We start from the raw sequence: 144,179 nt of genomic DNA, 5'->3' as shown, positions 1-144,179 counted from the left end.
AAAAGCAAATACTTCCATCACAAAATGGGTCATTTCCCACTGACTCCAGTGGCTATTATTACATATTGGATGTTTAAAACTTCCTGTTGCAGCTTAACCCTTTTTTTAATTTATTTTTTTCCCTGACTGAACAAATTCTAACAAATATAGTGATTTAACCTCATCTTTCTATGTTATTACAGCAGCAACAGGTCTCAGACTTTTAGCTGTTTCAGCAGCCTTCTGGATGTACTGGAAAGTAGTGGCCTTAGGTAATGCCCATGTTTTTATAAATGTGCAGACTTCTTCAGTATCTTGTTCCTGCTGCAAAGTTGGGTATGAACTCTGTGGGTCTGAATTTATCTCTTATTTTCCTTTTTATCTGTGTTAGGGGCTGGGATGTAGGCAGTCTTGCCTAGTAGTCAGAGCAGGAGTCCAAGTTGGGTAACAAAGCCAACAGTCAGCACCAGAATCAACTGCCAATTACCAGCGCCAGGGGTCAAGCCAGAGTGAGAACCAGGAATCGAAGCTGAGGGTCACAGCCAAGGTCAAATACTAACTGCCAGAGTCGGTTGAGGAGACATGATGGCTGAGGTCAGAGCCAGGACTGGTAACTGATGACTGGAGGCAAGGTAAAAGGGCAGGAACTAGAGAAAAGGCAAGGCTAAAGCACAGAGCAGGAGCATGGTAGGAACAAGAGCAAAGGTAGGGTGGGGCAGCAGCCGAGCAAGAATCAGGAACAAGGGTGGATGCAGGAGGCAGGCACAAGCAGGTTCCCATACAGCCACAACAGGAAATCACCTTGTCACTCAGACAAACTTCCTGTGCCACCTTCTCGCTTAAATAGTGTGGCTGGACCAACAGTGTAGCCAGGCGATCCTCCAATCAGGTCTCCCTTGGGTGGTGCCTTAGAGGAGCAACAGTCTTAAAAGCTTCTCAACCCACTACATTTCAAAAGACATTGGGTAGAAGCCAGGATGGCTCTAGACCTGAGACATCACAACCTGCATGTTCAATATTGTCCCAATCTTAGGAGTATCATGCATAATTGGCTTTGTTGTTGATTTCTCTCCTAAGCAGATGGTTTCCATTGTTGGAAGTTGACCCTGGGCTTTGTTCAAATGCAAGATTCTTTCTCACACTCTCCACTGCTCTGCACCAGCATTCCTGATTGTGCTCTGCTGCCTCAGATTAGGGTGTCACCAATGTACACTTTCACGCCGAGAGGCCGTCTAGCATCCGCAGCTATTGCCACTGCCAGACATATTCCAACAGGAAACCTCAAGAATATCTGCCAAACAGCACATTCAAAATGCAAACCTAGGAGCTTTCCGCATCCAGGGGAATCTGCCAAAATCCTGCCAACACATTTAATTTGCTAAAAAATATGGCTTCTTTCAGCCCAGCAAACATTTCAGTCCTGGTGAGGAAATAGAAATGTTCTGTTTTAACGTACTTGTTCAGTTTCTCAGGGGCAAAGCAGAATCTGAGTGAACCCAGTCTCTTGACTCGTCTATTCTATGAATTATGCCAGCTGCTATCACGAGTTTTCTTGCAAGGAATTTTCACGTTACTTTGCAGACAAAGTTGTTTAGATTTGGGCTTTGCTACAGACTGTTATGGAAAAAGATCAATGTCTTAAGAGGACATACTATGTTGAGTTTCAGCCTATATCATTCACTGAGTTTATGGAGGTGCTTAGACTGCTTTGTGCTAGTCTGTGAGTGGGAGCCTTGTCCTTACTTACTGGCCAAGTACTGACTCCATTGGTCATTGAGATTATCAGCATTTCTCTACAATTCTTAAATAAGATGTTGTGGCCCATGCTCAAGAAGCCAACTCTTGACCTTGACAAACTGGCTGTCAATTTGTGTCCCATTTCAGGGCCTGTTGTGGAGAAGTTTGATGTCTGGCAATTTTGGCAGATTCTTGATTCTTCAAATTACCTTGATCCTGGCCAACCTGGTATGGCGTAGAAACTACACTGGTAGTATTAGTTGGTGATTTCTTCTTGTTCAAGGCATGGGAAGATTAATGAGGTAACATTGGCTGCAGTGCATTTATACAGATGGCAATTCTACGACTCCATCATATCTGACCCAGACAGAGCAGGAGAATAAATTACGCAGGGCTTGTCTATCTGGTGTGGCAATGCGCTGGAGGGGGTCGATTTCTAAAGTGCACTAACATGTTGTGTACCAACTGGTCCATGTAGACCCTAGTGATGCACGCTAAAAGTTCCTTAGTGCACCTTAACGTAGTGCTGTTTGAAACAGTAATATGTTAAAGTGCACTAGGGAACTTTCAGTGCACACCACCAAGGTCTGCATGGACCAGTGAATGCACAACAGGTCAATGAACTTTAGAAATCACACACAAACCCCATAGCGCGCATCACTGCTCCATGTAGACAGCCTTTAGTGCCTAAATGAATCTGGGGCTAAGGTCAGAGTTAGCTGGTTGTCACTTAATCTAAATAAGACTGAGATAATCTCTGTGCTGGGGGGCGGGGGGGGGAGTACACGGATTAGTTGGCAGAACTTGTTTCTGATCCCCTGCATTGAGGGAGCAAAACCACTATTTGTAAAAGAGGTGAGCAACTCTGGAATGCTGGTAGATGCTGGGCTGGTCCTGAATGCCCCAGGAACAGCTTGTGATCAGAGCACTTTTTTTTCATCTCCACCTGGCAAGACAAGCCTTTTCTCACCTTGCCACAATTATTCATTCCTTAGTCACCCCTGGAGGGCTGCAAGCAGGTTTCAGGAGGCCTTCCAAGCAGGACCAGAATTAGACTTGCTGGAGCCCAGGGCAGAAAGCCAAAGCCCCATCGTATGGGGCCGAAGCCCGGGGCCCTGAGTTCCACCAACTGGAGCTGAAGCAGAAGCCTGAGCAACTTAGCTACACAGTGCTCCCTGTGGCATGGGGCCCCAGGCAACTATCCTGCTTGCTACCCCTTAATGCCGGCCCTGGCTTTTCTCTGCAGAAAACCAGTTGTGCCGGCACAGGTGGGCTGTGAAGCTTTCACAGCATGTCTGGGGGACCTCAGAAAGAAAAACGTTGAGAACCCTTGCTGTCAAGCGCTCTACATGGTACCTTGAGACCATTCAGAACTAATGCTGAATGCTGTGGCCAGCTTATTAAGTGGAGTTACACAATGGGAGCACACTAGAGCAGGACTAAAAGATCTGCCTTGGCTTCCAGTAATCTTCTGGGTGGAATTCAAGGTGCTGGGTTTTAATCTATAAAGCCTTCACCTCCACTCTCCATGAGATACTGCCACTGCTGAACTCATCTGAGATGCTCTAACTTAGATAAATGGGAAGACTCCAATGGCAGGGCATTTTCTGTGAGGAGTTCTCCATTTTGGAAATCATACCTCCCTTGGTCTGTCAGAATTTGTATTTCTCAGCCTTTCAGGAGTTCTACAAAGCTGTCTCTCTCTTTTCTCAGGCTGTTGAGGAAGGAGCAGGCTGAGGGCTGGGGTGGTTATATTTATATGCAGTCCTTTCCTATTAGTTGGTATTTTGTGTGGCCTAGTTGTCCAGACCACAGGATGGTACCTAGAACTATAATGAATAATTTTAATAAAATCAGGTGGCATGTCCTGCATCCTCCCATAACCATGTTTTGCATGCTTCCAGGAGACACCCTTTCCTTGGCATGTATCGTCATATAGTGCAGTTAACAAAATGTGGCAGAGGCAGATTGGAAGATTGGGCCAAAAGAAATCTGATGAGGTTCAATAAGGATAAGTGCAGGGTCCTGCACTTAGGACGGAAGAATCCAATGCACCGCTACAGACTAGGGACCGAATGGCTAGGCAGCAGTTCTGCGGAAAAGGACCTAGGGGTGACAGTGGACGAGAAGCTGGATATGAGTCAGCAGTGTGCCCTTGTTGCCAAGAAGGCCAATGGCATTTTGGGATGTATACGTAGGGGCATAGCGAGCAGATCGAGGGACGTGATCGTCCCCCTCTATTCGACATTGGTGAGGCCTCATCTGGAGTACTGTGTCCAGTTTTGGGCCCCACACTACAAGAAGGATGTGGATAAATTGGAGAGAGTCCAGCGAAGGGCAACAAAAATGATTAGGGGTCTAGAACACATGACTTATGAGGAGAGGCTGAGGGAGCTGGGATTGTTTAGCCTGCAGAAGAGAAGAATGAGGGGGGATTTGATAGCTGCTTTCAACTACCTGAAAGGGGGTTCCAAAGAGGATGGCTCTAGACTGTTCTCAATGGTAGCAGATGACAGAACGAGGAGTAATGGCTTCAAGTTGCAGTGGGGGAGGTTTAGATTGGATATTAGGAAAAACTTTTTCACTAAGAGGGTGGTGAAACACTGGAATGCGTTGCCTAGGGAGGTGGTGGAATCTCCTTCCTTGGAAGTTTTTAAGGTCAGGCTTGACAAAGCCCTGGCTGGGATGATTTAACTGGGAATTGGTCCTGCTTCGAGCGGGGGGTTGGACTAGATGACCTTCAGGGGTCCCTTCCAACCCTGATATTCTATGATTCTATGATTCTATGATTCAGATAGGCTATCAGAATTAGTATTCTGACTCTCTGTGGCATCTCCCTCTTGCCTAGCACCAGCACCTCACAGGAAAGCCCAAGACTGGTCTCTTTCCTCAATCTACAGTAAACCCTAAGTTTGTGGATATTTTGCACCTGTACTTCACTGGTTGTTCACGTGTGCCCAGGACTGGAATGTTTTCTCTCACTGTAGGCCTGATATAGAACAGGGTGGAGCAACTTAAAACCAAGACATTTTGTATCATTCATTTAAATCCCTTGATATTTTAAAAATATCTTGGACAGAAATCAGGTTGAGGCTTTGTCGAACTAATTTGAAAATTTGTGCTATGGCAACTTTAAATTATAATAGATAAGTAAATTATATATTTTAATGCCACTACCAGTAAAGTAGCTTAAACTTGACTTGCCCTGTCCCAGAAAACCCTTAAGCAGGTAGCTAGCATTACTGACATTAATAGTCCAGCTAAAATAAGCATGGTTATAGCCTAAGAAGGCTAAAATTGTAGGTTTATTAAAAACTTCTGAGTGGTGTAAAAATATTTTTTAACGTCAGAATAAAATGGGTCCCATGTCAACAGTGAAAAGTTATTTAGCCTTTCAATACATTTACAAAGACATTGTGAACTCTTTATACACACAAGCTGACATTTTGAAAAATAGGCTAAAGTTATATGATATCTGAGGAAGGCATTTTCAAAAAAAGATTTTTGAATCAGAAAATGAGATTTTTTTCCCTTCACCTAAGTGATTTCTAATCACAAATCCTGTTGACTTCAAACTGTAAACCCTGATGCAGGTGAATAGCCTGGTTGAAGCATTTCAATTTTCTTGACTTGTGGATGCTCAATATATTGGAGGGTGGTGTTGGTTGCCAATATAGCACAGAATATTTGGTTATCAAATCCTGAGGGACCCAGAGCCCTCACCCCCTGCCATCCTGCCACAGCTGTGGTGAGCTGTGGTGCTTAAACTGTATCCCCTTCACTATAAAAGATAGGGAGTGGCTGGCAGAGTGTGTGAGCTCTAGGACACTGGAATTTGCTCCCTACCTGGGTTTATCATCAGCCTGAATTTGATGACTTTCTGGGCCTGTTGCAAAAGACAGCTGTTTGATAGGGCTTTTGGAGAGGGCGGAGGTTGTGCTTCCTAGATGATGAAAGGGCTAGCTGGCTGGCTGAGATACTGTGGAACTGATTTGTTTAATGCTGCTGTGGTTTAATTTAGGGTTATGTCTATACTGCAGCAGGAGTGTGCCTTCCAACTAGGGTAGTCAGATATGTGCTAGCTCTCTTCGAGCTAGTGAGCAAAAAGTAACAGTATGGGCACTGCGGGATGAGTGGTGGGACCTAGCCTAGCTCCACAAGTACAAACCTACCTGATGCTCTGGGTCCATACTCTCGTGGGAGATGCATTCAGCTGCTGTGTAGACATACCCTTTTTCCAAACAGCTGATTCATTTTCCTTACTAATCCGGTCTCCCAAGAAATGAGGCCTTGCCCCTGTCCAATTACCCATGTTAAACCAGGCCTACAACCCTTAATTGCATTGATTGTATAATTAATGATGTTAGCGCTCCTAGTGCTTTGGAGAGGTGTCTGTTTTATTTTAAATCTAATAAACAAACATCAATTTTGTGTTTGAGTTTGTTGTCAAGGCTCAGGACTTGTCTTTTTCAGCATAGATGAGAATTTTAATTGCAAATGTTTTAATAGAAAATAAGATTTGTAAAATCTGAAATTCTACTCACACTTAGGAAACTATTTAAAGAAACAGGCACAAAACATCTTTCCCAACTTGAGACTATAAAATGGAAAGAAAGTAAAGAATTAGCAACAAGTAAGAGAAAAATCTGATTCAAATTTTAAAAATTGATTTATCATTTTTTCTTACATTGTGATATTTATCCACTCTGATCCAAAGCCCATTGCTTTGCTGGAACACTTCTGCCAAGCGGATGGGCTTTCTACGCCTTTGCCTGAATGCTCGACATTCACTATACTCAGGGCAGTTGCCACATCACCATTCCTTCTTAGGCATATCTGTTTTCCTTTTCTTTTTTATTTTCTATTTTTCCTCCGAGGAGATTTATAGTCACGGCCTCTGTGCCTCTTCCTAGAGCCTTTGTTTGCTTTTCTGTTAAGCAGCTGTTTGGCATATCTATTTTCCATTTGTAAGTGTCAGCTGCAAGCCTGCAGTCAGCTAAGCCCAAGCAGTGAGCTTCAGGGAGGCATAAAAATGGTGGAGAGATCTGGGGGATCCATTCTTGGGAAATGTTGAAATACCAGGTAAATAACTTTGTACCATCCATGGGTCGTGTCTGACAAAGAAAGCAAAAAATGTGAAGGTGGTAGTCTGCATTGTAAGCATTTGCTTGTCTTAAAAACAGATGAGAGCCTGATTGAAACATAGATGCAGCCAAACTTGGATGCATGACCCTTACATTCGGCTAAGTACTCTTTAGACAGGGAATTTCCCACACTTCACAGAAGAGCCCAAGAGAGTGGAAAAGAGAAGCAATATTAATTCATTGGATGGGGATTATTATTATTTCAGTAGCATCTCCAGTCAGGAGCCCCATTGTGTTAGGTGCTGTATAAACAAAATGAAATACAGCAGATGGTCAAAAAGCTTAAACACTTTCTAGACTCTACAATGCAGAAATCCACACAAATCCTTAAAAATCACTTTCTCTGGACCTATTAGATAGAAAAATGGGAATGTATTGATTTAAACCTATACAATGAAAAAGGCTCTGATCCTACAATTAGCCTACTCACAATAACATCTGAATGGAGCTCAATTGTCTTCAGTAGGACTTCAGAGAAGTGCAAGGGTATGTCCATGGGGCTCTGATTGCAGCATCAGTGCCATGGGACTTGTGCATGGGCATAATCTAATTTACACTGGTTCTGTAGAGAGACACCTAATTTATATTAGTGTAGTGAGTTTAGAATCAGGCCTTATATGGTTCATAAAAATCACTCATTGCTTAGTGAGTTTTATTGCTTAATCACTCATTGCTTAGCATGTTTTACCTAGGTATAAAAATGTGGGACCTGAAAGCATTCGCAAGTGTAATGCTCAATTTTTTTGTCTTAACAGTTTAAGTTCACCCTCTAAAATAATTTCATTTGATACACTCCATGTCATCTATGGAAACATTGCAAAGCTGCACTGAATAATAAAAATGTACTAGGGAATTATAAGTGGAGAAAAAGCATTATTAGAACACACAACCTTCCACACTAATGTCATGTTGCCCCTTTAGGCTTCAGCTTTTTTGCTTTAAAAATTATGAGAATTTGCAGGCATTGAAGAAGCCACCAGAGGACCTTCCCACAGGCCTCTCAGCACCGCAAATTAGAGAAAAATGGGATATTAGACAATAGGTTTGATCTTTCAAAGCATAGCTCCCACAGACCACTACACATTCTTGTGAAACAGAAATCAAGCATGCCTTGGCCCTGGTCCTGCAATGAGTCCCATGTCAGCAGACCCTTGCAGAATTCAGGCCGTTGTTTGCTCCCTTTGTAAGGAGTTATTTTCCAGGCCAAGGGTGTGTGTGCTGTATCAGGGAGTCTGTAACTCCAGCTACGGATCCTGACCTAGGTCTACTCCTGACTTTGCCCAGGTTAGATAAAAGAGGTATTCTATTGTTAAGGGTGGTGCTTAGTTTGGGGATTAATGCTGGGCCCCCTTCCTCCACAGGAGGAAGGGCGGGTGTTTGTGCAGAGGTGTGTGGCTGACACCTCTCCCCTGACACTGGGAATCCCCTACCTGTCAGATGACTGAGGAATGATGATGGGGTGAGCCTGTTGAGTATCTCCAGGCAAGAGCTGGAACCATACCTAGGCAGGAAACAGGATGAAGTACCCCCCAGCTGAAGAGCCTGGAATGAGGCATGGTGAGAGGTGCTGGAGCTGTACCTGGTGCTTTGAGGGACTGTTGGGACTTGGAAGACAACATATTGTTTGGACTGTGCTGGGGAATTCCAGATTATGGGGGTAGGACTTTTGTTATGATTTTCATGCATTGGACTTTGGTTTTAAGTTACCCCTGTAAGGACTATGTATGTGTGTGGAGAGTTTGGGTGCAGTCACTGGGGACTCTGCAAGAAAGTGGAAACTGAGGCAGGCACATCTGTCATGCTGCAGCCCACCACTAGAGGAAGCCCAGCTGGGCTTGCCTGCTCAGTCTGTTTTATCTTTAGTTAGCATGCCATCTAGAGGGAGAAATAAAACAAACGTGCCACCAATTGAACTGACTACCCTGTGCAACAACACTGGTACATGCTGGGAGGAATCTTGTTCTGGGATAAGGTAAAATCTCTTTGAGCTGATGTGTGAATGAGTCCCTTATTCAAGTCTGTTGTAAGAGACGGCTAAAGGGACCACACCTGAAAGAAACCCTCATGGAGTCTGCCCCCAGAAGACTAATATGCAGTGGTGGAGATACTGTGACCTAGTGTTTGGGGCGTGAGGAAGAGGGGGGGAGAGAGAAGAGAACATACAGAAAAAGACACACAAGGAGCAAGACACACCAGAAAAAAAAAAAGGGAGTAGCTGAAAGCACAGTGGCTGACACTGGAAGAAGGCTGCAGAGACATTCTGGGGGTGGGGGAGCAGGATGACAGAGTGCCCTGGGTGCTGTAAGCCAAAGAAGCGGTTTCCTGCAAGGATTCCTTCTGCACGTGATACTATACAGTTTTTGTAAATAAAACGAAACTGCAAAGAAAATACTAAACTCCAATGTCTGCTTCCAACTGGAATGTATCCAGGGCCCCAAATGTATTCAGTCAGGCCCCAAAGGGGCAACTGCACATTCTTCTATACTGTTGCACTATACAGTACTCTCATTACAGGACACTGGTGACTTTCCCCTTACACACCTGTGGGAGAAAGTAGGAGGCAGAGAGGAAAGAGGGCTCACTTTTACATGGAATTAAAAATATGCAGCCTGGATGCCAAATTTAATCTTTTAAATGCTTGGAGATGCAACCAGGGAAATTTCTTAGCTTTTCCTATCCATCCAGGCTTTGATGTCACCACAGTATCGGACGTAAGATTTTAGTACCGCCCATTGACTCTTTGATGGATAGTGGGTAGTCTGAGTGGTAGGGACAGAATCTATTTCCAGAGAAATGACAGTGTTTCAAGGCTCTAATTGTATTTCAAGAGCATAGCAAAGCAAGTGGAAGTTGTATAAACACACATCACAAGGTCAGTTTGTATTTTAAGCATCACACTTTTAATTACACAGGGGAAGACTGAAGCAGAAATTATATATACATATTTCCATTAAGAATAATAGGTGCAGAAAACTAACAAACAAAGTAATGCAAGTAGAATGAGCTCATTTGGGAAGAGCCAGATTGCAGTCAGGCCCTTGGCATGTTCACGAGAGAGGGGAAGGGACCCCAAGTATTTGCACCTTTGAGCCCTCTGCATACAAGGACTGCTCTTCGATTATGCTGCCAAAGCGAGTGGGGGAGGAGATAGAGGGAGGCAGGGCCCTGGCCCCTCTACAGCTGACAATCACATCCCTTTCCCCGCAAGCAAGTCAGTAACTTTAAAGGCACAACTGAGAGCAAAGTAAGGAAGTTATGCACACATTTCCCTTTATACTTGTACCAAATGACAAACGAACAGCAAAGAAGAAGAGGCCAAACAGAGCCCAGCAATGTACCACCACACAGTGATAGCTCAAGAAGAGTTCATGTGGTCTTTGCAAATTTCTATCGGGCTGCATTAATTAATTCTCACTAGGGTTGGGCAGAAAACAAATTGAGGCTTTGAAATTTGTTTTCAGTCCAAATTGGGACCAAACACCCTCTCTCTCTCACCTGCACCCCCCCAGAGATTAAGGCAGTCAGCTAGAGTGTTAGAAACCCTGCTCTGCCTGACTCAGATCTTGCCCATGGATCTCTCACATCCCAGGTGAGTACGATAGCCACTAGGCTATTCTAGGGTCTCTTTTGCTCCTCTCTGAATCCTCTTCTGGATCAGAGAAACCTTCTAGCCAAAAATTTCAAACAATATGTTTCCATGAAAAGTTTTGGTTTTCGCAAATCGGCATTTTGCTAGGGGCGAGAGTTCTGCTGCCTTTGCCAGTTCTACGCCAAGGCACGTTACTTCTAAAGGAAGTGAATTGTCTCAAGAATCCTCTGATGGTTTAAGCAACTAGTGGACTGGAGAAGCCGCTCTTTGGAGTTTTGATAGCAGTATTTGATAGAGACAAATGTACCTGGGAATTTAGGATCTGATACAGAACCAACTGAAGATGGCTTCAATGGGCTTTGGATCATACCCTAACTGCACTTTCCACTACAACTCCCACTGAATTCAACTGGAGCCAATATTACGCAGCACCTTTGAAAAATTACACCATTGTTAATAAAAGTGCCAATAATAATCAGTAAATAAAACTTAAAAGCCAAACTTGAGACACCTACTTTGGCAAAAGGTGTGCTGTATCTTTAAAAGTCTGCTAGTGTTCAGTCAGATCTAGCCATCTGGACCGATCATTTACCAGCAGGGAGATTTTGGGTAGCTTGTCATATCTCTGATGGGGAGATCTGACTTTGAGGCCCCAACATTGCAAGCTTTCCCACCTGGGCTCAGTGGCCTGTCTGTGCAGGGAAGCTTGCAGGATTGGAGCTGACGTACTGGAACTCTCCCCTCCCTTCAGTGCTGGCAGTTGAACTATATTTGTTAAAAAAAGTTTTACTGTTTTCTTGTGCGAGCGTACACTGAAATGTCGAACTGCTTGTAAAACCCACTGAAACATTAGATATCCCCTCATCTGTAGTAAACTGTTTTTATCACCATAAGCTCTTAGCAGCAGAAACTATATTTCTGAGTTCTGTACAGCCCCGAAAACACTGTAGGTGCCACACAAATAAGCAACGATCGTATTTTGCAAGATTTTACTCTAACATGCAAGCTGACATTTACTCACTTTATTACCATTTGCCTAATAATTCGGCACAGTCACGTGTAGAAGATCTTCTGCCTTCTCTCAGTTAACAGACTATTAAGCTTTCCCCTAAGAGTAATAAACTCTTGTAACATGGCAGGGCAGCAGTTCACTTTGGCACTTTTTTCAAAGTGCAAATTTGTGTTTCAGATCTGTGAACATTGCCCGAAACAACTTTTGCCAAGTTGATGCAAAGGAGACATTCACTTCAAAGGTCACTTTGAGCATTTCTCAAAGGAGGTGTGAATATATATATCTCGCATATAATTCAATCTAAAATGTTTTAACCTGTCTCCTTTAATTTTGACAAAAAATACTGTATATTTTAGTAAAGATACATATATAATCTGCAGAGGCTGTGAGCTGCTGAGCTAAGAGATATAGGGCCTCATCCTGCACTGAAGCCAATGGTAAACGCCTATTGACGTCAGTGTACAAGAGCAGGCCTCGAAAGACCAGTGCATGATCTGACCAAGTTATATCGCCAGCTGCACTGTTTTTCAGTATGAGTGACTATAAACAAAGGAGTTTGTGAGCAATCTCTCAGAAAAGCAGCGAAGTTTGTCTGCAAAGTATAAAAGCTACTGCTATTGTGTAAGGCCAGTTTTTAGTTAGTTACACAACGTGTGACCTTCTGGGAGCCACCCAGACCATTAAGGAGTTTGTTACCGCCTGCCCTGCAGCTTGAGAGTCTTTATGCTGTGCAGCTTTTGTTCAGATCCCTAACACCAGAAGTCTGCCCACAAGCACAATGTCTCAACTTGCTTCCAGCAGCCTAGTTACTCCCTTCCTCCCTAACCACCTTTCCACATCTCACCAAATCCATCCTGCCCAAGTTCCTAATTATCAGACACTTGGACTTTTCCCCCATGGTTCATTACACCTGAAGGTGTGAAACCAGCCCCTCAGTTATCAGCTCACTTTGGCACACACATTCCACACAGTTTGCACACTAGAGACCTACATGGGTAAAAATAAACAATGTATTTAACAGAAAACCCACAGATTGAAAGATGAAATAGGAAGAGCAAATATATGTTACAGAGAATACAAACAAATATGCAATCTCAGGCTTTACACTTAAGTATTAGATAAATTCCCTCTTCTAATGTAAGTTACCTATTGCCTTTGAACTGTTCCCCAGCATACCTACTAACAGTAGGGGGGATCCAGCATTCACGAAGCTTCCCGCTCAGTTTCTGGATGATAGCTTCAGTCTCAAACCTCCTTTTCAAAGCGTTTCCCCCACCCTTTCTGTCATGGTGGCTCGTGGTTAGTCAGAGTGGGGGAAATTCCCAGTTGCCTCAATATCTTTCCATTAACTCTAATGGCCCGCCCCCGGGTTGTGCAATGGATCATTACTTGAGTCCTGTTTTGTGTAAACACCTGGCTTGGGGGGTCTCCCTGCTATGAGGTGGAACAGAAGTTTATGAGCACAGTTCTCTATTTACATAAAATCAGTGTGTGTACACACTGATTATCACGTTTGAACATAAGCTTTCATAGATGATCTTACTGGGTACATTCTATAGTACAACAACATTGTATGCAATCTGTTGATTTGATGACTCATTCTTTGGTAGGGTTGCCAACCCTCCAGGATTGCCCTGGAGTCTCCAGGAATTGCAGATTAATCTTTAATTAGAGATTATGTCATATGAGGAAACCTCCAGGACTACCTCCAACCAAAATTGCCAACCCTATTCTTTGGGGTTCAAGTTCCCCTGTTCTTGCCTTGTGTTTCTGGACCCTGACTGTCTCACCCAGTAAAAACAAAAATCATAGCCGAGTGAGAGCATTTCCTTTCAGCAGGGAAATGAAAAGGTCTGAGCGTTCACAGTTTCATGGGCTTTGAGGCCAGAAAGGATCACTAGATCTAGTCTGACCTGAATAACACAGGCCATAGAATTTAATCCTGACTAAAGCACGTCTTCCACAAAGGCATGCAGTCTTGATTTGAAGACTTTAAACAAACTACCAAGGGAAATGGTGAAGTCCCCATCTCTTAAAGGATTAATCAGCCTCCCATTTATAGATTTTGAGCCCCACTGAAGGTCTGAAGCCCTGAAGAGCACATAGCAATACTAGGAAACTAAGGAGTTCCTATGCTGAACTGCATCAAAACAAGACTGATGCCTTCAGGTATTCATACAACATCTATAGCAGACTTTCAGGAATACATTTCAAGATCATCTACTGTGTAATTCAAAGTCAGCCTAAAAACCTGGTGGTCCAAAGCTTCTTTCTTCACAATAGCCATATCACCCATAATTTCAGTCTCTTTCCCCTCTCCTACAGGTAGTTTTCATTGTAAATTCCGCAAAAGACGTTTGTCTTAAGGCAAAGTCCAGTGCTATTTTTTTTTGACTTGCTCAGAGAAGACTACATTGCCAGCTGTCTTTTTTGACAAAGTAAGGGCCAGGACTGAATTGCATGCATCGCTGCTGCACATACAAGGTTGTGCTCCTCTGACAGTTAAAGAAGGCAAGCAAGATGGTGCCTGACGCCTCTGCATCATCTCCTCCACAGACGCCTGCTCATTTTTACATAGCTCTTGCTCATTTGGAGATCCAGATGCACTCTACCTTTCTGGCTGATATTCAGGGTCCAGTCTCAGACAAAAACCTAACAGCTGAGCAGTGTTGCTGCAGGTTTTGAAAGGAGTGGTAGAGGTTGAGGGAGAGAGCACTCGGGACTAACAAGCTGCTTGTATCCAGACATTACATGATACCCTAGACCACAATATCTAGGACACAGCTCTACATTTCCTTTGAATCTCTGTGGTTTCTCTCTCCCATTGGACTCAAATGTCAGCTTCTAGCAACACAACTTTTTACTAGAGATCCCAAACTATACTCTGAGGTGTTTGTGTTTTACAAACCTAGCTGGAATTTATTTTCTTTTTTTTTTTTTTAAATCTCAAGGGCAATTCAATCAATAACTTCTCTCCCCCTCTTCCCCCAAGAAAGTTTTGTATATATGCTATGTATACATACACGTATACCCAGAAAGCTGTGGTATGCTGACACTAGCAAATGCCCTTGTCTGGGAATATATACTGAACTCCTTTTTAATTGAAAAATCTCTTTTCTGCTGGTTTCACTGTGTGTACTCTGCCTTTTATGATTTTATAAATCCCTGTTTTCTGAATTGCATAGGGTACCAAATGTTCTGGTCAGACTAATCCAAAGGATCAGACCACCATCATCTTCCTTTGTTTCCAACTTAACTTCAAATCACATTCATAATCGCTCACTAACTTTACAAAGCTGCCTCTGAACTTATTCCACCCTATTTCTCTCACCTCCTCTTGCTCTTTCACCCACTCACTCAGTTTATTCTTCTCAGGTTTCATTATTCAGTTTCTTGCTCGTACATTTCTTTATATGATGAACGCTCTATTACTTGTATTGTTCCATCCAGATCTCTCTCTAAGGCATTTCTTTTCAGATTCTATCATAAAACCCCCCTCATCACTTTAATGGGCAATTGATTCTAAAACCCTCTCTCTTTCCAGTCTCCCTTCATCAAGCCTGCTCTACAGATGGGACATGTCTCTTCTCATACTCCAAGAATGAAATTTGTCCCCTGCAGAGGGGTCAGTCCCAGGCCTCTGTCCACCATCTAAGTTCCACTTATGCCTTCAAAAGAATTTCACCTCCAGTGACTTTCCCCCTTTAACTTGTTTCTTTCACAATAACTTTTGACAATGACCTCTACTAGATTCCTTCACCACCTCTAAGTTGTACCAGCACTTAATGTACTGTATGTGCCTGAACTGTTCTGTGTTTGTAATAGGCTGCAAATTCCTTGAAGCATGTCTCCTTATATTTTTGTATGGCACCAATCACACTGATGGTACTTAATAAAAAACTGCTATAGCCTGCAAGAGTACTTACTCTACACAACTGCTGGTTTAAACGTCTGCTGTTCTGCTGTCCATTTTCTTACTGAATTTTTCCTTTTTGATAAGAGTCATTGTTCTGATCTCTGATGTGTATGTACACACATTTTTCTCTCTTTGTAACATGTTGAACTTTTTATGATGGACTTTAAAGACAAATTATATTGCAGTGTACAAAAATTCCTTCCACATAAATTCACACACTTCAGACCGTTCTAGGTTAGCTGGGGACACAGTCTCTTAAAGGTTCTGCACTTTCACTTTCTTCATAGCAAGCTTTCTTTTTTAAACCCTAAAAATAATCTCAGAAAATAAAAACATTTGTTGGACCCTGCCTTAATCCAACAAAAGTAAAAAGAGGCTGTATTAGATGGGAAGCCCCATGTTTAGCTTGCCCTGTTTTATCTATAAGTATATCACAGATGATAAACAGAGGACTAAAAATATACTGTAATCCTGAAAACTGGAACAAAGCCTAAGTAAAAGGGCTGAGGAAAACATACTGAGGAAAGAAAGAAATCCTCACCAGGTTTCCACTAGCACAGTAGAAATAGAGCATTTCCACTATACGGGGGCATGAGGATTCCCAAACCAACTAGGGATTAGACCTGCTGTGTGATCATCAGGGCTGCAGTCAGTTTGTACAGGGTCCAGGTCAAAATTTAAAATAGCACTTTGACCCCATTTTAATTTATTCCCCAATGAGGGGAACCCTTTCCTCTCACACTTCTTCACCTTCTTCTTCCTTATAGCCATCCCCAGTTTGTTTTTTTAACCAGCTTGTTTAATTCATTTTATTTAATTGTTTTATGTTTTAAAAATATTTCCTCTCAACAGTATTTTTTTTTTTTTTTAAATCCAGTCACACTGTCTGACCGCAGGCAAGATGACCAAGATAGGGCCAGCATTGCAGAGAGATGATCAGGTAACAGATGCAGAGACAGCAAGCAGAAGAGGCCAGAATTCTGGAGTTTCTCTTTTGCTCTGTGGTTCCTTACTTGCTGAAGTCAGTTTAGTCATCTGGGGATTGCCAGCGCATAGCAGCAATGTGACCCTGGGATTCCCCCACCCCACAGGTTGTTGGTTTATCTAGTCTAAATATTTTAAAAGGTCAAATTTGCTGGTTTTGGTATAGCAGGCCTCATTCAGATGTAGAAGAGCAAGTTGTTTTGTTATCTAGCTGAGTTACTTATGGACCCCATGAATATAGAATCTGAGTACCTCATAATCTGCAATTGATTTAACCTCCCTGACACCCCTGTGAACCAGAGAAGTGCTATTATCCCCCTTTTACAGGTGGGAAAGTAAGGCACAGGGAGGCTGTGACTTGCGCATGATAACACAGGAAGTCTGTGGCAGAGACAGCAACTGAACCAGGGTCTCCCAGGTCCCAAACGAGTGCCCTCACAACTGGACCATTCTTCCTCCTATGGGTAAATTAGTTGTAATGTGGCTTTGTGCCAGAATGGTAAAAACAGCTTTAGCAGGAGTCAGGATGTGTCTCATAGTGATACCTAGGCCACAGCACTCAGTTTTTGGCACTAAAAAACTCCTCCGTGTACATATTTATATTGTGGTTTCTGTTTGACTTTATATTATTTCCCTTACCGGTCCCCCATTCCAAGAAGGGCTCAGCCAGTCATTGTACTGTGTACCAGGCACTTCCACCTTCCCTGGCAACAGAACCCCATGCTGCTTACGAGGAGGGAGTTGCAGAGAGAAATGATACATGTGGGTAGGGAGGGGATCAACAGCTGCCACTCGTGCAATAGCGGTGGAGGCAGGTGTGAACAGGGACCACTGCCCTCATGTGAGGTTGCATCTGCCAGTTTCAAGACAATACTATCCACATTCATTTGATCCCTGAAAACTCTTTTTGCAGCACCAGAGCCTGCTTAACCAGCTCGTCTGTTTGTATAGCAATAAAAAGCTACATACTCAGCCTAGAGAGCATGTAGATAACCTCATCACCCAATTCTTCCTCATCTCAAACTAGCAGAGTCACTGTCTCTTGATCTTGGGACTGCTCAGGAGGTCCCACACTCCCAGCATGGTCTTTGCCAAACTCCTGATCTGGCTCCTCATTCCATGTAGTGGATTGGAGTCATTGTTTGTCTTCTCCCTTCATCATCCTTAACAGTGGGCAACAGCATAGCTGACTGTGCTGAACAGTGAGCTCTAAGAAGTCTTCATTCATCCCTAGCCCATTACTGTTCCTGGGCCTTATTCTATTGCACCTTTAGGCCCCAACCTTTTTCTTTCTGCCAAGGTTTGTTGGACACCAGGTCATACACCAGGGTGTTCCCAATCAGAGTTTGGCTGCAACCATACCTCCTAGGCACCAGTGCACAGACATCTGCTTTTGGCCAGCAGATGGCATGCTCATAGGAAGTCTCCTTCTGCAATACCCTTGCTGTTAAAGGAGTTGAACAATGGCGTTGTTGATGCTTGTAAAATGATATGCAATGATAGGTCTGTGAAAAGCTATTTGTACAGGTAAAGCTCTTCTAGTAGCATCTAACTAGACAGTGATCAGACTCCAATGCCATTAGGATTATACCAACTCTTACCATCAACCATGGCAATGCATCAGTGAAGACAGGCACCAGGGAGGACCCCAGGATGGTTAGCTTCGCTCAGAATAACTCTTCTAAATAATGGTGCAAATGCTGGTCTACTTCAGCAGCCATTTTGTGTGTAAATAGGTTGTGTGTTACAGGTGTGCTAGGGAACCATGTGATGGCTCACAAGCCAAATTTTATTTGCGTAGGCTCAGAGTGTTTGTTGACCTTTAGAGCACAGTAGACAGGCGCCTCTACTTACACATGCATTTGTCGGATGATGCAAGGGGAGGAAATGCAATGAGAGGTATGGAGCAGTTTTGAGCAAGGAGTCACTTTACCTAAAGTACTAATTAGTTGTCTGTTCTATTTTGCGTAAGTGTGCTTAGCCTATACATTTTTGGCTAAGCACACTTCATAAACTGTAAAAATAAAACAAACAGCAGGAGATCTGGTATACCAGAAGGAAAAGGGAGAGACAGCAATGCCTCTGCAATACACTGACAGAGGGAGATGAAGAAAAAATAAAGTAGTGCAATTCTACCACAATGAACAAAGTTTCCAAATGCCAAGCAGATAAAGAGAAAACACAATAATGAAAGTTCTGTTGTGAATTACCTATACTTCAGGCAACCCTTTAAAGAGTGTATTCAGTGCGGGTACTGCTGCCTCTTCACGGATAATTATTTCTTCAGGGGTCAGGATTTTACCCTAAAGCTTCTTGTTCGTGTGTTCAATATGTACTCAAAACACAACTGAATAATATTACAGTGCCTAGCACCCTAGGGTCCTGTTCCATGACTGGGAATCCTAGGCACTATGGTAATACAACTAGTAAACAATATTAAGAAAACATTTGAGTTTCAGCAAGCCCTGCAATTGCTAGATTTCCAGATGGGAGGCTATGAGCAGCACAGGAAAAGTCTGAACCTACTCTAATTTATGTTTGTCAACACTGCTTCTGATTTCTTCCCTTTTAGCACAAGGCACCAAACTAAGCACTTTCCGTTGTCCTCTCCACTGACTAAGGAGCGCTTTTTTCCTGTATCTTCTTCCATGTTTCCCCTAACTTCTAAGTTCATCTCTGATCAATGATGTAGACTTCAAAAAGAAAATACCACATCTCTCTCTTATTTGTCTTATGTCCTTTCTGATGTTCTCTCCTTGAACTAATACTTTCTATCCAGTGGCCTTTGTAAAAAAAAAAAAAAAAAAAAAAAAAAAAGATAACATTGGTTTAAGAAAAGTGTGGATTTGCACTCCACACTCCTTTCTTTCTGCCTTGCTATGCAGCTTCCTGAAATATAAACAGATTCTGGGGTCAGACCCAGCTATAGGTCACCTCCTCTCTTCTCAGTGGGCAGCCATATCACAGTGCCTTAGGTTAATACTTACAGCTGGAGAATGCTAGGTATGGCATGCAGTCATGCATAATGCAGTACCTTTCCGAAGAAACATTCCCCTACCATTTTTTTGTCCAACAAAAACTATATTACGATATGTTTTTTTCTTTACCCTTCAGGTGGTATGGTCAGGTTTCCACACAGTTATAAAATTAGATGAGAGGACTCAAAGCAAGAGGAGTGGAGGAAAAAGTAACGTCTGAGTTGGCTTTGACTGGGATAAAACAGACCCCACCACCTGCAGGGATTACCTGACCCAAATCCTTTTAGGTTTCCAAACTTATTTACAAATAAACCAGTTTTTAGTACTGAGGGATTTTTTACCTGTGGATGGTTCTTCAGCTGGTGTAAACCAGGGTAAATTCCATTGACTTCGCATGAGCAGAGGAGCTGGCCTGCTGAGTTTTAGTTTTACCCGGGCTTCCCGGCTGTTGCTAGTTCTTTAATATTATGAAGTATTAATTCAAACACTAAGGGCCAGATACTCCCAAGTTGCTACACTGAATAGAAGAGCAAAGGGGGACAAAAAAGCCCCTTGAAATGTAGCCGACATGGCGAAGCAATGACACTGCAGCATGTTGTCCTGTGGCTCCAGAGAAAGTCAAAGTCATGGCTGTGAATCTGGAGGGGGGTAATGCTAGGTCAGCACCAAATTATGGTGAGATGGTATGAAATCTCAGTTCAGTTACTGCTAATTTGTGTAATCTGGGGCACAAATGGTACCTGCAAAATTAAAGGTGGGCCTAGATCTGAGTGGTTGCACCACCAACTACTCATTTTGCATCCACGCACAAAGATGAAGGATGGTCATGTAGTTAAAGGCACTGCACAAGTACTCAGGAAATCAGTCTTCTCTTCTCGGCTTTGCAACAGATTTCCTGTGTGATCTGGGGAAGTCACATGCTGGGCTATTTGCAGAAGATGGGAAAGGCTATTATGGGATTCTCAGAAAACAAAGGGACTTTTAAGAGCAGAATATGGATGGTACCTGTACTTTTAAAATATTTTCACTCTTCTCCCTCCAAACTGGGTAGGCACGCAGTCTAATCCTGAGTTCTCAGGTCACTGGGATTTTCAAAAAGCATAGTCTAGTGCTGTAGTTTCTGTGCATTACCAGGCTGCCAACTTCAGAATTGCCACTTCCTACCACCAACGGAAGGACACTTCACTGCTTCTCTCCTGTGTCACCTGTGATATAGTAAGGCATTACAAAAAGCACATCTGTCCGTGAAGAGACAGAAAAAGCCCACTCCTTTAAAAAAATAAATATATATCTTATACTTACAGCAGCTTTCTGTGCTGACGTTGCAAAAAGGGAATATGAAAACAGGAAGTTTCCTAAATACACAAGATCCTAAGCAATACCTTTGTGTGTCAGGACACTTCAAAGACTGCTTGTGTCGGGACAAACCGTTCCAGCCACCATGCTAAGTTCACATCTCACTCTCTCTGTCCTAGTATGATTTGTAAAAGCTGACAACTTGGAGACTGTCACCTTCCTGTGGGCACAGAGACCCAGGCAGGCAAATATCAGGAAACCACATAAATAGGACAGATACCTGAATGTCCCAGAGGCCATACATGAGTACTATGCTCCTGGGGGAATTTTGCACAACTACGCATGTGCAGAATTCATGTCCCCCACAGATTTCTTTGCTTCCCTGCAGAAAAATGACTTTCTGAAGGGAAAACAAAGGTAAGCCGCAAAAGCGGTCATGTGCCCCTCCCCAGCAATGCAGATGTGTCATTTTGGGCACCTGGAGCAGCTGGTGGAGAGGTAAATCACTGCAGGGGAAAAAGGCAGGGCTGAGGATGCCCTGTCTGGTGGCTCCCACCCTGTACCAGGCTCAGATGCTAGTCCTGGCTGGGGCGGATGGGACTTGCCCTTCCCCTAAAAGGAGCGGCCAGGTCCAGGTCAGACCCACCCCCAGAAACCTCCCTGGTTTCACCAGAGAGCTCTGCACACACACCTCCCACCCCCATCACTCCTCAGCCATGAGGGAAAGAATCATAATATGGGGAGCTGCTCCCCTATGTATCTGGTCCCTACCACACCCAAATCCCCCCCCACTGAGGTCCCCCACACTTGAACCCCCACCCCATTGAGTCTCACTTCCTGCTGTGGAACCCCCCCCCCCAACCCCATCCCCCTTCAACCAGACCCGCACTCCAACCCCCACCCTGACGAGCCCTCTGCACCCAGACCCCCAACCAGCAGCATCTGGACCCCCCATTCACCATGCCCCACTCCCCCAGCACCCCTATCTGCCCCCACTAATCCCCTACACCCAGACCCTCCTGCTGAGCCCCAAACACTTTCACCTGGACACCCCCCTGTCCTCGAGTCCCCTTGCCCCTGAACCTGGAATCCCCCAACGAGCCCCAATGCATCCAGATACCCCCATCCCGCACCCAAACCCCACACTGAGCCACCCACACCCCGACTGCCCCACATGGAACCCTCTCACCCCACACCTGGATCCCTTCCACACACTTGGATCTGGCAGGCTTGGCCTGCCTATCCACACCTGGTGCGGAAGGGCAGGGCCCCAAAGGCGTTTCCGGGGCAGACCTGGATCTTGCACTGTATCAGGGTTGGGTGAAGCCCCACCACTAAGCCCATGTCCTGGGCGGAGTGGGGGTGCTCCAGCATGGCTGTTGGGAACACAGACCACTGGCTGCACAGAGGTGGGAGATCACCCTTCAGCTTCCCCCGCATCCCTCCCAGGTCTGGGTGAAGGGGGATGAGATTTATTTATTGACAAATAGAATTTGTAGAAATTTAAAATATTTTGCGCACTTCTTTTCTGGCATAGAATTTCCTGAGTAGTAGTACTAGGTGTGATCACCACCTGTGGGGTTTTCTGTGGAACTGTTCAAAATAATTAGATCAGAGCAGACGAAAAATTAACTAACACCTCAGAGTGAACGGTAACTGATGTACCCCCAATCCCAAGGCCTCCCATCACCACCCTTCATTCTGTGACTCACACTGGAAGCATATACTCCAAGAATACTAACTTTGATCACAAATTGTAGCGTAAAGCTTATCTAATGGGCACAATTGCTGGGAAGTTTTAGTTTAGCATTTAGAAAATTTATTTTTCTCATGGAACCACTCAGAAATTTGGAAATAATAGCTATGAATTGAAGGTACCCAAAGTCTCAATGGCCGACCAGGTGCTGGATGCAGCAGGCGCTGTCCATACTGTGCTTTCTCGCTGGTGGTATGAGAATTAACAAGCATGGAAACCTTCTGTGCCCTGACACTGTACCTTCTAAATACTGTTTCAAAGGGATACACTTTTATAATGGTCAAAAACAAACAGGTTAGTGATGGATATTACCCCTACAGACTCCCCCCCCCCGATGCCTCAGTCAGTGTCAGAACAACAAGAAGGGCCACATCCTGCCCCTACTTGCTTTCCCCCACCATTTAGCTTGAATGAATCACAGTTTCACATGGAAAAACCTTGGTCTTGCTGCCTGGTTTAAGGTGAGCATATTTTACCAGAAACAAACAGCCCTGTGGAGTGTTCAGTGTGATAAAAGTGTTTGGAGGGAAGAGAAAACTTGTAGGGGTGTAGATATTATCAAAGATATTCTCTTTGATCACCGAGTGCTAGCAGCATTTTGTTCAGCAAGTCCAAATGTTTGTTCAAACCAGCAACAGAGCTCTGCATAGACTACCTATGCCCATTCAGAATCCTATTGATCTCCAGTTTCTTCCTACTTCAACATCAGACACCTTTTGTTTCGTGTGTTTAACCCCAGAGAAGTTATTGTACAAAGAAATTAAGATTTTCTTGTAGAGACTCCAAAAATTGAAAAAAAAATTCGCAATTAGGGTCACATAATTTGCCAGCAAAATTATCTACCTGCTCAATTAATGTCCTGGTAACACTACTGACTCCAGTGAAGCTCTGTGAGGGTACCAAAGCGCTTTGAGATCCTTCAGAACAAGAAGGCGTTACATGCAATAAGGGCCTGACCGCACTGTAATCTATGGAGTTTTGTATCAACTTCAATGGAAGAAGGATCTGTCCCGCCCCATCGCGTCATACTTTCCAGATGAAGTTTCCTGACAATCTTATGAACAGATATTTATCATCCTGTCTGGCAGTGCAGACAAAGAAAATGTCTAATCAATTAAAACTGAATCTGAATTACTTTCCTGCAGTTGTGCAACTCCACATACAGTACGTTTAAGAACAAGTTCTTCTAGTACTTGCTTAAAATTCTGTGGTGGAACACAATCTTCTGCACCCCTCAGTTATTGCTGTTCACAGTAACAATTACGGAGGACATTTACACATATCAGAATTAAAAATTATGTTGAATCTTAGGCTGAGAATCTTATCTGTTTTACTAACTCATTTCCACCAATTTTCATTGGTTTCTTACTGCATATTTTGTTGAAGAAAATGTGGGGTCCTTGAAATCCTGCAGTTACTTTTGGCTGATGAAAGTTTACATTACTAGTGTGGTGCTACTGGACCACGAAGACTCAAAACAGAAAGGACACATAGTAAAGTAGATTTAAAAACCATCAACACAATGCATTTTTCTCATTTATTCAAATTTTCTGCAGGAAGTAAACACTGAAAGATTTAAAAAAAACTTCACTCTGCAGTATGTACAGGTTTGTGACATCACATGAAGAAATTAATTTCTAATAAAAAATGAGACCAGTTATATTACTGAAAACACATCACAACAAACTTGGTTGCAGTAAACCCCAGAATTCTTATGTATGGCAATGAGAACTGTCATTCCATTGTTTTAAAATGGTGAAATACTCCTGGTACAATATTTCAATTATTTAAAATAGAGTTCAAAACGTATATGACCGATTACAATTGTGTGAGTTCTTTATGCTTTAAAAGTAGTTTTGAGGTTTTTTTCAAGACCCTTTTGATTTGAAGCACATTCTTTCACAAAGCTAAAATACCACAACAGAAGTCATGTCCAGAAATGGAATACTGTTGTGTGTTTTGATGAACTGACCTGACTTTAAGACATTTTTGCCAATGCACAGGGTCCCCCATGCACTTTTCATGCAGAAGGTAATCACAACTTTAAATAAAAGGTATTTTCTATACATTCTTCCAGACTTGCAACTGTATACTTACATGCAAAAGTTTTTAAATCTATGTGATCATATTTACACTTATACATGGAATATACATAACCAAAAACAAGATTAGAAGGTTTTTTCCTTTCCATTAGAATACAAAATATGTATTTTTCATTAAGGAAAACACTATTTACATCACCTTTTAAAAACCAATTTCAACATATTATATGTTTAACAAGTCAATTTATTTACATATATAAATATATATAATATATACTTACCAGTTTACTCCTCTGTAAAATGCTGCAGAGAACAAACTGGTAATATTTCACAGACGTCAATGAGAGCTGTAATACTCTTTTACTGACAACATTTAGCAGGGAAATTTTAAATCATTCATATCTTTTTTTTTAATCGTAAATTAAACATTTTAAAGTGTTATAAACAATAGATGGCTAAAACAAGTGAAAAATATGGCTGAATTCCATTTCAATCTTCTGATCTTCATAAACTGTTTCACCTGAAATGATGGTTTAGTCATATCAGTGGAAGCCTCCCTAACCTTTATTCTTTCTATGGTCACATGCACCTTAGCAGTTTATGCTTCTAAAACTGAGGCAGAAGAGAAACCAGAAATAGCAATTCTGCCCTCAGTCCTCCATACCTCATTTCCCATTGAGACTTAGTGCAATTCTCGGCTCTCTCCACCCCAGCTATCATATTCTACATGAATATTCTACACTCTTATCTAGCTGCAGTGCAAGCCCCTCTTCCTCCATGGTGCTGCAAACCTGGATTTTGTTAGTCAGGTCCCACAGCAGTATTCATCAAACTTGCAACCTCCTCCTAGACTACTATTCTCATCCATAGTATGATAATTTAAGCTCCTTCCATGCAGATCTGAAGAAGAAGGGTCAAGTTGCAACCCCAACCACTTCCTCTCCCACTTTTGTCCCCCACTCCCACAACTGGGAACCCTCTATTTGAGGAGTGGTAGTGGAGAAAGCCACCAACTGCGTACGCGTTGGAAGAAAGGGTCTACTAGTCATGGGGCTGAGGATTACTAAGGATAGAGCTGTGAGAAAGTGCAGAAACACAGAAACACAAGGCCTCTGTATGGATGATCTTAGTCTATCACTGATCCTTCAGAATCCATTGCTGGTGAAGCAAACCCTGCCCCTGCATGCTGTTTGATGGAACAATTAGGAAGAGAAACCCATAAGAAGAATTTTAGTGATCTCCCCCCCTGTAACTCCTGGGTGAGAGCTAACAGAGAGGGCTATCAGGCCTTTTAGGTTCAGCTAAACCCTTTCCAATTGGTTTCAGCTTGCCAATATGGATAGGGACAAACCAGGCTTTAAAATTTTCGTTGCTAGGCAAGAATCACATTGGTATTTGGGAAGCTAAAGTGGACAATAGTTTTGCCCCATCCACCAGTGGCTAACCAAACAGTATTAAGTAACCAGTTTAGCAGGAACTGTGTGCCAGAAGAGTGCCCTCACTTCTTTTCTAGGGTCTTACTGATCGTTGCAAATTCTGCCATGGGTGAGGTTTTTCTATCAACATGTTCTAAAATTATATTATGCTGTACTGTAATTTACTGACGTCTTAGAATTTTAGTTCTCTTTCATTAACCTCATCTAAAAGGAAAGCTAAATTGTTAACGGTTAAAACATTTTAACTTAAATGTCACATAAGCTTTAGAAAACAAGTTTAAAAACTATATATTATAAATAACAATAGACTACCATAGAATAAATACAAGGTAAGCACCCCCTAGGGGATTCTGTCTCACTTCTTGCTAGGGTTGGTTAGAAGACAGCGAAGTCTGATGTTCCCCCATTTTTCATCAGAATTTTGTTATGACAGAAGTTTTCCAATCACATCTACTTCACTCACATTCAAGCTGCCTCCTACTGTGTATGAAGTACGCAGTGCTCCTCAAGTAAACTACATCATTGTATTTATTCTAGTGACCATCTATTATTCTATGTTTCATAGCTATATACATGTAATTTCAAGAAAAATGATCACGTAAGACTCTAAGAGACATGTTTCATGGATGGAACAAAATGCCGTCTTTTTCTAATATTTATGTCAGGCTGATTCAAATAAAAAGATTCAACTCCAATGGAAATAATCTAAAATATAGTTTACCTTGTTAATTTCTATGACATTTTATTTGTTAGCAGGCCACTTATTATAAATGCTAACTATGAAAGACAAACAAAAAAACCTTTTTTTTTTTGTAATTTACTGCATAGCTGAAGTCAGGCTAGTGATAATGAAATTTAAAATAATATTAGACTCATGTGAAAGTTTTAAAATACATATCTCCTTCATACAGCTCAAGCATATATTAAGCTTTGCCCGGACAACATAAAAATGTATTTTTTATTCCCTCTATAAATCTCTATACCTTGTGGGATGTTTTGTATAGGGCACTGTTAAATATTTGTGTTCCCTAACACACTACAACTTTGATTATCTAGATAGTATCAGGATTTTGTTCATAACATAGGGAATTTTCAATGAAATAAGCAGCTATTGAGAACATGATCCAGTATTGGATAAATTAGGTTCAGCAGTACTTATGGTTATTAATACAGTTACTTTTGTTTTGGAGGAGTGGGGGGAGGTAATTCTTTGCATTTTTCAATGAATGTTTGGTGCTTCTTGGCATTCATGTGTGCCACTAGAAAAGCGTGCTGCTCAGCTTTTCCCACACAATGCTTTCAATGTATCTCAGCTTTGACCTACAACTCTCCACTACTCCAGTCCAAGGCTGATTTTGAAAAAATGCTGCCAACATTACAAAATGTTGGGTGGAGGCAGGGGAACAGAGGTGACAGGCCATTTCTGAGATGATATCCACTATGGAATAGAACAAAACCACCAATCTTATTTTCACACACACAGTGACACCTAACAAACTGTTCTGAATCTAGGTTTTCAGGGATGAAAGGCCAGCGTATTAACCACAGATCAGCTGCTCACAGAGTAATAAATATTTGCAGAATATGCAGTTACAGGAAGACCACCATGTTTTCCACCACTATCTCACAATTTCCACTGAAATATGGAATATGTGTTCTATAAATACCGTAACTGTTCTTTTAACAGGAAGCAACATGGTGCTGAAAAAACATTTTGCTTATGTGTTTCACAAACTGGTATCAATGGCAGTTTTCTGGCCACAGAAGACGGGTCTGTTTATTCCAAAATTACAAGATGCCTTTTTTACCTTCCCTTTATACGTCTGCATTTAAACTCCTAGTGGCACAACTGCATTGTAGACACATCCTACACTGACAGGAGGGGTTCTCCCATCAGTGAGAGGCGGTAGCTAAATTGATGGAAGAATTCTTCCTCTGACTTAGCCCTGTCTACACTGGAGGTCAGGTCATCTTAACTGTGTTGCTCAAAGGGTGTGGAATTGTCACACCCCTGAGACACATAATTGGGTCAACTTAATATTGACTGGTTTCAGAGTAACAGCCGTGTTAGTCTGTATTCGCAAAAAGAAAAGGAGGACTTGTGGCACCTTAGAGACTAACCAATTTATTTGAGCATAAGCTTTCGTGAGCTACAGCTCACTTCATCGGATGCATACTGTGGAAACTGCAGAAGACATTATATACACAGAGACCATGAAACAATACCTCCTCCCACCCCTTTAATATTGACTGTTGACTTGGCTTAAGACAGGGGAAGCAACAGGTAAAAGTGGACCAAAAAGACTTTTTTTTTTTTTTTTTTTTTAAAACAGTGTAGATGAAAATCTGCTTTTTATATAAAATGCTAGGAAAACCTAGAAAACAATCTTTAATCATAACCCCTATTTTATATGACTACTACTCCGGGTTCTGCAGAATGTTCTAGTCAAAAGCAAGTGGAAGGGGGGGGGGGAAAACCCCACCACACCATGATTCGGGGATAATCACAAAAATAATTAAATAATAAGAACACAAAATTTGGAAGCACTAAAAATTACATTTCAGTGCATTTGATTAATTAAACACTGACAGATTACTAACTCTACTCTACTACTACCCTGGATGGACTGTTCCATTTCTTAAAAAAAATTCTTAAAGTTTCACAAAACGTATTAAACACATATCAAAGGTTACACTGTCTCTATGCTTAAACCGCCAAAAAAAAGGGAATATACTACGTGGAAAGAATGAAATGCAGCAGAATGCATTACCACCACCTTGGCTGTATGCTTACTTTATTTTATACCTAAATACCTGTTGTTCCAAATAAGACTTCAGTCACAGACTATTCATAACTTACTTTGATGCATACAGAATTGTGTCTTGTACAGCTTATAACTCTCACAGTTTCCTTGTGACTATCTACGGTAAAGCAAACATATCTACATGTTTTTAAATATCACCAGAAAAACAAAGTTTCTCAAATGAAAATATGATTCAATAAGACCATGCTTTTCTCAAATCATGCTCAATTTATACAGTATTCCAGTTCATACTTTTTTTTTTATTTTATTAACACAGATTCAAACTCACTGACTATAAACTCATTGTGTTGGCTGTATATTTCACTCAGGTTCTTTTTTGATTGTTAGCACCTTTTCCAAGAGTCCATACACTTCTCCATTCACATTGTGTTGATGGGAGCTCTTATTCCCCATATGGCTATTGTAAGGGCTTCTTAAATTATGAAAAGGAATTTTAGGTTCTGTGTCAGGTAATAACTCCTCCTTTATTGTAACAGGAGTTGAATTTTCCGTAAATGAAGGTTCACTCCAAATGTCCTTATCATGTGCTTCTTGGCTATTAACAGAATTGCCTCCTTTCTGTAACATGTAATACAATATTGGATTGGTTTTGGTTAGTCTTGGGGAGTCTTTTTCATATTCACCCTTGTCCATTCCTGTGATAACCCATCTGATGGGGCCTTTTTCACTGGGTATGGGGCAAACACTAAATTGGTCAGATTCAGGTCTAGATACTGTACATCCCAAATGTTCAGAGAAGGGGGAACTAGCAGGACTCTTCACTGCTACTGGATACTGAAATGTCCTGTGATCTACACAACTGTTTGGTTGCACAGGATTTCCCATTAATGCATTTATTGAGGAAATGCTACATTCGGGTTTATTATTTGCTACATTATTTTTGTTTCCTTTCTTCTTGCCCTCTGTTACTGCATTATTCCTATGCTGTGAAAAATCTCTCTCTGAGTTTTCTGAGAGAAGCAGTTGTTTCAACACATTAAAGCCTTTACTATCTCTAGACCAACTCCTATTTTCACTTTCATTATTCGAACCATGACCTGCAGTATATTTAAATTCAAGATCGCTTCTGTTAAATTTCAGCTCTTGCTGGTTAAGCAAAGGCCGATACAATGTCTCTGCAGGAGACATGTGATTGTTTGAAGCATCAGTCACATTACTTTTTACCTTTTTTAATGGACTTTCTGAAGGCTCAGTATGAAATTTCCTCTTCTTAGGAATGGTGCAAAGGCTCTTTGAGTCTAGAAGTGTCAGTTCACTATTTCTGTGACTTCTGTCCAGATCATCAACGGGGTAACTATCTTGATTCTGTCTCAGCAATCGACTTAACAAGCCATTTTTTGAAAAAGAAAAATCTTCATGTGAAAGAGGCTCAGGTTTCAAGTCCTCAGATGCCGGAGAGGCACCTGTGTTTCTCTGCACTGAACGAGCTATTCCTTGAAATGTGTTACCCTTACTCTCTCTTATTGGCTGTGCATTTGGATTATGAGGAACATCTGATTCTTCACAAGGTTCAGTTTTTATTTTCACAGTCAATATTTGCTCACTCAAAGCCTTATCCACCTGTTCTTGTGAGCTTTCATCTTTTAAAAGCATCCTCTCTTTCTTTTCACTTTTACCTTTATTGGGGGTTCCCAGAAGCAACTGAAGGACAGTGCGTCTTTCAAGGAGATTTTCTATTTCTGAACTAGGAAGTCCTTGTTCAGTGGGTGTAGGATGACAATTGAATATTTTGTTGTTTTCTTCAAATTTACCTGATACATTTGTGAGCAAAGGACTATTCAATCTATCAATCAACCCTATAGGTTTATCTGTATTTACTGTTAGCAGCTGTTTGCTCGTTCTTTGCTCTTCACCTGACATGGAAGTCTGCATTCCACATTGAGCTAAGTTCTGCAACAGCTTGCTGGCACTGAAAGCTGCAGAATTTTGTGCACTTTCATTTCTGTTCATTTTAGTTCCTTGAAGTTCTTTATTTTTTGTAAGATCTATCAAATGTTTAGATGCTGGATTCATTAACCTCTCTGGCTGGACGCTGCAAGCATATGGTGGAGAATTATGTTTGACTGTTAGAGAAGATTGGTGGGAGAGATTTATAGGAGAGTCTGCTTTTGTAGAAATAAGCAAAGGTGGAGTGCTTAATGGAGTTCTTCGATTTGCACTGGAACTTTCTGTCACAGGAGTCCTCTTACCAGTTTGTACAGTAAATGTTGCCACATCAGCTGTACTGTGTGGTCCCTGAGAGTCTGTATTTTTCTCTTTATCTTCACTCTTATGCCCAAGTAATAACTGAAGCAGTGTTACTTTCTGATGTGGATTCAGTTTAGAACCTTTAGTAGTGTCTTTATCTTCTTTATTCTCCATACTGTTATCTAGACATGGAATTTTTGGATCCCAATTATGAAACAATGGCCGACTCAGATTATCTATAGAAGCAGGCTGTCCAGAATCTTGTTTGTCTGTCCTCTGTTTGAAAGATAAATCTATAGGAAGACAGTTAGAATGGGAACTTTCATCGTCACTGCTGTCATCTTCTGTAAAACTAGGATTGTTGTCTGAATACTCATCCACAGTAGTTGGTGTGCTACTGTCCTCAAAAATACCCGACCTCTCATTCTGCTCATGCCCTTTTGTTTGTTTAGTTGCATTCTGACTTTTAAGAAGATGTAACAGCAAACTGTTGCTGGGAGATGGTTTTAAATGGTTTCTTTCCAACGTATTTTTGTATCCTACATTTTTGGGAGGAGAATGAACGATTCCAATGGGGCTCTGAAATGGTGTCATATTGCTCTGGCTAGTTATTGTTTTTGCTGATGATCTCATTTGACCATTAAAATGGCTTGGCATTCCTTTTGACAGACTGAAATGGCCAAGGTCTTTCTGGGCACTTTCTTGTAATCTCGCCATAGCAGCAAGTCTCTCGCTTGCTACCTGATTTGCATTTTGTGCTTTTAAAGCATGTTCCCTGGAATACTGCTGCAAATGAGCTTCACTTGAAAGAAGTAAAGCTAGCTGACTACAAGCTACGCTGGGTTTAGGAGAAGCAGTAGGACTAGATCTTTTCTCTACCATGCTTGCAACTGCTTGTAATCTTGCAGCACATGACAGAGGCTCATTCATCACCTTGGGTCCATTCTGCCCTGTATGTGGAGATTCTATAAACCTCTCTTTAGGCAGGTTCGTTGTCACATCAGGCAGAGTGGTGTCCAGCTTTTGATCTTTTGCTTTTCTTTTCTTCAGCAGAGTCTTCAAGCGACTAGTTGCAACACCATAGCACCTTACATCTTTCTCCACTTGTAAAGAATCATGGCTGAGGGAATACCCTTGCTCCTTGAGGCTCTGCCTAATCTGTTGTGACAGAGCAACACTCTGCAGCCTAGAGCTGAAGGACTGAAGCAAAGAGGCAAGTAGTGTGCTATCCTGTTTGCCTTTAGGCACATTTTCAACCATGCCAGCTAACAAAGCTTCTTTTTTTCCATTCAAATCCACAATGGAATCAGACAACCGCCTTCTCTTTGCTGCATTCCAGTCTTCAGAAGACTGTAACAGTCTTGCTTTTTTGAGATGCAACATGCCAGATCCCTGATATGTATGTGTGTTAAGAACTGGACCATTACTTTGACAGTTGGGAAATATATTTCCAGAAATCTTAAAGTTTTGATCCTCTCCACTATGCCCAGTAGGCTTTTTGTCAACTGCAGTACCTGAGCCTCCCGCTGCCTGATGCATTAGTAATCCCTCTAGGTAAGTTAGAACAACAGAATCCTGGTGCATCTCAGAGCCAGGCTCTTCTCCATGAGTCATGTTCAATAAAAATATCCACAAAGGCTCTGCTTCTATTCACTTTAAAGACTAGAGTTTGGTGTGGCTGAATTGAGATGCAAGGTTAATAAATAATAGGTAGAAGTCTATAATTTTTTCACATAATCTGAACTAAAACAAATGTTACGTTCCATGCAGGCTTCTTCCAGCATATATTGCTTAAGAGCCAAATTTTCAGTCATATCAGTCTCTGTAGATATATAAAATATTTATGAAAGATGTCTAGAAGAATTACTTAGAACATGGTTCCAATGTAATGAAGTTCTACTAAACATTCATCTTCTTCACCTTTGTCCAGGACAGCAGCTTGTTTTTCATCCTTTTTCACCTCCATCATGCATGTCAAATTCCTAGAGCAAAGATAAATAAAAATGATCAGGAAAGATACAAGGGAGAGATCTAGAACATAAGATCTCAAATGGCACAGGACATTTAAAAAAAAAAAAGTAAGGTCCCATTTCCTAGATCATTGCAGGTAACTAGCAACACATGTAATAAATAGCCAAATTAAAGAAAAAACTAAAAAAGTATATAAAGCCTACACCTAAAATAAAGCAAATCCCTGAAATTACCCTAGAGAATGAAAATGTAGAGGAAACACAAACCCTCATGTGCCCAGGTATTAGAAAGAGTCATGAATACACCTCTAAGTATGTACTCTATGGCACAATACAAAAAAAGTAGCACAAAGGAAAATCCCAATGTATTTCAAAACTTCACAGTTTAAAAAAATTAAGTTGGCATATATTTCATAGTTCTATTATTTTTAGCAAATAAAGCTTACACAGAATATCCTGCACACTGTCAAATTAGGACATAAAACTAACTTTTAATGAGGATCAGTGGCAGAAGAGGGAAGCCTTAACCTTAACAGCCTTCATTTTGAATCTATATTGGATTTTTTTTTTGTTTTTGTTTTTAAATAGGTAGCTTCATTTTTTACATGTTTGCCCGGCAGACAGATGACACACTGGAGATTTAAAAGTAAAAAAAAAAAAAAAAAAATAATCGCTGTCATCCCAGACCAGGTGCCAATTAAATATCTTTTCCCTCCTTTCCCTGATGCTAAATAGTCTGCCTCAGTCTTTCATTAACATCCATCATATACTTAAATATCCATGTGGCCAATTCTCTGCCTCCCTCCAACTAGCAGAAATCTGAGCTGTGGCTCCCAAACTTTACTGGTTCAAGTACCATCTTCTTAAAAAAAATATTGTTAAATAAAGAGACGAAACATCAAGCTCACGTACCACCAGTGGTACACGTACCACAGTTTGAGAAGCCTGATCATGAGGTGCATATCACCCCTCCCATTATCAATGGGCACAACACAACAGATCCCTGCATTGCACTGAATACTGACAACTACACTCTTCTCAATACCTCCCCTCACCGCTCCCAACTAGCAGCAGTCACACTGGAGGTGGAATAGAAAAGCGGCTGGGGTCAAGTTCTGCATGCATGGATATTTGGAGGCATTTTACTTTTATATTAATTTCCAGGGAAGTGTCCCTTGATTTCTCAGCTTGATTTGAATATGTAGAGAAGCCTATTTGATTCTTTCATCAGTGAAAGTAGAAGATCATAAAATTCTTCTCTGGAAATCCCAGCAACGGCACTTGCACTGGAATCAGGGGAGACATTTTCAGTAACCTCTTAGGTCTACCGTTCCTAACTGTATTAGTCTGGTCACCAAGGGAATGGCTACTGTATGGACAATGCAACAGTTGGGATCACTGCACAGGCCTGATTATTCTCTCAAGTTATACCAGCGTACAACTCAAATGCTCAACAAATGCAAGTCAACTGTTGTAAGCGGAAGACTGATCAGGCTCTATGACTTCCTATAAATGCAGTGTGAATTCAAGTTTAAAGAACGAGGTTTGCTGTTGATTATATTGTGACCAGAATTACACCCAAGAGATACAGACATAGGTTAAAGGGACACCACAGTTCTAGAAATGTCAGTAGAACAGTTAAAAATGCATACTTTTTGTAACCTATATACTCAGGCTGTGCAAATCCTCAGTTTTCATATTTCAAGCAGTATAATGAATCCCTACAAATCAGTCATAAAAAAAATTACACACCAGCATTTTTACAATAATATCAAGTCTAAAGTCATCTAAAGATTACTGAAGTCTCAGCTTTGCTCTCAGAGATACAGACACACACTACCCATACTTTATAACAGAACTAACTACAGTTGTTTCTACGTTTAGTCAAGGATATGAACAAGACCTAAAGCAGGTTTCAGAGTAGCAGCCGCGTTAGTCTATATTCGCAAAAAGAAAAGGAGTACTAAATAAGTATGCTACGTTTGTATTCATCTAACTAAATGCTGTTTACTATGTTACAGCTTCTCCCAAACAACGAGCCCCGGGGCAGACTCTTGCCAAATATCACCTCAATGTGAATTAAAATCAGCAGTCCCTGAAAATCAGGGTTCCTAATGGGAACATCAAGTAGTTGGCAAATGCAATGCTAATAAACTATGGCTGTGTAATAGATGTGCTGAGTCAGGAGCTGACTCAGAACCCTGTCACTCAAATTCCCATCAATATAAAACTAACTGGGACCTAATTAGAGGATCAGTTAAAAGCGAAGATACAGCTGAAGGGCTAATTAGAGGGGGAAGCAACCCCAGCATGATAAACAAGGAGGAAGGAAGCCCTGAAAGGAGGAGGAGCTGAGAGCCTGAAGGAAGGTAGAGCTGGCTGCAGCTAAGACTGTTCCCTTTCCCAGAAGCAAGTGGAGGAGCTGGCTAGGACTTGTAAATATGCAAATAGCACTACAGGCGGTGGCCTGCTGGAACAGTATAATAAAGCATGGTGGTGGTGAAGACTACCTAGAGGGGGTGTGGTTTGCACTTAAGGCAAGAAAGGACTCACAGTGGATCACCCTGTGGGAAGCTAATTTCTTCAAATATTTGGGTATGCTGTGTATTCAGGGAGAAAAAATGGTTTACTCCTGCTGTGTTTGCACATTTCAGAAGAGAATCAGGAGTCCACAGAAGACTGAAGGCAGCATTTGGCCTAAGAGGATTCTTTTTAGAAATAATTTTACTTCTTTTACAACTAGAAAAATTGTATTCATCCTTGAATGGTTTAAACACACAAGTCCAACTATTCCTAAAGACTTATGATAATCCAAGTTAGCCCTGCTTTGGTATTTCAGGACAAATGACCTGAACAGTGTAAAACTTAAGGTATTATTAGAAAAGGAGGAATCCAGATTTTGTTTGCCTTGGAAAGGTTCTATGATGACTGAATGAATGAAATGTCATTGCCAAAATCAAGCGAGTGAAAGTTGAGGATGTTTTTAATTGTTAACATTTTGGAGAAAGACCTTTGTTAAAATTTCTGCATTCCCCCCAGCCCCCAATTAAAGGTATCAGAATTTACAATAAGCATATTCTAATCTTTTTAAGAGGACCTTAAGCAAAACCAGAGAAAACAAGACTATACGTTCTTGATATTTTTGAGATGAAAAAACAAAAACCCCACACACAAATGGGGGGGATGGGGGGAGGAAACCCAAATATTTTTAAACCTTCTTCAGATATCATACAAACTAATAAAGTGCAACATTGAAGAAATCCTTTGCAGGTAACTTTTAAATTAAATACTTTAGCTAATGTTTTATGCCAATTCTTGATTTAAATCAAATCTCTCCAGCTCTGAGTAATTAAACAAAGACATTGTATTTATGCAAATCCCTCAGGTGCATAAGAGCTCTGTGATAGTAGACAGTTTAGTTTACTCATAGAAACTGCACAAGAAGTGATTTTTTTTTAAATTACTCACAGCAGGAGAAATTGATAATTTAGAGAAACTGATACATTGATCAAAGTGGCCATTTGCTAAAGATTAAATCTGAAAAAAATACATAGAAGTATGAGGAATGAGGACTTCACCAGCTCTTTTAATAAGGCAATTAATTGGGGCAAGTGAAGAAACAGTTATGTAATATTGTACATCACTGTGTATGTTTTTATAACAGATAAAATGTGCTGAGCTAATCTGTCAAGAAAGTTAAGCTGGGTCTCGAAGTCAGGTGCAGAGGATGAAATACACTTTTCAATATTTCTGATGGGAAGCAGAGTAGCTAGTTGCCTTTTTTGGGTCTGGATCTAAAAGGTATTTGTCTCAAAACTGCAGATTTCAAGGCCTCTTTGTCTCACGTATTTTTGTTCCACTCTGCTCAATACTATGGCTATGTGGAAATTGAGATCAGGTTTAGATTTAATACACAAAGGTAGATCAGCAGCATTGATACACACATCGGAGATATGGGTTGAGAGATTTACAAAGTTCTTTTAAAGTTCATAATTATATATAAAGTTATTAATACACAGTATTACAGAAGCTTCGTACAGCAGCAAAGAGAAAGGCAGGATTGTATGAGACAAACTGGAAGAAAGAGGTAAAGGTAGAAAACAAAGAAACCTTCAGGAATGTGTTTATCCTTGAACAAACCAGTAACCTTACTGAAATGGATCCTTAACATATATGCACCTCTAGAGTTAGATACTGTAGTTAAATATTATGACAAACTAATGGATAAATTAAGCAAATATTCAGATAAGCAGACCAATTGTATTGTCTCTGAACTAAAAATATAATACTTTCCATTGCAACAAGATCCAAAAGATTAATTCACTATCTCTTGGGTATAGTGCGATTATCCACATTATTTTTTATGAATATGATGTGCACCTCTATTTGATTACTATCATGCTATCGGCTACAGGGGTGAAAAGGGTTAACTCAGTTCTGAGTAGTTTTTGCATATCTGCAGAAACCAAATCAAGGGCTGTAGATAGCCCAATTACCTGTGCTTAACAAACAGAACAGGTGTCAATTACTTTGACCTCTTAACCCCACTATGCTCTGGTCAGCAGGTTGGCTAGTAACCCAAGGAAAGGGGTGGGGTGGAAAGAGAAATCCAAGTGGGGAAAACGAAACAAAGGGGTAGGGGGGGAGAGAGGAGAGGGGTGTTAAAAGTCTTAGCCCTGAAGCTGAAAAGGGAGAGGCTGCAGAAAAGCAGAGGGAATCCCAGTCCTCAGAAGCAGAGAGGAAGGTCCATGGGAGTAACTAAGCCTGTCTAAATCTTGAAGGGAATGGTAAGCTTTAGATAGGACTAAAGTTTAAAAGCAATGGGTAAACCTACTTGGATCTGCTAAGGAAAAACTGTTGGTAAACAGAGGTGCTGTAACTTGAAGCAGCAGTATACAAGAGGGGTGAATTGTAGGATTCCACTCTGAGAAGAGTAGGTGCTGGGACTGTCACTTGAAAAGTGTGCCCAGGGGAGACTGGTTGGTGGGGACAAAGGTACGCCTACCCTGAATCATAGCAATAACTTTCAGGTGTCAACAGATTTGCTACCAGAGACTATACTTTTGGTGATTTCAAAAGATGGGAAAATAAAATCAAGTGACTAAAACATACTTTTAGGCTCTTTTGATAACAAGATACCACTGAAGCCGAAGGTAATTAATCTTCTGAGAACATCTTTTCAAAAGTTAAACCACTACTTTAGAGACAAAGGAACTTTCAAGACCCCATTAAAACAATGAAAAGTTATAAGAATGAATCTATTTCTAAACAGCAGTTTAAAACCTAATCTGAGACCATAAAGAATTGTCATTCTCCTATTTAGTTCACTATGTGCACATTGCATCTCCAGTCCAATGAATCAAATCCAGAATTCATTCCTGTGCCATTTTTCTATTCAGACATTTTAGCAACTACTGTAGTATCATCACTATCTCAGAATTGCATTTTAAACTAACAATTTCTAAGGGGTAGAGAATGAAAGTAAATTATATTGGACTAGATCATTGCAGTTGAAGGGCTACTCCTGTTCAGGGGTAGTCAAATTTGTTCTCATAGTGCTTCCTTGGAATTCTTTGCCTGGGTAACATGGAGATCTCTCCTCTCCACCTCTACTATGTCTCAGAGGAGTATAAATCTAGAGAAATCTGCAATGGCTGGAAGTATCCTTACAGGAATTCTCATAAAGAGAGTGGGTATCCAAACTATGGATGGGAAAAGAGCAAGTTAATGTGGTCACAGGCCACTGCACTTTCCAATTCTGGGACTCAAATGCAATTCCTTGGAACACACAAATAGACCAATTTAGCAAAAAGTAACAGACAGGACCCTCGGAAGGAAAACTACAGAAGGTGCAATTAACCTCAAAATCTTGCTGGTTATAAGGGTCAGTTTGGGCAGCAATCAGCTGGATCTATGACATACCTTTCTTAGCGCCCCACCCCAAAACCAAAAACTTCTAGTTCCTCAGTGTCCTGCTGTGCTAGACTCCCATTTGCAAAAAAACAACACAATTTCTCATCTATCTGCCTACTTATATGGCCATATCACCTTAGCATTGGAGCACCTCACAATCATTCATGGATTTTGTCTTCATAACAACTCTGAATTATGGATGAATTAGCTGAGGCACAGGTGAATTAACCTGACTTGCTAAAGGCCATACAGGAAGCTTGGCTGAGCCAGATATGAACCCAGGTCTCTTAAATCCCAGTCCAGTGTTTTAGCCACCAGACCAACATTCCTACCTATCTAAAAGGAGAGTTGCAGAAAGGTGAATAGACTTACCCAAGATCACACAACAGGCAAGTGGCAGGACTGGGAAAAGAATTTAGGAGTCCTAGTCCAATGCTGTACCCACCAGTCTTTCCTGAACAGTATGTTTTGCACAGGACTGGATGGGTGCCCCACCATTACTGGCAATACATGGCCTGATTCTCTGTGACTTTATGCATCATGCAGTAATTTACACTTCTGCAAAATGTTTTCAAAATACTACCATTTTGGTTTGGACTCACTTTGTGCAGATGTAAATGACTGCATAAGGATGCAACTGAAGAACCAGGCTCACCACCTTCAAATGTTTTTGTTTTTCTTTTCAATATGAAGTAACAATGAAATAAAGATGTGAAGCAACAGAGGTGAATTTAAATAAATAAGGATGAGGAAGTAAAGAAGGGGATTAGGAATTGATCATCAAGAACACAGAAACCGCTTAATGAAGGTGGGTTGCTTTAACACCTTATCATAGCAACATGCAAATATTAGACAGCTTGTAGGACGACTTTATAGACATGCTCAGACTTGCCTCTTTGAATTCTAGAACGATAAGACATCATCATTATCCATAGTCTAGAAAAGGGATAAGCCATTATGTGTTATATATGTATCACTGGGAGATCCCTCTGGTGACAAAATGGTGGAAGAGGAATAAAACCTTCTCCTCATTGTTTTGTTGAATTAATTCATAATGCTAAGATCATACTGTATAAGAGAAGGTTTGACAACTGGCTGGTACATGAAATTAAGCTACACACAGTTCTTGAAATTAATTTGGACTGTAACGCATTTTAATTTAAAATCAACCCATAAACATTCTTGATATTGATAACAAAAAAAGCTTATTGAACATAAAAGGGAGTAGAATAGGTTTCTCTTTCTCTTCCCCCCTCCAACCCCATACCCTCACATGCATATTTCCGTATTCAAACACTAGAACACACCAGGCCAGATACTCACATTAGTTCTTTATAATCAATTAAAATAATCCTCAAGAAAACTAATTCCAGTTCGGAGGACATCCTTGCTCAAGGAGTCGTCAAAATGTACCATTTCATCACAGCATGTGAACAGTTCAATATTTCAGTCACACAAAACTGACATGAACACAAAACTCCTGGCTAACACAACAAATGTTCTTGCCAGTGAGAACAAAAGTGACAGACTGTTCAATCAAATTCAGTAGCAGTAACCCAACACCTGAGAAACAGCACAAGGATGACTGCTCTGGCGGATGAAGCAGAACATAGGCCTCCTCACAAAATTTCCCCTCCTCCCATACGACAAGTTTGATCAGATTCCCAGGAGACAATGTCTCTCTCTCCTTCCCCCAAGTTCCACAGGGAAATTCTACGAGTCCAGGGATCCACAAGTGGGTCACTTCCCTGGCAATAAGGAGCTCTGGGAAGACATGTAATACAGAAAGGGGCAGGCCTACATTTCCACAGCCTGCCTGTCTCTGGGGTGGTGGTAGAGAGGGTGGAAAGCTATATGAGTGCTTCTGCATAATGAGTGAGAAGCCTGGGCAGGCATGTATAGGGAGGGTGCTGTGGGGGCAGGAAGAAGGATCAGGATAGATAGGAAAAAGAACCAGAAACCAGTCAGCGTAAAGATAAAAGGGAGAACTGTGGTCAGACCACAGGTTAATGCAACATCAGGTCTGTATACGTTATATACACACTAATTTTCCTCATTTATTACAATACCTTATGGTATTTCTCAAGTTACAGAGCTCAACAGGATACACCATGTATATTAGATACCTTTTGACTAGCATTGTGATCTTTAATAGCCACAGCTGTCAAGACCCTGATTTTACATTTCATCCGAATTAATATATCTCCTGCACCCAGGGGTCAAATTGTGTGAGTGAGAGTGAGAGTGTGTGTGGGGGGGTGGTATTCTCCCAAACACTGTCCACAAATTTATCTCCACCTGTGTGAACCATCAAAAGGAAAGACCTTACAAGCAACAGTTTGTGGAGAGGTTCAAAATATGAACATACAGCTCTCTGAGCAACACTGGGCTCTTTAGGCTTGGCTTCTTTACAACCAGTGAAAAGATAAGTGGTAGTATCTCTCAAATGTCATTTACTTCTGGTACCAAAGTGAGACTTCATTCATTCACAGTAGACTAATTGTGCAGATCTGTGATGGTCCTTCTCTTTCTTCTGAGATGAGGAATGAAACAGTTAACATTTAAATCAATCATCATCCATGGACACCTCACTGAGATGACTGGCACAGTTCACACCTCTATTGTTCTAGGCTCTCTGCAGACTCAGGTAGACATATTTGCATTAATTACATGGTCAACATTTTTGAAGTTTTCTTCACAATCATAAAAGCCAGAAGATTTTTTTTTTTTTAAGTTGAAAATGGAGTTTCTGGAAACCTTGGTAGCTGCCTGAGAGAGGTGCCAATACCTGGTACTACCACAAACCAGCTGATTCCAAGCCCTGCCTGCATCACAAAATATACTGCTGGGACATAGCACTTTTCTGAGGTGAATTGTATCTACTGAAAGAAACACTTCTAGTGTCTCCTGCACCATTAAAATACTGACCCATCTCAAACCTGTTTAAATGGATAGTTCATCTATCCACAAACCTAGAGAATACATATGTGTCATCCTTGGGTGAGGCAAATCCACCTTATTCACCAAGTTACACATATATAAACGTACAGTTCATACATTTAAGCCAATTTTTAGTTAACATACAGTCTCTCTCTCTCACACACACACACACACACACACACACACTTTTAAAACAAAGTCATACTAACACTAAACTAAATCAGACTATTTCTGAACCTTTCTAGGTTCTACCTATCTCTTCACTTCCAACACAACATCCAGAAATCTGTGGATGTCAGAACTTCTATTCTGCTGCATCTTGCAACAGAATGGAGCGTTTTCTTATGGAGACAATTCCAAATTATTTTGCAGATAATAACTAGACCAACCTGTCTCTCTGCTGCAGCACAGTTGTCACTCTGGGGCAATAAAAAGAGAGTGTCTTCTCTGCGTGAACTTGAGCCAGTTAAGGTTCTGGAAATGCTGAGGGATGGCACATACTAGAACCTGTGAATTATGCTGCTGCTGACCTCAACAGCAGTTATCCAAATTTTTACCCTCTTTACAACATATTACTGAAAGGCACCCTATGTGGGGCTACACCTTAGAAGCATTTAGTTGTTGCCTGCAATCCATGCTGGCAACAAAGTGTGTGTGGTTTTTGGAGGGGGGTGAGAAAACCTGGATTTGTGCTGGAAATGGCCCACCTTGATTATCATGCACATTGTAGGGAGAGTGGTCACTTTGGATAAGCTATTACCAGCAGGAGAGTGAGTTTGTGTGTGTGGTTTTTGGAGGGGGGTGAGGGGGTGAGAGAACCTGGATTTGTGCAGGAAATGGCCCACCTTGATTATCATACACATTGTGAAGAGAGTTGTCACTTTGGATGGGCTATTACCAGCAGGAGAGTGAGTTTGTGTGTGGGGGGGTGGAGGGTGAGAAAACCTGGATTTGTGCTGGAAATGGCCCAACTTGATGATCACTTTAGATAAGCTATTACCAGCAGGACAGTGGGGTGGGAGGAGGTATTGTTTCATGATCTCTGTGTATATATAATGTCTGCTGCAGTTTCCACGGTATGCATCCGATGAAGTGAGCTGTAGCTCACGAAAGCTCATGCTCAAATAAATTGGTTAGACTCTAAGGTGCCACAAGTACTCCTTTTCTTTTTGCGAATACAGACTAACACGGCTGTTACTCTGAAACCTGAGCAAAGTCTGAGGCATTGGTTTTGACCTACCAAGTCCCAGACGGTCTGGGTCCTGGCTTTCTCCTTCTGATATCATGACAGCTGTGAAAAGCTCAGGTGTCCTACCTAACGACGGCCTGGCTTAAATGGGAGCGGTTTGTTAGGAAGGGATGGATTCTCAGTTTTGGCACTCACTTCCCACAATGGATCATTCAGAGCCTGGAGTTAGTGACATTAGGAAATTGCCCTACATTCATTTGTTTTCCCAAGGCTTTCTATGGGGTGGGGGAGGATTTGACTGAAATTCAGTTGGAAGGATAAGCAGTAGGAATTTATTATAAATTTTGAATAAACCTACAGAGTTGCTGACTAGTATAACTCTCACATCTAACTACAGACAAATTAAATCAGAGAAAGTTTCTGTCACAAGCCTTCCACATTCAGAAAGTCAATTCTTTCCCCGTGGAAATACTACTGGTGGAATCAGGTACCCTTCTTCTATATGTTTAAATTTAGCATCTTTAACAACACACAAGTATCACAGGACCTCTTAAAACCCCTTAGCCATAGGTATAAATAAAGAAAATAATATGTAGTTTAAATAATATGCATTTTATTATATTTTATAAACACAATTGTCACCCTATGCCTGGCTATTTAAAGAAAAGTAAGCCCATACGAGTAATCTAGGATCTTCTAACCTGTAATGTTCTAATCTAGAAATTGATACGTTTGCAAAGTCTCTTGTCCATTATTCTGGCAGTCAAGGGAAATAGCCCTACCTATAATTTAAGTCACAAAGTCGGATTGAGTGTTTGACACCTAGAACTGTCCCTGTCAGCAACCTGCTTCTATTGGAGAAAAAAGAAAAAGTAAGGAAGAACATACTGAAGAATACCGAAAAATACAGAAGAGGTCACGGGGCGGCAGGGAAATAGAAAACCAAATCTCGACAGTGAAATATTCAACTGATCATTTTGACTGACAGCTGAAAGTGGAACTGTCTAATTCACACTTGAATACAAGACTGATGGCGAAAAAGGGATGGAGAGGTTTTTTTTTCCAATCCTATTCGATACTTATTTAATTTTAAATTTAAAATGAAAAAAAAAAAAAATCATCTCACCAGATTCTTATTGTCCTTAAACTTGTGACAACTAATTACCAATTCAGCATTTTACTTGCCAACACCCAAAGAATGAAACTTCATTCATATACAGTGAAGAAATCAATATTCTCCTCAGGACAGTCATGCCATTGAGGTTTGATCAATACTCACAGATGATGTGTTTCCACAGAACTCTGACCTCATACCTGCTGTAGAAAGATAGTGGCCAATTTCTCTATTGCAGGAAGTTTTACAATTCTCAGTAGTACTATTGGAATTGCTGGAATAGCTTTAAATGGTTGGTGACATTCACATTGAAAAGTAACCTCCCGTTGTAGGTTTTTCTTTCTTTTTCTTTAAATCATCATCATCAAATGCATGTGCATCAAGGCACACAATGCTTAGTAACCAAGGTAGTGTGACACCAGTTCATCCACTTTGAGACTAATGTTCTGATGTGGGTCATTTTCTTGAATGTTTTCCTCAAAACAGATTAGAACAATAAAAACAAACAAGCCATCATTTCATACTAATGGGAACAAGATAGGGCAGAATTCAGTGATCCTGTCTTTTACCACCATGATAAAATGAAAAATCCACTGCAATATCGTACCACCATCTTTAAACAATGGCCCCCATGTTAACTGGTACTATTAGTTTCTCAAACCACAAATGGCTTAGCATGGAGAAGACCTTGTACAATTTCTGTCAAGTGGGACAGGAACTATTTGCATTAGTAGAAAATCTCTACTACAAAGTAAAATTGATTTTTCTCCAGAGAAGTCATATTATTTACTGTAAATAAAGATGCAACCTGAAAGCCAACGCCATATAAAACTAAGCGGGAAATATTTCAGAGACTAACAACATACAGCAAGGAACATTATGGCAACTCCACCATAACTGTGCAAGAATGACTGTGAGAAGTGCTCACAACATGAATCCTAAATATTATTTGCACAGTTTAAAAGTAACACATATTGTACATGAATACAGCAAATAAATAAATAAATAAATAATATTCAAAACATCAAAAACTAGGCTGCAACCTCCTCACTTATGAACACAAGCTAGCTATAGCATCAGAATGTTTTTTGAGTAGTTGAATCACTACTTTAACATGAATAGAGAATGTTATTCTATATTCACTGCCACAAAGCTATGATTGAAGGGGTGGGGAAAGATGCTGGGGCTTAACTATCGTAAATGCTCAACACAAGGACATACTCTAAAGTAATTCCTCAAATTTTATGTTGATAAAAATGACAAGCATTTTAAGCAAAAAGATGATATGCTGTCACAAAGTTGTGGAAATAGCTCTTACCAGGATGTTTTATATCTGTCTTTCATGAATGCTAAAACAAGAAAATAATTGCAAAGCAACAAGAAAAGGCTATTTATCTTCACTGCTTGTTCCATTAAATGTCAAGAAAGTTCAGACAGGTACTCGGACTCATTTAAAACTATATAAAACAACAAAAAAAGTACATAGGCACTTACTGATCTCTGAAAAAAGTTTATGGTTGTGCATACATAAAACATTCCCCCCAAAGTAAAAAAAAAAAAGTCAAGGCAATATTTTGCTAATTAGAATCCCACAAACAACAATTTTTGGCTACCACTGCTTGTTAATAGGATTAGCGGGTGATCACCACCATTCCAACAATTTCACTGTACATACAACAAAAGTCATTTGTTCCAAAGCCTCAATCCTGCAAAGCACTTAAGCATGTGCTTAAGTCCCATTTAAGTACATACTAAAGTTAAGCATGTGCTCAAGTACTTTGCTGAACAGAGATGGACTTCTGAACTGCGGGGTCTATATGGACATTGAAGAAGTATCATCTATCTGAAAACCAACATAAAACTTAGCCGTATACAAAACTTAAGTAACAACAAAAACAAATCAATATGTTCGGGAGCTGTAGACGTTTTGTATGTAACAAAGACCACCTTCTACTGGAAAGAGGGGAATCCAATCATCAAACAGACAAAAAAATTTTTTTTTGAAGCGTTTTAGCATTCTTAAGACTAACAAAAAGCATGCACTGTCTAGAAAATATCTTCCAGATTACACAAATAAAAAACAAAAACAAACAAACAAAAACCTATTATTGTGTCAATCATACCAAGTTTCAAAGGTATGATTTTAAGACTATAAGCGGTCAGGAAAAAAACCTAAATGGAATAACTTCCTTTAATTTTTATATTGCAGTGGGACATCCTGTGAGGTTGGAATATAAAGCCTATTAAACTGAACTACGGTTTGTCCATCCCTAAAATAGATTTGACATACAAACAAGTACAAGTACAAGGTCAAGGTCACAGATCAGCAAGAAAGATTACAAAACAGGACTGATGTAACAGCTGGCATTTGTTCAAAGCTCCTGGTTTTGTTTTGTTTTTTAAGTCAACTTACAAGTGAAACACTACATTTTATTCATTCTGTACACTGTATTTTCAAAAAGATGTTCCCCATCTTTGTAGACCAATACCGTATGCCTGTTTTATCTGATATGGACTGTTATGAGGAAAACTAACAACAAAACTGAGGAAGAACAATTTATGTTGAACAAAAAAAGGGGGAGAGTGCCTTCTACCACCATTTTCCACTAACTACAACTGTCAATCAACATACATTAAAGCCCAACATTGGGGGAAAAAAATCCAACAGTCAAGATTCAAAAAGATCTAATATCCAGTTTCAGTCTGGAATTCCACTGACTTCTATGGGACTCCACATGGGTGCAAGGGTCTTTGCTTGTGAGACAGGACTTTTTTCCATACCACAATCTAAACCTAAATTAAAATGATAGTCTGCTTAGTTGCACACACTGAAGTCCCACCACTTGCACATCCATCTTCATGAACTGCATTCACCACATATATCTCACTATGAAAAAAGTGAGCAACTAAACACAAGGTCTATGTAGAACACAATCACAATAACCTTCTTCATAACAATGTCAATACTGCTGTACTGTGACAGCCTCCTTAATGCTGAGTGTTGAGCCAATAAGCAGATTAAACACAGTAGCAACTTATTAAAACTGCTGAAAATAGTTAGCCATGAAAGTCATCTACTGATTCATCCATCCACCAACCTATACATTCTCAATGCTTAAAAAACAAACAAAAGAATATTTAGCTTATAGGTCACATTCATAGACATACCTTTTGACACTTAAAGACAAAAATAAAAGACACATTGCCTTGTGCAACAAAGTCATGTGACATTTACTTTTTTAAATTGAGAGAGAGAGAGAGAGATGGGTGCAGATGCTTTCATAATGCGTAACTGCTTGAGGAAGAGTATAGCTTGTGCTTTTCTTTCGACCCAACACATATACAGCTCACTTGATGTCAACCTAGACATGATTGGGAGCAGTTTATATATAGACAGACATCTAGCTCTATAAATAGGATGATGTGTGTTAGTATAAAGCTTTTACTGGCACTCATTTGGGGTGACCTGCATAAGTCACTTGTAATTCAGGCATCTCAAACACTGCCAATAAAACCTTTATTCCATAATATGCTCTCAATTATTTTGTTTATGCCACATTTTAAACTGCTTTAGTCCCCTCCCTCTTTTTTTTAAATAAAGTTTTAAAATGTTTTATGGGTACTATATTTGTAGCACTCCACCTATCTGACCACATTGCCTTAGTTTATGATGTTCAGGCCTTGCAGTGAGGGTTTTTGTTTTTAATACCATGAGGGTTTACAAACAAACAAAACAAAAAATCTTTCACGTGAATCATGTCATATTTTTAAGCTATGGTATCTCATGAACCATTGGGACCAAGAAACAAATGTATATAATACTTCAAATCCTGGAATGTGAGCTCCTGAATGTAATGGTATAGGTGGGTCTAGCACTTACTATTATTCCTAAAATCTTAAATGGTCATTGAGTTTAAGACCAAAATGTGTCAGTTCTGGACCTCAGGACAATAATTCACACTTCCTTACCCCATCTGGAGTGAATGGGGGCAGGGGTGGGTGAAGGGACATTTGCATATAAAATTCAACACACACACACTCCCCACTCACCCCCAACCAAAACCAAAACCACCCACCATGACAATGAGTATCAGAGTCCCGGTCAACTGAGTAGGGCTCATGCAAAGGTGCTAAAAACAGCAGTGTAGATGTTCAGTCTTGGGCTAGAGTCCAGGCGGTGAGACCCTGCCCCCTCCCCAGGTTTCAGACCTGAGCCTGAACATCTACACTGCTATTTTTAGTCCTGTAAAGCAAGCCCTACTCAGCTGCCATGGTTTTTTTGTGTGTTTTTTTTGGCGCTGTGTACACACACCCAAAGTTATTTTCTTTGTAAAAGGCTGACTGAAAGCTGTACAGTGATTTGGAATGTTAGGAGTCATCCCAGCAGATCTTAGTAGGCAGAATACAAATAAGAGGGTCCAAGATACAAAAATAAATGCAATTTACTTAATTAAAAAAAAACCACACAACTTCTTTGCATTATGAAGCATAAAATTACTACCTACAGTATAACATAATCACATCTCTCTCACCCAGCCTAACTGACTGCATCTTACTTCCAGCTTAATCTGTCAGTGCCGAGATCCAGCGTGGCTCAAAGGTCTTGCTCCAGGTCCTTTTTGATACAGTCACCTTTCTTTTAATGTGCATATGATGGGTGTTTCCCAAGTCAACACGCCATTGTGGAGAGACTTCAGGTTTTTAAGTCAATACACTGTAATGCAATGGTACTATACATGGATAACTTTCATACATACAGGTGTTCTCTTACTGAATTATGCTAATTGTTGTTTCTTTTTGTCTCACTTTCCTTACAAAAATACGAACATGAAACTAATAAATGGATTTCGGTCCCGCTTCCACTGACTACAGGTGACTAGTGGATGCTATTATGAGGTTTCACAGAAGGTTTCACTATTGTGTTGATTGCCTTCAATGCCTTTCAAAAGAGAATGGTTTCACTACTATACAAATGGAGGCAGAACCCTTTTCGGGCTAATGCAGTTACAGAACATGCCTTATAGAACCAGAGCCAAGCTCACAGAACAGAGTCATTACAAATACACTTCATATTGGACAGGCAAAGTACAGTCCAATCAAACGGGTGCCGAAGGCAGCTAGTTACACCTACAGTCAGAAAAAAAAATTGTGTATTGCAAAAAAAATCCTCAGTTCAGTTCCTAACGAGCACCTGTCCATGCCCCCAAAACACAACAATACAATTATTAGTACTCATTGGCACTCTGGTGTTCTAAGGAAACGAAGGTCACTTCTCATCCCATTTCAGTCTTTGAACTATCATCCGATCCCTCCTTGTACAAAAGTGACAAAGACTAAACCTCTGACGTGGATCAAGTTACCACTCATTGCTTGAGAAAACAAGGAAGAAGGAGGAGAAGGAAACATACTTTTTCTTCAGAACCCTGATGGCAGAAACTCCTATGTTAAAGGAGACAGCCCTGGACCTTTGTCAAATCCATTTTAGAACAAAAAACAAACTAAATCAGAAAAGTAGAAAGTGAAGACAGGACAGGAAACATCCATTATTTCTATAGTAGTGAGAAAGAAATTCTGTTAATTTTGTATTAGCTCAATGAAAGGGAACCTTTCCTAGCCCTTACTGAGGTGTCAATAACTAACTAGAAGAGAATCCCCCATGCCTGGTTAATTTGGATGTATAAGTGGTCCATTCATGAGATCAAAGTCAGAACGCTCAGTACGAGAGGCAGTGAAGATAAACCCTACCTGTTTGTCCCTACTTCTTTCTCTGTCACGGTTTATTATCACTACTAGCCAGTGTCACCTACTCATCACCAGAGGGTCATCTTCAACTCCTCCATCCCCTGCCACATGTCCAGGTTGTTCCTTAACTTGACATTTCTTTATCCATCTCCAAGATGGAATCCTGTTTTTTCCCCATAGTTAAGACTTTTATGCATGCCTTTATCACCTACCGATTGAGGCCATGTCTACACCACCACTTATGTCAGCAAAACTCATGTTGCTCGGGGTGTGAACAAAAAAAAAAAAAAAAACAAAAAAACCCACCACTACCACCCTGACTGACGTAAGTTTCGCTGGCATAAGTGATCGTGTGCAGAGCGCTATGTCTGCTGGAGAGCCTCTTCTGCCAACATAAAACCACCTCCACGAGCAGTAGTAGCTATTATGTCGATGGGAGCGCTCTCTCCCATCAGCACAGAGTGGCTACATGAGCGATCTTACAGCGGCGCAGCTGCATCTATACAGCGTGCCACTGCAAGCTAACTAGCACAGGCATGGCCTAAGTTACTGCAACCTGCTCTTCTCTGGCCTCACTGGTATCATCAGGGCCCTCCCCTAGCACATCCCAAATGCAGCTGCTAAATTTATCTCTTACCATTTGCTCTGATCACATCTCACCTCACCACACACTCTTTTATTCCCTTTACTGGCTTCCCCGGTCCACCATACCAAGTTTTAATGTCTTGCTTTAATAGCTTTCTGGGCCTGGGTAACTCTTGCCCACTGACATATATGACTTCATCTCTTATCGCAGCCCTCTCCCTACACCCACTTTGCTTCACCAATGCCAACTTCATTGCAACAGAAACCTCTCCTACAAGAATTTCCATGACATGCTCCCTCCTTGCACAAGGATGACCTCCTAAGACTAGCCTGCCAAGCCACTGTGTTCTCCCCATTCATATCCTTCCCACAATACCCAAGAGAAATGAGTCAAATGAAACACACAACTGAACCAAAATGATGAAAATGAGTCTACGTGTTAACACATTGCTTGTCCTTCCTTGCCTGTCCTTTCTTACTGTTTGCTGCCCTCCCTCATCATGTCATGTATACATTTAGACTGTTAACATTTCAGAACAAATTTGTGTCTGTGAGGCACCTCGCATACCTATATTGTCAGACTGACCTCTGATAATTAAATGAAGTCCATGAACAAGACTAGCCCCTAGAATAGACTGATTTTTGTCCCTTCCTATTGCAAAGAAAGGATCTGGAGAGAACATGTTATTTATTGTTTAAAAAACAGCATAGTGATAGAAAGTGCTTCATAGACACATAAAAAGCCACATATGGTTCCTTCCTCCCCAAACCCAACAAACTAAAACTGATAACGCAATGAAAAGGGCAACAGAACATGGTGAGTGTTGATGAGGAGAGGAAAATGCCCTGGGGGGTTAACATAAAGGGGATTAGATCTCTCCCCTCCTCTTTGGTTAGTGCTATTAAAAAATATAGTGAAATTTCTCCCTCTGAGATTTCCCCCTCCGATTCCAATTTACTTTCACTCCTGAGATTACAAACAGAGGAGAGGCTAGAGGAAGAAAGGAAACACTGCTTATAGAGGAACTTTATTTTGAGAGTGGGTTGTTTGATATAATTTTTAAAACAATCATGAGAGCAAATGGTGCCAAAGTGGAGATTATAGATGAAAAAAAAAAAAAGTGAATTTTGAGGAGAGATTTAAAGGAAGAGAAAGGAAATCACCCTAGGGATCTAGTTAAATATAAACTAGGCCCTGGTTCAATGTAATAGAAAAGGCTTTGCAATATGCCTCTTAATCATCCTATAAACAGAACTAACCTTTCTGGCTCAAAACAAAAGGCTTCTAACTCAATGGAGTCCCCCTCCACCACTTTTTTTAAGTGAGAGAAGGCAGCCGCCATTGGCTCCAATTCTGACCTCATTTACTACAGATTTACCCCAGCGTAACACCACTAAAATAAATTCTATTTCTCTGAACTGACTCCAATATAAAACTGGGATCAGAACCTGGCCCACTGTAATGCAGGAAGCAGGACCCTAGGTGGTCACTCAACTGGATGTGCTATAATGACCCTCTTTTTGCTATGGGAGCAAAAGAAGCTTTAAAATAAAACTTTGTTCTTCTCTACCTGTAGTGGGGGGAGGGGGAGAAGAGAAAAGAGGGGAAGCCTGGCTTTTTCCCCCCCAAAGTTGACTTGGTATTCCTCTCCTAGCTCACATAGGCAGTGTTTCAGTCACAGCCTCTCTGAAGCTGAACAATTTGGTGTACCAAGAGTTGCTGCAAGTACTCCTGGGCTTTTCTTATGCTGGCAGATTTATGTGAAGAAGTCTCTCTGCCTTTGACATTTGCCTTGAACAACTCTGTTGCAAATGATCTCTAGCCCTAGAGAATGGCATTAATTATTACTATAATAATTTTTTGTAGCACCATAAATTCACACAGCACATTACAGAACACAGATGTGTCTCCAGCTCCAAAGAGCTTACAAACTAAGACAAGTCATGGGGACAACAGTTCAGGAAATAAACAGTCTGGCAGTAGGGAAGATGGGAGGAGGGTTTTCCTTACATGCTAGGTTTCAAAGAGGCATTTGAACGAAGGAAGAAAGAAGGTACTAGAAGATGAGAGAAGAGATACTATTCCACGTATATGGGAAAGTGTGATAAAGAGCATGAAGTCATGAGTGGAGGAAGGAGAAGAAGATGGAGCAGCAAGAAGCATGTGTAATGTGAGGGCAAAGATGTAAGTGGAAGCAAAATTATGTGGAGCTTATACTGTAAACTAGGATAAGAAACCTGAAACTGATGCACTACAATATGAAGCCCCTGGAGATATTCAAGGAGGATTTGTCGATGTTATAAGGAAATACCAGCATGGTTTTTGGGCTCTCTCTTCATAGTATAGGATTCCCTTCTCCACTATTGTAAAGGGGATTTCATTGATGGGGAGGATAGATAAAATGTTCCAACTCATCTGGACAATGAGCCACTTGCCGGGTGCAGTAATATGTAGTGGCCATTAATAGCATGGAATGATCAAAAGAAAGGAAGCTGTACTGAAGTTAATCTTCCCAGAACAAACCCTAAGAATGATAAAATTGATGCACTGGGATATGCAAATAAACATTGTACAAATCTAGTGACGCCAATAAATCCCTTCTTCAGTAAATCCTTTCCTTCTCTCCTCTACTGTGTGATTAGTTGCTGCCCATTTTGATCAAATTTTATCTAGTTAGTTTTTTTCATGTGAAGTTGGTTCAGCCACCTTTAATCTCAGTGATACATCTCAGATGACAACCAGAGAAACTGCACACGTAAATACAGAACTGCAAACAACAGATTCCATTATTCTCAAGTTATCCCATGGTGGGACACAGAAGGAACTTCAACTTTATATGATAGCCTCTACTTGCTATTTATAAAAAATGTTCATCCAGTGCCGTTTCCCGCAACTCTTCCATGAAATTATTTTCTTTGCCAAATGATAGCCACAGGAGTAAACATACACACTGAGAAAAATTCTCTAGATTAATTCGAACATTCTTAGCAGTCTACTTCTCTTCAACTGAAGGCACAAGAGGCATGAAAAAAGATGTTACTTTCCTCCACTTAGGTGAAGTGATGCCCGAAAGCCTTAACTATGAGAAAAAGATTTTGACAATAATACAGTATGTGTCTTTCTCTGCAAAAGAAAGCCAAAAACAAAACAACCCTGCTGTGATCGTTGCTTATGACACTGATCACAATTGTTTTACTCTTATCTTATGCACTTATCTTAAGTGTGTTGTATTAGCTGGTTATCTTGCATCATATATTTAAATTGTAGGCTCTGTGAGCAAGGGAATGTCTTTTTGTAATTTATTTGTACGAAGTCTGACAGTCTGGGCTTGATCCCTGATTGGGGTCTCCAGATACTACCAATAAACCAAAAAACAGTAATAGCTACACACATGGTCCTCATCATAGCAGTATCAGAGTGCTTCACAAACATCACTGAACATATCACCACAACTACCCTTTGAGGTCGGGCAGTGCTATTATCTCCACTTTACAGGTGGGGAACTGAGATAGAGGAAGATTAAAACGACCGGCCCAAGGTCACCCATGACCTCTGTTGCAGACTTGGGAACGGGACACAGATCTACTGAGTTTCAGTCAAGCACTTTAATTACAAGACTATCCTTCCTCCCCACTGATAGGTGCATACAGGGTGAAAACGTCACATCTGTTTAGTATCAGAAAATAGTGTATAACAGTTTATCTCCTCATCTATCCAGGATTGCAGGGGGAGACTGCAGTTACATGACTTGGAATAGACCCAGGACATTATAATAAATATCCTGATCTGACAATAAACAATGGGGGGTCTTTAATGACCAAATATAGTCCAGATCTAGGTTTTACACATCAGACAGCATATGCAGCAGTAGCATACTGCACAACTCTAAGCAGGGCAACTGGTCCAATACTGAATTGGCCACATCCTGGGGCAGGGACACTACTTCCTGCAGCACCCTAATTTTCCCTCAGAGATTCTCCCACCCTGGCTCAGCGGGGCCAAGCAAGGACCTGGCCCAAAGCCTTCCTGGCTTGTGAGAGCTGATGGGACAGCAGTACAGCTTCAGAAGACAGAATTTTGAAGCTCGTCATTGGTCCACTGTCTTGCTCCACATAGTCCCACTGAACTATGTATCAATACCGACTAATTTCTAAACGCAATGAATCCCTGTAGTTTTGGAATAAATCTCTCTCTCTCTCTCACACACACGTTACTTGTTGCTCCCTCCTACAAAAATTAAATTGGTCATACGGCTTCTACTCGCCACTTGATCTGGATCACCTGGAGTGCTTCTGGGAGTGGCTTGATTAGGCAGAGGAGAAGCAGATGGGGGAAGCCTTGATGGGCCATAGTGGAAAGGGACCTGATCTGAAGAAGCCAGATGATAAGACTACCTGATTTTTTTCCTTCACATTTAACAGCTTTGCTAATTCAGATCCAGGTTCTGGAACACTTCCTCACACAAAGTTGTATCTCACTCTGTAAGGAGCCCATTGATTTCACTGGGGCTGATATCAGGGAGAAAAAAGATACTACTCTGTGACCGGGCAGCAGAATCTAACCTTCAGAAATTAATCATCCCATGGGTATCGCGGAAGCCAAAGCATAGAAAGAATTTGTATTTTTTAATCAAACAATATTAACTTTTTTAAATGTGTGTTTTATTAAACTCTAGCAAAACTTCACCTATGGATAAAGAAATTGGTAAAACAGGCTTCAACGACACAAACATTCTTGTTTGGTCTTGAAAAAAAAAAGTGTGGCATTTTCTGAAGAGTGTTTTAATGTCTCTGTTGCTGGACCCCTTTACAAGTAGAATTTGTAGGCCCCTTACATGGCTTTTATCGCTTTAATGAAAGAAAACATTTAGAAAGGAATGCACCAAGTGCACGCCACTGGTTTAAAAAAAGCAAATACCAGAAGAAACTTCGGAATGGGAGGGGAGAAGGGGAAGGCCCAGAATTTGGTTCTGCTATCGGTCATTACTTATTATGGCTCAAATGGAAGAAAAGCACATTGAGAGTGAAGAAAAAAAATAATAGTTTGGAACTTTTGCATCCTTTAAGCACCAAAATTACTACTTAGAGAATAAGCTATTTCTAGATTTGCAAATGCTTTCATAAGAATACATAAACAAAGACAAATACAAACATAGGTGTCTGTGGCCATTTACACAATGTGGCCTTGTCTACACTAGAAAATTTATCATTTTTTAGCAGTGGGGCAACACAGGAACTACAAGTATAGACAAAGCTCAGTTGTTTTTACCACTGTCATAAAAGCCTGCTACTGTTGCCAACTCTCCAGGATTGTCCTGGAGTCTCAGGAATTAAATATTATGTCATGTGATGAAACCTCCAGGAATATGTTCTACCAAAAATTGGCAACTCTAAAGCCTGCAGATAATCTACACTAAGAAATTTTGTGTGTTTAAGTCCATAAAATGAGAGAGGACCCCAGGCTTGCTCCCCACCATCCAGATCATACTGCATGATCAAATATGATAAATTTTATGTTTAAACTAAAGTTAGTTAATTCAGAATGGATACAGCATCCAACAATTTTAAATAAGGCAAACAATATGAGAATTAATTGCAGTGGGAGTTAGGCACCTACACCTTAAAAATCTGGCCCTAGGTTTCAAAATAGAGAATATTAGTAACACCTGTATTTTTCAGGGAAGAATTACCCAGCATAATAGATGCAACAATTCCCCCAAAGAGTTTTAGCAATAGTCTCAGTTCAGTACATGGGGACATTAATTACACAACTGCCTCTAGCATTAATGTGAATTGAGCAGCTGCAGACACAACAACAAGATTATATTAATTGTTTACACACATTTCCGTTTGCTTAGGAAAGTTATGCAACAGGTCAACTTCCTCTGTTCTTTGTGCTGAAACATGGTAACAGAAGGGAAAGGGATGGAAATGGGGAACAGAAGTTTCACAATCTTGACTTGGGCATGCATAACACCCGTTGGAAGATGCATGAACTGTAAACCTCTCCCTTCCATTTCCATGATTTAATACTGCATTTACAGGCAACTCTGCATATTTTGAAAAGATATCTTTATGTATCTGAAGGGCAGGCTATACTAGATAGGTCCACACTGGACTCACTACTGATCTTGGCAATCTGTAAAGTCAGTAAAATCAGCATTTTGATTTAAAAAACCCAGATGCAAAAGATACAGTCACAAAATCCATTCCAGGCCAAGTTTTCCCACCACATTAACAGCAAAAGGAAATAGCTTTCAAACATATTAACATATTATATTGTACATCGAAAGTTTAAATTCTATAGATGTAGTCCTACATTCCAATTAAAAACCAAATCCACACCCCATCCTAAGCATACAGATTGTTCTGGATCCCATGACAGGTCATTTAGCATAAAAAGTGATGAACACAAAGGAAGCTTTTGCCTTTAAAAAACAAAAACATCTTCCTTCCTCTTGAACACAGAATATATACTATACCAAAAGCAGTGCTTATCCAAAAATAAAATAAAATAAATTATATATATATATTTGGAATAGTCAGAAAAATCTTTGCTGGTAGAGTTTTCAAGGTCTGACATGATTTTAATCTGAAATTTTCTTTTCCTCTAATCATTTATTTAAAGTCATAGGTTGATTTATTTATGAAGGAAAGTTATTTGCATTGAAATACTGTATTATTGCCCTGTATTTGTCTAACAAATGTATTCCTCCAAACTCAAAGCAAAACAGTTTTTCAATAACTGGTTAAAAATTGCTAAAAGTCATTGCAGAATGGAATAAGCTTTAAGTAAGAATTAACCAATTCTAAGGTGTTGTAGTAATTAAATATTGATTTTTTTAAAACTCTTGTAAATTTGGTCAGTTTCTTTTAACTTATGGTTTGAATGTAAATAACCTGTGTAACTTTTTAATTTTATTACAAAACATGTTTTTTATTGCTTTAAATTGACTACAAAAGGTGCTGGGAAAGAGAACATCCCATTCACAGAGTACTTTCCTTGTATAAATTAGTTTAGACTAAATAGTTTTAATTTCATTATGTGTTACTTAAATACAAACCATCACACTTAATTACAAACCATCACATCATATTGCCACTAGGTCCATGCCTCTTGAAGAAATTTTTAGTTTTCAAAGGGTCTATATGATAAATAACTTACATCCATAAGGCTACGTTCACACTCTTTGCAAGCTGTAAAATATAAACTCAAGGGTACTCTTGTATAAACATATTGCACATCTATAAAGTGTTAATCTTAAATCTACAAGGACATATGATGAAAGTAACTATTGTAATGCATGTCAATACTTCAGCATTTGGCATCTTTTAGGTCCCTGGTTTCCTTAAAGCAGATTGTTTACTTGTCATCTACTCGAACAACGTGTAGAGGGACAGTTTTAAAAGCCTCTCTCTGATAACTTGTATCTAGTGATAAAAAAAAAAAAAAAAATCAGCAAAAATAGATTTTCATTTCCCCATCAAGTTATTAGATTGGGTTTGCATCAAGATTTAAATGTCCTGGACAAGTCTTCCACCTGTCCTAAACTTAATTGGTTGAGACTGTTTGCATTACAAGGGCAGAAATACTTCAAATGTGAAATACTTCAAACATCCAAACAATCACTAATATAACAACTTCAGCAATGTTAAGAATGGAGCACTGAGTACAGCTCAATATGAAGCAGCCTGAATCTTATTAACAGATTGTTCTACACTTCCCATCAAACATACAATTGACATCAGCACAGCACCTAAAAAAAAACAAACAAAAAAACCCCCCACACCCAGAGAATCAACTAGGTAAAGTCTGTAACTGACATAGCAAATGAACAGCACTAACCTACATTTAAAAAAAAAAAAAAAAAAAAAAAAAGGTACAAATGTCTATGCAAATGAAAATAAACTACAGAGCACAAATACTACACAAGACTTTTTCCTAAGCCTCGCTCTAGTATAATATTAAACAGTATCATATACCCTATAATATATTCCTCTTGCTTTTCCTCCCTCTGCAGCACCAATACATTGGGCCAGTTCAATAAAAGGGGGGGGGGGGGAGAACCCATACTCAGCAGTTAACTAGAACAACAAATCAACAGTCACATCTTAGATTTTTCCCCATTCATTTGGATATTAAAAAAACCTCAACCTGGAATTGCATCTGTGCAGGCATGTTGCAACCAGTGACACAGATTTGTGTCACTCAGCGCTATATGTGAGTTTTTGTTATCAATCTGGTTACGTTACCAGTGAAGTACACAGCAAATTTGTCTTATTAGAATGGGCTTAGTTGATTGTAGTAAACAAAGCTGCAGACTCAATGCTCTCACAAACTTTCATTCATTCATTTCTTGTTCTTTACTTAAGCTTACAGCATGTGCCACAGAAAGAGCTGAATGTTAAATATGCCTGGAGTGTCACAATACGTAATACAATAAAACAGATTACAACCATACCTTTCTTTCACAGCAGTATTGCCAAGCACAGGTACACTGTAGCAATCAATTTGTTCTGCAGACAGTAAGGCTTTCATAGAATGCTAATGTAAAAATCTCTTTTCTTTCTCCTTCGACTTGACTCCCCAGTGCCTGGGTCCCGACCAATACAAGGAAGAGGGCGGAATGTCTTCTGCTGAGATAACCACAACTACTAATCAAGTATACGTGTACAAGGGCACAGGATTAAACCTCCACCAGGCTTGACTCAGGCACTGAGAGGCGCTAAACACATGCATAGCAAGGTCAGAATTAAACATGCACACGGACAAGTCTACTTGAGTGAACTATTCATCACACTTTACCACTGACGGCTTTTTACTTCAGGGGAGTAAAATTACATCCTGGTGAACTGATGAGATTTAGACATAAGAGCATCCAACAACAATTTTGTTTTCCTTGAAATGAGAACTAGTGAACCCTGCTCTCTGTAGTGAAAGACTGACTGTTTCAGAAACAAAATGTATATGGCAAACTGTTCTGAAGAAGATAAAATGGAATTATGCCATTAAGTTTAACACACATTTAATGTACTTTGGGGGAATTTTCTTTCTAAACTATTTATCTTTAATTTTTAGCATAATCAATGTAAGAATAAGAATTTCACTTTTGTCTAACATTGCAAAAGTCAAACAAGCTGTTCATTTACCTTGAAGTTTATTAGCATAGCAAAGTAACATCCAGATGCTCTCAAATATTGTCAGCAGTACTCATAACATATTTTCAAAATCATTTAATAGGTTTTTATTGGCTGGCATAGTTGGATATTGCATTACTCCTTTAAAATGGGCATGGCATTACCTTAGTCACATAGCCCTAAAGCTACTTTAAAAGTTCTCCTTTAAACATTCGTTTATTTTACTTTCCTTCCTTTCTTTTAAACTATTATAATATTTTACCACTACATGATATGAACACATATATAAACAAATATTTTTATTATAAATACGTGGGTGTGCACATCCGCACATTGTAAATTACTGAATCATCACCATACAAAGTCTGGGAAGAGAAATGTTAAAATTTAACAGCAGTTTATTTTCCCTTTAATTTTGCCTAGTTGCATTTGCTTTTTGGTATTTCTTTAGCAGTAAGACCGAGTATGTACGCACATTTATAAAATACATCAAGGCCACCACTATAAAACATTATTAACACGGCTTAACGAATATTGCTTCTCCTGTGGGATCTGTATTAAGAAGAAATAAATGTAAAAATACTCAAACACAACTCTGATGTTACCATTTGGTGCTTTACCACCTTTAAAATTAGCAAAATACTTTTGAAACATCAGTGGCTTCAATGAGATATAAAAAAAGAGAAGCATAATCAATACAGATGAGTTTGTCCTTGACATACTGACCGTGTCATCAGGCTATTGTCATGTGATATCATGTCATTTCCCCACCTGGCTCATGACCTTGTCCTTTAAATGACCCAAAGCTTCCCTCAAGTAGCAGGAGGCCCCTCCCCGCAGTCTCAGCAAGGTCGAATGGGTCAGCATGTCCTCATCTATAATCCACCACCATTTGTCAGCAGGGAGGCTGGAGGAGGCAGGCTTGCTACAAGGGGAGAATGCCCAATTAGGCAGCTGTCACACAAAGCATAGGCTGCAAAATTATCCCCTGTCAAAAGAAAGAGCAGCTGCGGGTGCCAATTACAGCAACCTTTCAACCCTTTAGGTACTGGAAACTACACAGAAGTAAATGAAGTACAATTAGTGATAACAAATCGATGAATTAGGACAGTAAATTAGAAGTTACTAGCAGGTGAGCTTAGGTCTCACATAATGTTAAGGGCATACTACACCCCAGGCAAGGGCAAGAATGTACAGATTTTACACAGTGTATCAGTTTTCTTCTATCCGTTTTTCTTGCATGAAGTCTCTTTTCCTCCATGATTTTATTCTTACATGCCTGCTGCCATAGAGCAAGTGCAGAATGCGGTGGGGGAGGGGAGGGAACCCAAGAAGAAAAGAAGTTGCATTTCCTACTCTTACCCTTTCATCTGGGCAAAGGCTGAGTTTCACTTCTCATAGGGAGGTCCCCACCAAGAGCAAGCACAATTTATCTATACTAAGAGTTAATTTCAGCCTGACATTTAATGTTCACAGCATCTGACATTCTACATTGAGGAGGTTTGTCCAGAAAGACCAGAACAACAATCCAAATTATAAATCCTCCATGTGTTATTTCATTTACATTTGAAAGCCCTTAAATCTCTATTTGAAGTGTCAACAACTGTGTTACACTTCAGATTAAGGGGGAAATATTTCTCCTTATTTCAGTTCTCCTTGAGGCAGCAACTGTGTATAAGCACAAAGAATGCTATCAGTCACGTTACTCCATGTTTGTTGGCAAAAAATTTCTTGCCTCATGTATAATATTTTTAAAAAGTTGGTAAACTGCCTAACTAACTTAAGTTTGTGGTTTAAGAGGACAGCAATTTGCAGCTGTGCATGAAAGCCAGGCTCTACAGGACACTAAATACTCATCCTTTCCTTCTCCTCCTCTCAAGTCTATTACAACAGCATTGTAGTAAATTTTTGGGCTATTTCCTACCCTACGGTCAAAAGGAAAAAAAGTAGGGGGTTAAGGAAGGGAGGAAGAAAGAAAAAAGGACAGAAAAAATATTGATGACTAATATAAAGCACCCCAGCACACTGTTAACAGTACTGAATCAGTATTTTGCACACGTATTTTGGACCAAACACAAAATCCAATAAAAAATTCCTATTCCAAGACATGTTATGTATTGTGCAAAAAAATTGAGTTTTAAGTTTAACTGCAGTTAGCTCTTTTTTATATTACAAATGAGCACTCTCTCCCTCCTCTCAAATATATCTTCCACAGGGCTTCTCCTTCATAATATTTTTCAGTGGTAGGGGAACTAGTCCAAATTTCTTAAGTTAACAGTTTTGAACACAAAAAGTCAAAACATTTATATACACACACTGAGAACCAGTTAAAAGAATAATACAGCAGCAGGAATGAATTCACTGATCTTTCAGAAAAAGTTTTATACTCTTGTTCTATAGCCGTGAGTAGCATTTCAGGGTAAAAAGAAAATAAGTTCCCTGATTTTTATAGTTCAGATACAGATCATCATTATATGCACATTATTGTCTTATTTGTAAATAGATGGATAATGTTCATTTGATAGCAATTAGAATATTTCTCATGAAGTTTGACATTTCTTTTTGAGTAACACATGGAAATCGCAGCGCAGTGAAAGAGTTAATGTCTTTAGAATTCAGTTTCCATCATACTTGGGTGACTCTCTCTTTAAATAATTTAAATCCTCTCCATCAACTACAAAGCTGTTTTGAAGCCATTTAGCTTTGTTCTTTACATGTGTTCTAATTAAGAAATGACCTTGTCATCACACACACCAGAAATCCTGGATTATTTCCTACAGCAAAAATCCACGAAGCCAAAAAACAGAAAGGAACACTTCTTCCTTTAGTGAGGAACTGAGGAAGTTGTTGGTTGGCTGGCTGAATGCTGAAGCAGTTTCACCGCATAATTTTGTTGTTGAATGTCACAGGGCGGGTTAGTGTGACCTTGAGCTGCATCAGCAGCACAGCAAGGGTCGAGATGCCTGCAGGCGCCCTTGTACTGGATTTGCAAGACAAAACCTTCAAACTGGCTGAAGGACATCTTAAATCTCTTCAAAGGTTTTCCGTACTAATCTGGGCTGCTCTTAGCAGGATCTGTGCCAGTGTGAGAGGCAAAATTAAAACCAAGGTCTTTGACAGAATATTGTCTCCTCTTAACCCTTCTCATGCAGAAGGCAATGTAGTGTAGGCATTCTAAAGACAGTTTAATAAGCAACAGATGCACACAGTTTAACCAGCTGCATTCCTTCAAAATTATGTAAGCAAGCATGCACTAAGGATGGTACGGTTATTAACAGTGAATATTCAGCAACCCCACTACACAGCATTCCCCTCCCCCCTCCTTAAACCTGAACTATGTTATTTTTCTGCTGCTCTTATATTTATTACAGGACACTGCAGTAACAATAAAAGAAAAGGAGTACTTGTGGCACCTTAGAAACTAACCAATTTATTTGAGCATGAACTTTCGTGAGCTACAGCTCACTTGATCGGATGCATACCGTGGAAACTGCAGCAGACTTTATATACACACAGAGAATATGAAACAATACCTCCTCCCACCCCGGGACAGTGGGGTGGGAGGAGGTATTGTTTCATATTCTCTGTGTGTATATAAAGTCTGCTGCAGTTTCCACGGTATGCATCCGATGAAGTGAGCTGTAGCTCACGAAAACTCATGCTCAAATAAATTGGTTAGTCTCTAAGGTGCCACAAGTACTCCTTTTCTTTTTGCGAATACAGACTAACACGGCTGTTACTCTGAAACCTGCAGTAACAATCTTATTCTCTCTGGGCCCAATCTTAAGAATTCAATAGGAGCAGAGGGTGCTCAGCACCTCAGAATCTGGCAACTCTATATCATGAAGGGCCTGATTCTCTTACAGTGGGAAAAGAGGACACCTGCCACAAGGACGGTGGAGGTGGGTAGTAGGTGAACTGCATGCAACAAAAATGTTTTTCTTCTCAGCCACCTTGTGCATTTGAGTACATACAGGGAAAGGCTGATTAAGACTTAAGGACTTGCAAGGTAGTAAGGAATCACTCAAGTAGGGGATGTCTACATGTGACAAGCCTGGTAGAGCTGGGAAGTGTACTTCGAGTAGACAAGAACAGTCAGCCTGCCTCAGTTTCACCAGGCTATCTGGCTGATGGCTCCCTTCAATTGGTTGACAAATAGGAGTTGTATTCACCAAGTGAATTTGTCAGTGTCATTTAAGAACTATCAACACTCTTACTAAAAAGAAGCATATTATTCAGAGATGTGTTTCTGCACAGAATCCTCTACTTCATTTTTTATCTGAAGAAATAAAAATGTTATAGGTACCCCAAAAAAAAAAATAAATAAAAGGCAGCTTTCTGTATCAGCGGATAGAAAACTACCTGGACTTTGGTGTATGTAAATGGAAAAAAAATGGCTTAACCACATAACCTACCTCACATTACAATGGCTGATTTGGTCAACAGTAACAATACAACTGTTGTAGGAAATTACAAGTAAAGCTGGGTCAAAAACAGACTCATCGTAGTTGTGAGAAATCACCATGACACTTTAGAAATGCCTTTTAACATTTACAACGTATAGGCCAGACAAGTCCTTGGGGAAGGAGAACTGGAAAAGGAGCCCACTAACACCAGCAGAGGGTGCTCCAGTTCTTCACTGGCTATGCACTTACAGTTTAATTTAATCTGCTATTGTACATTGTCTTTTAAAGTACTTGGCTCTACTATAGACAAGAAAGATATTTAAGTTTACTGAAAAGATAATATTGCTTTGGCAATTCTATCACAACTGTTACAGCACTACCCATCTACTGCTAAAATGGGCTCAATTGGTCACTCCTGTGAATGACAACTCTTCGCACAAAACAGCCTACTTCAACAGTCTGTTTTCAGATAAATATGAAGGAACTGTCAACATTTATCACCACAGAGGGAAGCTACACAGTGTGAAACACCTCATAGATCTCCCAAGTTTCAAACGTACTTATTTTGTTTGGGTGAAGTGCCACTATATTCATTGCTGTCAGAGGAGCCCCTAAGGATCACTGGCAGTTGGGCATCAGCACTTCCCAGACATGTGACTGTGGCCAGATTGGGGAATAAATGGTGGCATAAGATTGCCTTTGCAACCCTTCCCCATTTAGGGCCCTGCAGAAAGCACAGCTTGGCCAGAGCCAAGGATTAGGCCCACTGAATTTCTGCATTAACTCCTTCTCTGTCCTTTGTGCATTAGAAGAACACACAGGCAGCAAACACAGGTGAAAAAGAACTACTGGGTCATCAAGTCTAAATCTATCTCACTGCCATTGCAAGACTGTTTTCTACACTTCATTTTTTAGTAATCTTTCTATTTTAACATTCATTAGGCAGGGACTAGGAGAGAATCCCTTAAGTCTATGTATTATAAGTCCCTCTAGAAGAAAGTACTACGATGCCTTTTATACCATAAGTATGCAGTGAAATGTAGTGCAGCATAAGTGGCCTCCCAAATTTTTCCTTCATGTAATTGAACTACACACAGTGGAGGCAGAAATGTTACTAGTTCCCTGACTATCGCCACCAAGTGTTGTGAAGCTCCTCAAAACAAAAACAAAAATGTGTTGCAATGACCTGGCTGAACAGGGTGCGTTAAAGACGCAATGAAAGCTTTTAAGTCAGGCAACAGATGCTGCCAAGTTTGAGAGAGAATGTAGTCATGCCAAACCCAGGAGCCAGAAAACAAAATGCAAGTTAATAGCTTCATTCTGGAGTTTTAGCACTCCAGTGAGAACGTCCAAAATCGGAATGTCTTTAGAACATCAAACAAGAGGTGGAATGCCTACATACACATACAGCACCTACATGCACATACCAAGAGTTACGGTGTGGCACTCGCTACACCCATATGCATGGAATTCAACCATACAGATACATTTATCCATCACAACTGTACCAAGTCAGGCAATCAGTCACCGGGCCTAAAATCTGTCATGCTTTGTCTCTGCAGAGGAACACCTTGTTCCAGAAAGTATGATTCTGTTGATCCACTTGGTTCTTCCCCCCACCTCGATCTGCTTTGTGATATTAGGCAAGACTATCATTGTGTATCCATGCATCATCCTTAATTCTGGCATTTTCTAATGGCTGAGTTCTTGATTTTGCAGCCATTTAACATTCTTTAAACATTGATGATTGTGTGTGCTGTCTATAATACACACATGAACACCCTCCCCTTTCTCCCCCCACCCCAGTTAATCAACCAAAAAGGAGATAGGGATTGTGGAACTCTCATCACAATTTATCCTCCTCTCAATTGGAACTCTACCAACTACAGAATTAAATCTACAAAAGCTAAAGTTCCCCTTTGTAAGCCACTGCACACTCTCATTTGAGATCCGCCTTATCAAAAAATGAACAATTTAAAAATTGTACTATGACCATGACATGGATCCTGTTGCACTGTGCAGTCTCAAACACTGTTGTTACTATCATAGTGCAGCACTGCATATTAGTCTTCCACAAAGACAACAGCCACGCATCATGCTGCTCACTATCAAACATCCTTTCACAGGTTTTAAAAATCATAATGCAGACAACAGTGATAAATTTGGTGGGGTGGGGTGGGGTTTGCTTTACAAAAAAGAAAAATCAGCTTTTCTAATTATGTGCCTTACAGACAATAGAAACAAAACACCTCCAAAAATGACTGAAGGATAAGAGACCAAGCTTATTTAGCTGCATGAGCACAGAAAGCTTTTACAGTAAACTTCTAATAAACACTTAATAGCTACTATGAGGATGCACATAATCCTTAGTAATAGAGGTAATGTCAGTTATTGTTGCTGCTTTAAGCTTGAATTTGTTTTTAGTAAACAGAGCATTATTGATTAAAAGTTGTAAAGATAGTTGTGAACCATTTGAAATAGATAGAAAAAGAAAAAGCATTTTTAACAGAAACAGCAGAATTTGGACTTTAGCGTAAGAATTTAAAACGAGCAACTTATCTGGGCTAAAGTCTTTGGATAACATCCATGTGCTTTTGTAGCCCCTCATCCCTCCACCCTTTTTTGTGGAGCGGTGGTGGTGGTAGAGTGTTAGTAAAAATGTACAGACTGTTTGAATCATGGTCCCTACTGAGCCCCATGGGTCTGCACCAGCGGGTCTCAACCTGCAGCCCATGAGCTGCTTGCAGCCCAATCAGCACAGTGCTGCAGCCCATGTGACATCCTCAGGGCCATACAGGTAGTACAGGATGTAGCCCACAATGGTAAATAGGTTGAGAACCACTGCACCAACCACCTCCAAAAAGGTGTTTTGCCAGAAGAGAGCAGATTTAAATTTGCACTTGGGGCTTTCATGGTGTCCCCCGGTGAGATATATTCAATTGAATCATTTCTTACACATGTTGCTACATCTCCACAGTTAGCATCACCATTTTTAGGGCTTTACTGGCTGATTAGACAGACACATGGACCTCACAATTACTTACACGGGCCTCATGATCATAGCGTCTTTGCACACATTAATGAATGTGTTTCCAGTTCATACAAGGACTTAAGCATTTGCTTACCTGTATGTACGTGAGCACTCCCACAAGTGTCAATGAGGACTTACTAGCTTACAGTTAAGCAAGTGCTTGAGTGTTTTGCTAAACCAGGGCCTTAACCCTTAATGCAGATTCTTCACATAGCTTCACTGGTTTACGTTAGTAAAATACAAAAGCACCACCACCTGTCAAGGGTTTCTCCTCATGGTCATTGTAAATATTCACAAGCATAGCTTTCTGGCTGTGTGCACAGCAGAGATGCACTTTTTTAAAAAAAAAATTCTACGAAAGAGATGTCTAAACTTTTTTTTAAAGAAATATTGAAAAACATCTTTTAAAATTGTGTTTGCTCTGCTCTCCCCTGCACCCCTTGTATGAGGCCTTGCTCAGCAAGTCTCGCAATATGAAACCTTGCAAGTCTCTATGATAGATGTCTCTCCCACTTAAAAAAAAAAATAAAAAATTCTGTCACTCCCCCACACACTCACACTCCTTGTAACAGAGAAGATCTGGTTTTGGGAAAGAAAAACCCAACATCTGATTGTTAAATATTAACTATCAAAAATAGTTTTAGCAGTACCTGACTGCCCAAATGAATATCAGAAACTTGAAGAAAAGTAATTTCTTAAATTGCATTACCCAAGCTTACATTTTAAAAAGACCGAAATAAATTGCTACCCTGAGGACACCTGACATGCTGTTATTACTCATACACCCACCATACAGTGGGACACTAGTGTCACTATAATCACTATAACGGGGAATCTATCAAACTGGAACATTAAATCCTGAACATTCACTATGTCTACTATGGTTGTCTTTACAATACTTTGCAATTGCCTTTGAAAACCAGGTAACTTGATTTCTTTCTGTAATGTATTCCCCCTAGATAGTCCCTGTGCAAAATACAGAGAAGCCCAGTGAATACAGAATGGAGATAAAATTATTTAGTTATGAAATGCAAAGACTGGAAATGTTTGGTGGGTGACCGTTTTATGTATTTTTTTAAATTTGGTATTCTATGTCCTTTAGCATAAGAAGTAAGAGTCTTGAGAACCGGACAGGCATAGTGAATCAATAAATCATGAGTGCACAGCTCCAGTAACAATCAACAGCAATACCGATGCCACAGGTCCAGCGTATGGTAAGCATGGGAGTAACAACAGAGGTGCCAAATGGCAACTGAAGAGTTTACTGTGATTCCTGGTGACAATATTCATTAGGGAATTCAGGTGTCAGTTTTCCCTCAAATGAGCTTCAGTTCATCTTTAGCCATTCCTATTCCTGTATTATATAATAATTTAAGCTTGTAGTGTCAGTGCTCATCTCCAGACAGCCGATGGCTTTTACTCAACAAAATTATGAACTTCTTTCTTGCACAGTGTGCCAAAGTGCATCTAAAAGGCAAAAGGTCTTGCCCTTATTTTATTGATTTTGCACTTTGAACCGTTTGAAGCAAGTTTCAAGGGCTTTTGGCTTGATTCCGCCATGCAACTTTGTCCTTAGTTAGCTCGATACTGAGTCAGTGGATCTCACACCCAAATTATTTAAACTGCACACAGCTAAGGCTAAGATTTAGTCACAGGTATTTTTAGTAAAAGTCATGGACAGGTCATAGGCAATAAACAAAAATTCACAGCCAGTGACCTGGCCATGACTTTTACTCTATAAATACCCCTGGCTAAAACTTAGCAGCTCCTGGGGCTGACTGCTAGACCCTGCACTGGCTGCGGGGGCTGATTGCCTCCAGCCACACCTGCTCCAAGGCCCCGGGGACCCCTGCTTCGTCCCGGGACTACTGGCCCCGGGGAGCACCCGTTACTCAGGCACTCCCCAGGGCCAGCCACCCCAGGGCTGCCTGAGCAGTGTCTGGCGTGGCTGGCCGCGGGGTGCCTGAGTAGCTGGCCCTGGGGCCAGTTGCTCTGGCAGCCCTGGGACCAGCCGAACCGGCCATTGCAGCTATGAAAGTCTCAGGGGTCATGGAAAGTCATGGAATCCATGACAGAATCACAGCCTTACACATAGCCAACTACAGCTAAGAATTTTAACGTTATTAGGCATCTTCATTCAACCTTAAAAAAAACAAAACAAAACACACAAGTGGTTACTTATCTAATATTCACCTTAGTTCTGGAAATGTAGCCTCCACTCCATACCATATTCAATCCAATCCTCCTCCCATTCACATAATTGAGAATCTTAGTGGGAGCAGGAGCTGGTAGTCAATCCAACTCTCAGTGCAGTCAGTTAGTTGAAAGGTTACAATTGATTACAATGGAAGAGGGGTCATGGCATTGATGATTAGCCCCACTCTAGGCTTTCTTGCATTGCTGCTGTCCACCTCCTATTCAGCGACATATATTCTAGCTTACAATACACATCAGGCTACTTCAAGTATTTGTCTTACAAAGATTTATAGCAGCCCAAGCTATATACAAATTAGGGAACTAAATGGGACATACTAGGTGCTGCCTACTAGATCTGAGGTCTTCTCTACCAAGCTGGTACAGTTGCTCAAAGATGTTCAACCACTGTTATAGTATAGGGGTGGGCAAACTTTTTCACTTGAGGGCCACATCTGGGTATAAAAATTGTATGGCAGGCCATGAATGCTCACGAAATTGGGGGTTGGGGTGTGGGCTTTGGGGTAGGGCCAGAAGCAAGGAATTCAAGGCATGGGAGGGGGTTGAGGTGCCGGGGAGGGGGTGTGAGAACTCTGGCTGGGGGTGTGGGCTCTAGTATGGGGCTGCAGTGAGGGGTTTGGGGTGCAGGAGGGTGCTTCAGGCTGGGACTGAGGAGTTCGGGAGGGGGTTCAGGGCTGGAATATGTGCGAGGGGGAGCGGGGGCATGCACTCAACTCAGGGCAGTGCTTACCTCAAGCAGCTCCTGGAAGCAGCATCATGTCGTTCCTATGCGGAGGTGCAGCCAGGCGGCTCTGTGCGCTGCCCCGTCCAGAGGCGCTACCCCTGCAGCTCCTAGAAGCAGTGGCATGCCCCCCCAACAGTTCCTATGTGAAGGCACAGCACCAGGTGCTTCCCCGGAGCCAGCCGCCTGAGCAGCAGCTGGTGCAGCTGGCCCCGGGGCAGCCTCTGAGACCATTGCTCCGGTGCTCCTCAGGGCTGTCCCTGGGACTGCCTGGTCAGTGGCCAATGGGAGCTGCGGGGGCGGCACTTGGGGTGGGTGCAGCGTGTGGAGAGCCCCCTGGCTGCCACTACATGTTGGAGCTGGAGTGGGACATGCCGCTGCTTCCGGGAGACAGGCAGCAAGCCACCAACCCTGACCCCTCTCCCCGATGGGGACCGAATTAAAAGGCCTGATGGGCTAGATGCGACCTGTAGTTTGCCCACCCCTGTTAAGTAGATCCTCAACCCCAAAATAAAAGGTTTATAAAGAATAATCTCAAAATAACAACATTCTTAAGTCATATTTTCTTTAACCTTTCACTAAAGCTGTGTGTATGAAGAAGTATTACTAGAAGGGTTGCGCACTTGTGATTACAAATTTTCTGAAACTGTTAGGATTTAAAAACAAACAACCACCCACACCACACCCCACAATACATGCAGACATTGTTCTGGACTAAACAACCCACTTCAAATAGCAATTGGCACAACTTCCTTAAAGCTCAGGACATTTTTTCAAGTGCTGTAACTAAAACCTTCAAGAAACTTACACAATTTTGTATTCAGTAACAGATTACAGTGATAGGACAGACATCTACCGTTCAAGGGATAGTCTCGGTCAGTGAGAAAATTCATCAAGTTGTGAAGAACTTCACTGCTCTATTGCCAATGAAGTTCAAGAATGAGAAAAACATTTTAAGATGTGTGAGCTGACCATCATATAAACTTTAATTTTACAGTAGATCAGCAAGCAGCAAATAATCCCTGTAAGCAGTGAAGATGATGCTATTAGGTAGATATTTTTGCAAGGACTAACTGTTTTCATGTTCCTCCGATATGTCAGCCACAGCAAAAACATCCTTCAACATCAAACAAATCTTTTCCCCTTTCGTTTGGGCAAACATAAGGAAGAGTTCACTCCCTTTACATCAGGGGTCCCCAACACTGTGCCCGGGGGGTGCCATGGTGCCCGCTGGGGCATTTGTGTGTGCCTACAGGACACCCCACTGCCGAAATGCCACCAAGAAACATTGCCATTCCCTGGCGGCATTTTGGCGGCGACACTTCTTGCCGCTGCCGCTTCTCAGCGGCAGTATTTTGGCGGCGGGGTGTCCAGCGTCCGCCACAGTCTTCTGGGAATAGCAATATGCTATTCCCACAAGAAAGGTTGGGAAGCACTGCTTTAGATGGTTACAATTTTACAGTGGGCCTTGCAGCATGTCCTGAAGATCATCAAAGCATATATATTACAGAAGGAGAAAACCTATTAGGAGGTCATTAGTATTGCCAGCAAGATTAAATTTAGTATACCACATATACTCGTTCATTAGCCCATTCGTTTATAAGCCAACCCCCCCGCCAAAGATGGATAGGTAAAAATAGTAAAAACTGCATGACCCTTTCATAAGCTGATCCTATATTTCAGGGGTTGGCAAACTTTGGCTCCCAGCCCATCAGGGTAAGCTGCTGATGGGTCGGGACGTTTTGTTTACCTGGAGTGTCCGCAGGCATGGAGCCCCTCAGCTCCCATTGGCTGGGAATGGCAAACCGTGGCCACAGGGAACTGAAGGGCTCCATGCCATCAGACGCTCCAGGTAAACAAAATGACAACGTATTAGGTGTTCAATGATTTCATAGAGTTTAAAATCAAGTTTTGGTGTAGACCTGTTTATAAGCCGACCCCCACTCTTTGATACGTCACTTTTTTTTTTAAAACCAAAAATATTCGGCTTATGAACAAGTATATACGGTAGTTTTTCCTTCTTTGAGGATTGCAATACCCAGCTCTTCGAATGCACTACTGCTGTCTTGCATCACACTGATTAGTAATAGAAGCATAGCCATCTGTAGGAAACACTTTAGGGCTTGTCTACATGGGGTGTTATAGCATATCCACACTACAACTTTTCCCAATGCAAGTTATGTCAGCATAAAGCCACCACAATTCATAGATCACTTCTGCACATGCATACTTGGTTCCTTCTATATCGTGGTGCACATGCTCACAAGGAGTGCTTGTTTAAATGTACAGTGCGGCACACCATGGATAGGCATCCCAGTGTGCAACTCGCCACTGTCCAGTGCATTGTCTTTTGGGAAGTATTGGCAATGCATGGTGGGCAGAACTAAGTCGTGCAGGGGTGACTGGGACTGTAATTTTCTCCACCACATAATGCAATCTCTAGCACATGAGATTTTCACAGGAGCAAAAACTAACAAACCTGCATGAGACTTGTCACTGTCTGCCATCTCCAACAGAAGCATGGAGCCTGCATGGTTCTGCACTGTTGCCAGGAGTGTTGCAAGCACAGAACACATGATTCTCTGGTACTTGAAGAGCCACAAGAAGAAACGTGGTGAATGTAACAATTTCCAAGAGGGCAGATTGCTGTGGAACATAGCAAGGATCAATTCATAATTGATGGTGCTGCTCACTGGGTGGCTGCAGATGGTGGAAAGCCATTTCAGGGCCCAAGAAACGAGCACTGACAGGTGGGATTGCATCGTAATGCAGGCATAGGATGATGAGTGGTGACTGAAAAGCTTCAGATATGCAAGGCGACATTCCTGGTTCTAGTGCTGAGCTTGCCCCAATCCTCCAGCACGGGGACACCACAATGAAAGCTGCACTGACAGTGGTGAAGCAAGTGGAATCAACTACAGAGATCACACTGTGGAAACTTGCTAGATTGCTACTGGTCAATGGAAAGTCATTTTGGAGTTGCAAAATCCACTATGGGGGGCCAATGTAATGCAAGTGTGTAGGGCCATTAATTGTTTCCTGCTACAGAGGACTGTGATTCTCAGCAAAATATAGGACATAATGGATGGATTTGCAGCAAGAGGGTTCCCAAATTGTGGTGGAACAATACATGGCACACACACCCCTTCTTAGCACCAGACCACCTTGTCACATAGTGCATCAAAAGAAAAAAGACTGCTTTTCTATGGTTAAGCAAGCGCTGGTGAACCACCAGGGACACTTCACTGACATCAATGTTGGCTGGTCAGAGAAGATGCATGATGTATGCATTTATAAGAATACAGGACTGTTCAGAAAGCTACAAGCAGGAACCTTCTTTCCTGACTGGCGGATTACCATTGGCAATGATGAAATGCCAATCACCACCCTGGGGAGGCACAGCTTACCCCTTACTCCCCTGGCTCACGAAGCTGTACACCAGCCACCTCCAGAGAACCAGGGAAAGATTCAACTACTGACTCAGCAGGTGAAGAACAGCTGAATGTGCTTTTGGTACATACTGATTTAACAATATTTACAGGAGTTTGTCACGTTCAAATTACTTTCATTTATGGTTGACTAATATTCAATAATTAACACAGGCATAAAAAAACTAAAAGGAATACGACTGCAGAAAAGCTGGCTAAATTAAAGTCATGACAGATACATCAGTCCTTCCTCTGCTACTCCCAAGTATGCATTAAACCCATAATAATATTAAAAAAAATCTCTCAAAAATATTCAATGTTTTGCATTACATAATTAATAATGGAAGAAATGGTTTGTAGAACAACACTAGTCACATCAAGAGAAGCGGTAAAATATCACTCTGTTTCACTATCTTATTGCCCCTCTGAATTAGTTTTGAGAAATCATGGCTGATCAGGAGGTACAGTACTGAGAGAAAGTAAATGTAGTATTATCTTCAAAAAGATATAGAAAATGGATCCTGACAATTGCCATTCTGTACATTTAACTTGTATACCACAAAATAGTTGGACCAATATTAAGCCTGACCCTGAAAGGCTTCAACTCTTGGTTAAATAATGGGTCTCTCAGGATCATGCCCATTAAAATGGAAAGGGGGGGGGGTGAGAGTAAGGAGGATAAAGAAACCATGCATAAAAGCCTAACAGATTTATAAAGAATTACTCATATTAGTAAACAAATCTGAAGCCTCTAATGATGGAAAAGCAAAAATGAAGGAAAAGCACTAATAGATATTCCAAAACTAAAAACTTAACCAAAAAGTCAGTTATAACTGCTAGATAAAAATCTAGCAAGTCTTTCCCATTCTTAATTTCTATAATATATCTATTGCAAAAATGTGGACCTTGTGCCTGAACATGACAAATATAAAATTCAAAATATCCTTAACTTTGAGGAAGTAGTGTCCAGAAACTATTTCTACAAAAACCTTATACTGCATGTTTTATATTCATAAACCAATTCTCTCAGTTGGTATACTGAAGGCCTTAAATTCAAATTTTTATCCTTCAAATTAGGTACAGTTCACTGAGATCGTATGCCAGCCAAGCTGACTGCTTAGAACTCACCAGAAAGTTGAGAATGAATGCTAGCTGCCATCCAGCTAGATGGAGGCATGCATACTAATGTCCTTGGATTGCTGCCACATTTTCCATGTATGTTTTATTATAGCTCATCTTAACATGTAAAACATATACCTTTGATTCTTTCAAAATTAGAACAAAAAAAGGCAGAAAGATTGTACTATAATATTACTAGTCCTAGGGTATCCAGACAACTTAACATGGTCATCTTAAGCTCTTTTGATAGATTTATTCCTTTTATTGTTACTTATCTGATCAAAAAGATAAAAATTATTTTTTGTTTTAGTAGTAAACTCTTTACAAATGCAGTGAGTAGATTTTCTTCACAACAATTTTTTCTAGTTACATTAATTCAATTGAGGTCAGGAAGTCTTCATGTTAATAAAATGGATTGTGCCAAAGTCAGAATTCCTATCTTCTCTATATTTCCAAACATGCCTACCAATGATAAGCTAAGACCTAACCATTTCAATAAAAATTCCAAGCAACCATAATACAGAACAGGGATAGGGCTTGATCATGAACAACGCTACTCAAATCAATAACATTGGGTTCAATTTTACATGAGAAAGGGCTTACAGGATTGAGCCCAAAAACACTTAAAAAGCAAATAACTACGTAATGCCAACAAAAACAATACTATTAAGCATATGAAATACTGGTATTCTCCCATTTCTTAAGTGGAGAACGTGAAGTCAAGTAATGCAAAGAAGAACATAAGAACAAGAACCATTTCAAAGAACAGGAAGGCTCTAATGGATAAGCAACTGGAGAGTATTTTTTTAGAAATTGCAATATAAAGTAATGCTAGCCCAGAAAATTTCTTTGAAGATGAGCTACCAGATGTGCAATGAGAACTAAACTCATGCTAAAAACTGGAAGACTATGACAACATGGAACACTTACAAAATATGCTTATATCAATGTTGCAAAATTGGCATAAAAGTTTACCACTCCAATACAAATTGTGTTGACCAGAATTTTGCCATAGCTACAGTGAAAACACCTACTTACACATCAAAAAAATTATTCACCCTAATTTTTCTAATCCTGCTAGTCTCTCTTCTATTACTAAACGTTTCTTGTTTTCTTAATACATAAAGCAATGTTGCGCATGTTAAAGGAATACTATTAAGCTATACTTTTTATTTATACACACACACACTTATATGGCAGCTCACATCACCTAGCCCCATGAGAACAGCAGCAGGAGTGGCTATATTGTCATGTACACCATATCCTGACCAAGTTTCCTACTTTCAGTAGGTGATTTGCCCCTTCTACCAAAGAAGCAGGGAGTTCAGCTCCCAAGCATCACAGGTCTCACTGGTCCCCTGGAGGCACATGACAACCCAGGCAATGTGTCTTCAGTCTGGTTTCAGGGCCTGCAGCGGTGTGGCTTTATTAGACTCATGCTAGGCTAGCCTGATCTTTCCATTCTACACTTGTCCATGAGACTCATGTAACAGGGGACAGTGGAGTTGTTAAGAAGTGTATTAAACTTTCCTGAAGATTGCTCCCAACCGCACAGGCAATGTGTGTCCTCACTGATCCCATCTCACCAGCTGTTACCCCCTACTCAGGCTTCAATCTTGGACCCCTCAGAGCACCCCGTGTAGTGTTTCAAGAAGAAAGATGCCATAGACAGCATACTAGACACAGTCGTTGCAGCAGCCTGTTTTGCTTTACCATTTGTTGACGTCAAGGGTTGTTCATGGCTGCTCATAACTTACTTTTCCCCCACCTCCACAAAAATAAATGTTGAAAAACAAACACTATCTAGGACAAACTTGACCATTTACCTGAACTTTGCAAGACAGTGATAAGAAAAGTTACAGTTAGTCAAATCTGGGACCTAGCATCCTTGATAGTATCCCCATCAATGTTTTTGCCTCTTGAATAACATGTTATAAAGCAATATAATCCCTGGTTGCATATTTGGAGACAATTAGCCTTCTTATAAGAAAGTTCAGCAATTCCAAGGAGGACTGTGTTAATGTTGGAATTTACAAGACTCAATAAGTTGAAAAGTGATTGGTTTAAGGAGTATTTACCCTCCCCCAGAGTTCAAGGGGAGTTCTATAGGGAGTTATGTTCAGGATCAGGCTCCTAGTTTATGTAAAAGCAAGCATGAAAAACACATAGGACAGTGCTTCTCAACCAGGGGTCCGGGGCCCCCTGGGGGGCCGCAAGAGGTTTCAGGGGGTTAGGATGACCAGGCAGCAGCAAATGTGAAAAATTGGGACAGGGTGAGGGGTAATAGGCACCTATATAAGAAAAAGCCCCAAATATCAGGGCTGTCCCTATAAAATTGGGACATCTGATCACCCTAGGGGGGTCCACCAAGCAGGACCAGTGTTAGACTTGCTGAGGCCCAGAGCAGAAAGCTGAAGTCCCACTGCATAGGGCTGAAGCGTGGAGCCCTGATCCCCATCACCTGGGGCTGGGGCTGAAGCAGAAGCCTGAAAAACTTAGCTTCACGATGCCTCCTATGGCATGGGACCCTGGGCAACTGCCCTGCTTGCTACCCTTAATGCTGGCCCTGGCTGCTGTATACAGAAAACCAGTTACCGTGGCTCTTCTGGGCCATGGAGTTGTTATAGCATGTTTGCGGGGCCTCAAAGGAAAAGGTTGAGAACCTCGACATAGAACAACACATAGGCAAAACCATAATTTAGCCAATTCTGGGTGTGGGTGTACACACACAAAGCTGTAGGTCGGGGGTAAACCAACCAAAAGATGAATTCGGTTTAAATTTAATTAATTCATTTCTGTGAATTAAGTGAAACATTATTAAGGCCACTTTAATTCTGAATGTGTGTCCCCACACAGGGGTTTAATGCAGTTCGATCTACTTTAAATTCACATCTCTAGTTGTTTTGGATTCAGTTTCCTACATGTCCCCAGAGTAGACAAGCCCTTTGACATAGAACAAGGAGGATACCTGATCTCAGGAAAATGTAATGGGGGCGGGGTGAGGGGAAGAAAGGAGGAGACATTGAATAATTTTGAAAAGCTACTAGATCACCTTTAAAGTCTTCTCTTTCCTGGTGAGAGGAAAAAAAAAAAAACTGATGACAAACTCCATGTAAATGTGTAAATTAGGCAAAACTTTTTCATGCTAAAGGTAATAAACGTGGTATCAGCTACCATGGAAGGTGACTGAAGCAGAGTTTACATGAGTTCAGAGACATTTAGATTACTTTTTGAGTTAACGATGGACTTTAATATTGCTTTGCTTTTTGTCAGTGCAAGTCAGATCTTTAATATTAAACTTAAAAAAAAAAAACTACCAAAACTTTTGCATTGAGGGGAGCGATTATGTACACAGTGTATTATACTGCAATTGTTAAAAAGATTAATCTCACAAAACACACACACTGATCTAATTTTAATTCCAAAAAGCAAGGATCTGCAGAAACACATCTAGCCTCTATCCTTACAGCAAACCCATCAGACAAGTGTGCAGTTATCGCCAAACTGAAGGATTTAAACCAAGGGTTCCTAAACCGGGGTCTTCTGCCCCAGTCCTATAGCTCCCTCTGTGCTTCTGAGCCGATCTCAGTTTAAATCCTCACCTCTGCCTGTTCTGTGCTGGGAGAAAGAGGAAAGTTCCCCAGCTAGCTTCCTCCCCTTTGTCCTTGCAATGAGCTGCATAAAAGGAATCAAGGCTGGGAGGCCATTCTATCAGTCTTTTTGACAACACACATCAAGCAGCCATGTTTATACCCTCCATTTTTGTGCTAACCTCAGACAGCCTCAGGAGGGTGGCTTGTGCTCTCAAAGGGTGCCATCATATTCTCAGTAATTTCCAAGAGGGCTGGTCCGGAGCAGAGGCTGGATCTGAATGGATTTTGGAGGAGATGCAGGGGAACAGAGGTATGATAGATTGATCAGAAAAGTGAAGTACTAGAAAGGATGGAGAGCTGGAGGATGGGGATTGGTGGGTAAATTAAAACAGAGCAGGAGGAGGAAGGAAAAGACAGAAAGGAAACAGCGAGGGACTGAAAGAACATGAGGGAAGATAGACCGAAGAGATTAAGTGAAAAAGAGACCCAGAAAATAAATGAAGAAAGAAAGCGAAGTACAGGGAGAGATAAGGTAAAAAGGCAGGAGCAATTAAGAGACAGCAAATTGAAATACTGTTATATAATAGAGAATGCAGCCATGCTGTAACAATACACCCAATATGCCATTTCCCCCGACCACACACACACACACACACACACACTCACTTTGAGGGCCAAGATCTGCAACCCTAGCTCCACCTGCTTTTGGTAGGCTAGCTTCTCTACTCCCCCATCAGGGAATGGAGCATATCAAATGCATGTCAGGGCAGGCCAGAGCACACAGCACTTTGCATGATCATTTGTTGAAGCAACCTAGCCACCTTTTCCCCTCAAGTCATTCACTCTTCTCAGTGGCACCAGGCGTAAACCCCGTGCTCAACATTTTGTAAGCTGGTCTAAATTTATTTGCCCCAGGTCACTTGGCACTTGCAACTCCAGTGCCATAGCCCAAGCTCCTATTGCAACACCAGTAAGGCTGAAGATCAGAAGAAGCCGAGCAGAACATTTATATTAAATATGGGTGAGTCCTGAATTTTGGCAAATAATTTGATAAAGAGCTCCTTGCTTGAGAACTAATGATTTAGTATACCATTAGGTCTTAAAATTCCAAAAGCACAGAGTTGAGGTTAACTCTGAATTGCCTTGTTTTACCAGATAAAAATCTGGCTGCCAATGTTACTTGAACTTTGTTGGGGCTTAGTTTAATTATGAAAGGGTTTAATTACATATTTTCACTATCATTCCAACTACACCTCTACCCCAATATAACGCGGTCCTTGAGAGACAACAACAAAAAAAATCTCACCACATTATAGGTGAGACTGCATTATATTGAATTTGCTTTGGCCCTCCCTGTTCCTTGTTCCCTGACCTCCCCCTCCAGAGACCCCCGTCCCTAATCACCCCTAGGACCCCATCCCCCTGCTCCCCATCTGCTCCGACTCCTATCTACACCCCCTGCCCAGCACTCACCAGCAGCGGGAAGCGGAGCAACGCGGCCCCAGCCCACACCGCTTTCATTGCCCCAGCCCCAGCCGTGTCGGGGGGAGAGCGGGAGGAGGAGCTGGGGAAAAGGTCCTGCACTCACCTGCAGTGGGGAGTGGAGCGCCACGGCTGGGAGCTGGTGGAGTGGAGCGGGCTGGGGCCGGGCTGCTCCGCTTCCACCGCTGTTGGTGACTTTGGGGGGGGGGGGGAAGGAATCTTTTCCCCCAAGCCCCCTCCCCCGAGCGATGGGGCTGGGGCCGGGGCTAGGGAAGCGGAGTAGGCTGCTCCCAGCCTCCCACTAATCTCCCGGGCCACTCTGGGACTGCGGGACCCCCAAAAGTGCCCCCCCACTGCTCCTGCCTCCCAGACCCTGATCAGGGGAGCCCATGACTGCTCCCTAGACCCTCTGCCCCTTATCCAACCCCTCGGCCCCGGCCCGGCACCCTTAACACGCTGCTCAGAGCAGCGTGTCGGAGCTTTACTGCGTTGTACGCAAACCCGCGTTATATCAGGTTGTGTTATATCGGGGTAGAGGTGTAGTTCTATATAGTATTACATGAGCTAGTACAAAGGAAATCAGCAAAACATAAGTGAAATAATTAAAAGAAAAAAATTGTCTATGTATGTTTTCAGTAACATTGAGGAGGTTCCCACAAGGACACAACAAACCTTCAGTAGATTGTGTCAGCTACGACTCAAATGTAACATTTTTATTACTACTAACATTCCCCAGACTTTACTGATTTTTCTAAAGATGATACAAGCTCCTGGGACTTAAACAAAGCAGCATTTTATTCTCTGACTAATTCTTCCATTGACCCAGCAGAGTCTATACCAGGGCTTACAGTAGCTTAACTATATTAAGGTGTTAGTTTTTCACATCTCTGAGTGATGTAGCTAGGTTGATCTAAATTTTAGGTGTAGACCAGGCCTCAGTGCCAACTTAGGCCTATTACATTCTTTTCAGCCAATGGGGGAGGCTACTTAAATTTTCAGGAAGCTGGAGATATTTTAATGGTTTGAAAGTCCTCCTTTCCCAGCAGGAAGGTGTCTCTCAAGGACTCACATGCAACCTTAGTCTCTCACACAAAGCTGAAAAAGAAAATACTGTGGGGATGTAAATTTGAACTGATCATATACAATGCTACTCCATCACCTTACCTCCCAGACAGCAATTTTAAAGGTATGAAGGATGAGGTAGACTAAAGAAATTAGAAGTGATGGAATGGATAACAGTCTGCTTGGGTCAAAATCACTTTGGGGAAGAAAGCTAATAGAGGTTCTTCAGGCTAGTGCTTAGGGTATGCTACAGACCCCCAGATCTGGATTTGGATATGGATAGCCACCTCTAACGTTTTTAGTGAAATAAAAACTACTGGGAGTTGTGTGATTATGGGAAACTTTGATATAGATTACAGGACAAGAGCTACTAATAATAGTAGGGCTCAGATTTTCCTGGCTGTGATCACCGACAGATTTCTTCACCGAACAAATCAGTCACTAAACCAACAAGAGGTGATGGCATTTTAGATCTGGTATTGGTGAGTAGTAGTGAGGACCTCAAAAGAACTGGTTGTAGGGAATAACCTTGGTTTGAGTCATCATGAGCTAATTCAGTTCAAACTAAATGGAAGGATAAAGACAAAATATATCTAGAACTAGGGTCCTTGCTTTCAAAAGGGCTAACTTGAAAAAATTAAGGGCATTAGTTAGGGAAGTGGACTGAATTGAAAAAATTCAAGGATCTGAATGAGGTGGCGGCGGCGGCTTGAAATTACTTTTTTGAAATTACTTGCCTGAGTCCCAAGCAAGGGGAAAAAAATTTGTAGGGAAGGGTTGCAGACCAACCTAGATGAGCAAGCATCTCAAACAGGTGATTAAAAGAAAGCCTACAAGGAATGGACAATGAGATGGATCAGAAAGACAAGTTACTTCTTGGAGGTCAGAAAGTGCAGGCATAAAGTGAGAACGGCCAATAGCCAGGCAGAGCTGGACCCTTGCAAAGGGAATTAAAACCGATAGTAAAAAAGGTTCTATAGCCATACAAATAAAAAGAAAGTGGCCCCTCTTCTTTCCTTGTTAAGCACTGAGGATGGGGTGGAGATTAAAGCTAATCTAGGCATGACCCAACACCTAAACAAAATACTTTAGACTTATTCAAAACTGAGGCAATTAAGAGCTTAAAGTTAGCGGCGGGGTGGCTAATGGGGATATGGAAGTAGAAATTACCACACCCAAGGTGGAAGTCAGACTCAATCAGTTTAATGGGACTAAACTGGGGGGCCCGGATAATCTCCATTCAAGAATATTGAAGGAACTGGCACATGAAGTTGCAGCCCAATAGCAATGGTTTCTATGAATCTGTAAACTCGGATGTTCTAAGAATTGCTAATATAGCTCCTATTGTTATGAAAAAGGGTGGGGGGGGGAGGAGAAGGAGGAGGAGGAGAAGTGACCCAGGAAGCTACAGGCCTGTTAGTTTGACCTCAATTGTATGCAATGTCTTGGAACAAATTTTGAAAGAGAAAATAGTTGAGAAGATAAAGGTGAATGGTAGCTAGGATAACACACAACATGATTTTACAAAAGGTAGATCATGTCAGACCAATCTGATCTCTTTCTTTGAGAAGATAACTGATTTTTTAGACAAAGAAAATGCAGTAGATCTAATCTACCTGGATTTCAGTAAGGCATTTGATACAGTTCCATATGGGAAACTATTAATTGATTGGAGAACATTGGGATTAATAGGAGAATTGAAAGGTGGATAAAGAACCGGTTAAAGGGGCAACTACAAATGGGTCAAACTGAAAGGTGAACTCTCAGGATGGAGAGAGGTTATGAGTGGAGTTCCTCAGGGATCAGTCTTGGGACCAATCTTATTTAACATTTTTATTACTGACTTTGGCACAAGAAGCAGGAGCATGCTAATAACTTTTTCAGATGATGCAAAGTTGGGAGGTTTTGCCAAGACGGAGGAGGACCAGAATATCAGACAAGATGATCTGGACAAACTTGTAAACTGGAGTAATAAGAAATGGGATAAAATTTAATAGTCCCTAAATACATGACTTTGTACTAACTACAAGAATTTTTTCTATTAACTGGGCACATATCCATTAGAGGAGACAGAGAAGGAGAAAGACTTAGATGTATGGATTGATCACAGGATGACTATGAGCCACTAATGTGATGAGGCAATGGAAAAGGTTAATGAAGTCCTATGGTGCATCAGGCAATGTATTTCCAGTAGAGGCAGGGAAAAGACAGTTACCTTTTCCATAACTGCTGTTCTTCGAGATGTGTTGCTCATGTCTATTCCACAATAGGTGTGCATGCTCGCTACGTGTGCCGGAAGTTTTTCCCCTAGCTGCACCCGTTGGGGGGGGGGGAAGGGGGAGAAGAGGAGGGCAGTGCCCCCCGCGATCCCTGGAGAGGCACCTGCCTGGCTCGGTATAGGGGGAGCTCCACGCTCCCCCCACCCTCAGTTCCTTCTTGCCAGACAACTCCAACAGAGGGGAAGGAGGATGGGATGTGGAATAGACATGAGCAACATCTCAAAGAACACCAGTTACAGAAAAGGTAACTGTCTTTTCTTCTTTGAGTGATTGCTCATGGTGTATTCCACAATGGGTGATTCGAAGCTATTTCTTTTGGAGGTGGGTAGGAGTTCACAAATTCCCAGGATGGAGGACAGCCCTGCCAAACCTGGTGTCATCCCTGGTTTGAGGGACGATCACAGTATGAGGTGAAAGTGTGAACTGAAGACCACGTGGCGGCCCTACAAATGTCCTGGAAGGGGACATGGGCCACGAAGGCAGCCGACGAGGCCTGTGCCCGAGTCGAGTGTGCCCTGACAATGGATGGCGGAGGGACACCCACCAGCTCATAGCAGGAGCGGATGCACGAAGTGATCCGATTAGAAAGCCACTGAGTGGAAATCGGCTGGCCCCTCACGCACTCAGTTGAGGCGATGAACAGTTGCAAGGACTTTCTGAATGGCTTGGTCCGCTCAAGGTAGAAAGCCAGAGTCTGCCGCACATCGAGCGTGTGGAGATGGCGCTCCCCACTGGACGTGTAAAGGCTTGGGGAAGAGGACTAGTAGAAAAATGTCCTGACCCATGTGGTAGGCGGAGACCACCTTTCGGAGGAACGCAGGGTGTGGGCAGAGCTGGACCTTATCCGTATGAAATACCGTGTATGGCAGCTCAGAAGTCAGGGCCCTGAGCTCCAAGACCCGCCTGGCCAATGTGATTGCAACCAGGAAGGCCACCTTCCACAGGAGGAGAGACCAGGAGCACGTGGCCAGTGGTTCAAACAGGAGCCCCAGACCCCAGCAGGTTTAGGTCTGCAGGACTAGGGGTCTAGAATATGGAAAAAGATGGTCCAAACCCTTAAGGAACCGGCCAGTCTTACCATGGAAAAATACCGTGTGCCCTTGCACTGGTGGATGGAAGGCCGATATGGCCGCCAGGTGCACCTTGACTGACGAGGGCGCCAGGCCCTGGGCCCTCAGATGGAGGGGATAATCAAGGATAAGCTGGATCAGGACAGCCACTGGGGAGACACCCTGGTCCGCCACCCACCTAGAGAACCGGGACCACTTCGCCAAATAAGCGCGGCAAGTGGAGGGTCATCTACTTTTGAGGAGGACGTGTTGAACCTGTTCTAAGCATGTCCTTTCCTCTTCGCCTAACCACTGAGCAGCCACGCCGTGAGGTGAAGCACCGTGAGGCTGGGATGGAGGAAGCGGCCCTGGTCCTGAGAGAGTGGGTCCGGGTGGAGCAGCAAACGCCATGGAGGAGCTACTACCACGCCTGCGAGGGTCCCATACCAATGCTACCTGGGCCACGCCGGGGCAATCAGGAGGACCCAGGCCTTGTCCATCTTTATGTTCTCTAGGACCCTGCTGATTAGGGGGAACAGGGGAAAAGGCATAGAGAAGCCGGCCTGACAAGGACATGAGAAAGGCAGCGCTCCGAGACAGCGCCCCTCCCCAGGCCTTCCCTGGAGCAGAACCGGGGGCATCGCCAGTTCTGCTGAGTCGCAAATAGGTCCACCTGGGGAGTTCCCCACCTTCGAAGAGCCGGTGGGCCACTTCCAGGTGGAGGGACCACTCGTGTTGTGAGGAAAAGTCCCTGCTCAAGCAATCTGCCCTCCTGTTCCGGGCGCCCGGTAGGTGGAAGGCCTTCAGGTGGATGTCGTGGGTCATACAGAAGTCCCACCGCCTGAGGACTTCGTGGCAGAGGATCGGGCCCTGCCTTGCCTGTTGATTTTGAACATAGAGGCCATTTTGTCCGTGAGGACCCTTACTACCTTGCCCTCCAGGTGCGAGCGGAAGGCCATGAACGCCAGCCGCACCTCCCTGAGCTCCTTGACATTTATATGTAGGGTCAGGTCTTGAGGCAAGCACAGGCCTTGGGTCTGAAAGTTCCCCACATGGGACCCCCAACCCAGGTCCGATGCATCGGACACCAGCTCCAACGATGGGGCCCTGTCCCTGAATGGGACCCGTTGGAGCATGTTGTTTGGGGCGGACCACCATCACAGGGAGGTGATCACAGAGTCCGGCACAGTGCGGACCTTGTCCATCCTGTCTGTGGCCTGGGAGAACTTCGAGGCCAACCAGAGCTGGAGGGGCCTCACCCTGAGTCTGGCGTGACGGACCACATATGTGCACGCCAACATGTGACCCAAGAGTTGCAGGCAAACTCTGGCTGTCGTCACCTGAAACCTTGTGATCAAGTCAATAAGACCTTTCAGGGTCTCGAATCTGTCTGGCAGGAGAGGTGCCCTGGCCGACACTGCGTCCAGGAGAGCCCCGATAAACTCTATGCATTGGACTGGGACTAATGTGGACTTGGTGTTGTTTACCAACAGGTGTTGCACCTTCCTGTTGCAGGTGGTAAACCTTTGACCAGACAATCGTCTAGATAGGGAAATATCTCGACCCCCCGCTGTCTGAGGTAGGCTGCTACCACCGACATGCATTTTATAAACACCCTGGGGGCAGTTGACAGACCAAATGGGAGAACACTGAATTGGTAATGATTCGGTACCAGCACGAAATGGGAGGAAGCACCTATGCCCCCTCAACTATGTGAGGAAGTATGCATCCTGTAGATCAAGGGCAGCATACCAGGCCCCGGGATCCAGGGAGACCATGAGGAACTTGAGCTTCACCATATACTGGTTCAGACTTCAGAGGTCCAGGATGGGCCTGAGCCCCCCTTTGGCCTTCGGGATAAGGAAATAACAGGAGTAATACCCCTTGCCCATGAACTCCTCAGGAACCATCTCTATTGCTGCTAGTCCTAGGAGCGGCCCCACCTCCTGCTCAAGCAGAGCTTCATGAGAGGGGTCCCCCCAAGAGAGGGATGGGGGGGATGGTTGGGTGGGGAGGAAGTAAACTGGAGGTCAAGACGCCGGCGATCGACGCCCGGGGCTGCAATGTCTTAGCGGAGACTTGGAGCAGGAACGGCGTCGACGACTGCACTGTGACTGACTGTGGTACTCTCTCCGAGACGAGGCCTGCCGTGGCCCCACCAATATTTGCTCCTTGAGGACAAGCGGTGCTGCGAGTCCCAGCCGGACAGAACCCAGACAGACACTCTGGTCAGCGTCAAGAGCAATCCACCTGGACTCTGCCCCGAGCGATCGCTGGGTGGTGATCGGCGTCGAGAACGTTCCCTCGACAGAGACCGGTACTGGGCCGCAGGCGACTGCAGAGATCCCAGCGGCGGCTTACCTCTGGAGCACAGGGCCAACATCAGTGGCACTCCAGGCACAGGCATGGACATAATGTCCCGGGCTGTCTGGAGGGTTTCAGGCGTGGACGGCATCTGGACATCCAGAGAGGCCTGTTTCGAAGGGGCCAGGCTACTCCACTCAACATGAGTCGGAAGCCTGGGGCCCAATGGGGTCGAGGACAGCCCAATATGGACCTAGCCTCCATCCCAGACTTGGATGGGGAGCAGTGCCAACTAGTCGATGGCACTGGAGGGTCACTGTGTATTGACGCTGCGGTGCTGGTTTGGAGCAGCGTGCCGGGGTCGGGGTCAGAGTCAGGGTTAGTGCCTACTCCATCAGGATGGCCCAGAGCTTAATGTCCCTTTCTCTTTTGGTCCGAGGCTTAAACAACTTGCAAATCTTGCACCTTTCACTGATATGGGTTTCTCCCAAGCAGCGCAAACAGTCTGTATGGAGGTCACTTCTTGGCACAGAACGCCTACAAGAGCCACACGACTTAAACCCCGGGGTGCAGGGCATGCCCTGGCCTGGGCCACGAACTAACTAAACAGCTAACTAACTACAGGTACTAACGCTGAACGAACGAACGAAAGAACGAACGAACGAACGATTCTGGGGACGAGCTACAGCAAAGCTGGAGCAGAGCAGTTCCAATGCACCTTCACTGTCGGCAAGAAGGAACTGAGGGTGGGGGGAAGCATGCAGCTCTCCCTTATACCGCACCAGGGGTCATGGGGGCCGCTCCCCCCCACTGGTACTGCTAGAGGAAAAACTTCCGACACCGATGCATGTGGCAAGCACGCACACCTATTGTGGAATACACATGAGCAATCACTCAAAAAAGTAGTGTTGGTACCATTATACAAGGCACGGTGAGACCTCATCTGGAATACTGTGTGCAATTCTGCTCTCCCATGTTTAAGAAAGATGAATTCAAACTGGAACAGGTGTAGAGAAGGACTAGGAGGATGATCAGAGGAATGGAAAACCTACCTTATGAGAAGAGACAAATAGCTTGGCTTGTTCAGCCTAACCAAAGAAGGCTGAGGGGATAGAAATTTGCTCTCTACAAATACATCAGAGGAATAAATACCAGGAAAGGAAAGGAGTTATTTAGGCTACATGCCAACGTGGACATAAGAACAAATTGATATAAACTGGCCATCAACAAGTTTAGGCTTGAAATTAGATGAAGGTTTCTAACCATCAGAGAAGTCAAGTTCTGGAACAGCTTTCCAAGAGGAGCAGTGGAGGCAAAAAAACTAACTGGCTTCAAGACTGAGAAAATGGTATAATGCAGGGGTTCTCAAACTTCATTGCACCGTGATCCCCGTCTGAGAACAAAAATTACAACATGACCCCAGGAGGGGGGACCGAAGCCTGAGCCCACCCAAGACCCACCGCCCTGGGTGGGGGGCCAAAGCCAAATTCCACCGCCCTGGGCGGGAGTCTCTAAGCTGAAGCCCAAGGGCTTCAACCCCAGATAGGGGGCCTGCAACCTAAGCCACGCCACCCAGGGCTCAAGCCCTTGGGCTTGGGCTAGGCCCCAGACCCCAGCAAGTTTAAGCCAGCCCTGGCAACCCCATTAAAACAGGGTCACAACCTACAGTTTGAGAACTTCTGGTCTAATGAAAGTAGCTACAGTGGCATGTAGTCCATCTGTGACTGCCAGCAGCAAATAACTCTAACAGCCAGAGATGGGACACTCGATGAGGTTGGCTCTGAGTTACTACAGAGAATTCTTTCCCAGGTGTCTGGCTGGTGGATCTTGCCCATATGCGCAGGGTCTAACTGATTGCCATATTTGAGGTTGGAAGGAATATTCCCTGGGTCAGACTGACAGAAACCCTGGGGGGTAGGGGGGTTGCCTTCCTCTGCAGCACAGGTCACTTGCAGGTTTAAACTAGGGTAAATGGTGGATTTTCTGTAACATGATGTGAGGACTTCAGTAACTCAGCCAGAGTGTAAAGGGTCACTATAGGAGTGGGTGGGTGACGTTCTGTGGGCTGCAATGTGCAGGAGGTCAGACTAGAGGATCATGATGGTCCCTTCTTACCTTGAACTCTATGAGCCAAATACATGTAGTAATAAAATTCACCCTTCTATCCAAAGAAAAGTCGCTTTCGTTTTAACAAACGTACATTAAAGAAAAATACCACATCATACCACACATTTCTCCCTATTTGTTTCTCCCCCTCCCTGTGTTGGATTTTTAGTTGGGGGGGGGGGGAAGGGATAGCTCAGTGGTATGAGCACTGGCCTGCTAAACCCAGGATTGTGAGTTCAATCCTTGAGGGGGCCATTTGGGATCTCGGGCAAAAATTGGGGATTGGTCCTGCTTTGAGCAGGGGGTTGGACTAGATGACCTCCTGAGGTCCCTTCCAACCTGGTATTCTATGATTCTATGTGTTGTCCCAAACGGCTCAGATCCAAAATTTAGTAACTAAAAACCCATGCAAACCTGCCTCTTTGTAGAGGCAAAAAGAGGAAACGAACAAGCCCTAGAACAATTCCTCATCTCTTTAGGCAAAGAAATGAGATGGGCCCGGCATTGCACCCTGTCAGCAAACTGACTCTGTCAGGCCAAGTTGTGGAGCTCTTCCCAGATTCAAGTGTCCTTCAGAGAACTTCCTGCCAAAGGCTACTTGACATTAAAATCTAGGGCAATTCAGGTCGAACATCCCAACCAACATTAATTTTCATGCTGGATCAAAAAGGCAGCCCAGTCTTTCAGCCTGAGTCAAAGCCATGTCGGGATGCAGTGACCAAGGCCAATAGCACCCAGAACCAGATAGGAAGCCAGTGCAGCAGTTGAAGAACCGCAGTTGTATGTTTACATCACACAACTCCATTTAAGAGGCAGGCAACTGCATTCTTCATGAACCCTGATCTATGCTACAAACTTATGTCGGTATAACTATGTCACTCTGAGGTGTAGAAAATCCATACCATGAGACATAGTTATACAGATCTAACCCCGAGTAGACAGTGCAACATCAACAGGAGGGCTTCTCCTGTCAACGTACCTACAACAATGGGACAAACTCTCCAACTGGCATAGGTAGCATCTTCACTAAGAGCCGTAGCTGCAGCACGGTAAGCATAGAGAAGCCCTTAGTCAAACTTCGAGGCTAAGCTTGAAGACTTCTCAGAATACCACATTTCTGTAGTCCAATGTGGAAGTTACAAAAGGCACAAAGGGCTGTAGTAAAGTCCGTATCCTAAAGAAAACAGTTGGCCTAATGAAAATTGAATAAGGCAAATTCTTAGACATGGACACTCCTGGAATTACAGAAGCAGAAAGGTGTTCAAGAGCAACCCCAGAGTGCAGAAGTCTTGAGGCAAAAAGGTGAAATGAAACACCCTCAGTTACAGGTGCAGAAACCACCCTACTACACTCCAAACAGCCTTTCCTCCAACCTCCTAGTAGTACCTGCATCTTCAGTTTCACCAGTTTGCTCTCACCCACATACCAATTTTGTCTACATAGTGCATGGACTCACCCTTCGCAGTATCTGGCTCTGAAGCAAATGAGACCTAGAGCTGCAGGTTGCCTTCATATTGACAGAAGAACAAGCCATATTGTCTCAATCTTCCACCAGACAGATCACTAAAAGTGTTTCAGAATCCCACTCACTGGAGCTCCATCTGACAGAGAATGGTTTGGGGCAATTCCTTCTCTCCAGAGAAGGATGAGATCATTTGAAACCCTGAGCCTGTAAGTTAATTTCTTTTTTCAATAAATAAAATCAGCGCTTCCCGACTGCTATACAGGGTAACCATTGTTGCAAGGCTGTTTTGTTAGTGTCATCACACCAAAAAGTCTTGCAGGAGGATCTGAGAGGAGAAGGAAGTGGCTTGATGGATTATTTAAGAGCTGGGCAGCACACAAGGAAGTGCAAAGATCTTGAGGGAGAAACCAACAAATGGGTATTTTAAGGCTGTCATCATTGTTTGAGCAAATACCAGCATGAAAGGGGTTGAAGGAAGCCCAAAATATCCAGACGATACCAGAGATACCTCAGAACAACTTAATCTTGTGCAGAAAGGAAAGCGTAGATAAAAAAAATTGAAAATTGGTTATGTAAGACAAACAATAGCGTTCTTCGAATGCAAAAATGAAAGAATTCAAAGTTAATGAACCCTATTCCTAGACTTGGGCTGATAAGTGACAGAGGGCCAGATTCCGATATCACTGTTTGTACTGGATTATTTTCCCAGGATTCCCAGTGATTCGAAAAGGTGTCACTCACTGAATAAGTCTGGCAGAATCTGGGTCAAATTAAGTACAGAGAATTGTAAGAAAGCCTCAAAACTCACTCTCAAGAGAGCTCCTGGAAAAATCCTGAGAGCTAGTTTATTCATACAATTACATCTTCCCCTGCAACTCCTGCCAATAGTCACAGCAGAATGGCAAGCCACGGAATGTGTTCTTGTGAAGAAAATACAGCCAGAATTCCAAGAATACTTGCTTATCAATCAATTGCCCAATGATATCAGAACAAATATTGGGAAGCTTCAAACTCTTGAGACTTCGCAGCATGAAAGAGCATTTTAAAGGAGAGAGAGAGATTGATTGATTGATTGGATTAATAATTAAAGAGTAAAAGATTACTCAATAACAAAAGGAAGGTTTCCAAAACAATCAGTATTTTTCCTTACATTTAAGTTTGGTTGCAGCCTACTGCTTTTCCCCATGTCCAAATGCCAGGAAATCACTTTCAATATTACATATAGCTATATTATGGTGTAAATGTAATATCAGAAGTTCCTTGCAACACCACTATTGTTGAGGGTCCATTTGTATTACTATAAAACAATTTTTTTTTTTCTTGCAGTGGTTCTATATATTAGCCTGAGCAACTAACACTGAACTAATATCTAGTACACAAACTGATTGCTATACTTGCCTCAAAACAGCATTATTGAAAATCAGTTGATATATAATTTTGAATATAACAGTTTTAAAAACCAATTTATAATCATGAAATGGACATTATATTTCAATAAAAGTACATTTGTAAACACGTTTAAAGTTGGAAAAACTACTAAGCAAAAATATTCAGATTATTTTTGTCAATTTGAAAAGTGAATCATATTTAAGAGCAGTAATTCAACAGATATGAAAGCGCCTGTTGATATGTCCATTTTGGTCATCTGTGAAACCAGCAGCACTGTACAATGTTCATTCCAAAGACATCTGTCATGTTTTAATATTATTTGTTTATGCAATACAGAGATCCTAAGGTCTAGCATCTGATATAAATAATCAAAAAAGGTTGAGCTACTAAACAAGTATTAAAAATAGGAGAGAGAGAGAGAGACTAATTTACAATCTGACACTTAATACATACTTGCTGGTGTCAAATGTTGCTTTTTTAAATAAGCTAACAGACACCAGAAGGCAACTAAAACATCAGTTTCCAAAAAAGAAAAAAACAAAAACAAAAACCCTACTGTTATTTAGACTGTCTTGGCTTCCAAGTAATGCAAGATAAAGTATTCAAACAGAAATAGTACGTCACCCACAATTGGTCACAAAAATACTATACCTGCAATACACTCCATCATATTCCTCAATTTAAACACACACACTTTTCACTCATATGCTCTCAGGTTATTATTGTAAGTAAGGAGGTGAGTCTCAGTCTCTCCCTTTAACAAGAAAGCTGTGTAAGCTATAGCATAACCTTACTAATTCACAGTTTCTAATTAGCATAAAAAAACCCTGGTGGCTTCTCCCCCCCCCAACTTGTGCTAAGCTGATGTCTTAATATGAACCCTTGTGGCCAAATGTGGCATTGGGGCAGCTGTGCCTCAGTTCCCCACCACTGTCCTCTGGCCTACTCCACCCAGACAACTTCAGAGAGTACTCCCCCTCCAGGGCCAGTCTTTTATCAGAGTCCAACAAAAATACACAAAAACCAAACCTCTAGTCCAGCTGGGCTCAGTTGGCAGCCATCTCGTCAAAGCAGCAGGGGCGCACCTTCAGACGGTCCCATGCCTCAATCCACCCCACAATGCAGGGGCTGGCCCATTCCTCCCCCACTGAGGGGTTCAGGCAGTTTCCTGGTAGGTCTTACCCCTGGAGAAGCCTGTCCCATCATTGCCCCTTTCTCCTTCTCAACTTTCTTTTAGGCTGCTTTTCAGGGAGCAGGAACTCCTAATCTCCACTCCTCAGGTTTTCCTCCCCACAACAAAGCTCACCCAGCTCTTTATGGAAACAAACCGTGCTCTCGCCCAGCTGGGCTTTATCTTTATTCTTGGCCTACACTCCAGGTGCAAGGTGGCAAGTTAATTGGCCCTTCAGGCCCATATTAAATCTTTTCACAGCTAGTGTAGGGTGAATTTTACCACCTCTGAGCAGTTTCAATCGGAGATGCTGTAATGGATCCTCTTAACTATAATTTCCCTTTTTGAAAATAATATTTACCTTACAATTTACTTTGAAGGTTTTAGTTAAAACTATCTGCAAAATAAAGTTTACGATATACATTCTGTGATTTTTTTTTTTTGCTGTTTTGTTGTGTATTTGTTCATATACTTACACAATACAGTAATCTGCAATGAACCTCGGTCTTTAGTCCAAGGTTCTGATGAAAAGGCCAGTTCCCTTGTTTAGCTCCAATTTGTGTGTCATGGGTGTTCTTGTACCACAAAAGGAAGGGGGGGAGGGGGAGAATAGTATTTCTTATGTTGTACTGTTGTAAGAGGAATAAGGATTTTTGTTCAGATTCACTGAGTATTGCTGCAACAATTTACAAAGCAGCATTTCAGCAGAAAATATGAAAGTATTTCCAGTACTTATAGTACAGTTAGACAACCTTTCAAACCACTTGTCAAAGAACTTGATGTTGGTATTTCTAGGCAAATTAAACTATATTGACTAAAGAGTTTTAAGTTATGTCCAGAGCATTTTAATAATTACTCAAAAAACAAAAACAAACAGCGGACAAGCTTGCTTTTGCCAAGGCTTGTTTATAAAACAACTCAATATACTAGACAGAAATTCTAACAAGGAAAGCTTTAAAAAAAAACAAAAACGGGTCTTACAGTCTATAACATGGATTGGTGCCTTCTAATACTGGGGGGGGGGGGGGGGAGGAGGTTATGAAATGGCTGTGATAGTTACTTTTTTTAAATGGCTAAAAATTTCAGAACATTTTTCCAGTGTTTTGGAACTTAGTATATATTACTGTATATGTTTATTTTTTTTAAAGAATTTATGTCATTCAAAATAATCCTTTGTTAAGTGCTACAACACTTTTTAGATTTCCATTTTAATACAACAATTAAATTAAAAGTTGGGTCTAAGTGTTAACTGTAGTGACTACTTCTATACAGATTTAATTTCTACAAATAAAATTTTGTCCTGCTTCCCAAGTTCTACATGCCTGGCTCCTGAACTAAACTTCCAATAAGAACAACCATAGGCTAGATTAGGGTTTTTACAAGAGCATGAACTGCAAATATTCTCTGGGTGGCTCTGGTCCCATTTCACCTAAATTCTTGAGGATTTCCTCTCCCCCACTCCTTTGCGATTAATTAGTCCCCTGCAAGCAGCTGAAATAAAACCCAGCAGCAAAAGAGGGGCAAGGGAAAGAAAAAACACAACTGTTCATAACATTGAGGTAGCCAGCTCTCTTTTAAGAAAACAGTATTCCTTCATTTATAAGAACCTGCTTTTTCTTTTCCTGCTGCTGCTCTCGGTGATCTGGTCTGCAGGCTCACCCTTCAAGGGTCCAAAAAAAAAAAAAAAAAAAAGGCCAGCTGATTATAGCCAAGGAGTCACTCCTCTCATGCCTCCTGGGAGGTCATTCCTAATTCAGAAAATGACTCAGTCATAGCTTTCAAACTTTCCTCTGCAAATGTAGAGAGTCTGCCAAAACAGGCAAAAGTTTTAATTTCACATTATTCAGTTTGCTTGACATTTTGAGTCAAAGTCAGAAATGACTAGTACACTGGCACAAATCAGACCTCTCCCCACTTATGCCACTTTAGACTCCTATTTACACCTGCTCTGCTTACATGTAAAGGAGTCTAAGGTATAGACAAGTGTAAAATTAAAGTAGCACACAACCCTATATTTAGAAACCAACTAGAGAAAATGTCTTTGTTTCCTTAATTTAAACCCAGGGTTACCTGGTTCACTTCATATTCTTGGAAATTAGAAAAGAAAAATACCCTTTATTCTATTTTGCATCTAATGAAGAAAATTCCTGGAGTGTACTGTCTAACATATGGTCTCATCTAGTCTTATCTACCCCTTAGGAAAGGCTTCAGCCACTTTTCCTTGGCATCTAATCCAGAGTATCATGGAGTGCGCTGTTAGGAAGACACCGATATTTTTGCTTAAATATTCCTTTTTGCTAATTTCAACCCAGTTCCTCTGGTTCTATTCCCCTGTACTCTACTAAGTAACTTCTGAACCTGCATGTTGTTAGCATGTGAAGCATGTGTTAGCACCCTGCATGTGAAGCTGTCAAATCTTGAACTCTGCATAAAGAGGAAATCTGTTCCTGTGGTCAAGATACTTGACTGGGACTCTGGAGATCTGGGTTCAATTCACAGTGTTGCCACTGGACCATGGGCAAATCACTTAATAGCTCTCTGTGCCTCAGTTCCACATCTGTATAATAGAAATACCACTACTACACACCCCCTCCTCTTTTGCCTTTCTTGTTTGTTTGGACTATACACTCTTTAGAGCAGGGACTCTTTTCTACTATGAGTTTGTACAGCACATACTCAGACCTGCTGACAGGGTGGAACAAAGGGGGAAAAAACTGCCCAGGGGCTGGGCAGTTTAAAAGGGCCCAGGGCCCCCAGCCACTGTTGATGGTGACTGGGAGCCCTGGGCCCTTTTAAACCGCCCAGGCAGGCTGCAGGGCTCCTAGGCACACGCGGGGTAGCAACCACTCACGGCCCCACGGGCTGGCGCGATTGGCCAACGCAGTCAGTCCCAGAAGTGATGAATTTGTCACTTCTGTCACGGGACCCGCATCCCATAAGGGATGGCCCTGGGGCTCAGAATTGCTGTCGGCGGGCCTGAAACTACTAGAATACTAAATAATAATTTAAAATGGGAAGTGTATTGTTAAATTTAAAGAAAAAGGAGTGTTCCATTTTCCTCAGATATATAAATCTGTGTATCCCTCATTATTACAGTGTGTCCCCGGCCCTCATTTATTCAATATTGCATCCCAAATTGAGAGGGATACCTGTCTGTTTCAGAGATCAAAATGAAGTGAGTCTTTCCAGGATTCATCTCCTCCCCCCACACGTACGTATACACACAGAAGTGCTCCAATATGTTCTGAAGTCTCTCCCTTAGATTGTCTTCTGGAACTAGCTCAAATCCCATGCTGCAGATTTTCCTATTGTGTCTGTTGACACCATTCATGAAAGCAAGGAAGAAATGAAGTCAGTCAGCCTCAAATTTTTCCAAAGTGTTCATATCCAACTATTTTACATTAAAATAGATGCCAAATCCAGCAAGGAAAGAAAGTCAACCATGTGCACAAGACCCAAGCAGTACATGCTGGCTGAGACCCATATCTTCCTACTGTATTCATGCCACTACACGATTGCTGTCACAGAAGGCACCATTCTGTATATATAGCTACCTTGCGCACACGCACACACACAAAAAGAGGTATTGTTAAAGCAGATTTTAGAAACAGGAGAAATTGTGAACATATCTGTCTATACCCATAAGCTAGTAGGTCTAAGGCTAGGTTAACCAGTCTTGACAACAGCCCTGCAACAGAACAAACATACCGTAGGCTTTAGGATATTAAGGATCTAAAGTTGGTGCCAGTTTTCTCCCTAGTGAATATACTTCAACCTACGATGCTTTGACCAGTGTTGAAAAATGTTTAAAATTGATATAGCTCAAAAAGGTGGCAGTTTTAAACATCAAAGCCTGTCTGTATATAATCTTTAAACACACACCTCAATTTATCACAAAAAGGTGCTGTACTTAAAAGCCTGTGGTGAGTACATATGAATCAGAAGAGAAATTGTTGCTGCATACATTCATTTTACACTGCATTTATAGAAGCAGAGTTGTGTTAGTATTGTACATCTTATTAAAAGAGACTACTCAGTGATGGCACAAATAAGCTTCATTTGATCCAATCCATAATGACAGTGGCATACAACTAGCTAGAATGTTCAATTTTGCTAACATGTCTTAAGATGTATATAAAAGCGACAGATTCAGACTCTCTTATTCACACTGAATAATCTGTAAATTGTCCCACCTTGTAAGGTACTACTGAACCAGTAGTAAGGTACTACTGAACTGAATATATACACACACTTATCTACATCACAAAAAATGGCAAAGGAGCAAATTATGTCTCGGGAGAACTTAGAACTGCCACTGGAGTGTAGACTGGAGTATCTGCAGCACACAAGGAAGCATGATTGTCCCAATTCAGTAAAGCGCCTAAGAACATGAGCAAGTCGAGTCCCTTTGATTTCAGACAGAGGTTCCCAGGCAGATGATGCCAGCTTTTCACATCCTGGATGTGTAGTGTGTGTTCAGTGCAGCAGCTCCCCAGGCACTCAGCACAGAAAGCAGTGTTATGATTCACTCCTGCTTGTGGGAAAGGAGACAGAAGGGACACACTGAACCACTCTGTCTCCAAGTACACCCAACTTGAGAGAGCCATATTTTACCCCAAGGCATTACTTCTAACCTCATTACTCCACTACTAGGCAGGAACACCTGTCTATTTTATAATACACTGAAACAGTTCACCAAAACAATCTCTTGCCTTAATAAAACACTTGCTCTCACAGGAACATACTAAAACCAAAATACTACTTTTCTCCCACATTTATGTTCCTGTGACAGCAGTAATAAGTGCCCCTCAGTAGACCAGTTGTTTATGTTATTCCTTTTTATAAGTCAGCACCACCAAGACCAATGTGTTTCAGTAAATTAAAAAATACACAACAAATTCTTCAAATTAAATACAGGGGATAGATGCTCAGCTGGTGTAAATCATGAAGCTCCACTGACTTCAAGGGTGTTATGCAGATTTACATCATTTGAAGATCCAGCTCTAGAAAATAGTGTAGTATACTGACTTATACTGAGGGAATGGACCTCATAGATCACATGAATGGTCAAAGTCCTTAGTATCAGTCTAATACAGCAGTTCTCAAAACTGTGGGTTGGGACCCCAAAGTGGGACACCAGGGCTGGCATTAGACTTGCAGTGGCCTGGGGCCAAAGCCCGAGCCCCACCAGCTGAGGCCAAAGCCCAAGCCCCAGGGCTTCAGCCCTGCATGGCGGGGCTCAGTTACAGGCTCCCCACCTGGGGCAGAAGCCCTTGGGCTTCAGTTTTGGCCCCACCAGGCTTTGGAATCAGCCGCCCCCTCCCCCTGTGCAGGGTTTGAGTAGGCTCAGGCTTCAGTCCTCCCTCTTGGGGTCACGCAGTAATTTTTGTTGTCAGAAGGGGGTCACAGTACAATGAAGTTTGAAAACCCCTGTTCTAACAGCATGAAAACACATGCTGCCTTCTGGCAAGTTGCCTGCTGGTTGCTATGCTAGCCCCACAAAGCCATTACACAACTGCATTTAAAATTGTTCTTGATTTTTCACTTATTTTCCCTCCACCCTTTCCTTAATGCAAACCAAACACAAGCAAATTCTGAAGAGTGAACAGCACATCTGGCAAATACAAGTGATTTTCAAAAACCTGCTGCCATACATATACATACATTCATACATACATGCCAAAAAAATAAATCTCATAACCCTCTTATGAATGAGGTGAGCAGGGGAGAAAAAACCTGAAAATGACAGACATGACAATACAATGTTCTTCCCCATTTAGGTGCCTCACTTGGAAATAAAAAAATAAAAAAAAAAAAAGCACCAGAATATGATGTAGGAATACTCTTGCATAAATAAGGACATAGACAGTGCCTTTATAGGTCAACTGAAGTCAATGAAGCAATGCTAATTTATACCCACCAAGAATCTGGCCCTTAGCTACATAAATTATAGTTTCATAGAAACTATATATTAGTAACTGACAAGATCTTTAGATAAAAAGGTGGGGAGGGAGGAACTAGCTTTATTTTAACAGATACACCAAGCTGTACATTCTGAAAAAATACTGTCCTGGAAAGTAAAGTATTTGTTTCTCAAGAATCTCTGAAGAACACAAAATTAATTTAATCCATCAAATCATGAAATGCCTTCAAACACAAACTCCTTTTGGCAGAATTGTTTCAAAAGTGCCAAGTAGTTTATCTATGCTAAATGACCTCTGTAATCCTGAAGAGGTCTATTCCCTTACTCGTTAGAAAACTATATGAAAACCATAAAAATAATATACCTTATACTCTATGAAGAGCAATGACAAACGTCATGTTAAGTTTTTCTGAAGTTTCCACAAAGTCAGCTTTACTATCGCTACAGTTTCAAATATGGGATGAGGTGGCAGTATGCCCTAATTCTCCCTAATGAGCATGCATGTGGTCATTTGATAGAGGTTTTAAATATAGAATCTAAATTAGGATTTGAGAAAAAATTGTTATGTGCTTGAATCTTCATCCCTGGGATACCAGGATAGCTGTCCAAGAACTGAAAAATTAATCCTCATCCATTAAAGCTGAGGGAGACAGTCAGTGCATTTCAAATTACCAGTCCCATCACCAGTAAAATATACCATCCCATTCCTTTCTCTTAGCTTCTCCCCACTCTATAAATTCATACTGGAACACAGCAACTACCATACAGTGGCACTTCTGCATTTTATGTCTCTTTTCTGAAACACTAACAAAGGCGCCTCTTGCTACAGTTCACCACAGCTTAATAGAGTTCACTAACTCCTCCACAGCATGTTCTCTTTTAAGGAGAGGTGGGGGAGGGAGGTGCTTTTTTTCTCCTTGAAAGTTTCTCCTCAGTCTCGAGCAGTTAGACACGCTACCCAAAGCGGGACGCGATCTCATGGCTGAATTAAGTCATGTGGGAGAAACAGAGGAGCTTGCAGCTCACATGTGCTAACTACTCTCCCACAGTCACAGAAAGGGCAGCAAAATGGACATTGATGACTTTCAAGCATCTTTTTAAGTCGGACAAAGGTGAATCCAGAGTCACAGTTTTTTCCCCACGTTCCTCTTCTCTGTCCTGCAGATCCACTTCCTCCCGCATGTTTCGAAACATTGCTTTAATAGCAAGAGGCAGAGAGAGAAATGCTTCTATTTGCATGATCATTGATTTCTGCCGAAGTGTTTCACCTGTATCAACCTTAAAACAGATTTCCTTAGTGGTAACTGTAATGATCAGAGAGTCCTGTTCTTCCTCCTCTAAAGGAAGCAGCACTGCTATTATGATGTTTTTCCACTTCCCAGGAAGCAAGAATGGTCTCTGAGGATATGAATTAGCCCCACCTACTTCCTTCTCATTCAGTACTGAAAGAAATTCAGGTTAACATTTGAAAAGAGGTTAATGTTTGGAGATACACAGGAGAACGGGGTAGGAGAAAAATGGGACAACACAAACTACAGGTAAATGATACTTCCTTGCCATATTCCCCTCCCCCCACTTTTCTAGAAAGGAAGTTTCTTTTGAAAAAGTAGCTGTGATGAGTCCTTCTTTAAGGATTTGATCTAAAGCCCACTAAAATTAACTTAAGTTTCCCACAAACTTTGATAGGAATTGGATCAGGCCCTGTAACAGAAATGGGCTTACTTTCTTGTAGCCTCTTGAAGCATTTTTCTGCCAAAACACCTCAGACAACAGCAGGTCCAGTTAGTATAACTGATAAACTAAACAAGGATTAGCTCAAAATAGCAGCCCTAGAAGTGGCAATATTATGCCTCAGCTTCACCTTGCCAACAAATAACCTTTAGGAAGCAGACAGGCAAAAGTGCTTGTATGTTAAATTCACACAATCCTTAATCCAACAAGTAAGAGAGACTTAAGGCTCTGAATCGCTTTTTACAAGCACAGCAACAATTTCCTTTGATGTCCAAAAAAGAGTCATGTAGCTGAAATGCGAAGAGTTTCAGTGCTCTTGGTATCTAATTGTGATGCGTTCATGCCGATTTCTCCAGGAAAGTTAAGCTCCAAAGCAACAGTTTTCCCAAAGGCATATGAGGGGCGACTGAAGAAGCTTGGACTCACACAGCTATTTTAATGCTAAAGTTTACTCAGATAAAGGCAAAACACAGTCAGTGTTTGCATAGTCAAGGCCCTGAATATGTTGGCTGCAGTAGTGCACTCTTCCCATGTGAAACTTCAGTCTGCTAACCCAAAACATTGTCTCAATTATAAATCCTAAACAAACCACAGGGAGCATGAAGAGGATTAGGAATTCCGTCTTTTGTACCACATTAAAAATATGACCCTAAGCAGTCAGAAAATTGTCCACTATCTGAAACACTCATGTGCCTATTAAGAGTGACTCCATCTCAATAAGCAGTCCCTCATCCCATGAGGATGATTCAGTAGAGAAGGGTTGTGGTGAAAAATGGAGCCCCGAAGCTAGAGATTTGGGAAGACCCGGCAGATCTGAAAACTATCAGAATTGTGAATCATAGTTAAGGACATGATTCTGTCACACATTCCGTGACTTTACAGGATCTCCATGACATCTACTGGGCCAGTCCTGAGGCTGCCAGAGCAGTGGCCAGCCCTAGAGCAGCAGCCCGGCAGCCAGCCCTGTAGCTCACAGGAGCAACAGCTGGGGTTGGGTCAGCCTCCCTGGGGCTGGAGCAGCAGTAGTCAGCCCCAGCCACAGGAGCAGCAGTGGGGCTAGAACAGCTTCAAGCCCTGGCCACGCTATGTTTTTCATCCACACACTCCCCAGGGTATTTTTAGTAAAAGTCAGGGACAGGTTGTGGGTTCCTGTGAATTTTTGTTATCGCCCATGACCTAGAACCTTGACCTTGCCCCAGGCATATGGGGAAAATACAGATAAGCACTTTAAGACTTACAAAGCATAAGCATAAATGCAATAGATAAGAGTCTAGCCTTTTTTTCCCCCCCCCCCATAAAGTTATTCAATTATTTTATGATTCAGAAGTCAGGATCAAAAGACATCCCTGTTTTTTGGGCCAAGTACCAGAGTAACACACCTGGTTCAGCCCCCTATCATTATTATAGCCTGAGACTAAGCTTTTTGGGTCATCATATATGTTAGCTCCTGCTCTATGGCTCAAGTTTAGTGTCAAAACAAACTAATCCACTGAAGTCTGAGAAAGCAAGAGTATGCCCCTTTGTGAAATGGTTAAGCCACGTCCTACATTTAGCAGATGGAACAGAAGGAGATGCAAGGACAAGGCCTTCATAAGGCTGCTTTGAAGAAGAGGGAAATGGTCATATCACATCTCTTGGCACTAAGGGTCCCTAGAAAGGTGGCTTCAAAAATGGAAACAGGGCTCTCCAAAATAACACCATGTGAAATTACTTCATAGAAAGGTTTGAGAGCAAGAAAATAATGGCATCTGTGTTCAAGAGCTCCACCAAAAAGGTCATGTCAAGCTTTCATTTTTGATGTTGTACTCCAAGGATAAACTTGAGTTCTAGAGACAACGGGCCTGATTCTCCAATGCCTCATACCTTGCGTTATCATTTTAACCTGTGCCTACTGAATGCAAAGGGACTGTAAAATGCTGCCATCCTGATTTGGTAATGTTTTTGAACTCACGCTGGTTGGGTGTAAATGACTACACAGGGTGCAAGGCAGTGGAGAGTTAGGCCCAGAGTCCAAACTGAACGAATGGCTAAGGGGGAAGCCAGCATCCACCTCTGCAGTGGTTCCTGGAAAGTAATCAGCTTCCCCAGTGCCAAGAGGACTTCAAGCAATCTCTACTCATCCTTAGGGTGGCACTGATGAGCAAGTCCAAAAGACTAAGTGAAAGAACTGAGTGTATTTAAACCAAACAGACTAGAAAAGAAAGGGAAATAAGCCTAAGAAGCTGCCATTTTTCTTACTCTGACCAAGAAACAGAGGGTTGACTGAAAGAGAAAGGGAATTAAGTCACTAAATTATGTAACTTAACTGTTTTTATATTTTTCTTTGTCTTTTCTGCTTAGACTGAGAGGAAAAGACATAAAAAAGAGGTTATTTGATTACCAAAACCTGACATCCAAGCACCAGGAGAGGAGAGAAAGAGGAAGAGAGTGGGCTAACTAGACTATTTATACTAATTATGACTGGCTGTTTTTGAACTTCCTTCAGTACTGATAGGTGGAGACATAAGACACTAGCTTTAATGGAGAGTTCTTTGGAGGATGGGAGATGAAGACAACATACCACAAACACTGTGGAATGGAAATAAATTTCTTCAATAAAGCAAGCTTCAGCAAACACCCTGAGGTCAAATAAAACTATTATTTGCTTTTCCAAAAACATTACATTCTCTAGCAGCTAAATAAAAATATTACAAAACCATTTTATGCAAAAAAAGTTTAACTTTAGCTTGACCTTCCATTTTAAGTAAACAAACCTTTCTAGCCAATAAGCTTCCCTCTGAACTCTGCAAGATGATAAGCAATACCTTAATTACATTTACATGACTTTGAAATTGTTCCAGACTGAAGTCAATTACTGCAAGGTCATAGAGTATGGAAAAAGTAAAATGAAGAGATACACACATGGGGCAGTTTACTCAAACAGGCTGTGGCAGTCTCTTCTCACCAATTATTTAGGGCCCATGATATCAACAAGCGCCTGCCTTTTCATCAATTACATGTAAGGAACAACGTTTTAAAAAGCTGAACTGTATAACACCGTATTTCCAATTTTTAGATCGGATTCAAAAAGGGAGACACTGGACAATTAAAATTGCTTTTAATGCGTAACGACCAATGTAAGCAAGATGAATATTTTATAACGTTCTAATTGAGAGCACAGAGAATATGAAGAGCAAGATGATGTTGGTTGCCAAATGTGCTGTGATTGTCACCAACACCACATCACTATTTTCAGTTATATGAAATGGGAATGTTTTGCACTGATTTATTTCGTAATGTAGGCAGTAGGAAAAGGCACTGTATTACCTTCATGCCATTGTAGCTCATGGATCACATAAGTGATGTTAGGTTTAGGAGTGAAATCCTATCAGAGGGAGTTTTACTATTGACTTCAATGGGGCCCAATATGTCACCCCTGAGGTTGAAGGAGAGAAAATATCCAGCACAGCCGTTGTCATTAAAATCTTTACTATTTTACCTAATTCAATTTACTACAGTATTTGTGCTATACTTACTATAGGAAATACCAAAATTACATATAAACAGCATCGTAAAGATTGTAACAGTGACCACTAAGTAGTATGAACAGAGTATGTTATTCTGTGGACCAGCAGAAGACTGATACCAAGTCCATCCCATTCCCAATCATATTTGCACTGAATAATGTGTTAGGTGTGATCAATAGCAATAAAATTACCTGAAATGTAGCACAATTACAATTTTTGTCTTTTATAGAAGCATTTTAAATTTTACAAAAATGTGAGAATATAAAAATCTCAAGTATTGCATTTGAGATCTAGCAACCGCACATCAATTCCCTGAAGCTGACAATGGTTTTTAGTAGTAAATTAGATGTCTCCATACAGCCTTAGTTTACTAGCCAAGCACTTTTACACAACTCTCAAGCCAACCTTCTGCAATTTAAGAATGATTTAGTACAAGTGAAGCAATGAGTATTATAAAATTTATGCTTGTTCACCTTCTCTCTCCCCACAGAGAAGGGCAAGATGCTTTTTCCATGTAAATATGTATGAGATCCAAATAATTTCAATAGATATTCCACGGAGAACAAGATGCTGAATACACCCATTTCAGCTCCATGTTACTGAATTAACTGCAAGATAATGATGCTGTCTTACCCCTCTTAAAAAAAGACAGTGAAAATATCTCCATGTTTTTCAACCAAAAGTCAAAGGAAAGAATTTCTCCCTCAAAAAAAATGAAGGGGGTACCACAAATTCAGTTAAGATGAGGACACCTTGTATGTGATAAAGCAAAACTCATTTTACATATCAGTTATAAATGCCCCAAAGATACTCTGAACACAGTTCCACAAGATTGATAGAGATTGGTATGTATCAGTAATATTTTATTCACCCCTTTTCCCCCCACCTGAACGACAGTAAGAAAATTATACTAGTTTGTGGGATGCTAGAAACTAAAATTTTAGGAAATGGACTAATTTTGTAACAGATAGAGTCAGAGCATTAATGGATGTATACTGTGATTTAGTTTCCCTTTTTTGTACAGCCATAACTACCATAGCTGGAATTGAGGGAATGGAACCAGTTAAAAACTCAAAACTTTAAGTATTCATTTACTTTAAGCCAGGGTAGTCTTAATCAAACAGAGAAAGATATTTCATTGTATTATTTCCCTTTAAGAAATTATTAAAGCTACCAGCAAGTTACCGTGACTCTCATTCATAGTCAATGATTTAATGTGGGGTGCTTATTTGTATAAAGCATGCTTTACATTGGTTTTGAAGCTACCCACATGTCATTTGGGCTGATGTCATATCTTACAGCATAACCTGATCTCTGCGTGACTTTAAAGAAGGATAACCACTTTTCACTATGTATGAACTCTGAACATCAAAAATACTTTTATTGCCTCAACAATTTAATAGTTTTATATCAATAGTGATGTTACTTTCCTGACCTCAGAAAGTCATAAAGATGACAAGAAACAATCAGACTTATTGTACCATTCATTTTATTTTAGGCTCGTAAGCAGACTTATGACACAGTTGGGAAAGCGATCCACAGGAGCAGGCAATGTAATAGCAAAAAAGAAAAAAAAAAAAAAAACGAACACACACATGCTATCTATCTATATTCTGGTCAAGTAACAAAGTGGAGAGGTTTAGGGGAGTATTATGAAGTTAAGTGTGAAGTCAGAGACATTTTTAAATGTAGAGAACCTCCTTACATTCAGCTTAATTTGTGTCTGAAAGATTATTACTGAGACAATTAACCACTGGACAAATACATTTTAAAAAAAAAAGTGATGGTTGTGAAGAAAAATCATGCACCACATGTCGAAACAAAGTAACTCATATAAAAGATTTTATACAATGAACAAGCATTACAGCTCAAGGTTTAAAATAAAACTTAAAAACAAATGTGCCCACACCCTGACCTATTTCAATTCAAGACACCTGCTTCAGAATCTCTGCAGTTTTTTTCTTGTTCTATAGTCAATGTTTATAACACTATAATAGCAGTTATACCTATTACAAAACACTTTACAGTTAAAACAAAGAACCACCAAGAAAGTACAATATTCAGCAACTGACATTTACTGCACTGGCCTTGGACTTCTAATCTTTACCAGACAGGCATACAATTCAATCCATCAGCTCATAAAGGTGTGCTTTCTTAACCTCTAAAACAGATGGGATTGGCTAGAAATGTCTGGCATGTCAAACTGCTAATCACTGTTGCCCTTTGCACAAAATAACCCACTTAAATTGAGGCATGGTTGCACTGTAACCGACATTAGTCTGTGGGAAACCCATTTAACTGTCACATACTCCTGCCACTCCTGCTCTCCCTTAATTAAGCCTAATGCCTTATGCTTTGACCTTTTGTTCTAGCCTATTAACCCTATCCAGTACAAGTTCACATATGTTAAACTAAAAACTTTGCTGTAAAATATTAAATGCCAAGCTACTGAAAGCATAAGGGTCATTTTTCTTAACCCTAAGGTTATAGACATCATATTATCAAATTCATTTAGCAGGCAAAATGGAAAATGGCAGTGATGTAAGGGTTAAATCCTAGAAGGTACTGCATAACCACTAACTAAAAACACTAACCCGCATTCACAGAAAAATACAGTTTCTTTTTCTTCTGTAATGAAGTATGGTATGCTCCCTAGAACAAAAAAGTGTCACTAAATCACTTTAAAAAAAAAAAATACTGCAATGTTTGCTCTCGCCCTCCATCCTTCCTCAAACTGCCCATTCTACGCTTTTTTTTTTTTAAACTGCATAATCCACTCTGATGGTAAATTACTGTATGGATGATCACTGAAGCCTGTAAAACAAATCACTATTTTAGTTTTAAGATGTCAATTTCTCCTCACTGACGGCAAATGTTGTGTCCGTCCTTGCTCACATTGGGTAATACTTTCCTCCTTCAATGGCCTCAGTGATATCTGTTGTACTACTTGCAGAGTAAGATACTACTCACCCCAACTGGTAGACTCTAGCCTTAAATGATTCACTTGCAATATCTTTAAGGTAGGGATTCTCAACCTTTTCCATGTCACATTCCTTGATGGTCTGTTGTGGGAAAGAGGATTGAGATGTATCTGGGGCTCACCCCTCTTTAAGCAATAGGGGAATAGACACCTTTCTTATTTAGTAGCATAACTTGTAGCCCACAGGTTGAGAGCTCTTGCTTTAAGGAATAAATCTGTTCTGGTATGCAGGATGATTGGTACTTCCCTACCACACGCAAATTACTTTTGCTTAAGAACTCAGAAGATCTTCTGGGAATTGCCCTAATGATCTAGAACTCTGATATCCAAAAAACCAATTCCAACGACAAGAACAAATGTCTGGTTCTAATGCAAGAGGTAGTTTCAGGGCAGAATACAGCACAACCGTTTGTAACAACTTGTAATGCAAGCTTGTGCATTGAAATAGGCTGAATACAAAAACCATCCATAACAAGACTGTTTGTACCACAATACAGAATGTGGTCACCTACTCAAAATTTGTATTGGTCTGCATGGGCAGAGAAAAAGCAATTTTAAACATATCAGGATATATGCTGTGCATAAACAGGTAATAAATATTCCCTCAAGTTTATCAAATAGCTACCTTTTTTTGACAAGTTGATATACTTAATGCACAACATTTATTTACAATTCAGACTTTTAGAACCCATGAAGGAAATATATTTTTGTGCTGCACAACCAACCACTTTCTTAAAAAAGAGAAAAGATAAGCACAGCTCTTTGAACAAAACCTTCAACCCACTTGTGATATATTCAAATACTCATTTCCACAAAAGCCACAGTTCTATTAAGCACAATACAGCATAAGGAACATCTGCTGTTGACAATAGTAATTCATAAATTTAAAGTGGCCACTTAAACCCATGTATTTTAATAGTAAATTTTATAACTCGGTGGTTTTGAGATCAGCAAAAGTCATAACTAACTTTTCAACAACCTTGCGTTGCCAAGATTACCAAGAAATACGAGAGCAAGTCAAGAGATCATCCTCTACACTCTTCTGAGTGGTTAAATGTAACAAACTAAAGAATCATGGACTGAGACCAGGTCCACACCAAAGAAGTCAGGTCAACCCAGCTATGTCTCTCAGAGGTGTGAAAAATCCACACTCCTGGGTGACAGTTAATCCAAACTAACCCCTGGTGTAGACAGCGCTAGGTCTACCGAAGCATTCTTCTTAATCAAGCTATCACCACTCAGGCAGGTGGATTAACTAGTAACAGAAGAACCCCTCCTGTCGCTGTAGCGAGTGTCTACACTGAAGTGCTACAGCAGCAGTATTCTAAGCGAAGATATATCCTGACTGATAGTCACATTTTGATTTCACTTGTGCTAGCTACTGCAAAAATCAAAGATACTGAATGGATTCTGAAACTCAAGTATCTAAAGTTTAACAACATGATGCAGATTTTCTGGCGATTATCCTTGGATATACTGTGTTAGTGCAGATGTTCTCAAACTGTAGTGCATCCACTACTGGTAGTATGTGGGCTGCAGTCAGGTGGTACATGGATTGGTTTATCAGAATAAGAATCCATTATAACCACACTGATTACAATTATGAAGTTGATAAGCCAGGTACTTTTGAGTTTTCAGTGTGGTCTTAAAATCTGAGTACAGCTCCGTTACTGCTTCTTTTTTGTTTGTTGGTTTGACATTGACATTGTCCTTTCCAAGTAAACACTCCTAAGAGTACTAAATATAAAACAAACAGACTACCCTGCAACCACTCCCTGCCCAATCATTTCATTTTTCTTCATGCTCATTAATGGCCTTATTCTGCAAATACTGCTACTGAATTCAATACTCAAGTGGTTAAAGTTATTCACATGCTTAAGTGTTTTCAGCATTGGGCCATAAAGCAGGCAATCTTTGGACAAGACTAAAGGGATGATTCCAATATACCAAAGGGAAACAGGATTTGAGAAATGGAGACAAAGTTAGCATATATCGACAAACTGATAGTGGCATTAAATGTCTGCAAACCATTTGCAATAAGTAGGATAATATTCATTAACCATTTTAAAATACCAGTCACTTCCCATATAAGCTCACCTGTCTCGTATTACATATATTATGGGTTGAGCTCATTTTATAGGAGGTTAAAAAATCATTTTTAAATTTGTATTTTATTTCCCCTCTCAGTCTTATAATGTGAGAAAACAGGATCCCTCCCTATCCAAGAATGACCTCCCAAACAAGTCTGGAAGATCTTAGGGCCCACTAGCCAGTTCCACACCAAAAAAATGCAACATCCAAAATGTATTATTTCTGCCTCTTGGGTATACATTGTATAAAAACTTCTCCATTTCTTGCTTTGGCGAGTTTTAACTTCAAAAAATAGATAGAATTATACAGGACATTTTAAGATTAAAAGTATACGGTAGAGAGTCATCCAACGGACAAATTTTTTTTTAATTAAATAATGATACTGTCAAGATAAAAAGAAAAGGAGGACTTGTGGCACCTTAGAGACTAACCAATTTATTTGAGCATAAGCTTTCGTGAGCTACAGCTCACTTCATTGGATGTCAAAGATAGTTAACCCAAAGAAAAGATTTACCTTCAGAATGTTCCAACCCGGAACGCCTATCCTTCAGGAGCCCAAGGGTACATTAGTTCTCCTGAACAATTCCATGCTCGATCTGAAGACAAAAAACACACACACACACACCATGAGTATCTGCATAACAGTCTTCTATCACAGCACCCAGGGATTGGTTTACTGTTAGGAAAGTTAACACGCTTCACTGAGTGTGTTAGATTTACACGTAATGCACGGTTTATGTCAGCAAAATAAACATAACTTTGAACTCCAGAAAGTAAGACCTCCCAGACAGGACCATTTTTGAAGTAAATACAGAAAAATGTATTACCCCACTACCCAGACAGTGTTTCTTCAACATAAAAACTATAATATCCATGTAAAACAGTGAACTTTGGATTCAGAGACAATAGCTCTTTGATTTTTTTTTTTTTAAACTTGGACTTGCTATACTAGGATTATGACTTAACACTTATTTCATATGCACAAATAACCAGAGGTCATGTTTTCTAAAAGTGCCCTTATTAAAATGAATATAGCAACAAGGAAAATATCAGTCCATAGCAGAACCTTTTACTTTATATAACGTATTGCATGTCCCAAAACATTCTAAAGACCAGGCAAAAAACCACCACACACAAAAGACTTTTAGTTTGGAGAAATTTGTTGACTTAAAACAAATCCACGGGCATGAAAAGCTGGTGGATAGTGAGATCACGATCCACCTCAAGCACTTTTGTAACTACTTCCCTCACTACCATTCCTTAAATGGACACATGATAAAACCCTCAAGTTTAGAGGTGGACCAAACCAGGTTTGGGGTTTTTTAATAAAGAACTTCTATAGTGCTTGTCACTAGAGCAACTAAGAATTTTGATTAAAAAGTGATACACATTATAGGTAATTTTAAATCTGCTGCTCCCACAACTATCACTACCAACATGCCTTAATAGACCAAAAGGGCTCTGTGTGCATCTTCTGTTTTAATCAATTTTAACTACTCTGAGATTACCTTTAAAAGCCATAGGAACTGGTTATCACCTACACCTTCAATGCACCCTGAAGCGAACAAGTAGCTAGTGTAGAAACCAGAGCATCTGTGCTGTGTGTACACAGTAGTTCCTTCTATTGCAGTGACACCCAGCTGTAATGTCCACCAACAGAAGCATGCTTCCAGATGAACTTCCAAGGAATTCTAAAGATGGCTGTAACAGTGCTATCTAACCAGGAGCAATAAAGTTGCAGATAGATGCCACAAGGGTCATCGACCAAGAGAAGAGCAAAGCATCAAGCTACAAATAAACTGGATGCCCTCTGGACCACTGCTGCCACCCAAATCCATAGGGAATGATGGATCTATTAGGACCACCATACTGTAAATCTTTTGGGCAAAAGCAGGTAATATTTTTCCATGCTTCTCCAAATAAACAAAAAGTTATTTGGCCTCGCTAAACAGAAGCGAGTCTCCATTTTTTGTTTTAATTAGGAAGAGAGATTAGGCTATCATTGGAGTCACAATAAAAAAAATTAATAAGTAAATGGTGGGTTTAGCCTGTGCTGCCAAAAAGCATTAAAAAACAGGGGTTCTGAGTCTTTCACTTCATTTTAACTTAAAAGTGCAAGGAGGACAGACAAGTGAGTACAAATTTGATCAAATACTAATTCTTATTAATGTAGTCACAGTAACAACATCCACCTTTCTCACAGACTATTATGACTCACAAATTGAGGAAAGGGGGTAAGACAGGAGGCGGAAGCAATGCTTCTTTAGAGGACGTTTGTCTTTTGAGACCATCTTAGCGCTCAGCAAGGTGTTTTCTTGAATAGATTTTTTCTTTATTGTAAATCTGAGCAGTCTTCTTCTGTATTGCCATCACCATCACATCAAAAGTTTCTTGTATACCAAAATAAAACAAAACTAGCAAAAGAAGCTAAGCTTTCTATGTAACTGCAAACCGTTTTGATGCCGTAACATACTGCTGGCTTCAAGAAAAGCCAGTGGCTAAGGATTGTGCTGTATTTTTTTCAAGGATGTACAAGAGGCTTCAAGTTTACAAAAGTTTAGAGAGAAGAGCACAAGCAATTCCATTTTGATACTTCTGGAAAGATGGAAGAAATTCCTACACTTGCCAAAATTCTGTTAAAAGCTTTAGGAAGAACAACTCCTTGAATTGGAAGATGGGTTGTGTATAGTTTCTGCAGGAATACTAAGTTTGACTGTTTTAAAATTACGGGCGGTCGAAAAGAAAAAATGAAAGATCTGAATATGGCAACCACTTGGGATAACACAGATAGAAATGCATTTCTATCTCTGTGAGAATCGGAGCCCACTTCATCCACAAAAGAAGTTCATTTCAATTTCTTCTTCAGCTCTGAAATTAAAAAGGGTAGTAGCCACAAACCTTAACATAGACATTGAAAAACAGACAATACGGAACATTAGTACCAATCAGTTGTCAAACGAAACTGAAGTACTATGTGCTTCCTATGGGCCAGACACTTTTACACAAAAATCCAATAAGATATTTTGTGGAACCTTCCAAATCTTCCCTTATTTGTTTCATGTAATCCTTGCCAAAAAACCAAACAAATACACACACCCCCACACACAAAGCAAAGCACTTGCTTATAAAATGCATTTATCTCACTTAATTTCACTCCTGCTCAAACTAGATATGTTTAAGGAAAACTAGGCTACAGTACTTCACACAAGGAAAGATTGTGTGTGTGCGCGCGCGCGCGTTCAGGAAGATCAACTTCAAAGAACTGATCTCCGACAGAATGCAGGCATTCTTCCAAACAGGCGGCAGCTTCTGGCTTTATTCTGATTATGTCTAGAACAAAAACTTTCCTTTTTCCTCTGTTGTAGACACAGACACATTTAGAAATAAAATATACATATAAAAATTGAGAACATGTCGTCTTTCTCAAGGTCACACTAATTAAATAACACCCTCCTTATAAAAGAAATAGGTTGGAATGTAAATTGTTGTTGGGACCTAACGGAAGACAAGGTTTCTTTCTTTCTTTGGCCAGAGGCAAGACAGAACCTCTTTCTCCTTCCTAGTTTGCCATGTTTACAAATCCTTAGCTTGCATCCTACTTCCTTAACCCGGAAGCCTAGATGCCTGGTACCCAAAAGAGGGGCAACAAAACACCAAATCGTATCATTCTCTCAAATTTCCTGGAATCCAAGTACCATAGTTCTGTCCACATTTCTGTGGGGATTCCCATAAATAAATACATCTCTACCAACGACATTCCTTTGAAATTTCAGTTGCTACATTCAGTTTCTTCTTGTAGCAAGGACCTTCTTACATATGAGAATATAAGGACTATTTCCTTCTCACATATAATGCAGACTCCCCATCTCAAGATGTTCTTCTCAAATTCAGTATTTTCAAACAGAACAAAATGTCCTTCAACAACAAATAAACTAAGGGAATATCAAGTAATCATTAAATGTGCGTTACGTACAATAAAAAAGTTTCTGAAACTAAGTCTTAATTTGGCCTTAAATTTTTGGTTTTTAAAACCAAAAGCTTCATATAACCCTAAATATTTCATACACTGGCCTCAAACTTTGTGTTTGTTTTTTCCTTCTTGATTAAAGTTTTCCTATCTGTTTAGTTATTCTGGTTGGTTTATATTCTATCCCTCCTGTTCAAATTTCACACTATACCTGTTCTCTTAGAAACTAGTAGAGGTAATTTTTCCACTCATCTATAACTCCCTATTAAACCCACAGTCATTAATGATTAATTTATATTTAGACACTTGGTCTCAGGATTGTAAAATATTAGCGGTTGATAGGGTTACAACCTGGCCCAGTACCTCTCTGTATTATCAGTCAGTTGCAAGTGGCCTCTTGCATGCTTCTAGGTCAACTGGAGCTGGCCAAAGTCTGATCAACATTCCCAGCTTTGGGTCTGTAAGGCACAGCCCCAGGCTCACAGCTGATCTGATGCCCTTCCTTGAAACATGGAACTCCACAGTCCAGCCATCCTAGACTCCAAAACCAGTGTCTCACAGCTCTCAAGCCCCCCAGTTGCTTACACACACTCCCCCAGAGCTCCACTCAGGCTAGGGCTTTCAGGGCTTCTACTCTAACTCATTTGGGAACAATGTGGGAGGACAGCATGGAACACAGGCTTAGCAAAAGGACTATCTTAACCACCATAACTTCACTGTTAAAGCACTTGAGATTTACAGATTTTTGAAAACAATCAAAGGTCCTGAGCTGCACTTTCCCCATGTCTGGTCTCGCCCCTTCTGTGAGGCAGAGGTCTATGAGCATTTCAGCATCTCTTGCCCTCTATCTAATATGTCCTTATTACACATGGCAATGGTCAGCCCACCTGGACAGAGCAGTACTCTGCTTTTAAAGTCTCTTGTCTCCTTATGTGTGCAACTGGAATACTTCAGCCTCCCCAGCCAGCTGTAGAAAAATAACTGTTCTATAGGGGTAGGTCAGTAGTTCAAAGTCAACAGCCTCAGAGCGTAATCCTGATGACTTCCCAGTGATAGTCCTTCAGTAAGGAGTCAAGCACCTACATAAGAACACCCATACTGTTCAGACTAATGGTTCATTTAGCCCAGTATCTTGTCTTCTAATAATAGCCAAAGCCAAGTGCTTCAGAGGGAATGGACAGAACAGACAACCATCAAATAGTCCATCCCCCGTCATCCACTCCCTGCTTCTGCAGTCAGAGGCTAGGGTCACCCAGAGAATGGGGCTGCATCCCTGACCATCTTGGCTAATAAACAGCCACTGATGGACCTGTCCTCCACAAACTTACCTAATTCTTTTTTGAACCCAGTTATAATATTGGCCTTCACATCTCCTGGCAACGAGTTCAACAGGTTGACTGTATGTCGTATGACAAAGTACCTTCTTTTCTTTGTTTTAATCCTGATGCCTATTAATTTCCTTGGATGAACCAAGGTTCTTGTATTATGTGAAGAGGTAAAGAACACTTCCTTATTTACTGTCTTTACACCAGTCATGATTTTATAGACCTCTATCATATTCCCCCTTACCGGTCTCTTTTCTGAGCTGAAAAGCCCCAGTCTTTTTAATCTGTCCTCAAATGGAAGTAGTTCTATACCCCCTAATCATTTTTGTTGCCTTTCTCCATACTTTCCCCACCAACACTTCCAATATATTTTATTTGAGATTGGAGCGACCACAACTGCATGTTTCCTGGGCAGGGCTACTATGTGAAATGCAGTTCCATAGGCTTGCTTGGGGAAAATTTAGACATATGTTCATATACATATGAATACAAATGGAGCTCAAACTATGAAGATTCCACAACCTCCCTATGAAATTTATTCCAGTGCATAACCACTCTGGCAGTTAGACAGCTTTTTCTAATGTCCAACATAAACCATCCTTGCCGCAATTGAAGACCTTTGCTTCTTCTCCTACCCTCAGAGGTTAAGGAGAACAGTTTTTCCTCCCTCCTTCTTGTAACAGTTTTCAAGTACATACAAGGTTATGTCCCCACTCGGTATTCTCTTGTCCAGAAGAAACAAACCCTTTTTTTTTTTCCTCCAATCTTCTCTCATAGGACACGTTTTCTAGACCTTTAATCATTTGTGTTACTATTCTCTGGACTTTCTTCAATTTGTCCACATCCTTCCTAAAATGTGGCACTCAAAACTGGACACAATACTCCAGCTGAGGCCTCATCAGCGCAGAGTAGAGCAGAAGAATTACTTCCCGTGTCTTGCTTACAACATTCCTGCTAATACATTCGAGAATTATGTTTGCTTTTTTTGCAACAGTGTTACGCTATTGACTCTCAGGTAGCTTGTGATCCACTGTAACCCCCAGATCCCTTTCTGCAGTGCTCCTTCCTAGGTAGTCATTTCCCATTTTGTATGCGTGCAACTGACTGTTCCTTCTTAAGTGGAGTACTTTGCATTTGTTCTTATTGAATTTCGTCCTATTTACACCAGATCATTTCTTCAGATCATTTTGAAGTTTAATCCGATCCTCCAAAGACTTTCAACCCCTCCCAGTTTCGTATGCTCTACAAACTTTATACATGTACTCTCTCTGCCATTATCTAAATCATTGATGAAGGTATTTAACAGAACCAGACGCAGAACGGATTCCTGCGGGACCCCACTCAGTATGCCCTTCCAGCATGACTGTGAACCACTGGTAACTACTCTCTGGGGATGATTTTCCAACCAAGCTATGCACCCACCTTACAGTTGCTCCATTTAGGTTGTTTATGAGAAGGTCACGCAAGACAGTATTAATGTTGGCCTGGTATTAAAATTTCTAGAAGCCTTCTTTTGTCAGACTACATTACTTATGCAAAAAGAGAACAAATTTTCTCTGCAAGGACAATATGATAAGCCATTATCTAGCAGGCATGTGTCTTTGTTTTAACAGATCCCATATTAAGCAGAAACTAAAGGGAAATAAGATCAGTATTTCTGTTCACTCAGGTTTGAACTCTGATGACCTTTAGTAAACCTCTCTTGTTTTAAATCAATTTTTGCCTTGGTGTCATTTGCAGAATGATAGATACAGCATAAAACAGTCAACATTTAAATAAGTCATTCAAGCTAACTAAATGAAGACACTCATCACCAATACTTCTTTACCTAGTACTGTTTTTAGTACCATAATAAATCAAATCTGTTTCTCTCCAAATGTTGATTTTTTTTTAAAAAAAGTCACCTTCAACCAAAAAAGAAAAAAACCCACAGAAATTTCCCTCTGAAAACATTGTATGTGTCATAATTATACGTAACCCTTCAGACAACTAGAAAAGTAATTCACCTGGGTTTGCCAGTTTAATTATATTGTGCATTTGACTTCACTTTGTATTTAGTGCACTCATGCTCTAAAACAACATGTACCAGGGGATCTCGCCCTCATTAGATAATGATAATAATAAAGGATTGCAGGCCAGTCCAAGAGAAAGGCAGGAGTTCCCATTCACTATTGAATGCCTGTTCACTATTTATCTCTTGCACAACCAAAACTTGCACATAAGTATGTGTGCTGAACTTATAGTCAAGCGCTCCTGTCAGTTAAATGTCAATTTCAATTCTGTCTCTCAGGCTGTACAAGAGAATGCTGAGAAGTTAACAAGAAGTTTGAGAGCACAGCAATGGGCCAGACAGTGAACTCTTGTATTTGCTTTGAATTTAGGTGTCCTGCATGAGAGCTCACTGCGTGAAATGTCAACTCTAGTTCTGGCAAATTTGCAGTTTTAATAAGTTTGTAAAATTCACTTTACAGCAAGTTTTCCCTTGAATGCCATTAAATCAGATGATTAACCACAAAACATTCTCACCTCTGACAACTTTTGTTTGTGAGATGGCTTACTGATGTGTCACATTCCAGTCTCTAGTCCAACAACCATTTAAGACAGCAATTGACTCGAGCACATTTTAAAAAAAAGTGGGCTTTGTGTCATAAATTCAAGGACAGATCACTCCCTTTTCAGAAGTGACTACATTTTTCCTTACCAAGTTCTGTGTGCTGTATTACAATTCTTTGCGAACAAACTCAATAAATGTATATATCTGATAGAATTTAACTGAGTCATGGCAGTATAAATTAACTGGCCAGTGTGTCATCAACTGAATACAGCACCCAAATACCCACAAAATATTCCCAGAATCAAACAATTCAAATAGAACTTTCTTTTGAAAAAGGTATCTTGCCACAAGAAGAGTGAAAGGAGTAATAAGTAGAACGAGTTAACTGCATACCAGCTGCCCTAACGCTGAATCATTCCCTAAGTCAGAAACTCCACAGTTCTTAGAACATCATCTCCATGTGTCGAGGATTTCCAGTACCACCCTGGTGCTTTCAGTTAAAAAAGAATAATAATAATAATAATAATAATGCATACCACCACACTCCAGGGAGACAAAGAGTACCCCACACAGCCACACAACATAGTACAGGTTTCAGAGTAGCAGCCCTGTTAGTCTGTATTTGCAAAAAGAAAAGGAGGACTTGTGGCACCTTAGAAACTAACATATTTATTTGAGCATAAGCTTTCGTGAGCTACGAAAGCTTATGCTCAAATAAATATGTCAGTCTCTAAGGTGCCACAAGTCCTCCTTTTCTTTTTGCAACATAGTATAGTGCACATCAGGGAAGTCTGATTGTCTAATTTATTATCTAATTTATTTATTTGTCTAATTTATTATCTTATGACCCAAAAGTACATTTCTGTACGTTTCAGTTTTGTTACTATTTGAGAGAAGTAAGGAAAACCCTCAATCACTATAATTTTGTAGGGGACAAAAGGCAACCTTGAAGGGCTTTGGGGACACCAAATATGTGACAAGTCCTGAAATACAAACCTTCAGCTTAAAAAGCAAAGGGATGCCCCCAGGGGCTGCACGTTACGGAAGGTAAATGGTGAGAAGGCAGCTTTTTGCGCCGGGGGTGGGAGAAGAGTTGTGTATCATACACAGCAGATGGGGTCGGTGGGGAGGGGCGGCGGGAATTCCTAACCCACAGTAAACTGTGGGCGCCTTTGGAAGGGGCGGGGAGAGGGAAATGAACAACAAGAGGGGCAAGCAGAAGGAAGCGTGGCCTTGCCTACTGCCGTGCAAGCAGCAAGAGGCGGCGATGGATGGGGGGGGGGGGGGGAAGACAGCGGGGTTGGGGGACCTGGTCTGACGCTTCTAGATCCCAGGGCTTGTTTCCCCGCCCCCCAGCCACGCAGCCCCGGGGAGCTGCTGGACGTGCAGCCCCCGCGCACGGAGTTCGCGCTGCCGGAGCCCTGCACCCTGGCAGAGGCCGGAGGGGGGGAAGGGGGGGAGGGAGGTTGCAGGAAAAAGCGGGGCGGCGGCCACAAACTTTGCCACGCTCCCAGCTACGCCCAAAGCCGCAATTTTGGGCCAAACTTTTCGCTTTCCTCACCCGCCCGAGGCTTGGGCAGGCAGCTAGAAAGGGGGGTGGGGGGAGGAAGGTGTCACCGGAAACAATCCCTCCCCGCCCAGCCAGCAGCAGCACCGGCTCCGCGGCCACCCCGGCATTGTTCCCAGCCGCCTCCCTCCCCGCGCGGCGGGGCCACCCCCAGCCCCGGGCCAGCCCCCCTCCCCGCGGGCCGGTGCCGCCACTCACCCCTGCCGCCAGCCCGGCGCCCCTCCGGCCCGCAGGCGGCTTGCGCGTCCCTCTGGCGCCCGCGGAGCCGCGTTCGCTGGGGCCGGGCTCCGGGGAGCGTTTCCAGGGCAGAGGGCTGCTGGGTGGGGGCCGGGGGCGAGCCTCCTCCCTGGGCTGCACGGCAAGCAGGGCAGCCTCCCCTGCCAGGCAGCGCGCATCCACACACACACAGCTCGCTGCCCGCCCTCCGCCCTGGCTCGCTCTGCTGCAATGGCTGGGAGGCTGACTTTCATCCTCCCCTCCCTCTCCACCCAGCTGAGCGCAGCCCAGTCCCTCCCCTCTCCATGCCGCTCAGCTCCTCTGCCAAGTTTCTGCTTAACCCTTTCCTGGCCCCTCCCGCCACCGCGAGGGAGGGGCGGAGAAAGGGAACTTCCCCTGCCTCCTGCTCAGCAGGGCTGCCACGCAAGCTGGCTCTGTTTGCGTAAGGGAGATGATAGGACACGGTGGTAAATGGCTCCCAGGGAATAAATCTTACCTGAAATGGAGCATCCAAAGAGAGGAAAGGCGTCCCTGGGAGTGAGACTGGAAAGGGCCAGTCCTGCCAACCCCCAGCACTCCAAAATCATGGAGCCAGGGCCCCCAAACCCCCTCAGATTGGTTAAAACAAATGAGTTTTTAGAAAATAATAAACTTGGGGTTCTTTCTCGTTGCCTTCTTGGTTTTGAGACTTTGGGGTTCCCCAATCACATGGCTTCAGAAGCTGGGATTGAAGGAAAGAAAACAAATATGGTGAGTTGCTCTATAAATTCTCCAGAGTTGACAATAGTGATGAAGGGAGCGCAGGAGATTAGAACTGCGTCCTTCCTTTCCCAAGTCCTGCCCACTGAACCAGCATTTTCACTGCTAGACGAAACTCTTGTTATTGGCCTTGAATCTTTGCCTTTAGTTCAAATATTTCAGTGAAGGGGTACTGTGGTAGTAACGCTCATCGCTAAGGTTGAGCAAAGCTTTGTGTTTAACTTATTCAGGGCTACCAAATATTTTGCGAAGTGCTGTCCAAACCTATGTGAAGAAGACACTTTCCCTGCCCCCCAAGGAATTACAATCTAATGTCTAATTTCTCTTGCTACAGGTATTCTAGTGCCGTTCTTGGAAAAAAGTTGAAGATAGATATGGGATATGCTGCTGCTTTATTTGTTTTATATATGTGCAAAACCACAAAATGTCTGACCTTGGTCACATCCTATCTATACAAACAGAGTGCTTGTGCTTAGAGTCTGCAAACATAACAAATGGGTTTATAAGTACTTTGCAGCACACTTTAAGATTTTTATGCACACAGCAAAAAACATGGTAATCCTTGCCTTTTCTAAATCAACACAACGTTTGCCTTTTTAAAAACAAAGTATTAAAGGAGGAAAGAAAACAATACATTCACAACTACATACAAGCAAATAACCATCAAAAACACAGGCAAACATTCTAGAGATAAAACAGACCCAAAAATACACATTTAAACAAAAACCACAAAGAAACTAACAAATGACTATATTCAAACTTTTTTTTAAATAAACAGACATATCTAATAATATAACTATACAAATAGCATCTGGATTCCAGTTTAAAAAACAAAAGAGAGGGGCACATGGCTAAAGCCAAATATTTCAATCTACAGACTAATGAATGAAACAGGATGTTGAAATATTAAGCAAAATCTCTTGCACTTTGGAATGTAGGAATTGTGTACTAGCAGAACTCATAATGTATTAATTGACCTATTTTTTTAAGCCAATGAGAGATTTGGCGAACTTCATCATCTTGTGTTTTTAACCACATTTTTTAAGACGCACCAGTATTTTCTAAAGCATCATTGCATTTGCACATCAGAATGCCGGTAAAATCAGTCTCTGTATTATGAAGCATAAACTAATGTTATGGCTTGATCTTGCCTAACATTGCAAGAGAGTTTTGCCACTAATTTCCATGGGTGCAGGCCCTTAGGACAGGCCTAACAAAGAAAATAACAGAACGCCACTAGCCGTCACCTTCAGCCCCCAACTAAAACCCCTCCAACGCATTATTAAGGATCTACAACCTATCCTAAAGGATGACCCAACACTCTCACAAATCTTGGGAGACAGGCCAGTCCTTGCCTACAGACAGCCCCGCAACCTGAAGCAAATACTCACCAACAACCACATACCACACAACAGAACCACTAACCCAGGAACTTATCCTTGCAACAAAGCCCGTTGCCAATTGTGCCCACATATCTATTCAGGGGACACCATCACAGGGCCTAATAACATCAGCCACGCTATCAGAGGCTCGTTCACCTGCACATCCACCAATGTGATTTATGCCATCATGTGCCAGCAATGCCCCTCTGCCATGTACATTGGTCAAACTGGACAGTCTCTACGTAAAAGAATAAATGGACACAAATCAGATGTCAAGAATTATAACATTCATAAACCAGTCGGAGAACACTTCAATCTCTCTGGTCACGCAATCACAGACATGAAGGTCGCTATCTTAAAACAAAAAAACTTCAAATCCAGACTCCAGCGAGAAACTGCTGAATTGGAATTCATTTGCAAATTGGATACTATTAATTTAGGCTTAAATAGAGACTGGGAGTGGCTAAGTCATTATGCAAGGTAGCCTATTTCCTCTTGTTTTTTCCTACCCCCCCCCCCCCCCCGATGTTCTGGTTTAACTTGGATTTAAACTTGGAGAGTGGCCAGTTTGGATGAGCTATTACCAGCAGGAGAGTGAGTTTGTGTGTGTATGGGGGTGGGTTTTTGGAGGGGGGTGAGGGAGTGAGAGAACCTGGATTTGTGCAGGAAATGGCCTAACTTCATTATCATGCACATTGTGTAAAGAGTTGTCACTTTGGATGGGCTATCACCAGCAGGAGAGTGAATTTGTGTGGGGGGGTGGAGGGTGAGAAAACCTGGATTTGTGCTGGAAATGGCTTTTAGATAAGCTATTACCAGCAGGACAGTGGGGTGGGAGGAGGTATTGTTTCATATTCTCTGTGTATATATAGAGTCTGCTGCAGTTTCCACGGTATGCATCTGATGAAGTGAGCTGTAGCTCACGAAAGCTCATGCTCAAATAAATTCGTTAGTCTCTAAGGTGCCACAAGTACTCCTTTTCTTTTTGCGAATACAGACTAACACGGCTGTTACTCTGAAACCTGTGATTTTAAAGAAATTCTCTTTAGTTTTTAATTTCTTTAAAATTCTTTCTCTGAAAAATGCTTCAGTGCTAAGCAGTTGGACTATCCAGAGGAAAGGGAATTTTCTCATTACTGCAGCAATTTACCAGCTATTTCAATCAAGTATGTCTGTAGTAGCTACCTTTTCATTCTTAACCTTAGGGAATGTCTTGCACAGAGAAGGAACCTACAAAATGAGGAACTGTGAACAAGCAATAGTAAGAATGCTTATCTGAAATATTCTGTAATAGGACTTTTAGCAAAATATAAAATGAACAGGGCTTGGAAAGCATCTTTTTATGTGGCGCAATCAGCAGAGATTGTATTAAGTAGTGTTGTCATTTACAAACCAGTTTATTTTGAGTATTTTAAATCATATTTATACAAGGCTAGATTCTGACACCCTTACTCACACTGAGTTCTCATTGGGCAGTTCAAATGACGCTGCCAAATAAGGTACTACGCCATATGCATAAAGGTGGAAGAATCTAGCCCATAATGAAAAAATGAATCAGTCTGCCAGATTTTATCAAGCTATTTGTATATATTTATTGGTTCTTTCTATAGCTTGTCTTCAACTAAAGTCAAATACGTGTTCATTTCCCCAACGTAGACAGTGTACATGTGTGCATGTGTGATGTACACACGCAGTAGATAATCTAAATACATTTTTTTCATTACAGACAATGTGAAGGATAGAGGGCTACTTTTTCAATTTTTGCTTTAGGGGGCTTCTTCATTGTCAAATCATCTACAAGTCCAAGACTTTTTATGACAGCTAGAAAGCAGACTACTTTTGAATTGCTCTTGAAAGACATATATATTTACAGAAGTTACTGTTGAATTGCTTCCCAGAATTACAAGCACTTACTTTAAAGTTGTTGGTACTGTGCTTAACATTTGTGAAGTGTAAACTCATATTTGCCAAAGCCAGTGAGCCATTTCTACTTACATATTACATTTCTCACCAGAAATTTCAAAATAGATCAAAAGCAAACATGCCTCTGTATTACTAACCCCTTGAAAATCAAAATGTAATTGCATTTTTTACATTCTTGAAGTACAAATTTGATCTTTCTATTTAGCTATGTGAAAACAGTTTAAAAATTGTTGACTTATACATAACTTTCTATTTGATCACCTTTATGCTTAGGAAAATTACTTCCATAAATGGTTAACAAATCTACAATACAATTCCAACTAGAAAAAGATTGTCTGTCTGATGTTGAAATAAAATACATAAATGGATAACATCTTTTCCCACATGGACCGTATATTTGTAAAAGCAATCTTACAAAACTTCCAAACTCCCATGAGCTTCAACTGGAGCAGGATTAGGCTAGCCTAGCTTTAAACCGTGCTTGTGGCATGCTTGAGAAGTTAGATGGCTTCACAGAAATATATTTACACAAAAATTCTTATTCTAAAATAGTTTGTTAGGTTCATGGACAAATGATTAAATTCCATCCTTGATTCAGCCCAGTTCAATTCATACAATATGTCAGATTATCCACTTTTGGGAAGGTCCCTTAGAAAATCAGATCACCCAGTACTGCAGCCTGTACACAGGTGAAAATCACACTGACACATCTTATATATTGGATCACTGACTTAATGAGAGTTTTGCCTAAATAATAATACACAATAATAATAACAACACATGACGCTTATCTAGTGCTCGTCATCCGTATATCTCAAATAAGGAGATCAGAATCTATCTTCTAATCAGTAGTAATATCTATAATTAACTTAAATCTGTGGGAATTGCACTGGTGTAACTGGGGGCTGAATTTGGTTCAGAGAGATAATTTCTGTGTAGACATACCATTGTTCATACACTGCCTTGTGCATGTGAGTAGTAAGTCTATAATAATTGCAAATGAAAAGTAATTGGATCTTTATATAAGGGTATTTGCAAAGGGGAGTCACCAAACCTAAGTAAAAAAATATCAAAAGTGTGTGCCATTATAGACTACTTCAAAAAATGAACTTCAAAATGTCTTGAAAAAGTGAACCAAGTTATATTTCCGAAAAATTATAGAACTCTTTGTGTATTTACAGAAGTTCTGTGAATTCTTTTAACATTCGTATTGGCATTGCTTTTCAGACCAAATCCTTTTTACAAACATTATCTAGAAAAGTCATTCCACGAGAGGTACCCTCAGCACCTCAAGTCCCTGCCAATATTTACTCTCTTCTTTCTTCTTTCTTTTGTTTTCATAGTCTTCCATGTTTCTGGAATTTCTCTGTCAGCTGGATGGGCTATTCTAAAAAAATATTTCTCACTATTTCATTATCAGAAATCTCTGGATGATTAAAAAGTAGACTTCATATCATGACTCTTTGATCTAAGAGTAATAACCCAAGGACCTAAATGTTATAGCCTTTTCAATTACAAAAACATGTGAAGCCAGCTGTACCCTATAAACTCATGGAGGCATCATATGCCTTGCAACATGTGGTTGGTTTTGTCCAGGCCTGTATCTGTTTTGATTCACACACTAAGACTTGTTTGTGTTTATTTGCATGTTTGTGTATGTGTGTGTATGTGCATGCGCATGAGCATGTGTGTGCATGCCTACATCCTAAGTAGGAACTACCATTTCGTCCTTATATTTTGTGTCAGGAAATAATTAATAGGACTCTGTGTTTGTCACAGAGGTCAAGGAAGTCTTGGAATCCGTTACTTCCATGACCGCCAGGTACTTCTGCGGCGGCCAGTGTGGCTGACCCCAGGGCCGCCCAAGCAACTGGCTCCAGGGCCAGCTGCTCAGGTGGCCCCGGGGACAGCCACAGCGGCCGCTGGTGGAGCAGCTCCGCAGCCAGCCCAGGAGCCCTGCAGCGAGCCGCACCAGCTGCTACTGGAGCAGCCCCAGGGCCAGCCACACCGGCTGCTGCTGGGGCAGCCCTGGGCAGCTGGCCCCGGGGACTGCCAGAACAGCTGTCCCGGGGACGGCCAGAGCAGCCGCTCTCGGTGGACCCCAGCAGTGGTCCCAGCCAGAGCAGCCGCTGCTCAGCGGCCCTCAGCTGCTGGAGCCGCCCCAGCTCCCCCTTATTAGCAGCCCCCCAGCAGTTGGTCCTCCAGACGACCCCAGCAGCAGGCCCCAGCTCCCCCACAAGCAGAGGTCTCCCAGGGTGCCCCCCCTCCAAATTTTAATCAGGGATGTTTATAGTATAAGTCATGGACAGGTCACAGGCCATAAATTTTTGTTTATTGACTGTAACCTGTCCATAACTTTTACTAAAAATACCCATGACTAAATCGTAGCCTTATTAATAAATAATAACACTTCATGCCCCTGTAACACCTTTCATGTAAGAATCACAAAGAGCTGGACAAACATTACTTGATTAAGCTTAAATAATTATCCCTTAGAAATAAGCTTAAATAATTTCAACATATCCGGGTAGTAAATACTTGTTTTCTGTCTTTACCCATGGGAATACATCCCGTACTTGTAAAACTACTGCAGTCACTCTCCAAAAAATTCCTGAAAAATGTTGTATTTCCAAGAATGATGTTATAATACACTGACATATCACCATTATTGATAGTGTGAAGTGATGCCCAGAAGCAAAATAGTCTGGAGTTACTGCTTCCAGGGATGACATCAGAGAGCACCAGTATAGCAGGTATAAAAGTCTGGGTGAAAAAAACCATGGTATCCACGGGTTAATGGTATTGCTACATATGGAGATGTTCCAGTTTTTTATGACTGCATCTGCAACATCTTTAGTCTATGCATATTCTTTGTTGGACTTTGTCCTTACCCTGGTCTTCCTCAGTGTTTACTCAGGCAAAGATGTCACTCACATCAGTGAGAACAAACTGAGTAATAATCTAAGGATTTGGCCCTCTGTCAGACTAAACAGTTAGTGGTTATCAGAGTACAACACCATTGTTTCACAGTATCAGTTTGTTGGCTGGCTATCATCTGATCTGGATAACCCTTTGCATTGGTCCTTAAGTGAGACAAACCATGTTGTTGAAACTGTATGTTCTAAAATAAAATGAACACTATGTACAAATTATACATAAGGAAAGCTGGCAGCCAGTGCCCAACGATAAAAAGAATAAAGTTTGAGACATTAACATTAGGAATTAATTGAAAGGACAAACTAAGTGTTGTTCTCTGTGTTCAACTTTGAAAATAAACTATGCCGAAAGTAAATATTTCATAACATATACCTATGTTAATTACATATTAAATCAAGAAAATACATGAATATAAATGTTCCTAATTTAAGTGCTCTGACTCAGGAAATGAGAATGTTATGATACTGTTTACTCAGCTGTGCTGCATATCGTGTATATTTTATGTTATATCTTCAACTACACATATATTTATATATGACAGTTCACCTTTAAAGGAATAACAGAAATAGAAAATATAACATATGTGCAATGCAGCCAAGTTATTACTATGTACTGGGGATCGGCAATCTTTGGCCCGCGGCCTGCCAGGGTAAGCTCCCTGGTGGGCTGGGCCTGTTTGCTTACCTGCTGCATCCGCAGGTTCGGCCGATCGCAGCTCCCACTGACCACGGTTCGCTGCTCCAGACCAATGGGGGCTGCGGGAAGCGGTGGCCAGCACATCCCTCAGCCCGGGCCACTTCCCGCAGCCCCCATTGGCCTGGAGCAGCGAACCGGCCAGTGGGAGCTGCGATCAGCCATTCCTGAGGACACAGCGGGTAAACAAACTGGCCTGGCCCGCCAGGGGGCTTACCCTGGCGGGCCATGTGCCAAAGGTTGCCGATCCCTGCATGGACAATCATTTTCTCTCTACTGACTTTTGAACACTTATATTCGTAAATTTAAGTTTAAAGTAACTAAAGTTTTGGTGTTTTAATATCCCTGCTTGTTTTTCCTCAAAAAAAGAATTGAGAATTATTAAGTGTGAGGATCCAAGAACACCTGAGAAAAAGTAAGTAGGGCCTGTTCATGTGTGTGCAGAACACTCCCAGTTTCACTGAATAATTGAGAATGAGTGCACCTAGCAATCTCAGAAGACTGGGCCATAATAATTAGTGGTAAAATATCTCTGTCTGTAGGACCAGGCCTTGTGACCTTAAGAAAAGAACTAGTGAGTGGAAAAGTAAGAGATCCTCTCTCCCAAAGATTTTGTGGGAGTCAAAACCTCAGAGCCTGCTGAGTGCTGAAGCTAAGACCTATAAGGTTTTCCTGTCCAGTGATGAATGGGGATGACGACAGATAATTTTGTTTTCAAAAGCCTACAATTAATAACTTTGACAAATGCAGGAAAACAGACTAGAAGTGAAGATAAGATGCAGTATTACCTGAATATTGCTGACACCTCCCATAAACCCTGCATGCACTGACTGCACAGAGTACTTTTGAAAATCTGGACATATCATTTGGATACCTAAATGAGAGCTGAGCTCTTCTGAAATATCGTCCCAATTGTGGGTGCGGAATACTTAAGAAAACCTGGCCCTACATACATAAAACTAGTGATTTTGGCTACCTTAGATTGTCGGGCACTCAACATTTTGAAAATCAGAAGCACAGAACACTTCAAGTTGCCTTAAATTAGACACCCAAAAACTGAAGCACCCACTATCACTAGGCACTTCTGACAACATAGGCCATGTGTGGCTTTTTTGTTTGCCCGTTCGTTATTTTATTTATTTTTATTTTATAATCACATTCATGGTATAGATAGCAGATCCAATGGAATACCCCTCAGTGGGTTTATTAACATTCAATATTCAAGTTATATTAGGAGAAGATAGCCTTAGTAAATGTTAGATACATGACAAATCAGACTTTGATATTGTTGATCATAAGACTGTGATTTTGCACATCACATAAATCTGGCAGGACCAGGATAGTAGTCTGACTCACCAGAAGGCAACCGTTATATTCATACAGGGTGTGTCCCTCTGACAGGAGTGGGGAAATTTCTCTTGCTATTTTTCATACTGTTTGTCTTATCAAAGAACTGCTTTCACAAGATTACTCTTGCTTTAAAAACCCTTTAGTAAGCACGTGACTTATTTCCAAATATAAACTTCAACTGTTGCAGGCTGTGTCTAGAATTTCTAAATTTAATTTTGTAAAGATTGCAGCTTTTTTCTGTCTGATGTATAATGAAATAAAACAAAACACACTTGAGAACATTTTCAGTAGACAGTCAGGGTCTTGGATTCACAGCACACAGTCCTCCTGTCAAAGTTCTTCAAACATACTCCTAAATATACACATTGCTGCCCAAATGGCATCCACTACACAGAAGCCTCAGTGGCAGAGAGTTGTTTAACTGTAGAGTTGGGCAGAATATGGTAATTCCATTTCACAGAGGATTTTGAGATTTCAAATTTGGTTTTATTCCAGTATGGGCTATAGCTAACTTCCTTTTGCGGACGGCAAGATCTGGATCATTCTCCCAAACTATGCCTCCATACTTAAAAAGATAGTGTAGACATACCCATAGAGTAGTAGTACCTTTCTTCTATTACTTTGGCAGGTGACTCTGTCTAGTTGCCAAAGAGATATAGAAGAGTTTAGAACTGAATGATGTGTTTGCAACAAATAATTATTCATTTTTTATTTGTGATTTATTTATGAAAAGACCAACTCTTATTAATTTGTTCATTGTTCAGAATTATTTGACAAATGATTTGTGAGCTGATTGACTTCACCACACTTAGCTTCAGTCCCTAAATTAACATGTTTCAGCTCAGGGATGGCTCATGACCTATTCACCCAAACTATTTTTTCACTTATTTGCCATTTGTAATTAATTATAGATTCTGTTTGACTGATCACTTAAATCACATGATATTATTTCTTCTCCCTGACTGGATGATTTCCAGGCCTGCAAAAAACTTCAAAATCACCAAATGAACACTTTTGGTGTACAAAAAAAATCTGCAGGAGTATTCCCACCAGTCTCTAAGTCCACAAACAGAAAGTTGCTCATATGAATGTTTGAGGAAAGCTGGGGAAAGAGTCCATAAATACCACAGAAGCAAATTCACAGTTTTTATTGCAACAAATATTTATGGTTTTTTGAACTATCTCCCCAGTTGTTAGGAGGTTTCCTTCATTTCTTACAAGAAAGAGACAAGGTAAATATTAATTATAATTTCATGCTAATTGGTCTTCATTACACTGGACTGCACTCTTTTTTCAGAAGCAGAGGCTCCAACATGATTCAACGAGTGAATTCTTCTTACACTCACATGATTAAAAGACTGTACAAATTACTATCTGAAACACAAAGACTTCTGTTATCTACAATTTATACTTTTTTGTTTCTATTCTCACTCTCACTGAAAATTCTGCTGTCTTCCCCCAGGGCCAGATTTTGCACCATCCAGATGCAAGGAGGGGAAGAATTACGCATTGGATCACACAAGAGTTCTTCCTAGATAGCAAATTCCCCTTCCTCTTTTTTCATTAACTGAAATATGAACCAAAAAATCATCAAAACTTTAGAATTTCGACTAGATCCCTTCCTGGTTGAAAAATGGGTGGTTGAAGGGGAAATTTTCATGAAAATATTTTGTGATTTTTTTTTGTCAAAATTCAAAATTTTTGTGAAAACTCTAATTGCAAAAAAATCCAGCCTATCTATGCTGTTGATTGTGGTGGGCCTCAGAGATTTCTTTTAATGACCGTGATACTCTAAACACACCTGCTTTTGTTTTGGGGCAGAAACACCATCCTATAGCTTTACACTAGGTAGAAGAAAAGGATCCTGCCAAAGACATATGCTTTCAGTGATCAGAAAATAATCTTGTCTATGGATTCAGGTACAATCTATTAGATCAAAAACTTAACACATTTAATTTGGGTTGGGACTGATTTTTCTCTTTACTTTCCTCCTCTTCCCTCACTACAATACTCTTCAAATTTGCCCAATGATAAAGACCAGAATATCAGCAGGTAGAGGAGTAGTAGTAAATAGAAGTGTTATCTCTGAGCTGGCGCCATAATAAGTAAGAGATGAAACATGCACATAATTTTATCTATAATGATAGTGGAAAAAATAGATGTCCCTAAATGAACGATATTTTAGTCTGCATGGGCCTAATCTCATTTCACAGCAGCCATTGATTTTAGTGGGCGTAGCATCAAATCCCATATGCTCTGTCTTTGTATGTTTAAAATTCGTAATAAAATATAAATGAAATAATCTATTCCTAAAGGCAGATTTTCATTCTCCATCCATTCTCATTTTGCTAGATCTCAATGTTCTTCTTGAATGCCTGAGGGACTTTCTGTTTGCCACAGTCCTAAATTGGCTTGAATCATATTTATCCAACAGTTATCTGCAGTATATTTCCAAAGGTAATTTGTGGCCTTTTGCTGGTGCACTTATTTCTTGTGCTCCGCGGGGTTCCACTTTGGCCCTGCTCTTATTCAGCATTCGTAAACTGCCTTTATGCAGGATTATTCATTGGTATGATATTGGTTTTCATTTCTATGCCGACAAGGCACAGATCTATGTGTCAACTATGTGTGCAATTTCAAACTATGCTATTACCATATTGACAAGTTGGTGACTATAAAAGCCTATATGAGCATCAATTTTCTTTAGTTAAAATCAAACAAAGCAGAGTTGTTTATGACTGGCATTTGAACTTTTAACCCATCCGTGAAATTCAACTTAGGTTCATCGGTTAAAACCTTGTTTTGGTTTTTGATTGCAAGCTCTCCTTTAGTGTTGCATTCAGAAGATTAAGGCCTCCTATTACTTGAAATAAAAGTATTTTGCTTTGTATATTGCTCATTCATGCTTTTATCTTCCCTAGACTAGATTACTGTAATGCCTGCCTTGCTGATCTGCCAATGAGACTGTTTATCATATTTCATCTTGTATACCCAATTCTGCTTCCAGGGCACTATATTGTGCAGAGAAACAAATACATTATACATCTTGGCATCGACACACTGGTTATCTGTTACCCATGGGATCTACGTTAGCTATAATTGCTGATGACCTACAAAGTCTTTCATGAGAGGGCGCTGGTTGTATCTTGGATTTTATATTAAGATAGACTAATTAGGGGTCACATTCTGCCACCACTGAAGTCAATGAGAACTTTGCTACTGACTTCAATGAAAACAGGCTTATGCCCTATATGACCGTTGTTCTAAGTTCTTAAAGCTATGATATGAACAGCGGGAGGCACCTTTCTGCTCTTATGCCCTATGACTGCAGAATAAGTTCTTGCTCTGTATATGGTAAATTAGTTGTTATTTTACGCAATTTTTTTCTCAGCTGCAGTCTATATTTTGTGTACATTTTTCACACATTGACCCTAAGGATGCACTGCAAGATACATCTCATATGTGCTAGCTGTTGAAGAAAGTGGGTTAGATCTGGGTCTTTGCATGGAGTTGTATGTTTTGTCAGGGTTTGGGTTCTGTTGGCTGTCAGGGGTAAGCTGCTGTTTAATTTTATTTTGATTCTTTTAATTTATGGCAGGGGCACCTAGAGCCTTGGGTAAACATGCCTCTCTATTATAAATCTAAATAAATAAATTAATAAATAAATGATTTAAATAGGCAGTTTCTCCAATACCCTAATTCCTCTTGCCTATCACCTTAACTTTTGGATAGTCCTAATCAAATCAGTGGGAAATCTTCCCAAGTAAGGTACTATTCAAGGCGAGTAAGGGTATCAGAATCTGGGCCAAAGTGATTTAACACCATATGGAATGAAAGAAACTACCATATGTGACAGAGTTGTCAGTCCACCTTGTTGTGTCACCAGACAGGGCACGTGACTTGTTGATTGATTGATGAAGTTTGTAATATATAGTTACAAAAAGGTGTGTTAAGTTACAGTTGCATGGAGCTGAGGAGTGTTCCACCCTCAGCACTGACTTTCCTTGATTTTGTTGGTTTAAATAATATATTTAACATTTCTTTTCTATGAAAATAAAGTAGACCAAAATTTAAGTGCCTAAAGGCTTTAATTTAATTTAATTAATGTAAATTAAAATTTAAGGCTCCCAAATTCGTATTTAAGTACCTAAATAAATGTGAAAAGAAACAGACAATAGCAACCTGCCTGAGATCTTAGGGATCAGGAATGTTTATTTGTTAGTTGTTTTGGGGGAGACGGTGGGATTAGAGTGTCTCATCCAATTCCTTTTGAATTTACCATTTTCTTTGGATATCCAGGCAATTGCCCAGGATTATACCAGAGGGCACCCAAAATCATGAGTCTCTGTGGAAAATGGGAAAATTAACTTGTCTGTGTGTCAAAACCTCTGGAGAAAAGTACTCCACATAAATAAGAACATAACAGCGGCCATACTGGGTCAGCGGACAAAGGTCCATCTGGCCTAGTATCCTGTCTTCTGACAGTGGCCAATGCCAGGTGCCCCAAAGGGAATGAACAGAACAGGTAATCATCAAGTGATCCATCCCCTGTCACCTATTCCCAGCTTCTGGCAAACAGAGGCTAGGGACACCATCCCTGGCCATTCTGGCTAATAGCCATTGATGGACTGATGCTCCATGAACGTATCTAGTTCTTTTTTTAACTCTATTATGGTCTTGGCCTTCACAACATCCTCTGGCAAAGAGTTCCACAGACTGACTGTGCTTTGTGTGAAAAAATACTTCCTTTTGTTTGTTTTAAACCTACTGCCTATTGATTTCATTTGGTGACCCCTAGGTCTTGTGTTATGAGAAGGAGTAAATAACACTTCCTTATTTACTTTCTCCACACCAGTCATATCCATCCCTTAGTCATCTCTTTTCCAAGCTGGAAAGTCCCAGTCTTATTAAGCTCTCCTCATACCGAAGCTGTTCCAGACCCCTAATCATTTTGGTTGCCCTTTTCTGAAACTTTTCCAATTCCAGTATATCTTTTTTGAGATGGGGCGACCACATCTGCAAGCAATATTCAAGAAATAGTGCCCTTGGATTTTTATAGAGGCAGTATGATATTTTCTGTCTTATTATCTATTACTTCCTTAATGATTCCCAACGTTCTGTTTGATTTTTTGACAGCCGCTGCACATTGAGTGGATGTTTTCAGAGAACTATCCACAGACTCCAAGATTTCTTTCTTGAGTGGTAACAGCTAATTTAGACCCTGTCATTTTATATGTATTATATGGATTATGTTTTCTAATGTGCATCAGTTTGCATTTTTCAACATTTAATTTCATCTGCCATTTTGTTACCCAGTTACTCAGTTTTGAGAGATCCTTTTGTACCTCTTTGCAGTCTGCCTGCGACTTAACTGTCTTAAGTTGTTTTGTGTCATCTGCAAATTTTGCCACCTCACTGTTTACCACTTTTCCCAGATCATTTATGAATATGTTGAATAAGACTGGTCCCAGTACAGACTCCTGGGAGACACCACTAAGACTCTATTTTCAAACATTCACTCAATTAGTGTTTATTTTTTCAAATACCAGCTATACACATCCATACACAGAATTCTAATTTGAAACAGATCATGACATTACCCAGTTATCTCAGTCTCTGAAAGAAATAAGCACTGGCTCAAGCTTAGCCCAAGTAAGACAGACACGATGCTGGTGGCTAGGGGGAAGTATTTTTAATATCTTATAGAATCCAAGACAACTGATAGCTTGGAAGGTGTGTAGTCTTATCCCTGGTTAACCATTTTATTACATCAGTCTTATGACAAAGTTGCATGATGGTGAGTCAGGCTTATGCAGTCAGCTTGATTCTCAGATGCACACAGATGCTCAGGTTATAGCAGTGGCTAGAAAAAACAGTTCCATCTCCAGCTGGTTAAAAGACTAAACCCATTTCTCATGCACCAAGACCAGATCAGAGAGAGCTAGGTCTTTGCCTCTTCAAGGGTGGACTACTGCAATGCTCACTCCCTGAGGCTGATGGAAGAAGCCACAGAGAAGGTCCAGATGGTCTACCACACAGTTACACATATCTCCTATGCAGAACAGGTGAATGAGAACACATCACATCTGTACTCTGCTTACAATTGTGACTCTATTTTGTAATGGTCCAGTTCATGGTCCTGGTCTTCCTCTTCAGAAGCTTTAATGGGATAGGCCCCACCTACCTAAAAGACCATCTTTCTCTCTGTAAAACTCCAGCACTATTGCAATCAACAGATATGATACAACTGACAATACATAGGATGGTTCTCATGGAGAGAGGCACCCTGCTGGGGAACCCTTAGTCACCGGTAATCAAGATGAATTCCTGTCTCGTCTCATTCAGAACACTCTGCAAGACTCCTCTCTTTTCAGAATCTGTTTGCTGTAGGCCTTTCTTTAAAAGATGGCACTTCTCTGGCTAGCAAATCCTCCTGCTCCTTTAAACTCCTGAAGAAAAACACAAACTATGAAACAACAACCCACTGGAGTTGAAGTTTAGAATATGGTCCTACAGGGGGCTATGATAGGGTGTTTACCCTACATCAGCCTCAAAAGGGTTAATGAGGCTGAGAAGAGGGCCAATTAACTTGATAGGCCATCTCAGAGGGAAATTAGACTGGACAAGCAACTCCTGATTGGGAATTGAGCCCAGCTGAGAAGGAACAGGTAGGGCTACGATAAAATCAAAGCTGGCAACAGAAAGGGGCTGCAGTCACTTTCTAGGCTTAGATGGGAAAGGAAGAAACTATGGGGAGATTAGAGGCCCTGTGGTTCTGGCCCTGAGGGAAGGGTGTATCCAGAGGAGGGTGGGAAAAGATCCAGATAAAGGCAAAGTAGGAGCAGCCCAGGGAAACAATAGCAAGGTTTGGGACAGTGCAGATCTTGGCTGGTAGTTGTAGGGTCCTTGGGCTTGAACCCAGAAGAGTGGGTGGCCCTGGATTTCCCTTACCAGCCACTGGAAAAGTTGTACAGACCAGACTGTGGAGCAGCAGACTGCCTAAGATGATATTCTAGTAGGACTTGCCTACCCCAGAAGGAAAGGACTTTAGTGACCTGGCCAGAGGGCCAAATCACAAAGAGAGAGCACCCAGAGTTACAGAGAGAGAGAGGCACCAAGCTGCATGAATGAGTGACAGAAAGGGGCATTGGATGTGAGTGGAGCTAATACCCTGAGCAGCCAGGAGGAGGTGCCCCTAGTGCACTAGTCTGTGGACCCCGTGACAGGGTTATGCTGAAAATTAACACATTTTGATTCCAGTGATTTCCACACTGTAAGTACACATAGAGAGATTGATAGAGATTGAAAGTATCTAATTTACATCGTGCCCTACAAAATTTCACTTAAAAAAATGAAAGCTACTTTTAAGTAATAAGAACACACAAAATTCATTTTAGAAATATAAAACTATTTTGTTGTATACTGTAACTTAAATGGCATATTTCTTTTGTTGTCTTTTAATTTCTGGATTGAAAAGAACAGTTTTTTACAGCAAAGTTCAAAATCACTAAAATCTAGACTTTTTCTTAGCGACACAATATTAACTACAGTATGGAGGGAGAGAAGCAGTCTTATTGTACTAAGCAAAAAGTTTAAGCAGTGACTATCACTTTAATTGTTATTAGTGATTAAATTAAAGTACTTATGAATGTTAAGATTCATTCTGGTCCATGTTGAATATGAACATGGATATTCAATAGACTTCTATGTAGTAACCCAATTCTTAAGAAGTTGCCCCAATCTTTGAGCATCTTTGGTAATCAAAGACTTTGGCTGAGATCTGAGAGCAGAAAGAAATGTGGACCCTTTTACAACATTTTTACCTTTGAAGTCTCAGGTTAAAAGTACAGTTACTATTTGCTTGCACAAGGAAAAGAATGAAGGATAAGATTGTGAATTAAAATAACAGAGAAATGACAAATGTCTTGTATGAGATACATTTCCCCAGAAAGGACAGAGTGCCAATCTCTTTGAAAATCAATTACAGTAGCCATTATTTGGAGGTCAATTATAAGAGTGAAAATAAACATCTGTATTCTTTGTTTTTAACCACTTAAGTGGGAATAATGTGTTTTTTCTCTGGAGTTTCAGATAAACTTTGTTTCATCCTTGTGGTAGAAAATGTACATGTTATCCAATCGCAACAAATTCCCAGACTCAGCCCTGGTGTATCACATCTGACCTGTCCTCCATGCAAGCCTTTCATGGAAGCTTCTCTGTTATTCAAGATCACGCTACTCCCTCCCTTATATTTTTATAAGTGGAATTCAGTTCCATTCCTCCAGCGTGGAAAGAGGTCAAGAACTTTTATCTTCAGAGTCAGTTGCCAGTTCTGTTTAGTGAACCAGGCATCAGGGACTTCTAGTGCCACCAACACAGTTCAGTCAGACCCCTTTCTTCAGAAACATACCATATTATTATCCCAATGGCTGGACAGCCAGAGATGCATTTTTAGATTAATTCTCAGGGAGAAGTTACTGGCAATTTTCTCCCTTGAGACAGTCCACTGGCAACAAATTTTGCTGCTGCCATGACACGAGAATAACTAAGGTACTGCATAAAGGTCTGATCCTGTCTCTAAAGTCTGTGGCAATCCTGCCATTCTTATTAAAGTTAAGTTGACCGGAATATTCAGGCAAGCAACGGCTTCATAATCAGGCCTTATATATATATATGCACACTCATAAATGTACAGAACTGTGTGGAGGACAGTAATTTTATGTGAAGGATTTTGAGATTTCAAAATGTGTCTTTCTCTCAAATTGGAATTAAACTTGAGAATTTCAAAAATCTCTGGGATGGAAAATTCTGAACACATTTTCATTTCAGATCAATCTACATGGTTTTTTCCATTATGACTTTATAAATGTTATAATATATAAAATAGAAAATGAAAAACATTGAAATGAAAACTCATTTCAAAATGAAAAATGGAAACATTTTATTCTGAAAATATCAAAACAGAATGTTTAGAGACTGTCAAACCCTTCCCCCCCACCCCCCAGTTTTTCTCCAAAATAAAATTTTGGCACAAATCAGCGCAATTTCGCAAAGCATTTCTCTTTCAACAGAGCTGTATTTTCCAATGGAAAATGGTTCTGTCAAAACTTTTCCAACCAGTTCTATAAATTTGATAGTTGCCAGTGAAAATATTGATTTTATATAGTTCTATAAAAATGATTTCTGTTATCCCTGTGTCAGCCTGATCCAAAGTCAAAAGGGGATCTTTCCACTTACTTCAATTGCTTTGGATCAGGCCCACGGAATCTTTAATGCATTAAGATATTGTGATCAGCGCCACAAATGGCAAGTGCAATATTCCCACACAGAAATACCTAAGTGGGTTGTTTTTGTAATGTTGGTTCATTTTTTTTCTAGGATATTACCATACTTGGCAATACTGGGTTTAATTACACTTAAAATGATGAAATTGAATAGTCATCATTTTTAATGAGTAGATTCTATGCAGTTCGTCAGAGGTGCTGTTAAACCTAATCAGAAATTAGGCTGTAAAATTAATAGGCCTACATTCTGTAAAAAGTTATTTTATAAATTTGGAACTGCAGCAGATTTTGAATTTCATGTACTATAAAATTCAATTGTGTTGTAAGCCTCAGTTAAAACAAATACACAGTGAAATAGCAGGTATGCTATATTAGAACATTTAGTGGTTGTATTTTACATTAAAGGGGATTACCTTTTACTAAACCAGTGAATTATGTGAGTGTTTTAATTTTGATGTATATGCATACTGTGACCAAAAGCAACTGAATAAAATCCATGGGTTTAATCTTTTGTATAGTAAAACTTCTGGCTGGGGTAAGATGTAGAGTTATGAGCTTGACTCCCTGGTCTAAATGTGATTCTCCACCTCCTCAGATGGAAGAAAGAAGGTGATGGAAATTAATCACTCCAAAGTGGTGTCATTGCCTCCACCCAGACCCTTTAGAGTGACCCACATTGGGGTGAATGGAAGGGACAGGAATTGAACAGGCCAGGAAAGGGGATGGCAGGTTCAGGACAGGAGATGCACACCATCCCTCCTACCAGTCCTTAGCAGTTTGTCTAACAGGGGGAAAAAAGGAATAGAACCACTGGCCCATATACTTTTCTGTAGTGGGGAACACCCCATTTAGCAGGCTGATGAGAAAGAGCTGGTAATATGGTTCAGTAGGAGCTACACTGACAGGAAGCTATGGAGAGGTGTTAGTGGCCCAGAGACTGTATTGGCCCTAGGTCACCAGATCCTCTTCCCTAGCAGTCTCCCTACACACAGACAAGACACACAGAGTACGGGCCCTATGTCACACGCAGGGGATTAGCCTCCCCATCCTGACAGAGTGATGTGGGGAAAACTCCATGAGGGAATTTGGGGAGTTTTCCTCCCCGTTTAGTTCCCCTCCCAGGGTTTTTCAGCAGGAGTGGGTTATCTGGCTCTATGTATGCACTGTTATGTAACAATGAGGGCTGCCACCCATGATGAATGATAAAAGGACAGTAGTGAGTGCGTAGCTGATCCTTGTTCTCTGTTTAAAATGATAGACAAGGTGGGTGAGGTAATATCCTTTAGGGCAAGTCTACACTAAAAAATTAAGTAGACCTAAGGGCATGGCTACATTTAGAGCAGCACAGCTGCACCCAGGAAGCTGTGCCATTGCAGCACATGCAGTGAAGACAATCTGTGCAGATTGGAGAGAGCTCTCCCGTCAGTATAATAAAACCATCTCTGCTAGTAGCAGAAGCTGTGTTGGTGGGAGAAGCTCTCCCACCGACAAGCGGGGCTTATATTAGTGTAACGTTTATGCCACTCTGAGGGGTGGAATAGTCACACCACTGAGTGACACCAGTTTTGCCAACATAGGCTGTAGTGTAGCCATAGCCATGCTCAGAGTGTCACATCTAAATACAAGGTAGAACAGATTGTTTAACTTGAGTAGTTAACACATATTTCAAGGGACTGTTCAAGGTGAAGTGGCTCATTAATGCCCCTTCAGTCATAAGGACTAAAGAGGAGGGAGAAACAGCTCAGGAGTGCGTGTGGGGGTGTGTGTGTATGGGGGGGTTGTTAGTAAGTTATAACTTGTTATAATAAATCATAAATCCAGTGTCTTTATGCTAGAAAGTAAAAATCATGGACTGAAAAGTTATGAATTTAAGATGCCAGGCTCGTCTTTTGAAAGTGTCATGCAGGTTTCCTTTGAGAATGAGTACTTATAGATCAGATATAGAGTGATCATTTTGTGAAAAGTGTTCACCCACAGGTGACAGGGTATTTTTGTGTTTATCATTTTCTGTGCGAGTTCATTTGAGGGTGTAGTGATTGTCTGGTTTCACCACATAGTTGCTATTGGGGCAATTAGTGCACAGATTGTGATAGGCATGTGTAGGACCCAGGGACCTTGAAAGTTGTGTAATAGGGGTGTTGATCACTGTAGCAGTGGAAATATGCCAGCAAGTTTTGCATCTGCACCCATGGAAAAAAAATGCTTAGCACCCACTGACAGCCCCCCATCAGTGCCTCCCCCTGCCCCCCGAGCACCTGCCACTTGCTGTGGATCAGCTGTTCTGTGACATGCAGAAGACACTGGGGGAAAAGGGGGTGGAACGAGGTAGGAAGAGGCAGCGGTGGGGCCTTGGGGGAAGGGGTGCAGTAGGAGTGGGACCTGGGACAGAGCTAGGGGGAGCACCCCAGGCACATTAGAAAGTCGGTGCCTATGGTGTGTCCTGGTCTGTGGGGAGCTTGCTTCTGATGATGAGCTTGGAGAGGTTGGGTGCGGTTGTCTGAAGGCCAGAAGAGGGGTTCAGAAAATATTTTTTTCAGGTTGAGGTCCCCATCGAGTATAGAGTTAGTTGTTGGATAATGGCCCATATGCGTTCCAGTGTGGAATGGTAGGTGACAACTAGAGGTGTGAAGTCAGAGGGGGGTTTATTTCTGTATTGAAGCAGATTCACTTAAGGTATTTGGGTGGCCTGTACCATGATATGATCAACTTCTTTGGTGAAGTGTCCTTCTTTAGCAAAGCAAAGGTTTCGAGTATATTAAGGTATATATCCAGGACTTTCTCCTATGAGCATATTCTGTGGTATCTAAGTGTTAATGAACCATTTCACCTTGAATAGTCCCTTGAAATATGTGTTAATTACTTATGCTAAACAATCTGTTCATTCTTGTATTTAGCTGTGACACTCTGAGTAAGTTTTGCAGACCTGAAGAAGAGCTCAGTGTAAGCTTGAAAAAGCTTGACTCTTTCACCAACAGAAGTTGGTCCAGTAAAAGATATTACCTCACTCTAATATCCTGGAACTGACACAGCTACAAACACCATTGTATAAAATGATAGTTGCATTCCTAATAGTAATGTTCACTATTTTAACTTTCAGTAAATCCTACTCACTGACTTACGCATAGTTCTCCTAGTTAAACATAGTATATGTTTACAATAGAAAATTTGCAGTGCTGAATTTTCTCAAAAACATATATGAGTGGATAGATTAAATGGATAAGAGGATAAAAACAGATTAGGGAAAAAGCATTGTTTTGCAGGTAAGGCATTGGACTAGAACTCAGGAGAACTTTTCCTCAGCCTTTTCTTCTCCCTTTTTTTCTGTCTTGTCTCTAGACTCAGGCCTGGTCTACCCTGAGGGGGACACGGATCGATCTAAATTACACAACTTCAGCTACTTGAATTACAAATAACATCGGCTCTGCCAACGCTTCTCGCTCTGGTGGAGTTCCAGAGTCGACAGGAGAGTGCTTGGTGGTCGATTTATCACGTCTTCACTAGACATGATAAATCAACCCCCACTGGATTGATCCCTCCGGAGATAAGTGTAGATATGCCTACAGTAAAGTGGGATTGGGATTGGTGCAGAGATGGAATTAGTAGCAGAACCTAGAAGAAAATGGGATTGATGCAGAACAAGAAAATTCCATTTTCTTCTAGGTTCTGCTACTAATTCCATTTCTGCACCAATCCCAGGAAGAAAAGAAGGGTGTCTTGCCAACAGAAAAAGGGCTAAATCAGTAGAGAGACTAATTTTGAAACCTTATAAAGATTATTACAGTGAAAAACAAAACAAAAAAAATTATTTTTAAAAATGCTTTATGGTGTCCCTTTACATTAATTATCTTAGTGAATGAATTTAGTTTGCTTTTTACCATGAATGTGAAGCAATGCAAAACAAAGTGAAAACTTTTGAAAAAGTATTTGATAAAAGAATAAATCTGCTCAAGGAATACAGTTTCTTTCTATAATAATTGCACATTTAAGAGCCCATTGCTTTACTGGTGGCAATTCAGAGTAACAGCGCTTTGATTAATGCTGTCATCTTGTATCTACTACTATAGAAAATCATAGTTGTACAATTTTCAAAGTAAAATTAATTATGTAACATTTTTATACATTAAAACCACATAATTAATGCAGCTTTTATGTTGAATGATGCTTTAAGAAAAAAATCAAACTGATTTAGAACCAGTGATTGATTTACGAGGTAAAATTAAACAGCTAAATATATATAGTTTGGCTGTGTACCAGCTAAGTACATGTAGGTGGCATGAGAATTGCCTTAAGGGTAAACAGCAAGGAATGAGAAGGATTACTTACAGAGTGGGAGAAGGTGATATATCTAGAAGTAAAGGAGAAGATTTAAGAGAGAGAAATATATCAAGAAAAACTACCTCAAACAGAGAGGGAGAGAGCTATTAGTGTATAAAAAATAATCTCTGAAGGAAAGTAATAGAAGCTCCATTGCTTGAGAACTCTAAAGTTAGAGTGCATCGAACACTAGCAAATAAAGGGCTAGATTCTGATTCCTTTACTCTCACTAGACGTACCTTACGCTGAGTAGTCAGTAGGACTATTTGTTTAGTTATGTTTACTCATTTTTGGTCGTACCTATCAGAATTTGGCTTATAATGAAGGAAACAATTCTTCTAGCAAGGGACTGACTTTCTGACTTGCATTTCCTCTTTCTTTAATTTCTAGGGACCAGATTCTGATACCCTTACTCTCTCTCACATGTGCATATGGCATCTGCAGAGCAACATTCTATAAATGTCGTGGTAGGTCCATAAGCTATTTCAAGGCCTCCTCTGTGATATTGTGGATATCATCCAATTCACCCTTGAATCCATATTTGGGGCACTGCATTATGAAGTGTTCAATGGTTTGGATGTTTTCATCATAGTTGCATGAAAATTTTCCTCTTCAGCATCAAGTAGCTGTATCTTCCATGGTTTGTTTGGATGTGGTTCAATGGGGTCCAAAGTCTGCATGGCAGGTTGAAACCAGGAGGGTGGCTTGTTGACTCAATAATAATGTTCTTGTTTGGAATGGTAGATGAGGTCCAGACACTTTTCCATTCCCTGGCCAAATCCAGAGACATGAGGTGGTCATGTGCAGAGGTGGCACTAGTGGGAGCTTGCAGGGGCTATAATCAACCCAAAATTTGTCTTAGCCCTCCTTCCCCCCCCCCCCCCGCCCCATAGCTGCCACTGCTGTCCAGCTGTCCAGTTCTGAAGGCAGAGTGGAGAAAGTGGCAGCTGCTGGCCAGACACCCAGCTCTGAAGGTGGAAGCACTGCCATCAGCAGCAGTTCATGAATAAGCCTGGGCGAGGGGACAGAGGGCCCGAGAGCACCCCAGCCCACGTCCTTGCCTGCCAGGATACACTGCTCAGGACAGGTGGAGAGTGCAGGGCTCCCCACTGACCTACTCTGGCCTGGGCTTCTGGGCCCCGCCCCTGGCGGTCGCTGCTCCCCAAGGGCTCTGCTGGCCCCAGAGTCAGGTCCCCCCGCCCTGGTGGGTGTTACCAATGGCAAGCAGACAAAGGGCAGTGGGGAGCTGAGGAACAGCCACGGCCAGGGGGAAAGACTTCGGGGGGGGAAGGGGGTGAGGAGAAGGTGGGGCCAGAATTTAGGAGGAGCAGGGGTGGGGACATGGAGAGGGGCGGTACCTCATGGATGGGGAGGCGCAGCCTCCCAAATTTCTTTCTAGGTCACCTCAGCCCCCCACCAGGAAGAGGCTGGCACTGTCCCTGGTCATGGTCTGATTCAGCTGTCTATCCACAGGTTGGGTATGATAGCTTCTTGTCTACACCAATGCACAGTACTCCGCAACTGAGTACATCAGGGCCAAGGCCAATGTTAGTAGCACTGAGGCAGTTAATCCCCAGCTTGTTCCTGCTAACTTTTGAATAATGTTGATATGAGTGTTGGATTTAGAGGCTACTTTCTTGAGCTGATCATGAAAGGTCAGTGTGCAGTCAAGAATGACACCGAGATATGCTGGTTTGGGTCAGAATGCAGTTTCACAGAAAAACTCGCCAGTGTTTTTGTGCGATTGTGTTCTCAAGGTGGAAAGTAAAGGCTACCAATATGCTGGGATTTTGTCTCAGCCACCACTTTTGGAAGTACTCCTCTATGATCTTAAGGTCAGATGTAAGGGTCACTTTAAGTTCTTTAAAGCTATGGGCCTGAGTTGCGAGTGCCAAATAATCAGCATACCCTTAGTCATATTGCATGGATTTCACTTCCCAAAAGATCCAGTCACTTCAGTGAGACTTTTGGTGCAGTTAGGTGATGCTCAGCTTGAGTAATGGTGTCAGAATTTGGCTCTCCTCTTCTATGGAATCCTAGTTCTAAAATTGGAGCATTTTGATGAAATGCCAAATTATCTGCGTCTGTTTTTTTTTTTAAGTATTTCAATATATCTTTCTCTTAAATTGATGTCTGAGTAAACAGTGATGAAATGATATTTATATACATGACAGATCTGGGAGAAAAGTGCCCCAGCAATATACTTTACTTCCTTTTCCAATATCTGTATCAGTTGATATATAGCTATATCAGCCCTGAATGGGGATGTTTCTAGGATTCCTCTAACAATGATCAGGGTCTAACAATGACCCTATATGGAGTCACATCTGATCATTGTTAGAGGAATCCTAGAAACATCCCCATTCAGGGCTAGTCTCGTTCAAAGAATGGGAGAGTATCTTAAATGAGCCCATGAGGGTTCTCCAGTAAGAGACACTGCCAGTAAAAAGAGAGCGATATTTTGCAAGCATGTTTGCACAATTCTATAAAGGCCAGAGCTAAAGCCCTTTGACATCAATGGCTCTTGCATTAAGCCCTAAAATGGGAAGCTCCACATATCTAGTTCCCCAGAAGATGGTCACGTGAAGTGACGTTGTTGTTCCCTTTCAGGCTGTAACAAATTTATTGTACTCAAGTAGTTATCAATGGTTCATGATCAAGCTGGAAGGACATATGGAGTGCAGTCCCGCAGGGATCTGTCCTTCATCTGCTTCTATTCAATAGCTTCATCAATGATTTGTATAAGGACATAGAGTACACTTATGAAGTCTGTGGATGATATCAAGCTGGGAGAGGTTGCAAGTCCTTTGGAGGACAGGATTAGAATTCAAAATGTTCTTGAGAAACTGGAGAAAATGGTCTGATATAAATAGGATGAAATGCAATAAGGACAAATGCAAAGTACTTCACTTCAGAAGGAATAATCAGTTACACACACACACACAATAGAAATGACTGCCTAGGAAGAAGCACTGCAGAAAAGGATCTGGGGGTTATAGTGGATCACAAACTAAATATGCATCAACAATGAAATAGTGTTGCAAAAAAAGTGAATATCACTCTGTGATGTATTAGCTGGAGTGCTGTAAGCAAGACAGGAGAAATAATTCTTCCACTCTACTCACAATGATAAGGCCTCAGTTAGAGTACTGTATCAAGTTTTGGGTACCACACTTTGGGAAAGATGTGGACAAATTAGAGAAAGTCCAGAGGAGAGCAACAACAATAATTAAAGATCTAGAAAACATGACCTCCAAGGAAAGATTGAAAAAATGGGTTTGTTTAGTCTGGAGAAGAGAAGACTAAGAGGGGACATGATAACCGTTTTTAAGTACATAAAAGATTATAAGGATCATTGTTCTCCTTAACCACTGCAGACAGGACAA

The 144,179-nt window shown here is 41.2% G+C and overlaps 1 protein-coding gene across 2 annotated transcripts; it reads right to left on the bottom strand.

Moving 5' to 3' along the window:
• Positions 1 to 27,161: 27,161 nt before the first annotated feature.
• Positions 27,162 to 109,098, bottom strand: NRIP1 (nuclear receptor interacting protein 1). 2 transcript variants are annotated; one of them, XM_077819916.1, is made up of 3 exons: positions 109,037 to 109,098; positions 29,859 to 32,863; positions 27,162 to 29,252 (listed from the first exon to the last, which is right to left on the bottom strand). In XM_077819916.1, the coding sequence occupies exons 2-3, from the start codon at positions 32,493 to 32,495 to the stop codon at positions 28,995 to 28,997; spliced, it is 2,895 nt and encodes a 964-aa protein (XP_077676042.1). In that variant the 5' UTR covers positions 32,496 to 32,863; positions 109,037 to 109,098; the 3' UTR covers positions 27,162 to 28,994. The 2 variants fall into 2 exon arrangements, with proteins under 2 accessions (XP_077676042.1, XP_077676039.1); XM_077819913.1 differs by having other exon boundaries at positions 27,162 to 32,863.
• Between the last annotated feature and the right edge of the window lie 35,081 nt (positions 109,099 to 144,179).

Source organism: Eretmochelys imbricata, chromosome 1, assembly GCF_965152235.1.
Source record: "Eretmochelys imbricata isolate rEreImb1 chromosome 1, rEreImb1.hap1, whole genome shotgun sequence".
Classification (NCBI taxonomy): Eukaryota; Metazoa; Chordata; order Testudines; family Cheloniidae; genus Eretmochelys; species Eretmochelys imbricata.
The sequence above is the reverse complement of the archived record's forward strand: the minus strand, read 5'-3'. Positions and strand labels throughout refer to the sequence as shown.

Coding starts and splice junctions, on each gene's coding strand:
- NRIP1 (XM_077819913.1), bottom strand. CDS start 32,495: ATGACTCATGGAGAAGAGCCTGGCTCTGAGATGCACCAGGATTCTGTT.